The sequence below is a fragment of the Sinohyriopsis cumingii genome, unplaced genomic scaffold, assembly GCF_028554795.1.
Source record: "Sinohyriopsis cumingii isolate HCF-2022 unplaced genomic scaffold, ASM2855479v2 utg002719l, whole genome shotgun sequence".
In the NCBI taxonomy this organism is placed as follows: domain Eukaryota; kingdom Metazoa; phylum Mollusca; class Bivalvia; order Unionida; family Unionidae; genus Sinohyriopsis; species Sinohyriopsis cumingii.
In genome coordinates this window covers 1-112186 of record NW_028316282.1, presented here as the reverse complement: position 1 = coordinate 112186, position 112186 = coordinate 1, and the positions used below count along the sequence as shown (strand labels likewise).

General features: G+C 37.8%; 3 protein-coding genes across 3 annotated transcripts; all 3 read left to right on the top strand.

The window, feature by feature from the left end:
* The first annotated feature begins 8385 nt into the window (after window positions 1-8385).
* On the top strand, window positions 8386-9036 carry LOC149770080 (protein CFDP2-like). The gene has a single exon (XM_089949427.1). The coding sequence runs from the start codon at window positions 8386-8388 to the stop codon at window positions 9034-9036; it is 651 nt and encodes a 216-aa protein (XP_089805553.1).
* Window positions 9037-22550: 13514 nt separating this feature from the next.
* Window positions 22551-43796, top strand: LOC149770079 (RNA-binding protein RO60-like). Its single transcript, XM_089949428.1, has 4 exons — window positions 22551-22891; window positions 27375-27598; window positions 33080-33269; window positions 40103-43796. Exons 1-4 carry the CDS (start codon window positions 22611-22613, stop codon window positions 41169-41171), a joined length of 1764 nt encoding a protein of 587 aa, XP_089805554.1. The 5' UTR covers window positions 22551-22610; the 3' UTR covers window positions 41172-43796.
* Window positions 43797-58612: 14816 nt separating this feature from the next.
* On the top strand, window positions 58613-85631 carry LOC149770078 (defensin Cg-Defm-like). Its single transcript, XM_089949425.1, has 3 exons — window positions 58613-58753; window positions 60163-60313; window positions 85491-85631. Exons 1-2 carry the CDS (start codon window positions 58705-58707, stop codon window positions 60297-60299), a joined length of 186 nt encoding a protein of 61 aa, XP_089805551.1. The 5' UTR covers window positions 58613-58704; the 3' UTR covers window positions 60300-60313; window positions 85491-85631.
* The last annotated feature ends 26555 nt before the right edge of the window (window positions 85632-112186 follow it).

Sequence of the window (112186 nt, the reverse complement as noted above, 5' to 3'; positions counted from 1 at the left end):
TGGGTAAAAAGCATGAGAAGTTCTTGCATGTTAAAGTATGAAATATATGTAAATGTGATGCATGGTTAGACTTTTGTTCTACCTTTTGTACCCACAATAATGAACACTTAATCAGGGATGTATTATTCTCAAGATTTGTTTCCCCATCAATCTGTATACTTCCTCTGCCACTAGTATTATACACCAAGACCCACAGAGAAAATATATGCTTGCTAAACATCTGGATACGCCAGGTCTATGATTACTTTTTCTATTTAATAAAATTCTTCACTTTTACTATTTGTGGAGGGTAGTAAACAATCACACCCAAAGTACATTCGGGGTCTGATTTCTTCACCGTTTAAAAGAACAAACTTGAGTCATAAAGTTAATAAAGCATTTATTTATACCCCTCTCACAGTCTCAGTCTTAAGTGTTTAACTTTTAACACCATTAGTTACTGATGAACCAAGCCCACATGAAAATCTACTTTGAAGACATTCAAGATTCGCGCAAATTCGTGCCCTTCTTAAGATTCATTACGTTGCCATCTTCTAGGAGTTCACCTTCCTCACACAACGAAAATGAGGATGACAAATTTGCCGTAAATTCGCTAGAATCATCACTAGATTCAGCCATCATCACCACATACACTGAACTTGAGGGACTTCCCGATAGTACGCCACTTCCGGAAATCCTATTATCACCGAAATTAAACAAATATTTCTGGAGTGTTTTCAGTAAAACATAGATAAATGCACAAATTATCTTCATTTTCTTCTCTGTGAGTTAAAATATGCCTCTTAAATGAACATTTCTGAATTATTTTGCCAGAAATGAACATTCTGATATATAGTGTGTATTATACTATAGTAGTCCTTTAAAATATGAATCGGCTCCGTTCATGATAATTTTGGGCATTCGGTGCCTTGTTCTGAATAGTATTTCCAACGTACCCCGAGAAACTGTGAATCATTATCGTAGCATAAAATATAGCAGTCTCTGTAACGTTAGATGTCCTCTTTGCTTCAAGTGTCGTCGACAGGTCTAATATCCATTTGGCATAATTATAAGGAGTTCTGGGTCATTGAAAGATATTTTAACGTCCTTCTGGAATTTTGCTACAATGGGGACAATGAAAAAAGATTCACTTCTCACGACACCGATGAGCGACGCAGAAATTAGGGATGTCAATGCCGGTCACTTGCATACATTCGAATACAAAAAAGATGAAAACTACTTCAAGTCTTTCTCCTGTTTAGGCTTGTATTTTTTGATGTTACATCGATGTTTAAAGTCGACGATTTGGTCACAAGAACTTCATCTTTTTTCTTTCCTGGACAAACGTGTGCCTTGGGTTGTTGGTGCGAATGAGACGTCCACAGGTGGAGCACAATCGTAATAATTGGCAAGCACTTTTCTGCTGTTGACATTGTGTCATGCGATGTTATTCATAACACTTAGGACTAACAAACTTTCGCTTGCCAAACGGGTAATGGATTTCTTTTCTTTCGGGAATGCAAGGTGTAGACGCGAAACAACTCTGGCATCTCTCTCCGCAATCAATGTATTTGTTTCGACTGCAAAACCCTTGGTCACGTTTCTGAAACAAAAGAGTATCCGAGAAATCCGGTGATACTGGTAATGGCATCGAAATGTTCTTCATGATGATACACGTGAATGTACTTTCCGTCTTTGAAGCCGGGCCTTCGAAACACCAGAGGTTTACGAAGCACTTGAGGATACACTTTTAGCCTGTAGTGTGGAATCAAGATGTCGTGAAGTCTTCGCATTTTGATAAGCCTGCCTGCTGTAATAGGAGATCTGCTTATTTTCGCTATTGGTATCTGTCCGATTGTCAAATACTTCCCAGGGCTCTTTTCCAACCTGCGGTTTTGTTTTTGTCATCAGTATACCGCGGGTTAGACCCACGACGATGTCTCGGGCTAAACACACGTGGTCCTGGGAGAAGTCACTTTGGTACTGCGAATATCATCCATCAATAACACTTTTGTGCGTCCGTTCCTATTAGGGTGGGGTGGAGGAACGTGGGTTATGTAAAACGTGGCTTTTACATCGGCGATATTAAAGTTTAGATTGTGTCAGTTCTGCTTGGGTGCTAAACACGGTCCAGACGGGCGACTTTAATATGTTGTGATGAATGAAGAGTCTCAAACGATCGTCTTATTTGCTTTGGCATTGTTGTTTTAGGTGTCGATAACAAGGAATCCCACAAATCGATGATAAAATCTTCTACTTTCTCGAGCTGTACTTCAGACTTAAACACTTTCAATTTCGCCATGTAAACGTAAACCTTCATTCTGAATTTTCTGGAAGTGTGATTTTGCGTCTCTCGAATGTGGTAATAAACTTCGGGTGTTACCGAACGACTTTTTATTTGATTTAGGCTCTCTTGGTCTTGGGGCATACGTGGAGTGTATTTATTCAGATTCGCTCATGTCTTAGAAATCGCTTGCATGGCTTTGATCGAACACCTCATCTCGTGTGCGAGGCGACACGTCGTTGCTTCTTACTTACTAATCGTTTCTCACTGGATTTGTGTGATCTTTTCATCTTGATTGCAACATTTTATTTGACATATTTTACACGCAGATATAGATATAGGGTTAGTGTCTGATTCTAACAGTTTTAATTCAGCTCTTAAACAGACAGGTTGGAAGAGTCAAAACAGATTACTGTTCTGGTCAGAGATTTGCAGAGAGAGAGAGAGAGAGAGAGAGAGAGAGAGAAAAGTAAGAAAAGTATTATTCAGAGAAGTCGACAGACTACTCCTCTCGAGTAAAAATAAGGTTAGGTGTTTGTTTTAGATAAACTCATGGATTTGACATTATGAGCTTTAACTGTCTCAAGCCCTTACCACGACCACTGCACGTGACGTCATTGTCGCTCTCTTCTGCTTGTAATGCGGGTTTAGATTGTGAAAGATTCAGTCGAACCCGCCTTAGGCTACAAATACAGGTTATTCATCCCAGGGTTTGACCTGTTTTCAGCCACGATCTAGATGCATACAACGTTGATAAGTGGATACTCCAAGACGTATACCATGTTAGCAAGCGTGGAGGCATCCAAACCGTATCGGAGATGCTGTTCAACCCAAATTATATGATGTATGTGAATTTATCGTCGGCAATCAGCAAGATTACGGAAATATCTATTTGGAAGAGAAGGATTTATGTGGAGGGGCAAGGCTGTCGGAGAGAGTCTTGCTGTACTGTCCCCTTGTGAGGCGAACTTAGAGTAAAAAAGAATGCCCATGGGACGCCGATAGTAGTATATCGGGGCTGTTTAGCGACAACTGGAAAATGCATTACAGATCCCCCTTGGGCACGCTTATCGCCAACACTTTATAGCACACCCTGGGCACGTTTAGCGACAAGGGGAATTTTACATGTGGAATATTGTGCCTGTATAGCGACAAGGGAAAGTTGGGGTTGTTGTATAGGGACAATAGGAATGGAACAGGTGAGGTGACGTCACGGTACTGGACATTGGTAACACTGTGGCAAGGGTTTGACCTGAATATACGCTACTCTAGGTAGAGACAAATACAGTAGAGACATACATAGACATAGACATATACATCCCATATACATAAATTAATGAATTTATCATACCTAAACTATAAAATCGACTAAAACATTTTTAGGCAAGAAATCATATCTTTTTGAGGCATATGAGTGGCCATGAAAAGTGCCTTTGTTTTTTGTGTTCTTCTTTTAGTTTGTTCTTTTACTCCACCATCTTATTAATTTTATAATCGCTGTTGTCTTCTTTTTTCATGTTTTTCCTCCTCCTGTTTTTTCTTCTTCTCTCCTCTTTCTTTCTTCCTTTCATTTTCTTCTTCCTTTTCGATTTTATTATTCCATTCTATCATCCTCTGTATGTCCTCTTCATCCTCCTCCTTCTTTTCTTCTTTAATCAACTCTCTTAACATGTCATTGAAAAGGTCGTGGGCCACTATGGCGTCAAAGGGAATTTACATGGGGAAATTGAATGGTCCACTTTGGCGTCAAGGGGAATGGAACATGGTAATATTGGGTTGTATATTCGTTATGTGTTAGCTTAAAATGTAAGACGAGGAGATAAAATCTCACAAAATAGACTAACTCTTACACTGGCAAAGATACAACGTGGAAAAAACTAGCATCTGTTTATAGTCACCACTGGTAGGAAATTCCTTTGGAAAAACTTGTATTTATTTTCAGCTACGACTTGTGGGAAATTCCTTTGGAAAACCCCACTATCTATTTATAATCTCAACTCGTGTTACATTCCTGTTTAAAAACCCTTGTATCTATTTATAGCTACAACCTGTGGAGAAATCCAAGTCTATATTTATAGTCTCAAACTTTCCAGTTTCAATAACGTCACTGTGCTGGGCACTAGGGGAATAAAGGCAACAGTAATGCAAGTGGCTGACCTGAATATGCGCTACTGTAGGTAGGTGGGTAGGTCAAATGAATTTGATAGGAATAAAGGGAGTTTTTAGGGACAAACACAGACCAATACATACACACAATCAAACGTATGTGCGCACACATACACACAAACGAACACACAAACCAAACGTACGCGTACACACAAACACACACACGCACAAACGTACGAGTGAGCGCGCGCACACACACACCACACAGAGGGTAGAAGAAAAAACAAACCTAAAATATAATATCCTTACAGAGGGAAGACCCACCCCCAATATACACTGTCCACACAGAGGAAAAAAGAAAAACAACATATACTTTCCACACAGAGGGAAGAAATAATCCATTATATATACTATCAACACAGAGTGAAGAAATAGCCCATTATATATACTATCAACACAGAAAACAACCCATTATATACGATCAACATAGAGTAAAGAAGATTTTTTTTTGAAAGCACCTAAGCCCTCAGCTAAATGACCAACTCTGCCAAGCACACACACCGACACAGACACCCCAAACCCATTTCACCTGTTATTCTATGATGTCAGTGTATATTTTATAAAAAATCAAGACACGGAATGATGGTTGAAACGACTGGCTATTTTTTTACCCACTTGCATACTTAAAGTGTGCGCGTGAAGGAAAACATTCCTTCCATTTCAGTTCTAACTAAAAAATGACGCAGAAGGATAGAGGGCTGAAAGAGTACATATTCATGCACTGTCAATAAAGACAAAACACACCGCCCTTATTATAAAACATCAAGACCAAGAGACACTTACGTTTTCGTTCTGGTATATTCTCTTGTAGAAGTTAGTATGAAATTTCACATCAGGGCCAACGCATCGGCTCAAATTGTCAATTTTTCAATTTCCATCTCTTCACTGGCACAAGTTCTTCCTCATCACCAATTTCCTCTTAACCCCTCTCTTGTGGTCTGAAGTTGCGAATGGATCGTTGTATCTATAAAGATTCAGCTATTCTGGAACATACTCAGTGGTCTCCGCACTGTCCTTACATTTCTATGGCCTTACCACCCATCACACTACGGTACCGGTATGACGTGTTTATCTACTTGGGCGAACGGGATAAAGTAAAGTGCTTCAGTTGTGGTGTGTCACTTCACGAGCGGGAGCAAAAAGATTCCGCTTACCTGGAACATGGTCGATGCTCTCCGGATTGTCATTACCTACCTTTAGTGGGACGACCTCAGTAATCTGTGGATGGATACTTTACAAGAGAACATTCGTGGTTTGCCCGTGGAGTTGATATAACGCATCTACCGAGAATTGGTCAAGATACAAATGAAACGCAAGAAACGCCTGCATCATAACAATCATCATCTTTTAAGTTATCCAGGGTATCTGAATGCCATAAGCGACTTGATTCATTTGAAAGTGTTCAAATTGTCGGACTTTCAACAACTACCTAATATATATTGATGTACATATTTCAAGATTCAAATAAATTGTGAAATTCCAGACGGCAAAGAGATGGAACAGAATTACAAAGACTGTTTAAATTTCCCATGGTATGTGCGGGATCAATCAGTGGACATCACACATTTACGAGAAGCCTTTTGTGAGCGTATGTTAGATGTATCAACAAATACTTTAGATGTATCAACAAATACTGTTTGTGTAAGGATAGACTAGGGTGAAAGTGCCTCAGAAGAAACTGTACCCTTTTGTTTGTTAAATTCATCCAGTAAAGAAAAGGAAACTTGAATAAAACTAAGGGGCATTCAGAAGTGACCCTCCACGTGGGTATAAACACTGGCTGACATTGTCATGGATACTTTACAAGGGAACATTATTGGTTTACCTGTGGAGTTGAGAAAACACATTGACCGAGAGTTGGTCAAAATACAAGTTCTACGCTAAAAACATTTGCATCCGTTACGTCACCGATGTTTAAACCACTGGTACCTGAATGCTATAATGGGACTGATTCAGATGAAAATATTTCAGTGGTCAGACATTGATCAACTACTCACAGAAAAGAAGGATTGGATTGTTGTGAGTGATTTTTTTTTTACTACGAGGTAGACATACTGCAACGAATTCCAGAGGAAGAGTTAGAGGGTTACCAAAATCTTTTACACAATGTAAGCTTAGTTCAAGAGGAAACTTCTGAACGGCGTGTGATGTGCATGTTAGTGACTGAACCATTTATATTCGCTACTGGAGTACGATCACATCTAAGCAGAAAGTACACTTATTGCTTCCTGAAAAAGACGGTACAAAAACGGACTACCATGCCACGACCTTTATCACTCGTGATACAACCGATTCCGTGGAAAGAAATCAATGAGTATTCAAACTGTGGAGGATTACCAACACTTATTACAAGAACTGTGTCCATTGAATTGAGGTCGACGTGTGGTGTGTGTCTTTATGACTTCCTTTCTGGGATTTCGTTTACCAGCCGATTCCTTTTGGTTTCTTTACGAACATTACTTACAACCAAATAAAACATGAAAGTGGTCCCTTTAAATGTCCATGAGAGACTCTTTCTGTTAAAAGCCTTGCGCTTTCATCTGGATACTTCTCGACCTCTACGGGAAAATAAGATTCGTCAACTTTAAAGTACTGAAGATGTGCACGACGATATGTGTGTGTAGCTTGTGACTTGCACCCTCACTGGACAGATGTACATGACTGGAGAAGTTGGGGTTTCAAGGCTTGGAGCAAAGAAGTGGCCAGTTAGGCACAAGAATTGTGATCCTAAATTTAAACGTCCAGTGAAAAATGTAACTTTTAAACCCGTGTTAGTGACAGTGTCAGAGAAAGAAGCCGACACCAAGGAAAACCGGCCCCTTCAGGAGAGGACTGTCCTGGACATTCCGGAAAGGCCACTCCGGGAGGACACCTGTGTGACTGTACCCAATGTAGAGACTGTAAGAACATTACACACTGTCCCTAGGACACCTTTGTTACCAAAAACGTTTTACAGTGACTTGTTTATATTCCACTTTGATCGTTGTGATGTGTATTTTAATGTTGTACTTGACCCTTTGGCTTTTAGATACTTTTATCTTTCGCGTGGTGGTGTTCGGGGAGATCTGGGAGGGGTAGTACCTCTGGTGGATGGGCACGTCGTGCTCCTTCGGAGTAGCTTGTCCATCTTTGGTCCTCACCAGGCGCTCAACCCTCACCTGTGGCTCCAAGTAGCTGTAGCATGCGCAGCGGCCACACCACGGGCAACGGCTTCGACTGGCCGGCTAAACCAGGTAAAGGGTAGCCGACGGGCCTAAAAAAAAACTCGGTGACTTAGGAGCTTGCCTATCCTTGCATGCAAAGCCAGTTTCGGCAGACTGGGCGGAAGAGATCAACTGAGTGATCCAACGGCCACGAAGGCGAATCTGCAAACGTTTTGTGGAGAGCGCAGGGTATGACAAGGCACGGAAGACGTCATAGCCATCCAATGCAGCCGAAGTAGTCCCCAGCCGTGACTAATCTTCGTACCACTGAGTTCTAACTACCAAGGCCGAGAGAGTGAGGCTGTCTCTGTGCAAAGGCTGTTTCACTTTAATCTCCTTCACGCACAGGTTATGTTGTGCACCTATCATTCATCCTTATCATCACACTCATTTTTCCTTACCTGCACCTACCAAAGTCCTACGGCGATGGGCGACTGGCGACGCAACAGGTGGAGATGACCACTGGGAGTTGTAGTCAGAGACCTGCACGTAGGCGGCCTTTGGACAAGTGATCGTTTTGCTCTGCACCCAGGGCAGCAGAACAGTTCGGCAGCATCCAGGGGCGACTGAGAAGACCTTTTCAGGACGGCGCTGCTCACCCTGAATAGGGAGAGGCCTAGAAAAGGTGGCCTAAAAAAAGCTTGCCCTAAAATATCTGGCCAGCATGCCGCGGCTGGCAAGATCATCCATATCCGCGGTCGAAGTAATCAAAGACAAAAACTTATTATTGGAGCATGGAACATCCGTACTCTCATGGACAAAGAGAACGTAGCAAGACCACACAGGAGAACAGCTCTAGTTGCTAAGGAGCTTTCACGCTACAATATTGACATTGCAGAAACCAGGTTCGCAGAGGAGGGTTCTCTTACTGAGCTAGCAAGCGGCTACACATTCTTCTGGAAAGGAAAAGCCCAAAATGAGGACAGGATCCATGGAGTCGGCCTGGCTATCAAATCATGTCTTCTGAAGCAGCTTCGGGAAATACCTGTTGGTATCAATGAGAGGCTAATGAAATTGCGAATACCTATCAGCCACAAACGCCATGCAACAATCATCAGTACCTACGCACCTACCCTATCGAGTTCAGCAGAAGCCATGGAGCAGTTCTATACCGACCTCAGCTCTGTACTTAGCTCAGTTCCAGCTGACGACAAGATCATACTACTGGGGGACTTCAACGCCCGTGTTAGCTGTGATTATGGTCGATGGAAAGGTGTGCTTGGCAAACACGGTGTCGGCAGAATGAACAACAACGGCCTGCTCCTACTCAGCAAATGCGCAGAATTTAAACCTCCTAATCCCAAACTCAATGTTCAGAATGGCGAAAAAACACAAGAACACCTGGATGCACCCCAGATCTCGCCAATGGCACTTAATCGACTATGTAATAGTCCGCCAGCGTGATGCCAAGGATGTCCTCATCACCAAGGCCATGCGAGGAGCAGAATGCTGGACAGACCACAGACTTGTCCGAACTACCCTACAGCTGCACATTGCCCCTCATCACCTAAGACGTCCTAAACTTGTGCGCACAGCCTTCAACATTGTCAAACTGCAGCAGCCTTCCACCAAGCTCAATTTCCAGAAGAGACTTGATGACAAGCTGTCAAGAAACGGACCGATATGTGGAAATGCCTCCGAAAAATGAAACAAGCTCAGGGACACGATAAGAGAAACAGCTATGGCGATCCTGGGCCCAAAGAAGCGAATTCATCAAGACTGGTTCGACGAAAACAACGATGCCATTGAAGATCTGCTTGCCAGAAAGAACAAAGCATTCATGGACTGGCAGAATGACACAAACTCCATCAACGAAAAAGACCGCTTCAAATTCTATCAAGCTGAGGCTCAGAGGGAAATCCGCAAGATGCATGACCATTGGTGGGAAAAGAAAGCTGATGAAGTGCAAAGCTATGCTGACACTAACAACTCCAAAGAGTTCTATAACGCCATCAGGTCAATATTCAGCCACGCAAAGTCCAGCTCTGCGCCTTTGCTCGCTGCAGATGGCATTACACTAATAAAGGACAAGAATGGCATTAAGGAAAGATGGAAAGAACACTTTAGTCAGCTCCTAAACATGCCCTCATCGGTCAGCCAATCTGTTCTTGACCAAATACCCCAGCAGCCAACGCACGACCAACTGGATATTCCACCAACGACGGAGGAGTTGATGAGGGCCATTAAACAAATTAACTGTGGCTGGGCACCTGGAAAGGATGGTATCCCAGCGGAGGTGTACAAGGCTGTCAGTGAACAGACTCTGGAGGCATTCCAAGATGTGCTAATCAGCATCTGGACGGAAGAAGAGATGCCAAACGACCTCAGGGACGCATCAATCATGACCATCTATAAAACTAAAGGCACACGTGTGGACTGCAGTAACTCCAGAGGCATCTCCCTGCTGTCCATAGCTGGCAAAATACTTACTCGCATCATCCTCAACAAGCTTATTGCGGCAGTGTCAGAAGATAACCTCCCCGAGTCTCAGTGTGGTTTTCGCCCAGACCGCAGCACCGTTGACGTGATCTTCGCAGTGAGACAAGTCCAAGAGAAGTGCCTTGAGCAGAACATGAATCTGTATGCTGTCTTCGTGGACCTGACAAAGGCTTTTGATACAGTCAACAGAGACGCACTGTGGGTAGTACTCAATAAGCTTGGTTGTCCTCAGAAGTTTACCAACCTCATTCGGCTCCTCCACGTTGACATGACTGGAGAGATTCTCTCAGACGGTGAACCCTCTGAGAAATTCCCAATATGTAATGGTGTCAAACAGGGCTGTGTACTTGCTCCGATACTCTTCAACCTCTTCTTCGCACAGGTACTGTTCCATGCCTTCCGTGACCTTGACATTGGCATCTACATTAGGTATCGCCTGGATGGATCAGTGTTTGATCTCCGTCGCCTAGCTGCAAAAACAAAGACGCTAGAAAGACTCATCATTGAAGCACTCTTTGCAGATGACTGTGCCCTCATGGCCCATGAAGAGACTCACCTACAGGCAATCATGGACAGATTCTCTGAAGCCTCCAACTTATTTGGACTCACAATCAGCCTAGGAAAGACAGAAGTCCTCTTCCAGCCCTCCCCAACCACTGTCCCCTCACAACCCTGTATCACCAGTGGCGACACGCAGCTGAAGAATGTGGACAGTTTCAAATACCTTGGCAGCACAATATCTAGTGACGGCTCCCTGGACAAAGAAATCACTGCGAGGATCCAAAACGCCAGTCAAGCACTCGGACGACTTCGAACCAAGGTTTTGCAGCACAAGGACATACGCCTGTCAACAAAGATGAAAGTGTACAATGCAGTTGTCCTCACGTCTCTCTTGTATGGCTGTGAAACGTGGACACTCTACCGAAGACATATCAGTCAGTTGGAACAATTCCACCAGCGCTCCCTGAGATCCATTATGCGGATCAAGTGGCAGGACCGAATCACCAACCAGGAAGTCCTTGACAGAGCCAACACAACAAGCATCGAAGCCAAACTAATCCAGGCCCAGTTTCGTTGAACTGGCCATGTCATCCGCATGGATCAAAGCAGAATCCCAAAGCAATTGTTCTATTGCGAGCTAGCCCAGGGAAACCGAAACCAAGGCCGCCCTCATAAGAGGTACAAAGACAAACTCAAGATGAACATCAAATGGACAGACCTCCAACCCCGCCAGCTCGAACTCGCTGCCTTAGACAGAAGCCATTGGCGAGCTCTGACCAGAAAAGCCTGTTACACCTTTGAGGGTGACCGCCGCCAGCGTCTTGCTGCAACTCGGGAGAGACGTCACAGAACTGTATCACAAATACCACCAACCACCGGTGTTCCATGCCCCACCTGCAACCGCCTGTGTGCATCGGAATTTGAACTCAGGAGCCACATGCGCGTCCACCGTTGAATGAGATCGCACAACTTGTCTTCCTCGACTCGAGAGACTACCATTAGAATCTTTCGCGTTGTTCCATTTTAACTTGAGATAAATGTGTCTTGAAAAAAGTATAAAAACAGTTGTCTTGTCTGTCTTCGTTTCAAAAATGGCACTCCCTGTACTATGGCTACCTCTACTGTCTCTGCTTCCGCTTCCTTCTATTTCAAAGTCATCGACGAAAACTTAAATCGTGCTACTTGGGAGGACTTATATCTTCGCCATCGCTTTAACATGTTAATTACCGGTTCAGGTAAAACCGAATTTGTCAAACGTTTGATCGGAGATAAACATTATTTGATCGATCGTCCACCTCAACGGATCGTATGGTGTCACAAAGAGTGGCAACTGGAGCACAGTCAAGGTGATTTCATCCTGTTTGTGGAAGGCATTCCTGGTGAAGACGAAGAGATCGTGTCTAACCCCAGTCAAAACCATCCGGTCATTTTCGATGACATATTTGGAGAAGACGAAGAAGACATTAAACTGTATTTTACGCGCAAAGGGCATCGTCGTAATGCCAGTGTCATTCATATCACTCAAGATTTCTTTCCCTTTAGTCACACCTTCCCGTCAGATTGATTCGTGCCTTGTACGACATCAGTAGCTAAAAAAATAAAAATATACGTGCTCGTGTCTTAGAAGCCAGTCTCAAAGAAGTCTCACGATGGTTTATGCTGAAAGCACGTCAGTTAGTGCAAGGCATCATTCACATTACACATCAAACCAAACGCTTTTTTTGAGATAAACAAAGTAGCCTTGACGCAACTAGCCGATCGCCGCATCGACACTCAAACCAAAAAGCAAATCATTTTGAAACCTGGAGGTAGCGGTTCTCTAGGAGGTTACATCATTCGTTCCCTCTTAAAATGGGATCCTAATCCCCCAAAGTTCTCCAGAAGATAATAGTCAAGCCAAACCGACCCAAACGAAAAAGAGCATTGGTATCATGACCAGGTAACGGCCACATAAAAAGAAAATCCTCCAGAAAAATACCCAGAAAACCCCACAGAAAAGACCCAAGAAAACAGCTTCTAGCCACAAGAGAGGCACTTCGGCCAGGACTCAACTTTACATTCGCAAACAACAACCTGCAGCGACGGGTACTGATTCTCCAGTATCCCCAATTTCATCCATTTATCCGTTCCTGGTGATGCCAGCTAAACCCAATATGTCAGCCGCTCTTCCTCATTTGATGAAATAATGGAAACCCGCGTCTCCAAGGACTTCTCGGACGGTGACACTCTCCTCCTCTTTAGCTGCAGTAGCAGATGCTCACAAAGTAGCTGCCCTAAAAATCAAAGTCCAAGAGAGATCGGGAATCTTACAGAGATTACTGGATTTGTCAAAGCAAGAACTGTCCCGATTTAGTCCGTTTTGAACTCCTCCACGACCCGTGATGCCTGTCAGCAAGTTTATACGACGTAAAGACAATCAGTGGCGACGCGTTCCAGTATAAAAAGATATGAGGAAAAGAATGGGAATCAGTGTTTTTTGTGCGTCTGAAGACCCAAAGATGTTACCCCCCCCCAGAAGCCACCCCTCTTCTAAACCCAAAGGAAAGAAAAGGAAAGGACTGTCTCCTCGTTTAGTCAAGCATGGGGACATGTTGTCCGTCCTATCCAAAGCTTCTTCACATATGCTATAAAACCTCATTGAAACCGCCTCCAAAGATGTGATCGATACCGTGTGAGAATGTTGTTTGAACGCCTTGAAAGGCACAATACCTTTGTCTAAACACCAGAACAAATTATTTGCCAAACATTGTCACGTTCTTCGCCAAATGGTTCAAAAGAAAAGACTTATTCGTCAAAAGAAAAAGATGTTGGTACAACAAGGAGGAAATTTGCCTCTGCTGTTAGGACCCTTGCTAAAAGAAGTATTGGGAACAATGCCGGGAGGACTCGTGGGAGCAAGATAAAAATAAACAAGAATATAAAAGGGACCTCTGTAGTCCAAAAATCGCAAACGTGAACGTTGAAATAGAACGGAAGCACGAAAACTGTCTTTAGCGCCTTACAAACGATGGGTGGAATACCATCGTTGGCAGGAATAACGGACTACGCATTTGCCTCCAAATCTTCATTTGACTGAGATGTCTCAGTTACAACACGAATCGCAGACGTTGATGGATCGCAACGATTTGTCCGAAACAGAAAAATCGCAAAAGTACGGTCAACTCTTGCGACGGCTACAACTCTTTCACCAGAACACTTCGGACGAAACAGCTCCGCCCAATCTGAAAGATTTTAAGGCCTTGATGAAAAGTTCATCACCATCACCCCCCCCCCGCCAGCGGTCAAGACAGACGCAGTCACATGAATGCCTGAGGACGGGTAGGTACGATAAATCTTTCAAACACCGTCGGCAGCTCCCATTCCTAGCAAGATTTCAGCGTCCTTGTTGACCCCTTCTCCCACGCCCCTACAAGAAGAACTGAAAGCTTGGGTAAAAAGATGATGTCCACTCCTCCTTAGGCAGAAGTGAAAAAGAAACAAGGGAAACCAGAAGTGAAAAAAGAAAAGAAGACCAGAGCCATCTCATTACCTCCTCCACTTCCACCACTACCGTCGATTTCTACTCCCGTGGCACATCGGACATGTAAAACAATATAAAGCCACCCTTTCTCCCCAACCAAAGTAGCATCAGCAAAGAGTGGGTGACTTATTAAAAATGGAGAAGGTGGTAGCCAGCATTTACTACGATCCAGCCCATCCTACAGGTTACGGAGGAGTTCAGAAATCTTTCCCTGAAACATTCCTCTAACGGGAACAACGGGAGTCTTGAGTCAAACGTCAGTCACCAGTGCAACAATAACCACAACAACAATCCTCTTTTAGACTCTCCTCTGACTTCCAGTGACCCCTCCGACAGGAGAACACTGGAATTATGAACAACAAAAAACAATTTCACTTCATGATACCCAGTGACAGTTCCATGGAGGTTTTTCCCATCAATATTTTAACTCAGGCCATCCAATTAGATCACGAAGCCCATTGGGAAGTGGCTTTGGTGGAAATGATTTACCCTACACAGATCAAAAGCATCTCTGAAACTCAAAACACTTTCCAGGTCGAAATCCTGAACGTTCAATTGCAAGAAGAGATGAATAAAATCGAGTTTTCAGGTGACACAAGGTCAGCAAGCAATACGTCATTTAGCATCTACGCATCGAAAATTTCGGCAGGCTATTATTTTAGCGGTGAACATCTGGTGGACATAATTACTGACAGGTTCGAGGCAGCATTTGGCAAAGCCGTGAACACAGCCAAACAACGTGTTAATATTGAGTACCATAAAGTGGCTCGTCGCCTACTGATGAAATTTCAGGATGCCAAAACGTTATCGACCAGGTTTAATGGTAGTTTATTTGACATTTTGAGTGGATATCCGCATATTGTAGCACAGACTCTGAGCCCGAAGATCAACAGTAATATGAAGCGGGAAACATGAGTCACACTTTGAGCAGAACTACATCCAATTATCCGATACGACGCGTAGAAATGAAAACTTTTACCATTTCCGCTGGACATCAATCGATGATCGAAAATCATTTGTTCCAAGGATTATTACCTAAACGTTTGATCATTGGTATCGTAAAAAATACAGCCTTCAGTGGAACCTTCTAGGAAAATCCTTTTGAGTTTCAGCACGAAACGCATCCAAGATCGAAGTCAGTCGCGATGACAAAACCTTGTGTACCAGGTCTTTCGAACCAGACTTTAGTGACGAGAAGAAGAATTACTTGAGATCGTACTTGTAAGTGTACGATGCCACGGGACAGTTAGGAACCAACACCAGCCACGGCATTACGTACGAGGATTATGCAGAAGGTTACACTCTTTGGGCTTTTGACTTCACTCTAGACCAAGACAGCGACGAGGGACTTTTCCTCCCTATAAGATCTGGCCAAATTTTTGTGGAACTTCCGTTTGCAACTCTAATACCCGTAAATAATACGCGAAACGTCATCTAATATGCGAATTCGACAATGCCATATAAATCAACAGTTTGAGTGAAATCATTCTAAATTATTAGAAATCATGGAAGACACTTATTTCTCTTTGAATGATGAAAAATCTATGGAAATGGAGTTGAAGGATACAGTGAAAGCAGAACCTCAAGACAAAGACAAAGAGGACATAGTGATGAAGTCCAGATGGCCAGAGCCTGAACAACAGTTAGTCTCCTGTCTTGCCAGACACATGGAAGAAAAAAATGCGGACTTGATCAAGAAAGATTTATATGGATGTCAGAAAGTCAATCCTTGTCAACTTGAACACGATAAATGTCTGATTATGAGTCAAGAAGAAAAATTGGACGAGTATCTGGAGGACGCTTGGAATCTCATCTCAGAAGAACCAATGTTGTATCAGTGGTATAAAGACTTGCGATCATTCCTCTCCTCCACTGATTGCTCTAGAGATCCATCACATCGAAGCTCTCTTGGCTCAGAGTGCGGAGAAAAAGCAAAGAAACGGCTATTGTCAGAGATTTTTAAGCAAAAGTTTCAGACTAAATTGATGACTTATCATTACCTGTGAAAAAAGAAGAAAAACAACAAAACGACAAAAACGGATACCTGGGAACTTTATTACCTTTTGAATAACAGCTCGTACACTTCTTGGAATCCTGTCGTGTGTACTAAAGATGAACTTCCTCATCGCAAACCTTATGACCATCAAGCTTATGTCATCAACACGGACGACAGCCATCTCTCAGGAATCCACTTGGTAGAAGTCTACTTTCTCCGTGATGGCTGTGTGGAGTATTTTGATTCGTATGGATTATCGCCTTTGGAAGACGACATCATCAACTTTATGAGAAGAAATGTCCAGACGACACGATTCAGTAGTGTAAAATTACAAGGCACAGATTTCATGGTGTGGACAATATTGTGTGCATTTTCTTCATCAACGCAGTCTTCGATAGTCTTTAGAACATTTAGTGACTTATTTTGATCGTCACTCTTCTAGAAATGATGACAAAGTAGATCGATGACTTTGTGACCATTATGACTATCTTTTGTCTTTAGGTAGGGAACGTGGTTTACGACAATGGTCCAATGACTTCCACCATGTCCAAAATAGTTTGTTTTATTGTTAATTGCTGGTTGTTAGTTGTTTGAATAAAAAATGTTCTGTTTTGAAAAAACTGTGTCAGTCGTTTGTTTTCAATTTTTGTCATTATACATGCTCTTCGACTTCTCTTTATCCCTCACCCTAAAATAAAAATATCATAACGTTCCGACCCAACACAATATCGTAGGGATTTGTTCTATCGCGTCCGCGCTTGAACCATATAAACGAGATAGTCTCCAGTCTGACCATTCATTGTTGACTCACCCTCCTAAGAAGATGTGTTCAAGACTAGCCAGGCTGAATTACGTGAATTTGCATTGTGTCAGGCAAAGCGTGATACAGAAGCCTGAAGAGATAGAGAATGTCAGAATGTTGAAAATGACCGAAGACCGGATGGAAGAGCTCTTCAGAGAGGAAACGGAGAAGGAGAAAGAAGAGTGGTCGAAGAAGCACAGATTTCAGAAGCAAAGATAGCAGAGAGAACAGCATCAGCAGAAGAAACAACAGGAACCAGACTGAGGATTTGTAGACTGCCGTGAAGACACGAAAGAGTTCTCCTCTTTCCGAAGAAGAAGGCCCTATCCGGTGGGAAAGCCTGCCTCCAGACGGGGAGGCAATCTTAGACGATAAACAATTACCATGACTCCCCATCCACAAAATACAGCCCTTTTTAGGGTTATCCCAATACTCTAGAAAAAAGACACTAGTCAAAGTGCCCCCCCCCCCGCAATTGTATTTTTGTTTTTCTGCATGTTAAAAAAATAGAAGCGTGTCTATGAGCACTTCGGTTCCGTAGCTTCTCAAATTTTCAAATAGTCTTTTTTTGTATTTGTTTGTAGTCAGTGACTGTAGGTAATAAGTGTTTCTTTTAGATCCGCACTTTCCAAGTTTTATGTCATAATATCGGCCTTGTAAGTTTTGGTGACAGGATATGTTTTCCTTCACCTCCGCGCTTACAAATATAAAGTGAAGCGTTCGTCATCTGGTTACCCGTCATTGATTTATCAACTTCAGCAACATGAGCAGACTCACCAAGTTTCTGGAACTCAAGATGCACCTGGAATATACCAAGCGCATTCTAGATGAGCTGGATAAGGAGGCCATGGCGGAAAGTAACATAATAGAAGAGGAGGAGAAGAAAAAAAAATAAGGAAGAGATGAAGGAAAGGGTTCTGCCTCACCTCATGCTGAGACCTTTGTGTAAGGTGAAGCATGAGGTGAGGACTCCTCCACAACCATTAGCAGCACCACAAACAGTAGCAGCACCACAGTCACAGCCACAACACCCAATACATCGTCCGCAGGAGGCAAGCAGGTCGTTCATCCCCGAGTGTGGCATAGAAACCAGAGGGAACAACAACAACAAGTGTTCACTATCCCTCAAAGGGAGGAGTGGGGTAGTGAAGCAAATCAACTTCCCTCTGCGCTCCCAACCACACACATCAATTGGGAGCAGGACTGGAGCCGGCGACGTGTCTGTGGCGCAAGACCCGGGAGACGCCACCATTAAAATGGTGCATTTGAAGTTCTACAAAAAACAACCCTTCTCAGGGATAACTAGATCTCTAGAAAAGAGACTATTCAAGTTGCCAATTTGTATGAGTGTGGAGTAGTGTGACTACAAACACTCATTCCTTTCCTGATGTGATTCTGTGTGCGTGTATGTGTTTGTATGCGTTCGCGTACGTTTATATGCATGTGTGTACGTGTGATTGTATGGGTGCGTGTTCTTTTGTGTGGATAGTAGATATTGTGTTTGTATGCGATCGCGTACGTTTGTGTGTAAAGTAGAGATTGTGTTTGTATGCGTTCGCGTAATTTCATGTGGATAGTATATTTGGGGTGTGTTTTCCCTCCCTTCTGTGTTGATATTATATTTCGGGTTTGATTTTCTCCTTCCCTTCTGTGTGGATAGTATAGTGTGTCTTTGTATGCGTTCGCGTGGACAGTAGATATTGTGTGTATATGCGTTCGCGTAGGTTTGTGTTGATAGTATATTTGGGGTTTGTTTTCTTTCCCTTCTGTGTTAATAGTATATTTGGGGTTTACCTTTTCTCCTTCCCGTGTGCGGATAGTATATTTTGGATTTGTTTTCCCTCCCTTTTGTGTGGATAGTAGATTTTTTTTCCTCTTCCCAGTGCTGATAGTTGATTTTGGGTTTATTTTTTCTTCTTCCCTCTGTGTGGTGTGTGTTCACTAGTACGTTTGTGTGTGAAATTGCTTGTGTGCACGCGTACGTTTGGTTTGTATGTTTGTTTGTGTGTATGTGTGCGCGCGTACGTTTGTTTGTGTGTATGTATTGGTCTTTGTTTGTCCCTATAAAACTCCCTTTATCCCTATCAAATTCATTTCACCTACCTACCTACAGTAGAGCATATTCAGGTCAGCCACTTGTAACACTGTTGCCATTATTACTCTAGTGTCCAGTACAGTGACGTCATTGAAGCTGGAGATTTTGAGACTATAAATGTAGACTTTGGTAGATAGTGGGTTTTTCAAAAGGAATTTCCCAAAAGTCGTAGCTTAAAACAAATTCCAGGCATTTCCAAAGGAATTTACTACTAGTGGTGACTATAAATAGATACTAGTGTTTTATCACGTACTATTTTTGGCAGTGTAAGAGTTAGTCAATTTTTTTATATAGATTTTATCCTCTTCTCTTATATTTTAATCTAACACACAACGACTATACAACCCTAATATTTCTATGTTCAATTCCCCTTGACGCCAATGTGGTCCGTTCATTTTCCCTATATTCAGTTCCCCTTGATGCTATAGTGGCCGATCGAATTTCCCCATGTTAAATTCCCCTTGACGGTATAGTGACCCACGACCATTCAGTAACCCTTGACGCTATAGTGGCCCAAGACCTTTTTAAGGACATGTTAAGAGAGTTTATTAAAATAGAATAGAGGACATGTTAAGAGAGTTTATTAAAATAGAATAGAGGACATGTTAAGAGAGTTTATTAAAATAGAAAAGGAGGAGAAGGAGGGTGAAGAGAACATACAGAGGACGAGAGAATGGAGTAATAAAATAGAAAAGAAAGAAGAAAATGAAAAGAAGAAAGAGGAAGAGGAGAAGAAAAAACAGAAGGAGGAAAAAATGATGAAAAAAAGAAGACAACAACGATTACAAAACTAAGAAGTTGGTGGAGTAAAAGAAGAAACTAAAAGAAGAAGACAAAATACCCAAAGGCCCTCATATACCTCTTGCCTAATTTTTTTAGTCGATTTTATAGTTTAGGTGTGATAGACTGATGTTCATTAATCTTTGAAGATGAGATGTGTATTTCTATGTCTATGCCTCTACTGTATTTGTCGCTACCTAGAGTAGCGCTTATTCAGGTCAGACCTTTGCCACATTGTTACCAATGTCAAGTACCGTGACATCACCTCACCTGTTCCATTCCTATTGTCCCTATACAACAACCGAACTTTCCTTTGTCGCTCAGGGTGTGCTAAAATGTGTTGTCGCTAAACATGCCGGGGGTGGTGGGTGGTGGTGGTCTGTATGTATTTTCCGAGTGTCGCCAAACATCCCCATATACTACTGCCAATTATGTTAACTCCATTTGGTTAACAAATACCAACGGTCCTTTTCAGGGCGATTCAGATCTCTAAAAACAGTACCAATCCATGATTGCCCCAAATGTTTTTGTTACGTGTTCTGTGTATGCTTGTATATGTTGACAGTTAAAACCATTACTCTTCCCGATTGACCCCATAAACTATTTTGACCCCATAAAGAATTTTTACCCCCCAAGTGCCAACCGCATGTTGAGCGTATGTATTCCTTTAACATAAGATATCCGGCATCACCCGGAGTGCCTCTTTTGACCACCAAGTGCCTCATATTAAGCCAATGGACTAATTTAACATAGGATTGCCCGTACGATCCCCAAGTGTCTACTTTGACAATATTCTGCCTCATATCACTACTAGTTGGGGCATCTATGAATATAGAAACGTTTGTGGAAATTATTGTGATTACAAAAATACAAGATTTACAGCAACTTTAGGCGAATGTAGTCGACTAAAATTAACAATATATGGTATAATATTGTTCTAAATTAATGGCTTTATCTAAAAAATGGCGCATGTATTTTTAATGTTGCCAAACCAACAGCTAGTGTTATAAAAAGAATTGAAAAAAAATGCTTGATGTATTTATGTGGAATAACGGTCCTCATAGGACAGCATTTAGTTAATAAACCAGAAGAAGGTGGAGTACGCATGAAATCTTTATATAATCTTTAAACGTATCTTGGTTAAGCGCTTGTTGATTAATCATATATATATACTTTTGTGATAATCGAAAAGATACAGACTTCGTTGAGATTTCCGGAAAAATTAACATCTAACCATTAACCAAAAAACAATTTTGCAAAAAAAACCAGTTAGGTTATATTTAAAACGATGAAATTTGCAACATGAGGAAAAATATGGATTCTTTATCCCCAAAGAATATTGAAATGCTACTCAGGAATCGACAATGATAGATTGAAACGTTACTTTTTCACAGATTTAGTAACCTGATTATGATAACAGTTACTAAGCTTGTATTTTGTATTTTCCATTAATTTATAAAATTAATAAAGAAATGCAGTTATCAAATCATCATGTTCTATTCTCTCTCGACCTCTCTCTTGAATGATTCAGTGATATATATATATATATATATATATATATATATATATATATATATATATATATATATATATATATATATATGCTTAATTGATAATTGTATCATGCTTAATTGATAATTGTAGGCTTTTATACTGTGTAAATTACTAACAACTTTTATACTGTGTAAATTACACGCATTAGAAAAAGAACAAAAAGTGGGCCATTCTTTCCTAGTTGTAAAAATCGAATCTCTCAGAGACAGAGTCCATTTTATTTTGGCTACATGCATTAGGGGTTAACTTACGCATGATGACTTCCTCAATGATTTTAACTTCGATTGAAATTAATACCTTAATTAGATGAAAATTATTGATCTAATTATCTATATCTGCGATATCAAGAATTTAAAACAAAAAAGTTACCAAGAACTGATGAAACAAATGTAGCTGGGGTGCCAGGGTGGCGTGTTAAATAGTGTGACCTGGGTACTGGTCACAACACATGGCGAGTTGAATATTAGAAACAGGGTCTTAAATAATATCAGAGGGTATTGGTCACTACACACGTCATGCTGAATAGTAGATAAACAGGTGTTGGATAGTAGATAACTAAAAGCCGAACAGTAGATTGCGAATTATTGATAGTATATAAATTGGTAATGACTATATTGTCCAAGGAAACCCAACGATGTATTTTCATGTCCATATTTTTATAAAGAGAAAGAAAAATACGGAATTTCAGTTAGAGGACAGACAAAATCACATTTTTCAATAAACACATACATTATTACAATGGACAGATTAATACAGTGAAAACGTCTGATGTAATATTCATTTTATTTAGAGGGCAGACAAACTTCACCCTGTTACATTTCTCTCCAAATATAATTCGCTGTTACAGACATACCCATCCTGTGAAAACCTTTGACGTAGTCCTCTTTTCAGTTACAGGACAGACAAGCTCCAGCCTATTACATTTCCGGATAGACATAACATACACTGTAACAGCCAGACTCAACTTGTGAATAAGCAATAACTCATTTTTTAACACATTTTTTTAACTGTTTAATTCTAACTGGCGGCCTAATGTTACAAACCCCTTTGATTCTCTCTCTCTCTCTCTCTCTCTCTTTCTCACACACACACACACACACACACACACAAATAGTTTTACATAGGGGTGACTTCTCACCTTTAAGTGTACCTTTAAGTGTCGCACGATACTATTCTTATGACGTAATAGGTAGGAGGTAAACAAGACAGGGAGCAATTATTCAGGTCACCGTTAACCACGTGAACATTACAGTCTGAGTCGCATCCTTTCGACACAACCAAGTTATTGGCGATGTCATCAATGCAGGAAGAAGTCGGACCGAAGATGCCATTTGAGACAGACCAGAGGGACCCCCAGCTGCAGGAAACTGGGTACCTTCCAAATCAAAGAGAACCTGAGTATCGTAACATACATGGACCACAGGACCAAATTAGAAACGAGTATGATGGATATGTGCACATAGTGTCTCCCGTGAGGCGTTTGGAACGCTATCTTATCCTTGGCACCGAGGGTGGGACGGTCTACAAGGAGGAGGCAGTTTTAGAAAAGGATAATATTAAATCCCTTACAGAGTAAATTGAATAATGTTCTTCGTTAATTTGAGGTTTTACCACTTTTGATTTACTTTCACTTTCTATAAACATTGTGTTAAGGCTTCCTTGTCTGACTGCAAAGAATTATAATGATGGACAAGTTGCATAATGATGGACAAGTTGCAGAATGTTGAAACTGTAATATAGTACCACGATTAATAGAAGTTTTAAGCAGTATCTTAGGGGTCGTCCATTAATTATGTCAACAAAATGGGGGAGGGGGTTTGAAAATGTTTGACAATTGTTGGCAAGAGTTCAAGATAAATTGACGTCAACAATGTTATTTTTTTTAAAAAATAAGCCACTATGCCCGATATAACAATTGAGGAACATTTGGCTTCCCTATGGGAAGATGATAGAAGCTAGAATATAAATTCTCGATTTTTTCATGAATTCAAAGTGTTATAGTCAATTTGAAATCTGTTAAACAAATAAAAGAAAATGTATTAAAATTTATTTGTAGACCTTTTAATTTCCATAATTCTATTTTTAGCATAAAAGCCAGCCATATAAAAAATTGTTAGTTTGTGGGGGGGTGGGGTAAAATTTTATTGGGGGGGGGTCACTGAAAGTTTGACAGTTGTTGACAATGGGGGGGGGGGGGGGTGTGGTAAAAAATTGCCTAAAAATTTTTGACATAATTAATGGATGTCCCCTTATTGAAGCATGGGAGAATTTAGTTGGAAATTCTATTTACTTTGATAAATGTGCGCTAATATCTCTGTATTGTTGTTATTGTTGTAGGGTTTAATGCCATTTTCCCGCACACGATAGGCTATACATGGTGGCCAGTATTAATGGTGGAGGAAGAACTGGGAAAACCCTGGAAAAAACCACCGGCCCACGAGAAGCTACTGGCAAGCTTTCTCATATACCCACATTAGCCGAATCCAAGACTCAAACCGGCGCAGACAGAGGTGAGATGGCAGTGATCGGTAACGGAGAGCGCTTTAGACCACTCGGCCACTCGGGGCCCCTCTGTTTGTATTGTATCAATATTATTCCATCATCCGGGTGGGAACTGGTTAGTTAGTGTTCCATACTCCAGGAGGGTGTACGTTTCTAATCCTGACAGGGCTAGAGATTAGTAAGCTAGTAAGTTATCAGTTGAATAAGTAGTTTTCATAATTTCAGTTATCTGGTATGTAAGAAAGATTCAGTTGTTTTCAAGATGCCTTTTGTATGTTATCATATGAAATTTGTGAAAATTTTAATGAATGAACGATGTCCAAGTTCTCTCAGATCTATCTGTACAAATCCCAGAGACAAACTCACACATTAGAGGGTTAGAACAGTTGGGAATTGGCATCTTGTATTTAAAAAGGTTCAATTTTCTGCTTTTTAAGCTCTTAGATTTGAATTTTATTCATGAAGAGACAAACAAATAAATGATGTAGATGAAAATAAACCTTTTGTCTATCAACTGACAATGGTAACAATCTGACTTTAGCAAACTCTGCTATGAGTATACACCTAAAATTGCCATGGACATACACATTTATTCATTAAATGCACTTTTGTGAGCAAATCTCATGATACTATTACCAGCGAACAATACTTTTAGGTAGAATGTGTTTCAGCACTGTTGTGAACAACTAAATCACAAACCACATATAAACACTTAAAATATCATTGAATCCTTCAAGACCGTGATGGTTGAGGACGTTCAGTATAGATTTTTCTGAACTCAGAAACAGACAGCAGTTGAGTCATAAATCATGTTTAGCATTGTATGTTCCTATACTGTATACAAAACTATTAAGTACATGTCACTAACTGTTATTGTAGTGCAAATGTCCCAGATTGTACCTCAGACTATTAAGTACATGTCACAAATATGCAGTTAGCTAACTCATTGTGATTACTACAGGATACAATATGCAGTTATCTAGCTCATTGTGATTAGTACAGGTTACAAATATGCAGCTATATAGCTCATTGTGATAAGTACAAGATACAAATATACAGTTATCTAGCTCAGTGTGATTAGTACAGGATACAAATATGCAGTTATCTAGCTCAGTGTGATTAGTACAGGATACAATATGCAGTTATCTAGTTCATTGTGATTAGTACAGGTTACAAATATGCAGCTATCTAGCTCATTGTAATTAGTACAAGATACAAATATACAGTTATCTAGCTCAGTGTGATTAGTACAGGATACAATATGCAGTTATCTAGCTCATTGTGATTAGTACAGTATACAATATGCAGTTATCTAGCTCATTGTGATTAGTACAGGTTACAAATATGCAGCTATCTAGCTCATTGTGATTAGTACAAGATACAAATATACAGTTATCTAGCTCAGTGTGATTAGTACAGGATACAATATGCAGTTATCTAGCTCACTGTGATTAGTACAGGTTACAAATATGCAGCTATCTAGTTCATTGTGATTAGTACAAGATACAACTATACAGTTATCTAGCTCATTGTGATTAGTACAGGATACAAATATACAGTTATCTAGCTCAGTGTGATTAGTACAGGATACAAATATGCAGTTATCTAGCTCATTGTGATTAGTACAAGATACAAATATACAGTTATCTAGCTCAGTGTGATTAGTACAGGATACAAATATACAGTTATCTTGCTCAGTGTGATTAGTACAGGATACAAATATACAGTTATCTAGCTCAGTGTGATTATTAACAGATACAAATATGCAGTTATCTATTACTACACTACAGTTAGTACAGGATACAACTATGTAGTGATCAAGTTTAGTACAGTTAGTACAGAATGCAAATATGCAGTTATCTAGCTCATTGTGATTAGTACAAGATACAAATATGCAGTTATCTTATTCAGTACAGTTAGTACAAGATAACAAATATGCAATGATCAAGTTATCTAGCTCACTGTGATTAGTACAGGTTACAAATATGCAGTTATCTATTAGTACACTATAATTAGTACAGGAAACAAATATGCATTGTTCAAGTTCAGTACAGTTAGTACAGAATGCAAATATGCAGTTATCTAGTTCAGTACAATTATATAATAATGCAGTTGTCTAGTTCAGTATTGTTAGTACAAGATACAGATATGCAGTTATCTAGTTCAGTATAGTTAGAACAAGATAAAAATGCAGTTATCTTGTTCAGTATGGTTAGTGCAAGATACAATTATGCAGTTATCTAGTTAAGTATGGTTATTACAAGATACAAATATGCAGTTGTCTAGTTCAGTACGGTTAGTACAAGATACAAATATGCAGTTATCTAGTTCAGTACAATTATTACAGATTACAGAATACAAATATGCAGTTACCTAATTCAGTACAATTAGTACAGGATACAAATATGCAATTATCTAGTTCAGTACAATTAGTACAGGATACAAATATGCAGTTATCTAGTTCAGTACAATTAGTACAGGATACCAATATGCAATTATCTAGTTCAGTACAATTAGTACAGGATACAAATATGCAATTATCTAGTTCAGTACAGTAAGTACAGGATACAAATATGCAATTATCTAGTTCAGTACAATTAGTACAGGATACAAATAAGCAGTTATCTAGTTCAGTACAATTAGTACAGGATATAAATATGCAGTTATCTAGTTCAGTATGGTTAGTACAAGATACAAACATGAAATTATGTGCTGAGAGCAAATGCCCTGTTTTAAGAAACAAAGATGTAGGTCAAATGTTTGAAAAGCAATTTAAACAGCTAATTGAGTGAATCTCTACATGAATGTGGTTACAGGGCCTTTCATCAAGCATGGGCTTATCATCCAGCATGGGGTTATCATCAGGTATTGGCTTTTCATCAGGTATGGGCCTATCATCAAGCATGGGGTTATCAGGTATGAGCTTTTCATAAGGTATGGGCCTATCATAAAGCAAGGGGTTATCATCAGGTATGAGATTTTTGTCAGGTATAGGCCTGTCATCAAATATGGGCTTTTCATCAGGTATGGGCCTATCATCAAGCATGGGGTTATCATCAGGTATTGGCTTTTCATCAGGTATGGGCCTATCATCAGGTATGGGGTTATCAGGTATGAGTTTTTCATCGGGTATGGGCCTATCATAAAGCAAGGGGTTATCATCAGGTTTGAGATTTTTGTCAGGTATGGGCCTCTCATCAAATATGGGCTTTTCATCAGGTATGGGCCTATCATCAAGCATGGGGTTATCATCAGGTATGGGGTTATCAGGTATGAGCTTTTCATCAGGTATAGGCCTGTCATAAAGCAAGGGGTTATCATCAGGTATGAGATTTTTGTCAGGTATGGGCCTATCATCAAATATGGGCTTGTCATCACGTATGGGGTATATCATCAAGTATGGTCTTTTCATCAAGCATAGGGTTAGCATTGGAGAATTATGATTTAGCCATTTGCTTTTAACCTGGAGTATGAGATGGATGAATGTCATGTCTAGAATGTTCTTTTTGTAAATGAGGCCACGGTAATTACCTCAGTAAACTTGAATTTTCAGATTGATAAATGATAAAAGAGGCAAAGAAGCTGTCAGAAAAATCAGAGATGTAAGTGTGGACCGAAGATGTGCAAAGCAGAAATATGTAATACATTCCCTCGCTATTTGTGCCAGATCCAGAGATCCTGAAACCCAGAAAGCTGCATATGAAATCCTGCCTGAAGTTTGTAGAATTCCCTCTGACCTATTCCTTTTCCTGAACTTCTGCAAAGAGAATAGCACAGGTTTGTTAAAAACTTCCACACATCAGACGATCAAACTTGATGGTTCATTTTTATTTATTACCACATTAATAAAATATCTGAACTGTTTGCCTACAAGTTTTTACATAGTTAAATCTCATGAGTTCTAAGCCAGTCATAGTAAATGTATGCAATGTCATATCCATATTTTGTGTACATACATACCAAAATAGTTTCTTGAATGCGTATTGGGAGCTCACTGCTATGAAGGTGCGTTGATTCTTCTGGTCACATTGAATAAAGCACTTAGAAGACTGAGTTTTATTAATCCATAAAGCTGAGTCGTGACAGGACACTAAACATACAAGGTGGTAGGTTCCAAGAAAATCATAGTGTTTGACAGTTGCCTGCCTCCCACAAGGTATTTCAGGATTGAGACATTTTGGTCTTTTATTAACATTATTATTATTATTATTATTATTATTGTATAATTATTATTCTTTATCAAAGAGAGATATACAATTATTAATTCATGGGATGTTTTTACATATTTAATATTTCATTTAATATCCCTGTCTTAGGCAGGGGAAGAAATTTTTTTTGCTTGGCAGACTGGGACAACTAAATTTTATTTTAGTTGGCTGTGGTTTTTATGATTTGATTAATATGATGTAAAATAAACTCACATTGACACCCTCTGGGTTTGCTAGTTATCGTTTATGTTAGGTGTTAAAGTATACTAAAGATTAAGTACCTACCTGACCTTGCAGATTCAGTCATGCATAATATCACTTCCCGCTAATGCCAGATGTTTGGTTCACTTAACTGGCTTGTTTATTTTTCTATATGTCTCTGATTTGGGTATTGTTAAAGATCAATAATCACATTATATTTAGACACCATTCTTACACCAACACATTGCTGAGATTGTAGTTGTTTTCAAATTCTTCACATCATGCAGAGGTGTTTTGATATGGATGTCTGCAAAAGACATTTACTCTTTCATAATTCAGTGTAGATAGATTGTAATATAAATACTTACTCTGTGCTAATTATGTGGAATTTGCGTGTGCATGTGTGATTTGGATTTTTAACATAGCTTTAACAATTTTTCAGTCATATCACTACGATGTCTGTAGTGTGGCAGTTTATAGTGATGTCTAGCACTGGGTCATCATGCCGCAGACATGTAGCATGATGTCCCACCCAGTCACATTATCCTGACACCATGCCTACCAGACCAAACACTAACCTCTTAATGCTGAGTGCCTAGCGAGGCAGCTGTTAGAACCATTTTTATATGTTTGGTATGACTTGGCTGGTGTTCGAACCTGCAACCTCCTCCTCATATGCAATGTTAGAGAAATTCTTTAAGAGGCAATAAAAATAATTCAAAATAATGTATCAGATACAAAAGAAAATTTTGGGTACAGAAAATTTAATAAAAATATTTTGAAGAACCAAAATTTGTTTTGTTTAAGCATAACATTCGTACAAGGCAGATGTATTTTAAAACTTTAAAATATTTGTTATAATTCCTTTGTGTCCCAAGAACAAACATGAAAATTGATTTGTCATAATTATTAAAATCAGCAACAGGATTTTGTAGGGAACTGCATTTTGCTTTGTTCATTTGACAATTTGAACATTTTCTAGTTATAACTGTATATTTTGCAAAAGTTGTTGCATAATTATGATTATGCAGTTGTAGGGGCACCTGGTGTATTTTATTGGGCAGCCAGAAAAGTCTTCTGGGAAACCATAAATTCTTGTGGCCATTCATTCACCTTTCTTGTCCATCCATCTTGACACAATCTTATGCATGCAAGCAGCCCTGCAAGTTTTGGATGGGTCAGCAGGAAACTTTGTACACAACAAACTTTAGCCCAGATTACTTGCTAACCCACTCAAAATGTAAAGGCATTTGTTGATCAGATCTTTATACTTTTATAAAAAATGAAAAAATAGGCCCCTTTTTTGTTTAACAATAAAAAATGTTTTGGTCAAAATTGTTCAATGAAAGCTTGATGTATACTTCGTTTCTAACATAGAATGACAGTTAATGTGTGGAAATGTGGAGTTGACATTATATTTGCAAATTTTAATAAAAAAGCTTACTTTTTGTGATATTTTTGATGATAATAATTTTAAATATATAATACAATATCTGATGAAATATCACTAAATGAAAATGTTGGCAAATGTCTACTGATGTCAACATTGTGAGAATAAAAAACCAATTAAAGAAGTATTGGAAGGTGAAATCAGTGTTTTTATTCAGTTCCAGTTTAATGATTATTCATGTGAAAAGGGTAATTCTGTTCTTATATGAAAAGAGTGGATTGACTGTTACAACAGTGGAATGTAAAATTAATCAAGTGCTTACTCCGAGGGATGGATGGGGAAGATACGTTGGATCCATTTTGACAGCTGTTGAGAACTGGCTCATTGGCATGAATATACAAGCTAATATTCTGATTAATTGTCTCAGCTGATTACAGTGCATGACAGGTAACAAATGACAGTAAAATTTTACGTAGGGTCAGCCTAAATTTGTCAAAATCACACTTAGGCAACCCCTAAGTTTTTGCTTTGACTAATCTGTGGATTGTTCTTCAAAGTTTATAGAGACACATTTCAAAAGTAACTTTCAAGTTCAGATAAGGTGCGCAGACTTCTTATTCATTGTACTTGTTTAATTTGATTTTAGGGTGTAATCCAGATGTTGTGTTCTGGGATCATACAACTGCCATGTGGTGATTGTTTTGATTACCACAAACGATATGAGAGCTATTACCCTTGACTTGTTACTGAATGCATTGTATGTCAAAATCTTGTGAACATAATTCGTTTCTCAGTTTTAAGAATACATACTGCATCATGGTCCTCATCTGAAGATATGCATGTTGATAATCTCTGCTTCAGCAATTTTTGTTAGAGTTATTGCCCTTTTTTACCTTAAGTTGGATTTAGTGTATGACAACATCTTGTGAGGTCAAGTCTTACTGTTTTCAATGGATTACCATGAAATCATATGTGTTATGGTGATGCACTTGTTGACAAATTACACTGTTGCTGCACTTATTGTTAGAGTTATTGCCCTTTTTAATTTGGGGCAGTGTGGGGTGTATGACAGAATCTTGTGAAGGCAACAGTCCTATAGTTATTCACAGATTACAGTGAATGCAAAATGTCCTCTAGATTTTGAGAAATTATTGTGCAAAATTATGGCCATCATCAGAAAATGAGTTTTTTGACAAATCCTTTTGTTATTGTGATTTTTGTTAGAGTTATTTCTCTTTTTGATTTAAAGCTAGATGTATTGCATGACAGACGATACAAATGCATCTAGCCTCACAGATTTCACTGAATTGCCATGAAATGTTGCACATGTTATGGTCATCTTGTGAAGATGTGCATATTGACAAATACCTATGATTGCTTGAATTGTATTTTAAGATCAGTGGAGTTTGTATATAAATTATATTTACTGGTGTATTGATGTATACTAGCTGTGAAATATTTAGACCCAGATTTTTATAGCAAAATCACGATTGATTCATGTTATATGCAAGCAAAACTGTTGGGACTTAGATAGTGCAGTAGTAGTGGGCCTATCTTGCACCACTGGTTCCTGATATGGTATCGGTTGCTGACATCTTCAATGGCAGAAATTTGCCTATCTAAGGTGGGTGATTTTTCTAGGTTTACCAATTTTCTCCACCATGAAAGACCACATTACTGCAACGTCTGATCTGCCAAGAGCACAGATTTGAACAACTTCTCCATTAATAAAAAAAAATAATGTTGAACCTTTTAGTGGTGTACACAAGTATCATCTGCTGCATTATATTTATAGTTGCTGGATTGTGTCTACTCTGTATTCAGCTGGGTTCATTTTATACATATGCAAAAATGATAAATCTTTGTATACTACTCATGCTATATCCGTGGAGATGCACATAAATGTATATTGTTGTTGTTGTTGTAGGGTTTAATGCCATTTTTCAGCACACAATAGGCTATACTTGGCGACCAGTATTAATGGTGGCGGAAGAACCCAGGAAAACCCCGGAAAGAACCACTGACCCATGAGAAGCTACTGGCAAGCTTTCTCACATACTCACATTGGTTGAATCCGAGACTCGAACCCATGCAGACAGAGATGAGATGGCAATGATCCATAACACAGAGTGCTTTAGACCACTCGGCCACTCAGGGCCCCTTAAATGTATATTGTAACATATCTGTATATAAATCACATCACATCACAACCTGCATTACAGCTTAAAACCTTTTGAAGGAATTCAGGGACTGAATTTTTTTCTCCATGAGATTTTGTTTTAAGTGCAATGAAAGTCAGACTTTTACCATTTTCTGTCATCATTTAACACCATTTATGTCCACTGTTTGAGTTAGAAACTCTACCTTTCTGTTCAGTAACTTTTGAAAGATTCAAGGATCGAAATCAAATTTGTTTGGAAGTTTTATAGTAGAAGACCTTGGTGAGATTTTTACCATTTTTGACTTATAATTTTGCCTTCAGTTTTGTTTTCACTCAATAATGTTTCATGGATATGGATTGAAATCAAATTTATGATAAGGCTATATATTAAGAAGACTATAAAATTGATTTTCACCATTTTTTGGCAAAATTCATCTTGAGTTATGGTCCTTGTTTGACTTAGAACCCCGCCCTTCTCTTACTGCATATTATCTTCTGAAGCTCTTGATGAATTGAAACAGAATTTGATGTGGGGTTTTATATTAAAGACATCTGGGTCATGTTTGTGCTTTTGCTGTTTTCCAGCAATATTTGATGAAGTTGTGATTCAGTTTGACTGAGACATTATCACTTTAATCACATCATAATAGTGGGGATATCTGTGGTGAATGGACACATCTCTGCTGTAGTTTTTAAAATTGATCATCTTTAATGTTGTCAAACTGCTCAGTTGCATTAACATTCAAGATTTGTGATATAGGTCTGTTGTTTTTTTTACATAGCATAATACATATATAAATGTTTTCTTGATAACCTTTTTTAATTATGCAATACTGAAATATAATTTTAAATAAATAGTTTTTCAGATAAACCCATGCATCACCATTTTTTTGAAAAAGAATTCTAAAATGTGCCCCTAGAATTTATGACAGAAGAAAAACGGTAAATTAATTGGTTAGTTTGCAGGTTATTGGTCTCCTGTTTGAAGAATATTCAAGATCCTAAAATTCAAGAAAAATTTGGGAATCATTTGCCATAAAACCTTTAAAGCCAAAAGATTGGGTAGCTCCTGTCTCATCAGTAATAACCAGTAAATGTATTAACAAGTATTAACCAGTAAATGTATTACCAAGTATTAACCAGTAAATGTATTAACAAGCACTTCAAAATATAAACATTAAGTCTGATTTCTTGCACTTGTCACAAGTGATAGTTTGTCAATAATATTAAACCAGATAATGGATGCAGGATTATATCTGACATGTACTTGATTCTGTTTTTACCAATTTGGATTCTAGGTAATGGCTGGGGTCGTGCACATCGGAGAGCTATTTCCAATTGGTATGTACATGTGTACAAAAACCGCAATCCTCTAGGTCTGGCATATCTTGTGACCAAGTACTGGGCAAGATATAACTTTTCTCACCGGGACACCCTTAGACTTGCTCATACCAGCAGTGATGACCCAACCTTACAACTTATTCTGAGGTAAGATGCATCCATTTCTCTTAGACAGCAAGTGGTTTTTCTTCTTTTCAATTCATTTACATGGGTTGCCACACAGATTTAAAAAGAAAAGTCCTTTCTGTCTATGGTTAGGGATAAAGTCTACATTTAAAGTATTTTTAGTATTTGGGAATTCTGGAGGTAATTCTTATGACCCAGTTTTCATCAGACTTGAAATATGATCTTGTATGAGTTATGTAATGAACAAGGTTCATGCATATTAATGATGTGATCTTGAGTCTGATTAACACTGGAAGCTCGTTTTTGTCAGATTTGGATCACAATAGTGTGAGATCCGTGCATACCAATGATGTGATCTTGGATCTGTTGTTGTTATTGTTGTTGTAGGGTTTAACACCATTTTTCAGCACAAGATAGGCTATACATGGCGGCCAGTATTAATGGTGGAGGAAGAACCCGGGAAAACCCCGGAAAGTACCACAGACCCACGAGAAGCATGTATGTATGGATGGATGGATGGATGGATGGATGGATGCATGCAAGCAGGCACGCTTGTAGGTAGGTATGTATGTAGGTAGCTAGGTAGGTCAATAATTATAATCCTACCTATGAAACTGTTAATTAACATTGTCATAGTCATGATTATCATCATGTATATTATTATTATGTCCAATCATCTCCTCCCTGACATGAACACATGAAGTTACTGTTGACTTGCCCGTTGCAATTTACCAATATCACGTGCATACTGTCATACAGATCTTGGATCTGGTTGGTTGGACTTGTTACAACTCTAGGGACTGTATTGCTTATCCAGCTTTGATCGGATTTGGTAAATAGGCATAAATATCCAAGATCTTTGACGTGTACAATTATGAGCACGATCCATATATATTATTAATAAAGTGATTTTCCATTAGATCGGCCAAGCTTGTGAGTACTTCTGGTATTTGCAATCAGACTTGGTAAACATGCTTATATCTTCATAATTTACAAATATTAATGAAAATTAATGAGAGGATAAAATTCTTAACACTTGGGATATATTTCTGAACTTATTTTAATCCAGAAAGAATTCTTATAAGACTATGGGAAAATAATTAAAATGAACATCATATGAAGTCTGCAAAATAGCTTACATATATTATGCTCTAATAATACTATTAATGAAATACTCAGCTGTTAAGTTATATATGTCATTGGATAGCTTGTTAGTTACTCACCCAGAATATTATCAGGGTTGGACAGGTGAGTGATATCAGGCAGCTTGCTGGTTACCCAACCAGAATATTATCATTATAGATGCTCTTTGACTTCTCTCTGTCCCTCTAAACTGCTGTGAATTGTTATGTATTGACTGTTCATAATTTTAGTCATTCAGTGTTTGATCACCTTTCAGAGTAATTCAGAAAATGATTTTTAATGATAATTTTTATCTTCAATAAATTACCAATGGCATACAAGTTTGTTCAAAATGATTGCTGAATAATCGATGTGGTTCTACTTATATAGTTTTCTGTTGCATTATGATAATGTTGTTGATATTCCTAGATATTTAGCTATAACTGTTAAGTACAAAAAGCCATATATATATATATATATATATATATATATATATATATATATATATATATATATATATGGGGCTTTTTTATACTTATATTGCCCTAAAGTGTTTTCCACAAATTTCTGTTTTTGTTTTAAATAATTGCAGGATGAATTGGAGACCCCTTCAAATATAAATGTATAACAGTATAACAGTACAAAATATTTGGGAAGAAATGAAACAGAAACTTGAAACTTGTATCATGGAAAGAGATGCTTTAAATTTATTTCATAACTTAAGCATGATGAAGAGTTTTGAATGTACTACACATTCAAATTGCAGTGTTTGTGTTTGAGGCAAAACAGTACATTTCCGATGCATCAACAATGCACCTCATTCTTTTCAAATTAGCTAAAATAAATGAATTGCATTGAGAGTTTATTCCAACTGTATGCATGACTCTTTTTTCACTCATGGCAGTCAAAAGGACTTTAAAAAGCATAGAGTACTGTCCCATGGAGTGGTTACCTTGTCCCATTGAGAGGTTGCCATGTCCTGTTGAGTGGTTGCCATGTCCCATTGAGTGGTTACCTTGTCCCATTGAGTGGTTGCCTTGTCCCCACTGAATGGTTGGCTGGCAGTAAGTAGTAGCCTTAATATATTTGTGCAGGGTCTTCAGTTGTTTACACATTTTCATACATATACTGTTGAGATTATTCATAAGCTTTGTTCTCTCAGAAACGTTGCTGGGGTTTCATTAGATGTGTTAGATTCACATGCGACCCAAAACACTAGTACTGCAATAAATGTTTTGATAAGTATGTAGTGCTAATGTACCAAAATGTACAAATAAGCCAACACAACAAGGCAGTATATATTATCAATTACACTTTCTTGTCCATAATGATACTTGAATGGGTTAAAGTTGGGCTTTGTTTGGACATGTCTGGATTAATCAAACAAGGTTAAAATCTTTAATCTAATTTCAGTTCCCATAAACAGTAATGTTGGTATTTGGTCAAATTACTATGCTTTGGTAGTAAGGATGGCAAATCATGCTTACCTCCCATGAATGATCTATTTAAGAGGAAACTTCTATAATAGTGAAAGTCGCATACCGAGCAGCTTGATTTTGAAAAAAAACTTCTTTTGTAGGGTGCCTACTGTAAAAAGTGAGATCTCTGCATTTAAGTCTAGTAGTACCTTCGCTGCAACAACGGCAAGATAAAACTGGTGTTAGGTTAAAGCCAGCTATTGTGTACTATTTACCCATCTTCTGACAAATTATGTTAATTTGTTCTGGTAGTTATTTTATGCCATTCAGCAACCTTCTGTCTTTTGAATACACACCACTACACATAGGCTGTTTTTGTAGCTCATCAAAAATTAGTTGGCACTGACCGGAATGACAGTCTTTCTCATCTGTTTTGTTCCAGTCAAGTTAAGTGCCTCATGCCACAACATACAGTATATATCTAAGGCTTAGGTAATATATAGACAAAAGTACACGTTTTGTTCCAAGTGGGTGAAAAGAATGAATTTAATATGGAACAAGAATGTCAAGGCCATCAGGCTAAGATGTATGTATCAGACAAGTTCTTCTCCCTGACTGGCCATCAGGCTAAGATGTGTGTATCAGACAAGTTCTTTTCCCTGACTGGGAACAAAGCACTTATGTGCTTTTATATTTATTACATGTCTGCATGTTAATTACACATTCTTTTCAATTTTTAATGTATACTTTTGGAAAAATGCATTTGGCGTTTGGTGTTTAATAAAAGATTTTGTACAGCCCTCTGAAAACATGTAAGTAAACGGGGATAGTCCTTGGTATATACTTTTTAGTTGTATCAGTGATCTGTTGCCTTTTTAAAATGTTTGTATGGGACATATGAATGGATTTAAACTGCAGTCATAGGCCAGTGGATTTTTTTCCTTCTCAGATGGAACAGTAGGTTCTTAACCATACAAAATGAGTGTACACAAACAATCTACATTGAAGAAAATTTATGGGCAAATTCCACAGACTAAGTGTAAATACAGTTAATTTTATAGAGAAGACTGATTCATTTCCTTTACTTTTGAACTGATTTTTATGCTTTCATTTAATGCAAGAAATTATTGATGCATTTAACTTAAATTTGACAATTTAAGAATATATGCTCAAAAAAGTGAAGATGCTGTCTTTTTCTGATATACAGACTTGATTTTTAATATTCATTTTGATATTTTTGGACAAGAAAATTCTAAACAATATTGTTCTATTTTCATTGTTTTTTCTGCTTGAACAGTTGCAGTGATTTGAAATGTAAGCAAACATACACTGCTAAGTGTGCCCCAGTAATAAAAAAGTCTGGACAACATTGTAACAAGATGAAAATTCTTCTAAATTTGCATCACAGTCAAAACAGATGCTGCTTTTGGATAATCTGTCTCAATGCTGCAAATATTGGTCAGTTTTATCATGAGATTTACTAAACAAAGTCAATTCTGCAGTATATCGACAAATTGAAAGTTCCTCCATTAAAACTTGCACCTTAAACAAATATTTAAAATAAAACATTCTGCAGACTATTTTTTTAAAACTCTGAAGCTGAAATAGATACTTGGAATTTTAGATGATTTAAATTGTTGAATGAATGTCTTTGTCATAATTGCTGTGGCTGGGATGAGTGGATTCAGAGATTTTTGTTCTTTGGTACCATATACATTTTTGGTTAAGATCGTTGGGCCCAGAATTTAGCATTGTGTGGCAACTAGCAAACTCATTTGAAGTTCAAATGCTGTAGCTATAGTTACTGTACCTTAATTTTCTTTCTTGACATGACCCCCTGAGTTTTTCTTACATTGTCTTGATTTTTGTTCTCTTTCTCTCTCTCTCGCTCTGGTTCTCTCTCTCCCCCCTCTCTCTCTCATATCATATGTTTGGTGTCACTTTGCACACCAGCTTACTATGAGAGCTCATTGTCAAACATTCTTTCCAAAATGGTGTTGTCAGCATCAAGTAGGTCTAAGGTCTCTTATTTCTCAGTGGTAGATTCCATTAAAAGCCCATAAACTGCACACTGTTACTGAAGGTACTCCCCCATTTTCCCCAGTGGTAAAAGCTGCCATTTTCATCCAGTATGTCTGGATTGCTTGAAATTACAGATGTATCTTGGTATTTTTGAATAACATATTCCAGATGGTTTATAAGTTGACTGTTATTGAATAATTCAAGTTGTAAAAGTAGTTCCAGTCTGGATGTACAATACAGAATGTATAGGTGTGTGATAGGGAGTCACATATTTACACATCATTATGAACCACCAGATCAGCCTTGTAAAATTAAATGGGTATGAAATATATATTTTCTTGGAACTGAATAATTCCTAAAGATGATTTTTGGAATGTCAGAAGAAATGTATGCACATACCCTGGGGGTAGATTCCAGTCAACCATACTTTTTCATTTTCAGATGCCTGAGGACTTAACAGTTGTTCCAGTATTTTTATATATAGTAGATACTTGTATTTTAATTTTATAGCCATTAAATCATCATCATGATTGTCATCTTTCTGATTTTTTTATTTTGAAATATTTGCCTGTATAATATTTGGACCTTTACGCATCAAAGACACAGTTCCTGATATGATAACTATTCAGAAGATAATGTGATGATATTAGTGATTCATTTTTCTTTTTCTCTGATTACTGAAACATTGTTTTGATTATGATTAGAATTTTTTGTACATAATTTTATGTGGCAGTGTTAAAATCAAAGGGAGTTTGGTTTTTAAGAAAGGAAATTGGATTTGAAAAAAGATGATTGTTGATAGCAAGAATCACTCGAACTTGGAATCTTGAAATAAAAAACAAAAATTGATTTCCAATTATGGCAGAATTATGAAAATAAAATCAGTGTTTGGTATTTCAGACCTGTACTAGGGTAATAGCAGAGATTATCCAAATTATATGGACTGAAATATGTTGTAGTGTTCTCAGATTGAGAAATAATTGACTAATGAAAATCAGCATAGAACCCATCTGGTACACTATGCATGTGCAAAACTGCCATAATCATCAGTGATCTCAGTGATTGCTCTCCATCCATTTTGTTTTACTGATTTGTGCAGACGTAACTGAATTGTGCAGGATTATAGCTATCTTCATCATAACATGTACCATACAAGATTGAAATGGATGCAAGACTTGAAATGAATGCAAGAATTTAAATGAATGCTAGACTTGAAATGTTCCTATCATACCACAGTATAAGAGGATTTCACTTGTGAATGATTCACTTTTATGATTGCCATGTGCTATAGTGAGGGATAATGATCCAATGATTCTTCATTGTAATGTCCCTCAGTATATTACTGCTTTCATAATGTGGACATGGTTATGAATTCCAGTTTTTTTCTATCAATGCATTTTGAATTATTTCACGCTTCAAGTTCTTATATCATGAGAATTAATTGTACATTGATTTCACATCATCAACTGTATTTGTGTTTTAAAGCACTATTGGGCAGGACAGATCCTTATGGAAACATCCCTCAGTATGTGTCATCATGTACAGTGGCATTATAAAGAGGGAACACTGTTGTATCATGATATAAGTATTGCATATACTTAAAGGTGGGGATATGACAAGCACTATTGATTGGATTAGTATGTATGCATTGCTAAAAGTATATAAAATTGCATTATGTAAGCAAACAGTTATTGCATTTTGTAAGCTTTGGTTTGTTAGAATTAATGGGAAACTTAAATGAATTTAAGATACATAGTACTACATATACACTGAATAAAGATGGCTACTACATATACACTGAATAAAGATGGGTACTACATTTACACTGAATAATGATGGGTACTAAATAGTACTAGATATCACTGAATAAAGATGGGTACTACATAGTACTACATATACAATGAATAAAGATGGGTACTACATATACAATGAATAAAGACGGGTACTACATATTACTACATATACACTGAATAAAGATGGGTACTACATAGTACTACATATACACTGAATAAAGATGGATACTACATAGTACTACATATACACTGAATAAAGATGGGTACTACATATACACTGAATAAAGATGGGTACTACATTTACACTGAATAAAGATGGGTAATATATAGTACTAGATATCACTGAATAAAGATGGGTACTACATAGTACTACATATACAATGAATAAAGATGGGTACTACATAGTACTACATATACAATGAATAAAGATTAAATGCAAGTGATACTTAAGATTTATTACTGCTTTGTAATAATCTGTAATGTCCTAATTTTATTTCAGATACATTGCAAAAGAGCATGGTAGAGGTGTTCTCAGTGAAAACATCAGCAAAAATCCAAGTGCAGCTGAAGTGCAGGACTTTCTGGAAGCCTGCCACAAAGCACGGAAAACCGATAATGTCAATGAGTTGTGCTACCTTATCAGGCAGCATAATTTGGCTAGAGAGCATGTCAACACAGATATGCTTAAATGCAAGGATGTATGGGAGGCACTTCTGGAGAAAATGCCTGTGGAAGCGATGCTGCGAAATTTGAGAAATATGGGCAGCCTCAAAATGTTTGCAGCGAACAGCCAAGCTGAAGATACTGTCATCCAGAGGCTGAATAGAATTAGAAGTGTGGACATGGAAAGAGAAGAAACCTATCAAGATGATGAGGAACCGATGTGTCCCAGGTCAACACATTCTCATCCATTTAGGATACTGCAGGCTTTGACAGAATATCAGCGAGGGTCGTCTACTAGGCGTAATCAATTTCATGAGCCAAATATGAGAATTGTAGGTGCTTTAGAAAATGCCTTCTACCGTTCATTCAGTCAGATAGAGCCAACATATAAGAAGTTCTGCCTCGCCATTGATTTGAGTCGATCCATGGAAAAGCCAGTTCATGGATCGCGGTGCATCACATGTGCAAAAGCTGCAGCTCTCCAGATGCTGACCATTGCAAAAGTTGAGGAAAATTATGAGATAATTGGCTTTTCCACGCAGAATCGAAATCTGGCAATTACCCCAGATATGAAAATCGATGACGTACTGAATGTTATGAGAAGAACTGGCAGCTATGAAGGGCTAGACTGTGCTTACCCTATGAAATGGGCAATTGAAAACAGAAAACCTGACATTGATGTGTTTATTATCTACACAAATAATGATACATACTGCGGGTCAGTGCATGCTTCTGAGGCATTGAGGCAGTACAGAAAATACTCAAACAACCCATATGTCAAGCTGGTTGTCTGTGCAATGAACAGCAGTGGATTTTCGTTGGCTCAAGATGAGCACATGTTGGATATTGTTGGGTTTGATGCACACACTCCAAGCATCATTGCAGACTTTTGCAGAATGGGCTGATGAGCTAGTTGGTTTGAAAGGAACCAAACTAATTATACTAGTTTCAGACCTCCAGTAACTTTAGAGAGTGAAACAGCTATTATCATCATCTACACCATTTAGATACATACATACGTACATGCATGCATACATACATACATGCATGCATACATACATACATACATGCATATTTTTGATTTTATCTGCTTAGAGCTGTTTTTTCATGTATATATTGTTACTAGGATGATTGTTTTTTTTCAAATCTTTGTTACTCATATTGGTATATGTATATATTCAACATTGGCTTCATCTCTCATTGATGTAATAAGGCTTTGTCTCTGATGACATAAATAGGCTTTGTCTCTCTTAGTGACATAAATAGGCTTTGTCTCTTTTAGTGACATAAACAGGCTTTGTCTCTATTAGTGACATAAACAGGCTTTGTCTCTGTCAGTGATGTAAACATTCTTTGTCTCTCTCAGCGATGTAAACAGGCTTTGTTATGTCAGTGATGTAAATAGGCTTTGTCTCTGATTGTGATGTAAACAGGCTTTGTCTCTGACAGTAATGTAAACAGGCTTTGTCTCTGACAGTAATGTAAACAGGCTTTGTCTTTGTCAATGATGTAAACAGGCTTTCTCTATGTCAGTAATCTAAACAGGCTTTGTCACTGTCATTGATCCAAACAGGCTTTGTCAGGGACATAAACAGGCTTTGTCTCTGTCAGCATGTAAATAGAGTTGTTGTTGGTGAGATAAATAGACTTCATCTCAGTGGCATCAACAATATCTGTCTCTGTCAGTGATTTAAACATAATTTTGCTATGAGTGTTATGAACAGGCTTGGTCTCTGTTAGTGATGTAAACAGGCTTTGTCTCTCTCAGTGATATAAACAGATAATTTTGTTATCAGTGTTTTGAACAGGCTCGGTCTCTCTTAGTGACTTAAACAGGCTTTGTCTTTTAGCTAAACATAGTCTGTTATTTGTTTTGTCACTGACATTGATGTAAACAGGCTTTGTCTTTGTCTTATAGGTAAACATAGTCTATTATTTGTTTTGTTACTGACAACGATGTGAACAGGTTTTGTCTTTGTCTTTTATGTAAACATAGTCTATTATTTGTTTTGTCACTGACATTGATGTAAACAGGCTTTGTCTGTCAGTAGTTTAAACATTGCTTTGATTTGGTTTTATCTGTCATTGATGTAGTCAGTTTTTATTCCTGTCAATGATGTAAACATGCTTATGTCTATTGGTTTTTTAAATAGACTTTGTTTCTTTTGTAAATAGGCTTTGTGTCTCTATGTAACACCAACAGATTTTCTCCCTGTCATTGACATAAACAGGTTTTGACTCTATCAGTGATGTCATAAGGCTTTATATCTGTCACACATGTCTCTGTCTGTGGTATAAACATTGCCTTAGTTGTTTTTTTTCTGTCAGTCAATATTGCTTTATCAAGTTTGGGTGATACCAGCAGTTTCAGATGAGAGGTTTCCCATGAGCTTGGTTTAGATGAGTATGGGACTGTACATATAATTAAGAATGAAATATGTTTGTATGTTTGTATGTATGTATATGTGTCTTTATGTTTCTGTATATGTTTAAATATATGTATACACTGTATAAATTGAAAATTAGCAATACTCTTTGTATTTGTATATGCATATAGCTTGACCTATTATAACAAGACATAAAAAAGACAAGTTGAAAATACGGAAGAATTAAAGGAGAACACCCCCCCAAAAAAAATCTTGCCTTTTTTGGATTAGGCTCTATCAGTGATATTAACAAAAATAAACTTAGCAGTCGATAAATGGGTGTGTTTTAAAATGATGTAAATAATAATTTTATTCACATTGTTAACATGGTAGTAGTGTTAGTTTTTTATGAATGAAATTTGAATTAATATTACTAGACTATGTACAAAGTGTATGTTACTTGGTCCCATAATGTTTTTTTTACTGTGGTATGTAAAATAAGGAGATTGAACAGGTTTTGTTTCCCCCAGCAACTGAGGTAATGGATATAAATATGACACCATTTAACATTTTCTTCATTTTGAAAATATATTTGAATATATTTCAGTTTGAGATTGTGAAATAAATATGATATTGCTTCATTCATAGAGTGTAATATGAATTTTTACAAATATATTTCATCAATTTATCCACTAAAGAACATTTTCATGCTGTACTTGAAACTTCTTTAAGAATTTAATGTCATATGCTTTACTTTGTTCGACAGTGTTTTGTTTTGCTAGTATTTAGTGTTTGTGGTTAACAGTTATTAATTGATTGTAGTTCAATAAATATAAGGGAAAAAAAACCCACATCTTTTAATCATTAGCTCACCTGGCTGAAGTGGCATATGCTCTTTATTAATATATGACTAATGAATTCAATATCAATACCTGTCCTCATTAACCACCTTTTTATGCCTTCAGCAACACCACTGAGCTCATTTTGGTCTTCTATTAGGACTGTACATTAGTGTCATGTCTTTTGTTATGAATCTATGGCTTTAAACTAATTAACAGAAAAGAGCTAAAGCCAACAAGTTTTGTAAAATTCAACAGATAATTTATTTACCAAGAATACAAAGTGAAAATTTTAAAAGAACATACAGTGTTATGAATCAAGTCAGAAATATTACTAAAAGTTTCATCACAGGTCCAGAAGTAAAGAGTATTCTAAATGAATTCCAGTGGTGTTCCAAATGATTTCCAAGTTTGAATGTGCTTATGTGCCATAGCCTCTGGTGTGCTTATGTGCCACACAGTCTTGCTGTATCACAGTGGTATAATACAACATTCCCTTGAATGAATTCACAGGAATCCTATAATAGTGATTTAGTCTAAAGATATTGAGCACTTTGTAATTCCAATGATTAAATAAATCGTTTTGTATTAAAACTTAACAATAAGAGTGATTCCACTTTGGATGTTAAGATATGAATTAGTACTTTATAATAGAATTCACCTTTATTTTAAAAAAACTGAGACACACTTTGAGGACCAGAACAATGGTGATTTTCCTATCAAATCAGTAAACAACTTTCTTGTAGAACCTTCATAATTTCTAAAATAACCTAGACCTTGAACTCAACATCTGTAAAAATGTTTACCTCCAATTAATAATGATCTTAATATATAACATAAAATCAGAGAAATATATTAACTGTAATATATTATGTACAATATTAGTAAGCACTAAACTTAGTTACTGACCAAGGTCAATCACACAAAATAGATGTACATATGAAGAAAATCCAGCAGACAATACATGATACATAAATGAATGTACATTAACACCTCCCCTCATAAAGAAAAATAAAGATTTATACATTTAAAAGTACATAAGATGATGTCTTATGACACAAAATATACATGAAGCAATAGAGTACTTCTGTACATGTGGAAGTGTACCTTGAATTAGATTATCTTTTCCCATGATGTCAATATTGTATTTGTGCAACATCACTCTCCACCTAAACAACCTGTTACTGTTGGCTTTTCATTTTGCTGATAAAAGTAGGGGCATTGTGATTACTGAATACAGTAATTGGAGATAGATCTGAACTAAAATATACACTTGAAAGTGTTGCAGAGTTAATATCAAAGCCAGTCATTCCCTCTTGATGTGGAATACTTTCTCTGGTGCTTGTTTTATATTTTTATTTAAACAGCACAATATTCCACCAACTCCAACATTATTTGCATCAAGAGACAGCTTAAATGGTTGAAATTTGGAACTGAGAGAACAGGAGCACTTTTAAATATGACCTTTAATTTGTTAAAAGCCTCCAGACATTTTAGGACTAATGAAACTTGGTTTTCTTACTCATTAAATTGGTCAATGATTCTGCAATTTTGGAAACATTAGATAAGAATTTCCAATGATATCCAGACATAAGCCAATAAAAGTAATGATATTATGATGTTTTGTATCAAAGCAATAAGACCAAATAATATTCTTCAGAGATTGATGAAATATTTCTTAAGCTCTTTGTCTTTCAGGGCGATAGGATGCCTAATTCATGCATAAATTTATGGAAATTCCAGGCATACAACTTTACCCTTTTTAAAATTGTACAGATTTGAAAAGGCCAAAAAGTATTAACTACTTTCTTTTACTCTGGCTTTAATTTTAGTATTCCTCCAAGTAATTGCTTATAGAAAAAGTGTGGATGCACACATTATCGTCAACAAGTGTAGGTGTCCTCACTTGGTCTTAGGAAAGAGACTGACACAGTATACCAAGATTCCACTAAATTATTCATCAAATACAGTCGATGAGCCTTAGGTATGTACTCATTGGATGCTTTTACCATTTAACACGCGTGACAACATATACAGTATTAAGAAACATCACTTCTCTTGTGATAAGTAGTATTGATCCATAAATGACCAGCCAAAGGAGTTTCATGGGCTTGGCTAAGAATTTCTTGTCTATACAACAATTTGGTAGCTCACTGACCACTCATCAGCGGGCACCTCAGGTTGACCTCTTTTTGACAAAATAAATTGGTACTTTTGTGGCTTCAGTTTCGCTAATAGCCCTATCAAACAAGATCGTATGCTCTTGTTTCTGCTCGACAAGAAGTGATTGTTTTTGTGACCCTAATTAAAATGTTGATAATGAATAGTACAAAGAGGATCACTGTGATCAATACCTCTTGATCGATCAATGCCAGAAACAAAAGTGATCTAATCAAAAGGCTGATCAATAACTATGTCAGCTAAAGGAACAATTTCCTGACCAACAACATTATAAAGAGCTCTTTTTGCCATAGGTCTATTAACTGCACAAGCAGGGTGTAAATCGGGGATTTCAATTTCAACATAGTCAATCTGTTGATGCAAACAAGACTTGTCAGATACAAATGGATAAACCGCAACCATATCTCCAGCTAGGTCGTTGCCTAGTAATAAGCCAGTACACTCAATGAGTAAAATTGTCACTGTTCTGACTGATTTGGGGCCTGAGACTAAGTTTGATGACAAATTTACACGACGGAGAGGAACATTAACAAAGTCTTACTCTACTCCCTGAATAAGGAAACTTTCACTAGAAGACTTCTCAGAGTACATGATAATAAAAATTTTGAGAAGCTCATGTGTCAATTTATTAATAGGGATATGCTTGGCAGAAACACGAAGTGATACAGATCTATCAACATGAATGGTTCACAATTCTCCATAATAAAATTAGACTTGAGTTTGTTTGACCCAACAAATGTATTGCTTTTAATTAATGATCGGGATCTTGACTCTCGTCAATAAGATCATTTGGAATCATTCTGTCTTATCCTGTTACTTAACGTTCTATCAATACCAATCAGAAATAACGCGCCACGTCTTCTTTAATCAGGTGCACACAGGAAGAGACAAGAATTTCTGATAATTTTTCATTTCATTTCTTAAAGTTGCGTCAGACTGAGATTTGGAAGTACTCGTATGAGACTGAGTTTCTTTTACCATAAAACGTCTGAGAGGAAGACTTATTGATAAATGCAACTTTGTGAGTTAAGGAATAACCGTCATCTGTATTAGCAGTATCTTTCTGAGTTTCGACCTTTGGCTCATCAAAGTAGGTCTTAACGTCACTATAGACCCAATTCTTAAACTCTTAAACTAAAATCACCTGTCCGAGGTTATTGTAATCTTGATCAGCCTTCTTTTCTGAGCACCACCAATCAAAACTCTTTTCATTTTTCTTTGCACATTCGTCATGGGTCTTTTCATTTTATGTTTTACAGTTCCTAAACCTTTGTTGATGTGTCTAATTTGCTAACTCATAACCCATCAAAATACATTCCACAACTACATCGTACCGCTCCGGTGGTCTAGTGGTTAGAGCGTCCGCCTCGGATGCGGGAGGTCGTGGGTTCGATACCCGGCCGAGTCATAGCAAAGACTTATAAAAATGGTATTAACAGCTGCTTCACTTGGCGCTCAGCATTAAGAGGTTAGTGTTAGGACTGGTCGGCCTGGTGTCAGGATAATGTGACTGTGTGGGGACATTATGCTACATGTCTGAGGCACGATTCCCCAGTGTTAGACATCACTATAAACTGCCACACTGGACTGCCATGACTGAAAAATTGTTAAAGCTACGTTAAAAAATCCATAACAACACAGTCATACTCAACTACATCGTAATTATTACTTTGTTGTACCGACCGTGAAGTGTAGACTTCGCGAGCTTTGCCAGTAAGTACACTTTGTAATAATTATGTCCAATACTCTTCTGGTCCGTTTCAAATTTTCAGCAATTATCTCAAGATGAGGAAATATTTATCTACTTTTTCTTTAAAAGGGTTACTAACCTAATATTTCTGGCAACATAAAAACCTGAACCTGTGTGTTGCGTTGTGGGGGCAGGGGGTTCTGATTGCCAGTTCTTATTATTTCAATCTAAATTGTATTTCCATTTCCTCTATTTCTATTGCATTTACATTTACCTATCTCCTCTTTCTATCTCTTTTCATTTCCATCTTGTTTTAAATTTCATTTTTGTTACTTTCATTTCGGACCCAAACAGAAATTTACTAATGAAACCCAAAGCACTTTTATTAAAAAATTTCTTTCCCACCAATTATTGGACCAAACTATATTATATTTCTTGCTTCGTTGAGAAAGCCTTCGCCTCAGAAATATCATTTTGTCTGTCAATCTGGCGCAATTCGTCCTTTTAACCGTTCCTTAATATGATTATAAATAAAATTGTCTGCTTCAGGTGATATTGTGAAAGCTTGCTCGTTTCATTAAAGATTTCTCAAATATTTGAAATTAAAATAGGTGGGACAAAAAAATCCGAATCAAGCGAGTTGAAATGTGGAAACAAAATGAAGTTTTCTGAAATATTTTTTGAGAAATTCTTATTGCTGACGAGAGCCCGCAAATTTTCTATTACAACTTTATGACCTTAAACTAAGTAATAGAAATAGCAAAAACAAACAAGTTTGGTAAAATTCAGCAAATAATGTATTTACCAAGGACACACAGAAACTTTTAAAGAAACATACAGTGTTGTGAATGAATACACAAAGTCCTCAAGGTTCTATCACAGACTAACGGTATAGAGTATTCCGGATGAATTCCAGTGGTGTTCGGAATTAATTTGAATTTTCAATGTGCCTATGTGCTTATAGACTCGATTGTTGTTGTTGTTGTTGTTGTTGTTCTAGGGTTTAACGCCATTTTTCAGCACAAGATAGGCTATACATGGCGGCCAGTATAACTGGTGGAGGAAGAACCCTGGAAAACCCAGGGAGACTCGATTGTATTTATGTACCAACAGTCTTGATGTATCACAATGATATAGTCCAAAATTTCTTTCACTGATTTCATAATAATCCGAAAATATTGATTTAATCCGAAAATGTTGGGCACTTTGTAATTGCGGTGAATAATTTAAATAAATAAACCCTCTCAAATTAAAACTCAACACAACAATAAAACTGATTCCACTTTGGATGTTAGACTGGAATGAGTAATTCTTATATAATTTACCTTAGTATAGAAACCTAAGACACAATTCGAGGGGCAGTATGAAGGTAATTTCCCCATCCGATTCGTTTACATCCTGCTTCTAGAACATTCATAATTTCTCCCAAAATCCCAAAGACCTTGAACGCAGAACACGTAAACTTGTTTCTTTCAGTAAATGATGATCTTGATATAACCTAAAATTACAGAGATATATTAGCTATGTAATGTGTTGTTTAAAAAATAACAAAACATTATTAAGGTAGGCCCTAAACTCAATTACTGACTAAGGTAAATCACACAATATAGATATACATAACATACAAATTAATTTAATTTATGCAAACATTTTGTGAAGCTAGGGTGCTCAAACCATAAACTAATGACTGGATCTGGAAGAAGTGACAAAAATTGATTGAACGTTCAGATTTTATGTACTGTGCAGGAAAAGAAATACTGATATAATAGATTATGAATTTCATTTTGTTTGTTTTTGCCCAGAAAATAATATGATTGGAAGATAATATCTAAAATATGTACATTATGTACAACCAAGCGTTGAAAAATTAGTATCGTTTATGTCAAGCAGTGATGTAGTGACGCTACATAATTTATCACATTTCTTGAGGAGATCATTTGCTAGCAGACGTGCTCTTCTATCTCCGCCCGAATAAAATCATGTGAAAATGTTACTATTTGCAAAAAAGCGTTAAAGTAAATCAAGAGGTTATACCTCACCTGTATTAAAGAAAATGTTGCATTCCATATATCATAAATATATTTGTTTTAAATTATGGGTCAGAGGTCTGTATTATTAAAATGAAGTGTTTTTGATTTTGATGACATATAATCATGAAGAAAAGCCAAAAACACTATACAAATTAAATATACATAACACCTCATAAAATGTTATATTGAATAGCTTCCAAGGCAACTATTTGGAATTATTTTAAGCAACTTCTAACTATTTACGTTTTTATCAAACTTTGAAGGTTATGTATTAATACAGGTTGTGCAAAATCGTGTTTTTTTATTTCAATGGGAACCAATTTGAACATTATTTTTGAAAGCTCTTTTGCAAACACAGTTAAGTTTGTTCACACTTGTATGACTGTATAAATGCAAAGAATTTAATTGAAACTTTAAATTTGGTAGATGTTTTCCTCTTTCTCTACAAAGAAAGAATCCTACTGATTTTTAAATCTTTACCCTTAAAGTCAAGGTCGTTGGAATTAATAATAGAATTTCACTATATATTTCTATTAGATAAACCATTCTTGCAGTTGAAAGATGGAATAATTTAAATGTAATTAAATAGAAATCTTAGATTAAAATCGCTTCATCCCACCCACCACACCTTCATTTGACTAGTTACCCGCATTCTAAATAATAACATTAACTCCATTTCTTAGATTTCTCAGAAATCTGTTGTGTATATACTCGTAATAACTAAAAATCAAAATATATATTTTACTTTAGAATCAAGGTCATTTTTCATTTACACATACTTTGGCTTACGATTTAACTTCAGCCGATCAATATATGTCATCTAAATAAGGTACATAGATTCCTTTCAGACTAGATCAAAGTTTAGTGATGTAGCATCAATAGGGTCAATGTCTGGCTTGCTTTTCGGTCCACCTGGTGCCTTGCTAAGAAGTTCAGATGCATGGATTTATCCAGCTTTTCTTTTTTATGGCACGCCTCCTCCTAAAACTTGATAAATGGGAGTTAATTCTAATTAACAAAATGGACAGATTCACTTCTAGTACCATTTCTTTTTCACCATAAAGATTGTAAAAAAAGTAGCAGAGGCTAGAACCTTAACCGGTGTAATATACACCTGTGACAAGAACAAAGTAAATAAAATATGATATCATTTTGATCTTCATTATGTCTGACAGTAAAAGTCCAAATCAAGAGACCATCATACTCACGGAGACGCCCATTACCCTTATTCTAAGCATTAGACCCACATACACACGGTGTCACCTATTATTCATACCTGATACATTAGACCCTTGTACTCGTAGCGCTAGATATTTCCCTTAAACCTTATATCTCCATACTTCTGGAGACGCTTATTACCCTTACCCCAAACAATACTAAGAGGTAAATCGATACTTATCACTCTTGCCCCAAACTTCAGATGCCATACATGTGGGGAAACCTATTACCATTGCCACAAACCTTAGACTCTCATGCTCATGCATATACCTATTACACTTCCCCCAGACACGAGACCCCAATCCTCATGGAGACAACTATTATCGTAACCTCCAATTACTTTACCACACACTCACTGAGACAGCAATTACCCTTACCTCAAACGTTATACCCCGATACTCAAGGAGACACCTACTACCACTACCTCCAAATTTTACACTATCATACTTATGGAGACACACTAACACTTAAGAACCCCATAATTGTATTGACACCTATTACGCGTACTCCAAATATTTAGACCCCCATACTCATGGAGTAAACATTAACTCTTATTTTAAACTTTAGACACCGATAATCAAGGAGACATCTATTACCCTTACCTCCGAATTTTAAACCGCCATACTTGTGGAGACAAACATTACCTTTATCTAAGACTTATAGCATTGGTAAATATTACACCTACCCCAAATGTTTAGACCCATATACTCTTGGGGACAGAAATTACCCCGACATCAGACTTTAGACCCCCTTTACTTCGGGCTTTAGAAGCTCATGTTTATGGAGACATCTGTTATCCTTGCCCAAAATTTCAAACCCCTAGCGTCGTGGAGACACCTGTTACCCTTGTCCCAAACGTCAGACCTCTAACGTCATGGAGATACATGTTTTCTTCCCAGCATGTACATTAACTACCTTATAGTATAGCTATCTGGCATAGCTCTCTCTCTCTCTCTCTCTCTCTCTCTCTCTCCGTCTAGCGTGGGTACGTGGGAAAGCCTGCCAGTAGCTTCTCGTGGGTCGGTGGTTCTTCCCTGGGTTTTCCAGGGTTCTTCCTCCACCAGTTATACTGGCCGCCATGTATAGCCTATCTTGTGCTGCAAAATGGCGTTAAACCCTAGAACAACAACAACAACAATCTCTCTCTCTCTCTCTCTCTCTCTCTCTGCTGTTACGACTCTATGGTCACAAATTTAGTAACAGAAAAAAGCAAATCCAGCAAGCATTGTAAAACTTAACAAACAATTTAATTATCAAAGTTATAAATGAAAAAGTGAGAGGAACTTTCAGTATCATGAAGTGAATCCAAACTACTCCTTTTAGAGGTCAAAGAAAGTCTAAGAAAGTCCTAAATGAAGGTAAAATTCCTTATAAATTTCAAAACTTTGGTCCTTAAAAGCCTTGACGTCATCAAGATGGCTCTGTCCAGAATTTCTTAGAATAATTTATTACAGTTCCAGAATAATATCATCGTCCAAATAATGAACGCTTTCTATTTCCACTTAGCAAATGTTTTTCCTCTCGAATAATATCTAACTACAGCACAAAACACGTCTGCAGACGTACAACAGGTACACAATAAGTGTGAATGGCTCCAAAATCGGAATAAAACTGTTTAATTCTCTCCTGAGATACACCGTAATATTGCGACTCTATTTCGCAAAAGACCGCACGTGACAAATAACAATACTCATTTGCCTCCATCTGGGTCATTTATGTTAGCTAGCCCAACGAATGGGAAATGACAGAATTATTCTAGAAATGCCGAAACCCCATCAGCAACTGACAAACGAAGCCAAAGGTGCCATTACTGTCACGTACGTAAGCATCAATTTATAGATCTTATGTAATTATTACGCTCTTAAAAAATCTCGGGTCACGTGGCTTTACTACAGTTATTCTGTATAGTTTACAGTCATGAAAGCAATTATAAAAAATTAGATAAAATCATATACTACTGAGTTATATATATATATATATATATATATATATATATTATATATATATATATATATATATATATATATATATATATATATATACCGCTCTCTTTCTTTTCTTTTGTATGCAATAAAAATAAGTGGAATCCAAATATAATGCTATAACCATTTAAAACCTACTTCTGAGCGGAACTGTACTTTTTACTACCCCAATAAAGATATCAGCTATCAAGTAGATCGTGAAAAAGCCAGTCAGGCTCAACAGGGCTATATTTTATATACATTCACACCTCAAACACCCCCTCCATTTATGATTGTATTAGAACCCGTTAATCCGGTTTATATCTAATGTCATAATCCGCTATTATCAAGGATACATTTCAAGCTTGCTGACCAGACCTGGCACTTGCTTGATTTGCGACATAAGTTCTAAATATAAATATGCATGTACGTTCGTAAAGCAACGATCGTAGACATTCATGTTTTAATCCTGATTCCTAATCAGGGGAAATAAAATATGTTATACAGTATTTCGTTTTTTCTACTAATTCTCGTCCAAATTTCAGGTAAATAATACTCAAAGTAACGAAAATCAGGTAGATTTTATAATTTGATGGGGCAAATGATACTAAAAACTGTATAAATCAGTCAGATTTTATAATTTAATGGGGTAAATGACAATAAAATTGGATGTCAGACTCAAAACAGAAAGAAAAACTACAGTTTTACAATTATATTATAACAAAATTTATTCTCCACTGATCATCAGTCAGATTTCAGGTAAATAGTACTTCGAATTGTAAGGGGTAAATGGTACTCAACATTTTGAAAATCCTTCTGAAAACAGAAAATTGCATAATAAATATTATTATCAGAAGAAAAATAAATATTATAATTTGAATGAATATTAATATCAGAATAAATAAATCTTATTCTTCACTATTATCGGATTTGCAGGGTAAACGATACTTAAAATTGTGATCATTGATCACATTCCACAATTTGCTTGGGTAAATGGCCTCAAAGTAATAATTATAGCACCGATTTCAGAATTTGCTGAGGTAAATGTTACTCAAAATAACGAAAATCATACTGAATACATACAATTACATAATAATAATTTCACAAAATAAACTAAAATTACTTCTCAAAAATATTATAACAATAAAAATAAATCTGAATCAGAATAAATATTAAAATCTGATAAAATATTATTATCAGAATAAAAATAAATATTATTACCGCTGTTCGTAATTTTCTTGTTTTCTTCTAAATTATTAGCGCTAACCAAATCTAGAGGAAGCAAGAAACCTGAGAGATTCAAAACAATAAGGATAAAAAAATTTAAAAACCAACCCCCCCAAAATTTTTTTATTCGTCAGTAAATAAATTTTTTTTTTATTAGATACAGGCTCTACGTTTACCGGACAGAGTTATATCCCTTGACTTTGTCCAATGGCAAAGTCATTGACGTTGAATTTCTGTCTTACAATAGAGTTATAATTCGGAAGTAAGATACCTTTGTTTGTATTTCTTTGAAAATACCGCTTTGGTTATATTATCTGCAACACGATGGGGATAAATAACGAAAATATATCATTTATTTATAAGCGAATACTATTGTAAAATACAGACGAGATAACTCTTTAATCGCTCTAGTTATCTACATTCATCCAGAGTGTTTGCATCTACCACAATCGGAAGATACTGAAATATTATTATTTTTTTTATATTTCTTTGAATATGCCGATTTGATAAGTGTACCGAAGCTGGAAAAATATCAAAATATTTACCAGCGTCATTTATTGATTGAAATATTATTTCTTCACCAGTATCCACGTTCACAGATTTAATAGCTCTCCTTTCATATTTTATGTTTACCAGTACTACAAAATTTGCAAATCTGACTCTGTGAGATAGCTTGTCATTTATTTAAAGAATTAATTTTCGGATCTGAGTCAATATCATCAATTACAAAACTTTTTTCGATTAGTCCATGAAAACACTTTTAAATACATTTATGACAGAAATAATATTTCTACACCCAGTACGGAATTTTAGATAACCAGTATCAATGACAGTACTGACTTATTTTTTTAATCGAATGCTCCCTGCTGCTTTTTTGCAATTTTTTGTGAATATTATTATTAATTAATTAATAATAATAATAATAATAATAATAATAATAATAATAATAATAATAATAATTACTTCAAGTTGGCTTGTATGTGTAGGCAGCTTTATTTCATATTACAGTCTAAGGGTATCATATAAGAAGGTCATACATATAAATGACTGTCTAGTTTAAAAAAGACTTAGACTGGCTGAATTTTCCAGAATTGTCAGTATACTTACTACATATCTTTCTCCTTACTGTTGTGAATGTGTCAAGTTTGATATGTCATGTTAAAGTTTTAAAATTCTCTTTCTTGCATCCATGAGACCTGCCTTTTACTAGTTCTCATAGAAAGTAAATCTTATAAAAATACATATACTATAAAAATACACACACACACACACACACACACACACATATATATATATATATATATATATATATATATATATATATATATATATATATATATATATATATATATATATATATATATATATATATGTATGTATGTATGTATGTATGTATGTATGTATGAGCGTGTGTGTGTATAAGCGAATGTTATTTTTGCATTATGAATGTTATTTTCCAGTTTCGGTGATGTAAAAGTATCTTTAAATATAAAAGTTGTGTTGAAAAATGATGTACTGGAATATGAAAATAATTTGAAAAATATTATTCCAAGTTTTTAAAAAGCAGGTGTTTTTTTATTTAAGTTTTAACGAACATTATGTTTAAATTATTAGCCCCCCTCCCCCGGTCTAAATAAAAATATCATCAATTATTAGAATAATATAGGTTTTCATTTCATATTTAATAAAAATCAATGTCTGGAGTTGTTTCTTTCATCTGGCCTCATATTACGGCTTTAAGGCATTTTATGTTTCGAGATCTCAAGACACAAAAAACAGCAGTTGAAGTTTAAAAAGTACAGTTAGAATGTTAGAACCACCGTTATTTAAAACAATGATATAGAAGCAAGATTTAGATATGCATCAGGAATTTTCTTACACAAGGATTAAAAATGTAAAGTTTGATTGTCTCTTGTGATTTATTTAATTGCATCATTCTCCCAGTTTTTATAACGTTTTGCATGCTAGCCTTTGCCCCTGTAGTCACTCATGGTTAATGTGACGTCATTTATATGTGTTTTCGGATATTTATCCGTTAGTGTTTAGTACTTTGTATCTGTTCTATAGTCTCGGGTTATACATTAACCAAACTCATCGCTGATTCTGAGAATCCACCAGTCAAAATCTCAAGTCTATAATAGGTCTTGAACACACACGTATTAAAATACAATACATTCTATATACTTGAATATTAGATTCTGTCAACAACAAGACAAAGCTTTATTAAATACAAAACATCTGAAGTAAATCAATAGTTCCTTTTCATAAGTAATAAATCAATTTACCATAAGTAATGTAATTGTATTATATCAGCTGTAAATGTGACAAAATAAGTATAGAAAATTCGTATTCACTTTGTTCTCTAATTGTTTATCGCTGTCGGATATCGACATGACAAATGCATGTATGCTGTCTTGGATAAATTCATATGTCTTATACGCTATATATTTATTTAAAACTATTAAGGAAATTTAATTACCGTTCACTGAACACAATAGACAGAAAAATATTTTTATATTTAACATGCTTATATTGGTCTTGAAATCATGCTATTGAAGGAAGAAATTTACTCGTTATTGCCTGAATCGCAATATTTAACTTTGTTTACATAGTTTATTTTTGCTTAGTATTGCCCTGTTGTATGTTAAAATCACCATCTCTTAGTAGTCTTCTGTACGCTTTTTTTTTATTGCTTCTGATTTTAACAATCAGTGTTCAAGCATCCAATGCTGTACAGCGGCACGAATCCTCGTGCTCCAGCTTTCGCAGTCCTTACGGCACTAGAAGGTTTCTCTTTCAAGAAATTATAAGTTATATTTTCAACATAATATTATTAATAATATATTTGCACGTATAATGTTAATTTTCTAAATTAAATTGATTTTTTCATATGGTTTCAAGCTTACTGCGATTTAGCAGACGGAATAAATAAGTCATAATGAGCTAAAATAACATTTAAACTTAGAAACCTCATAGTTGGGGGTTTAAAGTTTATAATTAAAGCTTAATTTATACTTTTCAATGCACGGCGTTTAAGTTTAAGCTGACTGGATTAATAAGTTCTAATTAACCAGATTATTCGGATTTACTAAGCACAGAATTGGAAGTTAAATGTTTTAATTTTTGAAGTAATAGGAAAATGGGTTTGGAAATATAAAAATGTAACAAACGAATAGGTTAACAGGAGTCATATTTGTACAAACAAAGCATGTTGATTGTATGATCATGGTGGGTATTATATTATTTGTCTAGTGTGGAATGTACAGTGATTTTTGAGAAACGAAACGTTTGATTAATCGTTGGGTTATATAGGCCTTCTGATTTTAAAAATTATTTTCCAGGATATCATAATTATTCTATATCACAAGGCGTTGAATTCTAAACAAAATAAGATTTGGAGACCGGTCCAGTGGCGAAGTAGTTACAGCATCCGCCTCGGATGCCAGAAGTCGGGGTTTTAACCCCGGCCGCGTCATCTTAAAAACCCATTCAAGTGGAACTAGCAGCTGCCTCGCTTGGCGCTCAGCATTAAGAGTTATTGTTAGGACTGGTCGGCCTGTGACAGGATTTAACATGATGCACACGTCTGCGGCATGATGCCCCAGTGCTTGACGTCACTATGAACTGTCACACTGCAGACATCGTATCGATATGACTAAAACTGTTAAATCTATTTTAAAAATCGAACACACACACACACACAACACACACACACACACACACAATCCATATTTCTATATGTACAATAAGGACGAACAAAACACAAATACACATATCTGGATTGTGTTCCAAGGCACATCAGATCATTAAAAAATTAACAAAATCATATGAGTAAATGAATAAATAAACACTTTTGTGACTTTATGTAACACCAAATGAATAATACTATCTACATACTTCAGTGTGCTGCTTATCATGTCAATTTTTCAGTTTATTTTAACATATCATGTTAGTATTTTGCTTCATTCTTTGCTTTGTTTTTTTAATACAAAATTTCATACTTTTGACAATATACATTATTTGCATTATTTTGGATTTTCACGAGAAGTAAATCCGTACTGTTTGTTTCCTTAACATTTGAAGTTTATTTCATATGTCTTTTTATTAGTTGACAAACGTTAAAATTCGTATTCCTAACCCCCACCCCCACTCTCTCATATGTACTCTGATATGACTCGGATATCCACGAGGCTGCGTGAATTCTTATTATTATTATGTTGCAAAACACCAAAACCTTATTTGAAACAAATATTTGAAACGTTGTACATGTAGATGCAGACGACACAATACCACCTTTCATCTTCTCTCTATCCTCACTAACCTCGTCATGAACACAAGTGGGATTAGATCGAATGACCCATGGCGGCAGCAAATTCCGTGTGAGATGCAAACTTGTCATAGAGCTTTCCTTTTACGTTTGTACGAATCTCAAGGTCAGGGTGAAGACTGGATCTTGAGGTCCGTTCCAGTGTGTGATAGAATGCGATTTGTAAACAAACAGGACGCTATAAAAAGAATCAAGAGTATGTTATGGTAGAGTTATTTATTCCCACAATATGTTTCTTTTTTTGAAGCTATAATAAAGACCAAAATGAATTTTATTTCATCCTAATATATATATATATATATATATATATATATATATATATATATATATATATATATATATATATATATATATATATATATATATATATATATATATTTTTTTTTTTTTTTTGACCAACATTAGATAGATCCGGTTAATTTCCCCAGATAAGAAGATGGGTCAAGACAATAATGACAAATGTGATTCTCAACACGTAGACTTCACGTGACGATCTTGACCTTTGTCCTTGAATACATTTTGTATATAAACCAGCATCCCGGAATACGGATTCATACAACATCTAACTATTATTTACAGAGAAATCTCGAGCGTCAAGGATGAAGACTGCTTTTGTCTTAGCTCTGGTTTTGCTGATTGCTGTAATAGGTATGTAAAATAATGCCATGCTAGAAGCATCTGCTCTATATTCTACAATATCTGTGTGCAAACTACCTTTTGCTAAAAGGTTCATACACGTTCTGGCTTACTTTAATATAACAATTAGCAGCCCTTCTATCTGAGCCATTACTCATTTCCATAATCAAGTCAGATTCAAACAGTAAGAAATATATTTAAACACCATTTTATATTGACACTTCATATTTGTTATTTAGCATCACATGTAATAAGATTGTAGCTTCAGAAGAAAGTCCTGACAATTTGATGGTGGGATTAATTATGCCTTATTTAGCCTGGGTGTCGAAACATTGGAGCATAATTTTGAATATATTCATAACTTAAGACCATGATAAAATTAAGTCCAGCTATTAAATACTGTTACTGAAGCTTCTACAGCAGAAATTATTTGGAGTGACTTCGTCTATGCTCTACATGGCCAAGTATTAAACAAGTATGTTAGACAAAAGGTATGGTTGCGCTGGATACGTCTTCGATATTAAATTAGAAATTTGCATTATTTGTCTTAAACGTTTTGGGACATTCATGTAAATATGTTAAAATGTCTATCGGGTAATTTGCATTTTACATATGTTTGATTGCCAGTTCGATTCAAAACTCTTTGCTTCTTTAGGCAGTTGTTTCTGACGTTACGTGATACACGCATTCTAATTGAAATAGACTTTTTTTTTCAGAACACAATTTTCAGCAAGACAGCAAAAGAAAATTCCGTCAATGAAATTTTCACGTTTTCCACTCGCGATGAAATAGGTTATGTAAATTCAAGAAGTGTGACCGTGTATGTAAATTCTTATTATATTCTTAATATAAGAATTGTTTCCAGTTCATATTCGCTAACATAATACCCTAATAGTTGTTCAGGAAACGAAGTTCTCATTCAGTGTAACCTATTTTTGAACAATGGAATTAGAGTTAAACTTCCGATAATAGTTCCTTTTAAAAAAAAAAGTTTTTGATACTTTAGATTGCAATGAAAATGAAGAAATACTGGGAACGACACTTTTCCACTTAACTGATACTTTCAATCACGGATTGTTGTTGCGGACTTCTTTTGCAAATTCTGCTCAAGAAACCTCAACCCAAATACAACAATACAAAGAATAAAAACTCTAAGGTAGGTACACAATAAGAATAACGGACAGTAAATTTGCCATCTGAGTAATATTTGACTTTCTCGTCAAGATTGTCACATTTTAAGTCTGACAAAGATATATATATATATATATATATATATATATATATATATATATATATATATATATATATATATATATATATATATATATATACGTTCAATATGGATTAGATGATTCTTTTCTAACAAAGTTTTATCTACAACGAGTCTTTTTTAAAGTTAATGTCTTTCTCCCTTGTTTTAGATATACCAGCTGTTGAGGCCGATTGGGGATGTCCATTAAATCAGAAAAAGTGTAACAGTCATTGTATAGAAATAAACTGCAGTGGTGGCTATTGTAAGCCGAGCAGTTTATGGTTGAAGTGCAAATGCATCTGTTGATTCTTCAAAGAGAGGTATGAATACTCATTAACCTACTGAATCATTAATCGATTGATTTATTAAAATGACTGAATAATTCATTTTTTCCTTCTTGTTCATCTGACAAAATTCAGGACTGTATGATCTCGCATGTCAATAGGTAAGTCAGTCTATCCGTTTAAGCTGTTCAGCAATTCAAGATTGCAAGTTTAGAGGAACCACTGGGTTTAATGTTTAAAAATATGTACAGCCCTTGTTAATATCAGGTATAATTGATGAAGGTATTTACATTTCTTTTATATACTGGCTATAACACTATGAATATCCTCCTAGGTTGTATAGTTAGTCGCACTGGAGGGTTTGACACGCGCTGCAACGACGATTTCACTCAGGATCAAGAAATTCACGAAATCACAAAGCGCGTAATATGTCTGCAGTTCTATCTATCAATATACCTATATAAATACCGCATCGGCTTTGGTATCAGCATATCACCACGGTTCTAGCACATGACTCCTGATTCAAAGTTGTCCATCTGTAGACGAATAACACGTTGCCACATGATGCCACTACAGAATAAGAAACATATTGGAAGTGGTACAACTATAAGTTAAGCATATTGGCATATCTTGGTTCGAAGTGGTACAACTATAGAATAATAACCATATTGGCATATCTTGGTTCGAAGTGGTACAACTATAGAATAATAACCATATTGGCATATCTTGGTTCGAAGTGGTACAACTATAGAATAATAACCATATTGGCATATCTTGGTTCGAAGTGGTACAACTATAGAATAATAACCATACTGGCACATCTGTCATGGTGTGCAGTAGTACAAATATAGCATATTAGCACACCAGTCATTATTTGAGGTGGAACAACTATAAAATAAGAAACATATTTGCACATCAGTCAAGGTTCGAAGTGGTACAACTATAGAATAAGAAACATATTTACACATCTGTCATGGTTCGAAGTGGTACAACTATAGAATAATAACCATATTGGCATATCTTGGTTCGAAGTGGTACAACTATAGAATAATAACCATACTGGCACATCTGTCATGGTGTGCAGTAGTACAAATATAGCATATTAGCACACCAGTCATTATTCGAGGTGGTACAACTATAAAATAAGAAACATATTTGTACATCAGTCAAGGTTCGAAGTGGTACAACTATAGAATAAGAAACATATTTACACATCTGTCATGGTTTGAAGTGGTAGTAGTGAAGGGGGACACTTTACGTACAATGGGAATTAGCATTAAAAACACCCTTGGGACACTTTACGTACAATGGAAATTTAACATGGAGAAAAATCGTGGGACACTTTACGTACAAGGGGAATTAACATGGGAATAAATCGTGGGATACTATACGTACAAGGGGAATTTAACATGGGAATAAATCGTGGGATACTATACGTACAAGGGGAATTTAAAATGGGATTTTTTTTTTTTTAAAAAAGTTTTTTTAAAATTTAAATTTAAATTTAAATTTAAAAAAAGGGGTAGGCAATTCAAAGACTATCTCTTTTCGAGAAATATGGCTGGCCCTGAAAAGGGCCTTTGGGTTTATGTTAATATGCCCTTAACATAGAGGGCATTTGCGACATCTTCTTTTCCTCAAACTTCGTCTTACAGCAGGGCCATACATCAGAGTCCTCTTGAGGCAACCTTGTCTCTCTATATAGACTCTTCTTATCCACAGGCTGCTGTTGGTCCTGTAGACAACGGTCCACTTGGATCGGACATACATGAGCATGTCCGTCCTGAACATCATTGTTGACACAAGGGTTGAAGATTCAACGTCGGTCCACATGTTGAGGCTCCGAGAATAGGTGAATCAATGCAGTGAACGGCGCTTATTTATAGGGACAGAAAGGATTGAAACGGATTGAGTTCATTCACCAATCCAAACACGCGTTACAGAATTCAGTCAGCCCGCATCCAATCCGAAGAGAGCAGTCTGTGACGTCACGTAGTCAATATAGATTCGCTAGCGCTTGTGTGCAGTCAATCTATGCGATAGTGATTCAACATGGCGGAAACTCAGAAAACGATCCAGTGGGGTGCACCAGCAGGGGAGACCGCCCAAGGGAACCCGGACTTACTTTCAGAAGAGGTGAATTGGGATTTTGTGGATTTTCTCTCCTCGCAAGAATTTGTTCCGGAACCTTCGTTACCTTCTTCATTACCACAAGTGGAGAATTTTAGACAGAGACAGAAAGAAGAATTGGAGAAATTTATACAACGACAAAAGGAAGCGGAACAGGCTTTTCTCCTACAGCAACAGCAGCAAGAAGAAGAGGTAAGAAAAAAACAACAGCAAGAAGAAGTAGCAGCAGCAAAGAAACAAGAGGGTGAAAATCAAACGGTCACGGTACTGTTGGACATTTTAGCGGAGTTAAGAAGTCTGAAACAAATGTATCAGACTTCTTTATCACGACCGAAGAGAATACGACCTTCCCGAGCCAAACATGTCAACCCTGTGACTAAGCCTACCGTACCACCCTTAGTGATTTCAACCCAATCATTATCATCATTACGCAGTCCAGAAGTAGGCCTTGGCCGTGGCAAAGGCTTAAGGCAGTTAAAATTGATTGCTTAAACTCACCCCTGCACCATGAAGAAAAAAAGGCCCTTTTCAGGGCCACCCACATTTCTCGAAAAGAAATACAATTTCAATTTGCCAATAACTCAAAAAAAACTCACCCATGTTACCCTTATAGTACGTGTCTGTGTATGAGTGCGTGAGTGTAGCTTCTTATTTTAAAATCAGAACTCAAAGACTCTTACCTTATATCATTCATTTATTCTTTTCTCCATTTTTACAATCCAATTCACAATTCACAACACAACACTTTAATAATAAGTTCATTGATTTCTTCTTTTCTCCTTGTTTAGTCTCTCTGTTTTTTGAATTTCTTCACCGTCACACTCTTTTCCGTAGGCTGGTCTGAAGAGAATTTTCTAATGACCCCTCGCAAAGCTCTGACGAAACGTTCCATCTGGTCAGTCTCTTCCATCGTTGTGCTCGGCTTGAGAGTGAAATGAATAGTGAAAGGACAAGACACACACCCTTTTATATACGCTGGTCTGCTATGACTATAAAGTAGTTTATGGTGTTTGAACTTGAGTCATTTGACTTTTTGCTTTCAAGATGAAACGATCCCATTCATTCGAGAAGAAAGAAGAAGAAAGTAAGAGGCAGAAACGTGATCTATCGCCTCGTACCAGGGCTGAAATCTTGGCACAAATTCATGCCAGTGATTTTGAAGAGGACATGAGTGAACCAGAATCCGAACCCTCTAAACCAAGTTCACCACCCTTTGTCAACCCTGAAAAGTACTATTCCATTCGAGAGACGGAAAAGCGCTCCTCTAGAAAATTTAGAACCACGGCTTACAAATACACGGTGAAGTTTAAAGATTTCAAGGCTGAAGTGCCGTTAGAGAAAGCAGAAGTGTTCATCACTGAGGTGTGGGATTCTTTGCTCACTGCACTCAAGCGACAATGTCAACCCAAAGAAGACGATCGTTTGAGACTTTCCATACAACACGACGGTTTGAAATCCCCTGTTTGGATCGAGTTTAGCACCCCTGCAGAATTGACTGCTTCCAAAGTCATGGACAAGATTCAACACGTACAACAATCTAATGATCAGTTTGACATCACCGATGGTAAAGCTACACTGGACATGACCCACGTCTCTCCTCCTCAAGGGACAGGACGCAAAAAGATGTTATTGGTGGACGACCTTCGCAACACCAAAAAGAGTCTCGTCCGAATTAACAACTCTCATGACCAGATGTGTTTAGCCCGTGCCATCGTGGTGGGACGAACCTATGCCGACAAGAACGACACGGTAGAATGGAAAAGAACCTGGAACACTATTCAACGTTCCCATCGAGCCAAACAACGAAACGAAGCAGAACTCCTGTTGCAACAAGCTGGCCTGTCCAAAGACACACCCTGTGGCATTCCTGAGATGCAAAAATTGCAAGATGCCCTAGCTCCACGCTACACCTTGAAAGTGCACCCTCAAGAAGTGCGCGGACCTCTGTTGTTTCGAGGCCAAGACTTTAAGGACGGAAAATACATTCATGTCTATTATCACGATGAACATTTCGATACCATTACCAGTATCACCGGATTCCTGAAATACGGTTATTACTGTGAGAAATGTGACCATGGTTATAACAATCGAGAGCAACACAAGTATTGTGGATCGAAATGCACAGGATGTTTGGCCTCTTCACCCTGTCTGAGCGAAGAACCAGTGCCTTGTTCCACTTGTCTGCGCACGTTTGTCAGCCCTACCTGTTACCAACAACATCTGAAAACGCAAGGTTCACAGAAGAAATGCGCTTGTCAACTGCTGAGATTGTGCTCTACGTGTGAACAAGTCATACGTACCAATAATACCAAGGCACACGTATGTTCAGGAAAGAAAAAATGTCACATTTGTCACCACATCGTGGACTTGGAACACCAATGTTACGTGCAAAAATACCAACCCCCACCAGAGAAAGAGGACGGTCACAAGAAGAAAAGCAATTTCATCTTTTTCGATTTCGAATGCATGCAAGAAACCGGCATTCACATTCCTAATTTCTGCGTGGCTCATCGAGCGTGCGAGAAGTGCATTCAAGAACCTATCTTCAGTCATTGCCCTCACTGCAGCAAGATACCCGGAGGGCGTGAAAAAATCTTTCGGGGACCCAACACGTTAGCCGATTTTGCCCAATGGGTCTTAGACCCCGTCGACAAGACGTGGAGCCAAGAGGACATCGAACGTTACCGAGATTGTCATCGCCATGCCACAGTGATGGCTCACAATTTCTCCGGATACGATGGACAGTTTCTTTTGAGGTACTATACGGAACAAGGCACCGAGCGTCCTAAAGTGACTTTGAACGGAGCCAAAATCATTTTCATACAAGTGGGACAAGTACAGTTTAAAGATTCGATGAGCTATTTGGCCATGCCTTTGAGTCGAATGCCTAAAACGTTTGGAATGACAGAAATGGCTAAAGGGTACTTTCCACACTTTTTCAATACGAAAGCCAATCAACACGCCGTTCTACCCCATTTACCTGAGGCTCACTATTACGACCCCGACAACATGCGTACCGAACAAAGAGAAGCTTTCTACGCTTGGTACCAGGCTCACGCCTCGGACCCTTTCGACTTTCAGGAAGAAATGCTAAAGTATTGTCGTTCCGACGTGGACATTTTACGACGTTGCTGTGGAAAATTTCGAGAACTGTTCATGGAACACGGAGGGGTCGATCCTTTGAAAGAAGCTTGCACCATTGCCAAAGCGTGTTCCTTAGTGTATCGACAACGATTCATGCCTGAAAACACCGTGGCTGTCATCAGCCCTCAAACGACCCACTTTGTCAAGCGTCAATACTCGGTCAAAGCCCTACGCTGGTTACATTACTTGTGCGACAAGGAAGACAAGTGGATTCAGCATGCCCGCAACGGAGGGGGCGAAAAGACCATCGGAACGTATTCGGTCGATGGCTGGGACTTAGAAAACCCCAAGATCGTGTACGAGTTTAACGGTTGCTTATTTCACGGATGTCCCGTCTGTTACCCTGACCGTGGCACTAAAAATCAGTTTTTGCAACGAACCATGGAAGACTTGTACCAGGACACTTGTCAGCGACGCCTAAAGTTAGAACAGCAAGGATACCAAGTGGTGGAAATGTGGGAACACGAGTACGATCACCGTATGAAAACCGATCCCGAGTTTAAACGCCTCGTGGAAAGTTACCAGTTCATGGACCCGCTGAACCCGAGGGATAGTTTGTACGGAGGAAGGACCAATGCCACCTGTTTGCTGTACCAAGCCGACGAAGAGAACGGAGAAGAAATCAAATACTTGGACGTGTGTTCGCTGTATCCCTACGTGTGCAAATATTGTCGCTTTCCTGTAGGGCACCCGCAATTGCTGACGGAACACATCGACCTGAAAAACATTCGACAATACGAAGGCTTGATCAAGTGCAAAGTTTTGCCTCCCACGAACCTATACCATCCCGTCTTACCTCACCATTGTCAAGGCAAACTGATGTTTCCCTTGTGCCGTACTTGTGCCGAAACGTGCAACCAGGACCAACCTTGCCATCACAGCCAGGAAGAACGGTCCTTGACGGGAACCTGGGTCAGCGTGGAATTGTTCAAAGCTCTGGACATGGGATACCAACTGTTAGAAGTGTACGAAATTTGCCACTTTCCCAAGACACAACAGTACCGCAAGGGTGACCCCACGCAGAAAGGCATTTTCGCCGACTACGTGGATGCCTTTTTGAAACTGAAACAAGAAGCCAGCGGCTATCCTTCCTGGTGTCACACTCCCGAAGACCAAATACAATTCAAAGAGAAATATTACGAACAAGAAGGTATCACTTTAGACCACATCGAGAAAAACGAAGGCAGGCGATCGTTTGCCAAAGTGATGTTAAATTGTTTGTGGGGTAAAATGGCACAACGACCGTGTTTACCCAAGACGGAATATTTGACAGAACCTTCCCGCTACTTCCAGATGATTCACGACAAAACCAAATACATGAAACACGTGGACGTCGTTCGAGAGAATTTGATCTTGGTCAATTACGAAGAAGATCTGGACTTTGTACAAGACGACCCTTTTGGAAATGTCATCATTGCGGCTTACGTGACAGCCCATGCTCGCTTAAAATTGTACGAAGCTTTAGAACTGTTAGAAGAACGCGTCCTGTACTTTGACACGGACAGTTGCATTTACATCCATCACCCGATTCAACATCACCCTAACATCGAAGGAGACCGTTTAGGAGCCTGGACAGACGAGCATCCCGACGACAAGATTCTAAGTTTTGTCAGTGGCGGTCCCAAAAATTACGGCTACGAATACCGTGACAAACAAGGAGAAGTGCACACGACGTGCAAAGTGAAAGGACTGACTCTGAATTATCGTACCAGTCGTGTGGTCAACTTTCGGGTATTGAAAGAAGCCTTGCAATCGGGAGAGGATGGAAACTTTAAAGTGACCACTTACCAACCGAACAAGATTGTACGTTTACCCACTCACCACATCGTCAGTCGGCCCTTGGAAAAAGTCTATCAAATCGTGTACCAGAAGCGAGTTCGACTTCCCAATCATTTCACCTTACCGTATGGACACGTTGGTATAAAACATTGGTTGTAAGAGTATAGTTACCCCACCAGAAAGATGACTTCGCCACAGCAAGAATCGAGTGAGAAACCCGATGAGAACTCCAAGTTCAAACCCTACCATTTTTCAGTCTTCTTACCTGACTATTGTGATTGTGCTCGTCGATTGGACACGTTTCAGAAATGGCCTACGGATAGGGAAGGATTACCTTCTTCGCATGTTTTAGCTAGAACAGGATTTGTCTACTTGGGACCTGAGTCAGGATTGGGATACGAGGTACAGTGTTTCGCTTGTGGATTGAAGTTACGAATGGATCTATGTATCTATAAAGATTCAGCTATTCTGGAACATACTCGATGGTCTCCGCACTGCCCTTACCTTTCTATGGCCTTTCCACCCATCGCACTACGGTACAATGTTGACGGTACCTTAGAGACGGTACCTTCCGAAACAAGACATAAAAAACGTAAAAAAGGAAAGATGTACAAGCTGGAGACTGCATTGCGACTAGTATAAAAAGGGGCTATGGTCAAGATCGATAGTTCATTGTGACTACCAAGACCGAGCGAACAAGATGAATACTTTGAAAGAGACATCGTTCCAGTTTGGGGATTGTAAAAAAGTTGTATCTTCCTCTAGTGTGACTAATATTGGATGGATAAGACCCAGGCATTGCGACGGAAAATGTCCGGAAGGAAACTGCGATTGTCCATGTGGTTACCATTGTAATTGCGTAGCGGAGTTTGCAGACGAGTGCGATTGTGAGCCTTGCGATGGGACCGATGCTGTACCTTGTGACCTGAGCGATGCCGTAAAGCATCATGGGAACTTTAGTGCCCCTACCCCTGTCATGGAAAGTGCTGTGCGTGTCAAACCTGTGGGATGCGAAAGCGATGCTGCTCGTCCTCTTGGACATTTTACTGGGTTTCGTTTTAAAGGGGAATGTCGACCTTCACGTTTACCTCCCTACGGATGTCATCCAGCCCTGAGCAAACTCCTGCCCATGTCACTCAACCCTCATCGAAACGAACCTGTGAAAAACGAATATTCGTTTCCTGTGCGTTTGTCGGAATACTGCGACTTTGAAAATCGTCTTCAATCGTTCAAAGGAAAATGGCCAAAGTATCTGGGAGGACCGACCCCCGAAGAATTAGCCAGAGCCGGATTTTTCTACTTGGGCGAAGGAGATAAAGTCAAGTGCTTCAGTTGCAGTGTGTCACTTCACCACTGGGAACCGCAAGATTCAGCCTACGTAGAACATGCTCGATGGTCACCGAATTGTCATTACTTACCTTTAGTGGGACCGAGACATTGAAGTAACTTTTTACCATAATAATCTGTTCATGGATACTTTACAAGAGAACATTCGTGCTTTGCCTGTGGAGTTGAGAGAACACATTTATCGAGAACTGGTCAAAATACAAGTGAAACGTAAAGAACAATTGCATCCGATACGTCACCGGTGTTTGAACCACTGGTACCTGAAGGCTATACAAGGACTGATTCAATTGAAAGTGTTCCATCGGACAGACATTGATCAACGATCCTCTAGTTTTAAAAAGGATTGGTTTGGTATGGACGATTGTAGTTACATCATTGTAAACGTACTGCATCGAATTCCAGAGGAAGAGTTAACGAATTACCAACATCTTGAACACAATGTCAACTTGGTGAAAGAGGAAACTTCTGAACGAATTGTAATGTGTAGATTAGTGACTCAACGATTTAAATTCGACACTGAAGTGAAACCATGTTTGTGTAAAGAGTACATTTCTTGTGTCAGACCAAAGAGGATTTAGTATGACCTATTCATGGATACTTTGCTAGAGAACATTCGTGCTTTGCCTGTGGAGTTGAGAGAACGCATTTACCGAGAACTGATCAAGATACAAGTGAAACGCAAACTCAAAGTGATTCATCCGTTTTTAAATTATGCTATGTTCCAAAGTACAAGAAGACTGATTATGAGTGGATATTACATTAGACACAAAGTTAAACGAGGCTATTGGTCACCACCCAACGATTCCAAAAACAGTGTATATACTTATGGATACTTTACAAGAGTACATTTTGGGCTTGCCTGAGGAGTTGAGAGAAAGGATTTACCGAGAGCTGGTGAAAATACAAGTGAAACGTAAAGAACAATTGCATCCGTTACGTCACCAGATCTTTAACCACTGGTACCTGAATGGTATAAGAGGACTGATTCGTCAGAAATTTTTTCACTGGTCAGACCTTGTTGAATACTTTCAGTATATAAATGATGATGATGGGCTAGACGTTCGTAATTTTGGTTACTTGGAGATTCACTTACTGCAACGTATTGAGGAAGACGAGTTAAAGGATTACCAACATTTGTTACATGGAATCTGCTTAGAAAAAGACGAAACATCTAGACAAACTCTGGCGTTTCAGTTACAGTATGTAACATTTAAATTCCCTACTGGAGATCGAACGTGTTTGGTTAGAAATTACCTTTATTGCTTCCGAAACAAAGACACTATAAAATCAAGTTGCCATGCCACGGATTATGTCACATATCATTCAACAGATTCCGTGGAAGGAACTCAATGACCATATTCAAACCGTGGATCATTACCATCAATTATTACAAGAACTGTATCCGTTCAATTTGGGACGACAAGTGGTGTGTGTCTTAGTGACTTGTTTTTTGGGATTTCGTTTACCAGCCGATTCTTTGTGGACTCTTTACGATCAGTACTTACCACCTCCATGGCCTTAAATGGTCACGAAAAGCTCCTTTTGCTCAAAGCCTTGCGTTTTCATCTGGATACTTCTCGACCTCAACAGGAAAAAAAGATTCGTCAACTTTTAGCTACCCAAGACGTGTATGACGATGTGTGTGTAGCTTGTGACTTACATCCCCATTGGACAGATGTTCGTGATTGGAAAAAGGGGGGTTTTGAGGCTTGGACCCAAGAAGTGGCCCAGTATGCACAAGAGTTGTTCAAGGAAAAAAGTTACTTTTCAACCTGTGTTAGTGACGGCGCCAGAAGAACCCGTCACCGAGAACAACCACTCGCTTCAGGACAGGACTGTCATGGACATGCCTGAAAGGTCATTCCGGGAGGACACTTGTGTGACAATACCTCATGTAGAGACTGTAAGAACATTACACACTGTCCCTAGGACATCTTGGTTACCCAAAACATGTTGTACAGACACTTGTTTATATTCCACTTTGATCGCTTTGCTGTGTTTTATATTCCTGTACATCACTATTTGGGTTGTATGTATTTTTGTCTTTCGTGTTCATATTTGAAACATTCAATAAACGTGTTCTGAAAAAGTATATAAACTCTTGTCTTGTTTGTTTTTTCGTGTCACAAGTGACATTTCTCATACCATGGCTACCTCTGCTGTCTCTGCTCCCTCTTCCTCTACTGTCAAAGTCATCGACGAACACTTAGATCGTGCCAGTTGGGAGGCTTTGTATCTTCGCCATCCCTTTAACATGCTCATTGCTGGACCTAGCGGTTCAGGCAAAACCGAATTCGTCAAACGTTTGATCGAACATAAACATCATTTGATCGATCGGCCCCCTCAACGGATCGTGTGGTGTTACAAAGAGTGGCAATCGGCGTACAGCCTCTTGCGAGAAAGTCAAGGCGATTCCATCGTGTTTGTGGAAGGCATTCCTAAAGAAGACGACGGCATCGTCTCTGACTCCCGTCTAACCCATTTGGTCATTTTCGACGACATGTTAGGAGAAGACAAAGAAGAAATTAAATTGTGGTTCACGCGCAAAGGGCATCACCGTAATGCCAGTGTCGTTTACATCACCCAAAATTTGTTTCAACAAAGTAAAGCCCATCGCACCATCAGTCTCAATGCGCATTACGTGGTCTTGTTTAAAAGCCCTCGAGATAAATCGCAAGTGCAAGTCTTAGCCAAACAGTTAGGAACGCCTTGGCTGACTCAGGCGTACGACGATGCCACTCAAACGCCACACGCCTATTTACTCGTCGATTTGAAACCTACGACCCCCGAGGATTTGCGATTTCGTACCCACTTGTTTCACCACTGGTGCCAAGACGGAGGGCCTGTCCTGTACACGTCTCCGTCCTCGACTTCATTTCACTCCCCATGAAAAAATCTATAAAAACCTCAGACCCTTTTTCGTCTGTCTCACACAGTGTGAACATGACGTCCCTTCAGTCGCATCTTCCCGTCAAATTGATTCGTGCCTTGTATGGCATCAGCCGAGAAAAAGATCCACAAACACGAGCTCGTGTCTTAGAAGCTAGTCTCAAAGAAGTCTTACGATGGTTCACGGTGACGGCACGTCAATTACTCCAAGGAATCATTCAGATTCCTCATCAAACCCAACGCTTTTTCGATCGAAACAAAGTCGCTTTGGTCCAACTGGCCGATCCCCGCATCGACACTCAAACCAAAAAACAAATCATTTTGAAACCTGGAGGGAGCGGTACTCTAGGAGGGGTCATCATTCGCTCACTCTTAAGATGGGATCCTAATGCCCCCAAAGTTATCCCCAAGACAAAAGTCCAACGAAGCCCCAAGAAGAAAAAGAAAAAGACCAGGTCCCCAAGAAGAATAACTTCTCCAGTGGCAGGGCCCTCCTCTTACCAGACACCACCACCATCACCCCGGAAAAAGAAAAGAACCCCCCAGAAAAAGAAACAGAGAAAAAGTCCCCAGAAAAAGAAAAGTCCACAGAAGAAGAAAACTAGTCGCAAGAGAGGCACTTCGGCCAGGACGCAACCTTACACTCGCAAGCCACGACCTGCCACAGCGTCTCCGGCAGCCTCACGTTTGTCCACTTCTCCGTTGATGTCACCAGGAACTGAAGAGTACTTGGAGACGTTGATTACACCAAGAACTTCTCCGTTGATGACCCCCAAAAGAACTTCCCCAGTGGCAGGACCTTCCAATTTAGCGGCAGTGGCTGCTGCTCACAAAGTACCTTCTCCCAAAATCAAAGTCCAAGAAAGATCGGGCATGTTACAAAGTTTACTGGATTTGTCCAAACAAGAACTGGCTCGATTTAGTCCGTTACGTACCCCTGCACGACGTGTCATGCCTGTCCTCAAACTGATAAAACGTAAAGACAATCAGTGGCGACGCGTTCCAGTATAAAAAAGGCCTGTGACCGAGTAGGGTATCAGTGTTTTTCGGTGCTCCCGAAGACTCAAAGATGTCACCCTCCAGAAAACCCCAAGGAAAGAAAAGGAAAGGACTGCCACCACGTTTAGCCAAACATGGGGACATGTTATCTGTCCTGTCCAAAGCTTCTCCACCCCTACGAAAAAAACTCATTCAAACAGCCTCCAAAGAGGTCATCGATACCGTGTGCGAATGTTGTTTGAACGTTTTGAAAGGCACGATCCCTTTGTCCAAACACCAGAAACAATGCTTAAGCAAACATCGTCACGTTCTTCGCCAAATGGTTCGAAAGAAAATTCCCATTCGTCAAAAAAAGAAGATGTTAGTGCAACGTGGAGGCATTTTGCCCCTCTTGTTAGGTCCCATACTGAAAGGAGTCTTGGGAACCATGTTGGGAGGACTGATGGGAGCAAGATAAAAAGGCCCTCGGAAGTCCCAAAATCTCAGAATCGACCCCTGACAACCCCATGGAAGGACGAAAACTAGCTTTAGTGCCTTACAAAGGATGGATGGAATACCATCGGTGGCAAGAACAACGCACCCCGCATTTACCTCCCAATCCCAATTTGAGCGAGATGTCCCAGTTACAACACGAATTGCAATCCTTGCTGGATCGCCAAGATTTGTCCGAAACAGAAAAATCGCAAAAGTACGGTCAACTCTTGCAACGACTGCAACTCTTTCACCAGAAAGCTTTAGACGAAACAGCTCTACCCACTTTGAAAGATTTTAAGACCTTGATGAAAAGTCCAGCACCATCACCAGTACCAGTACCAGTACCACCAGTACCCGTGACCAAGACAGAAAAAGAAGAAGAAGAAGAAGGGTTTCAAACTCCACCAGAAAAAGTACGCAAGTTAACAACACCACCTACCTCCAGAATTGGATGGATTAAAAAGATGATGGCCACCCCTTCTTCCTCACAAGAGAAAAAGAAAGTGAAGACAGAAGTGAAGACAGAAGTGAAACAAGAACCGATATCCCCTGCTCAGACATCCTCCTCCTCTTCGACACCTATTGCTGGTCGCACACGCAAAGCCTTGCAATCCAAGAAAATACCCCAAGAGAAAAAGAGTAGCCTCTTCCAAGAGTGGGTGCCTTATTAAGACACCAATCAACACAAAAAATGGAAAAAGTCTTAGCTAGCATTTACTACGATCCCTCCCATCCTGCAGGTTACGCAGGAGTTCAAAAATTGTATCGTGCTGCCAAAACGCGACTGAAAAGTCTCCGTTTACCTCAAGTGCAACGATGGTTACAAGAACAAGCTACCTACACTTTACACAAACCCATTCGACGCAAGTTTGCCAGAAGTCGCACGCGAGTGGAAGGCATCGATCATCAATGGCAAGCCGATTTAGCCGATGTCTCTCATTTGGCCAGCTACAATCGTGGTTACAAATATTTGTTTTGTGTCATCGACATCTTTTCCAAATTTGCCTGGGTCGTGCCCTTGACTTCCAAATCCAGCAGCGAGTTAGTGCGAGCCCTGCAACGGGTGTTGAAACAAAGCGGTCGTCGCCCTCTTCGATGGCAAACGGACAAAGGCACCGAATTTCTGAACCAAGCTTTCCAAAAAGAATTAAGGAAACGTGACATTCATTTTTTTACCACCGAGAATCCCGAAACCAAAGCCAGCATCGTGGAACGTTTTCAACGCACTTTGAAAGAACGCATGTGGAAATATTTTACGCATCACCACACTCTGAAGTACATCGACATCTTACCGCACCTGGTGCAAGCGTACAACCAATCTTACCATCGAAGCATCGGACGTGCCCCGCAAGACGTGACTCCCGACAACGAAGTGCTGGTGTTTGAGCGTCTGTTCGGTACGTCTCCGACGAGGGCTGTCCCCAAGAAAAGTGGAGAGTTGACCGTAGGAGATTGGGTGCGCATTGGCAAAACCAAACGCACTTTCGACAAAGGTTACTTACCTAACTGGACGACCGAATTGTTTCGCGTCACTGGACGAGTACATGGCCGTCATCCTGCCGTCTATAAATTGGAAGACATGAACGGAGAAGTACTCAAAGGAACGTTTTATTTGCCCGAGTTACAACGTGTCACCAAAAAAGAAGACGACGTGTACGACATCGAAAGCATTCTCGAACGCAGAACCCGTAAAGTGGGCAAACGACGTGTCAAAGAAGTCAAAGTACGTTGGAAAGGATATCCACCCAGTTTCGATTCTTGGATCGACGCTTCGCAAGTCATCGACTATAAAAAGAAGAAGTCACCATCATGCCCTTTCACACAGCAGCAGACGCAGCTACGTCGACCACTCCTTCTTCCCCTAGTTCTTCTGTGCAAGATTTACAAAAACAACCCTTGTGGGTGTGGTGTGGAGAACGTGTGCCTAAAACGCAAATCGTCTTTTTCTGCCAAATCTTCGTGGTGTATTGTGTCATCGGGGCAGCCATTGCCAATTTGAGTTTGCAACAAGGAGACAAACAATTGTGGACCATTTTATTGAGCAGTTGCATCGGTTACCTGCTTCCCAATCCCTCCCTGAAATTCTCCTCGAACGGGAACGTTGTGTCCAGTGCCAGTGCCAGTCACCACTCCAACAACAACCACAACCAGAACCCCATTTTGGGCGGAGACACGCCTCTGACGTCCAGTAATATCCCCTCGGACAGCCACAGAACTCTAGAATTATGAGTCACCAAAACCAATTTTACTTAACCTTACCCAGTGACAGTTCCATGGAGGTGTTTCCCAATAACACGTTGTGCTGTTACACAGCCAAATTACCTCAAGCCATCCCCTTAGATCACGAAGCCCATTGGGAAGTGGCTTTAGTGGAAATGATTCACCCAACCCAAGTCCACAATGTCATTGCCCAGCAAAATTGGTTTAAGGTGGAAGTTCATGACAAACAATTGCAAGAGGAGTTGGATAAGATTGGCACATCTACCAATAAAACCTATGATGACAAAACTAAAACGACCACCTACAACTTGTTCATTCCCCCAGGCTATTATTTCAGTGGTCATCATTTGGTCAGCGCCATAACCTCTAGGTTTAATGGCGTGTTCCATAAAGCTTTGAGTAATGTCCAAAAAAGTGTCACCCTGGAATACCACAAAATAGCTCGTCGCTTTCTGATGAAATTTTCTGAGGGGTCCAAAAAATTCATGTCTTTCTTATTTTGTCCTGAATTGTTTGACATATTGGGCGGTGACACGGAGATGAGAATGGTCATGATGAAGAAAAACGAATTGCCAGTCATTTCCGACAACGATATTTTTGCGAGGTATTTTCGTTTCCCGGTAGAACTGAACCAAGGACTGAATTTGATCTTTGTGTATTCCGATGTGGTGGAATACAACGTGGTGGGACACACCTCCGTGCCGTTACTGCGTGTCATTCCTTTCAAAGTGGATTCTGCCACAAACGCTGACGAGGAAGGTGGAAACACTTACCACGTACACCGCGAATTTGTCCATCCTCACTATTTACCCGTCAGCAAGTCGTATTTGGACACGGTCAACATTACTATAAAAGGAGATTTGGGACAAAATATTCCATTCACCAAAGGAAAAGTCACGGTGAAACTCCATTTTCGAAAACGGTTCTCTCACGACTCGTAAGCAAGTCATGTATCCAGTGTACCAAGGGGTGGCTCGACAGCGAGGACACGGTTTAGGAGACATGTTAAAATCGGCCTTTCGTTCGGTGGCCCCAGTGTTGAAACCGATGGTGACACGCGGATTGCACGCCTTGAAAGATGCGGCACTGACACAAGGCAAAGAATTTCTCCAAAATGTCATCATCGACAAACAAAACCCTAAAGAAGCCTTCATGAGGGCAGGCAAAAATGTCTTGCTGCAAACGGGCAAAGACATTTTGGGTCGACGAGACACACCTATAAATGCCCTGCACGCTACCGAGTCAGGCATTCAGCAAGGACAAGGCAGAAAGAGACGACGAAGAAGAAAACACCCTTTCACCAGACTTCAAGCGAGAAAGGCCAAGAAAAGAAAAACCGTTCGAGACTTAGACGTTTTCGATTATTGAGGAAGAACAAAAAATGATGCACCGAGAGTCTTGTGCTTGTTCCAAGACGGAACTGGATATGTTTGCCATGCCCCCCACCATGATGACGTTGCAAGAATCCCAGTGGGTGGAATTTCATCCCGTCTCCTCATTGACGGAATCAGCTCCCATCGAGTTCGAAATCAAAGGACAACCCGAAGATTACATCGATCTGAATAGCAGTTACCTGTATTTGAAAGTCAAAGTGATCAAAACTGACAACACCAATCCTGGAGCCAATGATAGGGTAGCGCCTGTCAACAATTTCATGCATTCCTTGTTCAGCGAAGTGGACTTGTACTTGAATAACAAACTGGTCAGTAGCAGCATGGATACTTACCCGTATCGCGCCTACCTGGAAAATCTCTTGACGTACGGAAAAGAAGCCAAGAACACTCATCTGGATGCTTGCGTGGTATGGAAACCTGACACGGCCGGTGCAAACACGTTTACCGACACAGCCCTGACAGAAGATGACAATCTTCACAATGTGGGGTTTAACACACGTAGAACTAAAATTCTGCAAGGGCGAAGTTTAGAACTGATGGATCGTTTGCATTTGGACATGTGGTTACAAGAAAAGTATTTGCTGAACGGAGTGGATATCCGTCTGAGACTGAATCGTAGCAGTGCCGCTTTCCATTTGATGGCCCATAACAATGAATACAAAACTGTTATCCAAGAAGCCAAGCTCTACGTGCGTCGCGTAGAAGTGTTACCTAAAGTGGGAAACGATATCAGTCAAACGTTAAGCAGAACAACCGCCAAGTATCCCATACGACGCGTAGAAGTAAAAACCTTCACCATTCCTACTGGACAGCGATCCATGATCGAAGATCATCTGTTCCAAGGACAGTTACCCAAGCGTTTGATTGTTGGTATCGTCAAGAATACAGCCTTCAACGGAGTCCACAACGAAAATCCTTTTGAGTTTAAGCATTACAATGTGTCCAAGATCGAAGTCAGTCGCGATGGCAAGACCTTGTGTACCCGACCTTTCGAGCCTAACTTTGCCCAGAAGAATTACTTGAGATCGTACTTGTCCCTGTACGAAGCCACCGGCCAGTTAGGAACCAACACCAGTCACGGCATTGAGTACGACGATTATGACGGAGGCTATGCTTTGTGGGCTTTCGATTTCACTCCAGACCAAGGCAGCGACGAGGGACATTTCCACCCTATAAAATCTGGCCAGATTCGTGTGGAAATTCAGTTTGCGAGTCCACTGGAAGCAGGGAACACAGTGAACGTCATCCTGTATGCCGAATTTGATAATACGATAGAAATCAACAGTTTAAGAGAAGTCATCCTAGATTACTAGAAGCCATGGAAGACTGTTATCCCTCTTTACCTAGTGGAGAAACTTTGGAGATGGAATGTAAGGAGACCGTGGAAAAAGAAGAAGAAGTGATCATGATGAAATCGAGATGGCCAGAACAAGAAGCCCATTTAGTCTCCTGTTTTGCCAAACACTTGGTCGACAAAATGACGGAATTGATCAAGAAAAATTGTTATGGATGTCAAAACGATCATCCCAGTCAAATTCAACACGATAAATGCCTGATGTTAAGTCAAGAAGAAAAATTGGACGAGTATCTGGACGAAGCTTGGAGTCTCATCTCGAACAAAGACGTGTTGCACCAGTGGTATAAAGACTTGCGTGAACATTCTTGTCCACCATTAACCACTCAAGAGATCCATCGTATCGAAGCTCTCCTGAATCAGAGTGAGGAAACAGAACGAATAACCGTTTATTCGTCAGACATTTTCAAGCAAAAAGTCAGGATCGAATTGACGACTTATTATTACCTGTGAAGAAGAAAACAAACACAAATCAATGGATACCTGGGAACTTTATTACCTTTTGAACCACAGTTCGTATACGTCTTCTTGGAATCCCGTCGTCTGTGCTAAAGATGAACTCCCTCATCGCAAACCTAAAGACCATCAAGCTTACGTGATCAACACGGACGAAAGTCATCTCCCAGGAACCCACTGGGTAGCCGTCTACTTTCCTCAAGAAGGATGTGTGGAATATTTCGATTCGTACGGATTGCCCCCTTTGGAAGACGATATCATTGACTTTATGAGAAGAAATGCTCAAACCACCCGATTCAATAACGTGAAATTACAAGGCACAGATTCCTTGGTGTGTGGACAGTACTGTGTGTATTTTCTGCATCATCGCAGCCTGGGCTATTCCTTAGAACATTTAGTGACTCATTTCGATCCTCGTTCTTCTGCTAGAAATGATGTGAAAGTAGATCGATGGTTTTGTGACCATTATGCTTATCTTTTGTCTCAAGCTAGGAAACGTAGTGTCCATCAATGGCCTAATGATTTCCAACAGTGGAAATCACAATTTCATTCACAACGTTGTCAGCCTTGTTTAAAGTAGATTGTATTGGAAGAAAAAAATGTTTGTGATTTGAAAAAAAAATTGTTTGATGTTATAGTGTTATATTATTGTTAAAAATGTTGTTGTTTAGTGTTAAGTGATTTTTGAATAAAAATGTTGTGTTTTGAAAAAATGCCTTTGTGGTTTGTTTAGCTATAAGAATGTTGGATTGATGCTCTTTCATTTCTTACTATCCCTCTCATGAACGTTGGGGCTCGAAAACCGTGTGGGGGATGTTTTCCTTCATGTCCGCGCTTTAACTTTAAGAACCGGGTTGTTCCCAGTCTAACCATCCATTGTCGACTCATCCTCCTACGAAGATGTGCTCCAAACTAGCTAAGCTCAACGAAGCCTACGTGAATTTGCATAGGGTCAGACACAGTCTGATACCGAAGCCAGAAGAAATAGAGAATGTGAGAATGTTAAAAATCACTGAAGACCTGATAGAAGAGCTCTTCAGAGAAGAAATGAACAGGGAGAAAGAAGAATGGACAGAGAAGTACAGACTTCAGAGACAGCAGCAACAGCAGCAACAGCAGCAACAACAGCAACAGCAGCAACCTGAAACTGACAGAGGCTTTGTCGATTGTCGTATCGACACCAAAGAATTCTTCTTCTCTTTCCGAAGAAGCAGACCTATCGCCAGAAAGTCTATCCTCAGAGGACATCGCATTCTTAGAAACTAAAAAGAATGCCATAGCAAAAAAACAAAAAAAAAAAACCAGCCCTTTTCAGGGCTACGCAATACTCTAGAAAAGAAATAACAATCCATTTGCCAATGTGTGTAGGTAGAGTAGTATGAAAATAAACACTAACTCTTTCTTAAAAAAATGTGAGGGTATGAGTTTGTGTGATTGTGTTTGTAAGTGATAAAGTAGGTTGGTGTGGATAGTAGATTAAAATGATGTTTGTTTTTTGGGCTGTTTGAGGTGTATATTTTGGGTTAGATTGGATTGCTTTGCGTATGTGGATAGTCTATTGAAGTGATGGGTAGCATAAAAAAGTGAGCGAGTGTTTCTTTTAGGTCCGCGCGTTGTTGTTTCTTGGTCATGATCTAGGTAAGATGAATTTTATGTTTTTAGGGGATGTTTTCCTTCACGTCCGCGCTTTCAGTATAAATTGAAACTCGTTCGACAGTCCAGCTACCCTTGTTGATTGATCAACACCAAAAATGAACACGAGACTGGAGAAACTGTTGGAACTTCATGTGCATCTGGAATATGCCAGGCGCATATTAAATGAACTGGCCGCTGAAGCCATTGTGGAGGAGGGAAGGATAAGAGAGGAGGAAAGAAGAAAAAAAGAAGAGGAGGAAAGAAGATATAAAGAAGAGGAGGAAAAGGAGAGAAGAAAAAATTTCAGAATCCCAGAGAGTGAAAATTGGGATTCTGAAGCGACATATCCTGCCTCTGCTCTCTCCCCCCAAAAGGTAAAAAGTAACTGGGGGATAAGATGTGTATGTGGCGCCAGGCCTGGAAGGTGCCACCATTAACCAGGTGTCCATGAAGTTCCAAACAAAACAGCCCTTTTCAGGGCTACCCAATACTCTAGAAAAGAAATAACTATTAATTTGCCAATGTGTGTAGGTAGAGTAGTGTGAAAATAAACACTAACTCTTTATTAATAGTGGAAGTGTATGTGTTTGCAAGAGCTCAGGTATGTTTGTGTGAATAGTAGATTATGGGTTTCTTAGCAAATGTGGAGAGTATAGTTAGGGTTATATTATATGAAATGAGAAAGTAGGGGGATGTTTTCCTTCACGTCCGCGCGATGTTTGGTCATCATCTAGGTAAGATCCATTTTATGTTTTAGGGGGATGTTTTCCTTCACGTTCGCGCTTTTCGTATAAGAACCCACAGTATTAGTTGTTCAAACCATTCTGCAAAGAATACAAAGAAGATGGCGTCAAACCAAATGGACAAATTACAAACCTTGCAAGACGTTTTAGACAACTTAGGAATAATGGAACAGATGCTATTAAGACTGGTTGAAGACCATTATTCCTATAGTCCCCATCGTGTGAAGATGGAAATTAATAACTTAAGGAAAGCAAAGGACAAGATTAGTGGTGTCATGAAAGAGATCAAGGAGGAGAAGGAGGATGAAGAGGAAAGAATAAGAATACGCAATTGGAACGAAAAAATTGAAAAAGAAGAAGAAAATGAAAAGAAGAAGAAAGAAGAGGAGGAAGAGAAGAAGAAGAAAGAAGAGGAGGAGAAGAAAAAAAAGAAAGAGAAGAAGAGTGTAGGAGATAAAATAAGAACTTGGTGGAGGAAAAGAAGAAATTAGAAGCAGAAGAAAACCCAAAGGCCCTTTTCAGGGCCAGCCATATTTCTCGAAAAGAGATAGTCTTTGAATTGCCTACCCCTTTTTTTAAATTTAAATTTAAATTTAAATTTTAAAAAAACTTTTTAAAAAAAAAAAAATCCCATGTTAAATTCCCCTTGTACGTATAGTATCCCACGATTTATTCCCATGTTAAATTCCCCTTGTACGTATAGTATCCCACGATTTATTCCCATGTTAATTCCCCTTGTACGTAAAGTGTCCCACGATTTTTCTCCATGTTAAATTTCCATTGTACGTAAAGTGTCCCAAGGGTGTTTTTAATGCTAATTCCCATTGTACGTAAAGTGTCCCCCTTCACTACTAGTGGTACAAATATAGAATAAGAAACATATTAGCACATCAGTCATTATTGGACGTGGTACAAATATAGAATACGAAATTTATTTGCACAGTAGTCAAGGTTCGAAGTGCCACAACTATAGAATAAGAAAAATATTTGCACATCTATCATGGTTTGAAGAGGTAAAAATATAAAATGAGAAACAAATTACCACATCAGTCTATATTCGAAGTGGTACAACTATAAATTATACATATTGGCATATCATGGTTCGAAGTAGTACCACTATAGCATAAGAAACACATTTGCACATCTGTCATGGTTTGCAGTGGTACAAAATAGAATAAGAAACATATTAACCGATCAGTCAATATTCGAAGAGCAAGAAACATATTATCACATCAGTCAAGGTTCGAAGTGATACAACTACAGAATAAGAAACATAATGGCACATCAGTCTTGGATAGAAGTGGTACAACTATAGAATAAGAAACATATTGGCACATCAGTCATGGCTCAAAGTGGTACAACTATAGATTAAGAAACATGGTATCACACCAGTCGTTGTTAGAAGTGGTACAACTATAGAATAAGAAAATTATTAGCACTTCAGTAATGGTTCGAAATGATACATCTATAGAATACAAAGATATTAACACATCAGTCATGGTTCGAAGTGGCACAGCTATAGAATTAGAACATATTGGTACATCAGTCCTGGTTCGAAGTGGAAGAACTATATAATAAGAAGCATATTAGCACATCAGTCATTGTTCGAAGTGGTACAGCTATGGAGTAAGAAACATATTAGCGCATCAGTCAAGGTTCGAAGTAGTACAACTACAGAATAAGAAACATACTGGCACTTCAGTCTCGGCTTGAAGTGGTACAACTATTGAGTAAGATACATCTTGGCACATCAGACATGGTTCGAAGTGGTACAACTATAGAATATGGAACATACTGGCACATCAGTCATTGGTTGAAGTGGTACAAATATAGAATTGGAAACATAATAGCACATTAGTCACTCTTTGAAATGCTGTAACTATATAATAAGAAAACTCTTAGCACATTAGTCATGGTTTGAAGTGGTACAACTATAGAATAAGAAACATACTGGCACATCAGTCTGGGCTCGAAGTGGTACAACTATAGAATAAGAACATACTGGCACATCAGTCATGGTTCGAAGTGGAAAAACTATGGACCGGGAAATATATTGGCACATCAGTCATGGTTAGAACTGGGAAAACTATACAGTAAGAAACATCAGTCATGGTTCGAAGCAGTAAAACTAATGAACAAGAAACTTTTCGGTTATTCAATAATGATATTAGCACATTAGTCTCGGCTCGAATTGGTACAACTATACAATAAGAAACATATTGACATATCAGTCATGGTTCTAAGTGGTACAACCATATAATAAGAAACATTACTCATAGTTCGAAGTGGTACAACTGTAGAATAATAAACATATTGGCACAGCAGTCATGGTAGGAACTGGTACAACTATAGAATAACATACATATGAGCACATCAATCATGGTTCGAAGTAATACAACTATAAAATAATATACATATTAGCACACCACTCATGGTTCGGAGTGGTGCAATTGTATAATGAGAAACATATTGGCACATCGGTGATGGTTGGAGGAGGCACAGCTATAGAATAAGACACATATTAGCTCATCTGTCTTGGTTCGATGTGGTAGAACTATAGAATAAAAAAAAAACATTAGTATATCAGTTATAGTTCGAAGTGGTACAGCTGTAGAATAAGACACATATTAGCACATCTGTCTTGGCTCAAAGTGATACAGCTATAGCGTTATAAAAAACATTGGCACATTCGACCTGCTTCAAACTGGTACAACTATTTAAAAAAAAGAAACATGTTAGTACATCAGAAGTAATATTATAAAGGATGAACAAGAATGGTAATCATATGCATTTAAACTCGACCTCACCCGAAACAAAACCCGAAACACCAACTTTTGGATCACTCTAATTAATTTATTAAGAAATACAACTTCTGCATACTGGAAGGTAGGGTAGAATATTTCTGCTAGAACATTTATATTAGAACAAATAATCCTCCTAAAGATATAATTCTTTAAAACGTAGCTGTCTTCACAATGACAAGTTTCTAGCTGATTAAATAATACAGAAATAACGTTGCAGGATTAAAGCGAATCTGACATAATCCACATTAACTTGAAATTCCTAAAATTATCAGAAGTACTGCTAGTCCGGAAGTCGTCGTCCCCCACCGCGATATAAACCACTACCGTCCTGGGAGGAAACGTCTTCATCGACACACACAGGTTCCACACCCCCCCCCAGTGTTCTATGAACCCCACCCCCGTAGAAAAACATGTAAACATGATTAAAGCCATGCAGTTTACGACACACATTTAAGTACGAATGCAATGATATACGTTGCGCCTGCAAGCACTTAAATTGGTTTCGTTGCATATTAAATAATTTCGTTAGAACTAATGTACGAGATTGAATTATAACAACTCGAACATTGCTCATTCAATGCATGCGACATATATTTGAATTCCATTACCTATCCAGTTATAAAAATGGCTAATTTGAAAAAGACTATATATAGTCTTTATGATAGCATGACGTTATATGACATGGGTCTTACCATCTGTAGAATATAGAATAAATCCAATATATGAAATAATTCTATCAAATAATACATATAGCGAAAAGGAATGCGATTGTATATTTCAAATATCTCAACAGCTGAAGAGTACTTCCGTAAAGGGTATTGGTGTATGCATTTTAAACACACAGTCAATACCTAGTTTGGTTGGGCAAAGCCCGTTGTAAGACATTTTGCCATACAGACATTTTGTTTTGTTCAGGAAGCCCACACATATAGTGGACAGCTTCCCGGCAAATCTCGTTATGTTGTGATAATACAGTAAAAATTAACTCTACAAGTACTCTGGTTTTGATGAAATCCATGTCCAGACAGCTTAAGACAATCGGTTTTCTCACGTCAAGCACTTTGCTCGTGCCGCATTGGGGGAAATGACAGTATTTTTAAATAGCTAAAGACGTAAATCAAACATTGTGGATTTTTTGGAGGAGAAAATACTTTGCTGTTACGAATACTGAAACGGTTATTTTTGGTGCTAATTAAATATTAGAAAAATGATTATGTGAGAAGAAATTTATGTTATTGCAAAACTGGAGTTTGTCTTGTTTGCTTGGCAAACCAAAGATCACGCTGTGTAACAGAAAACGTTATCTTTCACAAAATTAGGTGAACAGAAAATATTATCGTTAATATACTTTACCAGATTCTTTATAGTAAGTGTTATTTCCTAGACAGCTTGACTATAGGAAAATACCTTTCCTGTTGTATTTGAAAATGACTGATAACGTTGCTAACAATGTTCATTGTATCTCTAAAAGTACAGAATTTGTGATTTCTGTGAACACATTACAAGGAATCGTTCACTAACTAGTAACTTGATGATATTGAGATCTCCACGTAAACGAAGTTAATATTTTTTTGCGGTAATACCCTCATGTCGACTGACAATTCAAAATATAAAGTCTTTAATATTTGTGAGTGTAAAAAATTCTTCTTTTCATATTCAGTAGAAAATATATTTAACCTTCTTTGCTAGAAAACAAAATTTAAAGAAGTTTAGGGAATTCAATTTTTGAGCCATTTAAATTTAATGATTTCTTGACCCTGCCTTTAAGATTGCATAATACGCCGGAAGGTAAAACTATTTTCTGTGAAATCAATTAAGATGTTCTACAATTTTCTTTTTTTTCAGTATCGAGGTCTCTAGTCTGGAGTTTGAAAACAAGACAGCAACAAATATATAATGAAGTTTCCTCTGGTATCTGTATATTTGTTTCGAACCAAGTTACATTACATTTCATATTTAGAACACTAATAAAAAGCTTATTCACTCTGTTGCTGTTCTTCTTAGTATTGATCAGAAAATCACAAAGGCAGTACATCTATCAAGATGGTCATACATGCATCTATTTAACCATACTTTTATATTTAGATCATATTCCTAACTTTGTTCTACATTTGAGGGAAACTTGTTGCTATCCTGAAAGTAACACGTGAAGCAAAGCGCATATTAAAACACACATATTAACAATGGAAACTGAATTAGCTAGCGCACATAATCTGCGACAATTATTTCATAAAAGGATGGTATCATATTGATGATATTATTCACCTATCTGGCATAACCTATGTAAATACGTACTAGTGTAGATGATTAGAACGGTGTTTGTTTTCTTGACAATTGATGTGCTGTGAATTCAGCTTTAATCAAACATAAGAAACTTACCGGATGCTAGACACGCGTTTTCTTCTTTATTTTGATGTTTTGCTATTGTTACAGGGTATTTAATTGATGTACTGTGTATCTGATACTATTCGGTCTATTGTACCACACGCTTGCCTTGGTATAAGACAAAAACTAAAATCCTAGGGCTCGTTCATTTCTCTCGTGATCCACTCCTACGACATAAGGGGATGGGATAGGCAATATGAAACAATATAGGACAATAAGGGGATATTAACATAACCTCTCCATTTGGTCCACATAACGTTGTGGAAAGGGGCCAATATTGGGGCAATAGAAAGTTGAACATTCGGCCACCATGTTGTCCCTACAAGTTACATTATGTCACCCTCGTGAGGGACACTATGAGGTAAAGTGCAATTTAAAATTTAGCCACCATTTTGTCTCCATGCATTGCTTTAAGTCACTCTCTTAAATGGCCCTAAGGGGCCAAGGAGGATGATAATATTTAAAGTGTCCATATGTTGAGCATATATCTTTTTTTCAAGCACACCGTCTAATTGATCATCATGCGCACCTACTGATCATAACGCAATGGACTATCTATCACAAACGCTTACTAACCAACACAGCGCTACTGACCAGTACCCAGATCTAATGAACAGCACATACATCTATTTACCATCACCTACACCTTAAACCAGCAGTCTTACGTATCATCACAAGGTGCTACTGTCCAGCAGATTCTTAATGTCCAGCACAAACACCTACGAAATAACAAACAAGCGTGCTAAACAATACAGCTTACATATCATAACTCACATCTACCGGTCATTATGATACCTAATGACTAACACTAACACGTATAAAGAGATGTGTAAGTGTCGAATGTAATGTTAGCAAATCAAGGAAAGAGGATTACCACATCAATATAGAGAGACACTCGACCATTTAAAAAAAACGAAACAGAGACTGGAATCTGCAAATATATTTTATTTCCAGATGTTGTTATACATTTCCGCTGAGTAATTCTAGGATAAACTGGTTTAATTCTCAAAAACGTTGAAGACTTGAGTGTAATAAATGATTTCTACCAACCTGGCTTCCGAAAGAATTTTGTTGCCTCGTCGTGGTTTTTAGAAAGCCGTCAATAGAACTGTCATCTTGTCATGTCAGATACTATTGATTATTCATATTTCGATTGTTATTGTCGCATGGGATGTACAAATTAAATTTAAGGGATAAAAAGGGTTGCTGTGGATTTTGTTTTTCTGGTAGGAGTTTATGTTATTGTGTTTGTCGTTGCTGTTGCTAAAAGTGGTGCATTTCAGAGAGAGAGAGAGAGAGAGAGAGAGAGAGAGAAGATGATTACAAATAAAACTACTGAGTAAAATATGATGGACAATGATTTATCGTTTTATTGCAAGTTCAAGTTTGTTGGTGTTGTTGGTCTTGTGTGGCTTAACGCCATTTTTTCAGCACACTATAGGCTATACATGGCGGCCAGTATTAATGGTGGAGGAAGAACCCGGGAAAACCTCGGAAAGAACCATCGATCCACGAGAAGCTAATGGCAAGCTTTCTCACACACCCAATTGGCCGAATCCGAGACTCGAACCCACGCAGACAGAGGTGAGATGGCAGTGATCCGTTACGGAGAGCACTTTAGACCACTCGGCCACTCGAGGCCCCTTAAGTTCAAGTTTGTAACATGCGCCCCAGTGGCACAATAAATTAACACGATGTTTCGAGAAACGATCTACACGTTACATTCATTGTTGCTGATGTTGCTCTTGTTTCATGGATTCTTGGAGAGCTGAAGCGGAAGAAAGTGACAGTATTTGAAGACAGATTCCTGAGGTTTTTAATTTTTTAAAAACTTTACCCAGTGACTTCTTTTAGTGTCGCAAGCAAACAATCAAAACAACATCGATTTTTCAGTGCACATTGACATCCTATATGCAATGATTTTCCACCTGTATGATCGAAAATGCTATCGAAATCATATACGTTGTCTACTGTGACGTTTGCACGTATGGGGGTGGGGTTCTTCCAATATAATTTAATTAAATTATGATGAAAGTTCCACCCTGGCTCGTGAGGTTAGAAAGTTAAATTAGTGACGAGGTAGATTTACAGCTCTGAGCCCCCATTCAGCAATGCCGACGGTTAAATTATAGAAAACACTAAGATGAAATTCAATCAATAACAATTTAATAAATGTGATAATTTAAAACGATAACTTCCAATCACTCGTCTTTCCCTCGACCAAGTGACAGCCTAATTCATCCTGTGATTTACAGTGTGAGTTCGATTTTCCCCCTGTCCATGCATCTACTGATCTATTTCTTTCCCGTTGATTCCTTCCTTCTTTCCGTTCCTCTAACTCCTCCTTTGTCTCCGTTTCCCTCTCTACTATCTCCTCCTACAATTTCGCTCCCAGACTTCAACTTGTCCTGAGTTCTCTCCTTTCTTCTCTTTTCCTCCGTCTCTCTATCTGAGACTACGGGACCAAACTATAACTGGTCTGTCCCTCAAAGCTTCCTGTGAAAAACCACAAGGCGTTAACATATGTTTTATCGAATCTCACCTCACACTATATCTTCAATTAATCATCAGATAGCTATCACTGTTTCGGTCACGCATGCATACACATCGAAATTGCCACACACTTCTAACAGGGTAAACAATGGCGTAATAACACGGTATCAGCGAATTGTTATACAGACATCAATACATTGCGTCACGTCAGTATATACACATATATATTTAATCTCATCGTACTACACTCTGACAACAATCAGACGCATGTCAGTACATTACAAATATTCAACAATGGCAAAATCTATAATCATATGAACATATGTGTTAGTCTACTATAAAATACCCACATAGCGAAGTACAATATTAACTCTTACGACGGCTGGCAAGCTATATAATTCTTTACAAATATCAACTCATTTCAAAATATGCAACATATTAACAAAACAAAGTCATTCTTCGTACTACGATTCTAGTAATAATAAAGTATACATACGACCTACAATTAAAATGCAGTCGCATTCCACAAAGACCGAACAAATATCAAACTGACCTTATTTGAAGCTTTCTGTACTTAGAATTTCCCGCTCTAAGATTTTTTTTTTTTTTTTTGGGGGGGGGGCACCAGACAACTTACCCGCCCCCATCCTAATTACATAAATTATTTATGTGTTTTTGTATTCCCCCAGATATGTTGTAATGTATTATTTCATCGTTTTTGTAACGTGAATTTAGGAGTTCGGGTATTTATTCAATCCTAGTGTATCTATAGAGGAGTATCTCCGAGAGTGATTTAAATTATCCTCTTGGTGAAACTTTCTCTATTTCGTTTTCTCTGTGACCTTGCTAGGGTCTCCTACATCCCATGTTTGTTATATGTTTGTGCTATGGGTTATGTATGCTATAATGTGTTTTTGTTGGGATAGCTTGTTAGATCAAATTCTTGTAGTGTAAAAGTTTCCTAATATATTCCGTGTTCACATACCACGGAAGATCCTGTTTGTACTTTTTTTGAATTTGGGAGAAAGGTGATGTCCCCTTAATTTTGGAATCTTAATGATTCTTATGAATGTGCTATATCACCTTTCTTAATAAGATTAGACTGAGCTCCAGGAAGGGTTCACATTTTTTTTAATTATTATGCTTCTCCCCCATGGAGCTGGTCTATCTTTTAATTATAAATGTTTCTAAATAGGTTTAATGATAATATTTGAGAGAATAATGGAAAAAAAAATGTTAACAAAGAAGGAAGAAGAAAAGATCTTCATTTATTAATATGTTTTTATGAAGTATGTGATCTCAAGAGGGTTCTTTTCCAGACTCTTACATGGGCCTGTTCACTTCGCGTAGCGCCATGTGACATAGCCCCATGGCCTCATTATCTGTACTTTCCCTCTTGAAATCTGTTCTATATTAAAACTTAACTGGGCCACATATTTTAATGGTATTTACTATAAATCTTGTAATTTTATATAGACTTTCTTTATTAAAATCACCATCCAGGTATAGTAGACTTTGCGGCTTAAATATACTAATTTTATTTATTTCATTTATTATTGTTATTCTATCATTTTGTATTTCCCTACAATATAAAATTACATGTCTTTTACTATAAAACCCTATTTTACACGGCGGGCATTTTGGCGGTACTCTTACCATACGCTGTCTCGCTGCCACCTCTCCTGTCAACCACGCATCATGCATGTATTTGAAGGTGAGGCTTTGTATTTTCAGGGACCCAAGTCTAGACCAGTGCCCCCATGCATTTTTCCAATTTACATATAGGTTTTCTCTTTCTACTTTACTTAATATATTTTTGGTCATGTCATTTCTAATCCAATTATATGAAAGTTTTTAGTCTAAGTCCCAAAATTCTTTTTTATCTCTATATTTCATTAGTAGATCCTTTATACTTTTATATTTTCTAGGTGCTTCCAATAATTTCATAAAATTATTATTTTTGTATATCCCCTCCCTGTTCCGCAAAACGAAACCAAACATATATATATATATATATATATATATATATATATATATATATATATATATATATATATATATATATATATCCCTTCCCATGGTAGTTTAGGATCGTCACTCAGTCGTTTATATCTATTTAGGATATTAGTAGTTTTTAAAATTAATGGACTTGGTATTCCTATCCCCCCCCCCCCCAATTCTCTCGTTTTATACAAAATCTCTTTTATTACATAGTGTAGTTTAAAGTCCCATATATAATTAATTATAGGTTTGTCTATGTTATTCAATATTACGTTACTTATGTTAGTCGACTTCATTATATAGTTGAGGTTAATATACATGTATGTTTTGGCCACTTGGGCTCGTTCCATTAAGCATAACGGCGTAAGTGCCCAGATATCGATGTTCCGTTTAATCTCGCTTTCCATTTTTTTACAGTTTTCTTTCTCTTCGTTTTTGCCAAAGCACACCCCAAGTGCTTTAACGGTATCTTTGAATACTTGGGCAGGTATGCTTGAGTGCCTACCACGCGAGTTGCCTATCTCTAATATTTCCGTTTTGTCTTGATTTATTTTTGATCCAGACGCTTGTCCAAATTTCTCATATTCCTTTATTAGGTGTTCAAAGGATTTTGGATCTTCTAAGAAGTTGGTGCAATCATCTGCATGTTGTAGCATTTTCACTTCATCTGTAATATTTGGAACTTTTATACCTTTAATCTCTTTATTTAGTTTTATGCTAATGCTCAGCATTTCAATTGCTATTACGTATAATAGCATGGATAGTGGGCACCCTTGCCGCACTGATCGTTTTATGTCAAATTTTTCTGTCATGGCTCCGTTATTTTGTACTCTGGAATTTATGTTATTATATAGTATTTTAGTCCATTTTCGGAAAGGTTCTCCGAATCCAAATTTTTCCAGGACTTTTTGTATATAATTATGCTCTATTCTATCAAAGGCTTTTTCCTGGTCAAAAAGTACCATAGCAGCTTTTTGTCCCTTAATTTGTAGATATTCAATTATTGTGTTTATGTTTAAAATATTATGTTGTATATCCCTATTTCTTGGCCCACAGGTTTGATTGACATTTATTATATCCCCTATCCCTTTTTTTGGTCTATTACTTAATATTCTACTCAGGATCTTGTAGTCTGTGTTAAGGAGGGAGATGGGCCTCCAGTTTTTCAAATCTTCTCTATCCCCCTTCCCCTTGTATATTAAGATAATTATCCCCTCCTTCATGGTTTCTGTCATTTCCTTATTTTTTAAAAATATGTTGTTATATAACCATTCGAGAATGGGCAACAACTCTCCGCAAAATGTCATATAGAATTCCGCAGAGAGTCCATCTCCTCCTGGCGATTTTCCCTTATTCATTGAGTTAATACTCTCTAAAATTTCCTCTTGTGAGATAAAGTCATCACATAATTTTTTAAAATCGAGTTTAATTTTTTCACAAGGTATTTGGTTTAAATAATTATCGATTTCATTATCTGCTATTTTCTGAGATTCGTAAAGTGTAGTATAGTAGTTCTTAATGTGTTCCATAATTTCCTCTTTCCCTGTGATTGTTGTTGTTGTTGTTGTGTTAATTTTGATTCTATTCATAGTTTTATCTCCCCCATTCTTTTTTCTTCTCTTTTATATAACCCCTCAGCTTTTTTTGTAAATCCCCGTATATTTCCCTGCCCTGATTTCTCTGCCCCTGTTTTCTAATTTATTTATTTCTTCCAATCTGTTTTTTATTCTAGTTTCTATATTATGGGTGTTCAGTTTTTGCATTTGATATCTAATCGCTTCCCTTTCCATTTTTAGTTTCCTACTTTTTACATTACAGTGTTCTATCGCTATTTCCTTAATTTTTCCTTTAAGTTTCTCCCATTCTATTATTATATCTGCATTTTCCCTACTTTTAAGCTTATCTATCTCTTTTTTTGTAGTTTGTATAAAGTCTTCATCTTTTAAAATTGAGTTGTTTAGCATCCATCTACCTTTTCCCCATTTTTCTCTAGTTTTGATTATTACAGTCATATTAATAAGTTTATGATCTGATATTTTAAAATCAGTAATGTTGGTTTCTTTGTGTACATCTTTATCATAGTTGTTACAATAAAATTTATCAACACGACTCCCTTTATTTGTTTTATATTCATACGTAAATTGTTTCCTTAATAAATTCTGCATTCTATAAACATCTATCAATTTGTATTTCTTAATAAAGTCTTCCATATCTGGTTTTATTCTAATATCGTTTGGTGCTAAGTTGCCCTCCCTATCTATATTATCTCCCACCCAATTAAAGTCACCCCCTATAATGATGTTTTCTGTGGCAAATTTCTCCATATATGTATTTAAATGTTCTAAAAATATTTTCTTTTGTTCCCTATTGGCTGGCATGTAAATGTTAATTATGTGTATTTCTTCAATTACAACGTGTATCATCCTCCCTTTGAAAAACTCTCCTACATCGATTCTATCCCATACTAGGCCCTTTTTGTTTTTAAATAGCATTGCCACCCCCCCCCCCTTTTACATCTGTGTGTATATAATCGCTAGTTATTAAAATTCCGTTCAGTCGGCCCTCCATTATTGATTTCATATTATCTTTAAACCCATTATGAGTTTCCTGTATTAGTAGCACATCATAGTTTAGGTCTTCCGGAAATTTTAACAATTTTTCTTTATTTATACCATTCACATTTATTGACAGGAGCTGTAAGTTTTTTCCCTCCATTCCTGTCTCATACCAGGGTGTTGCTTTTTATTTCTTACTGATTATTTATCAATTATAATTTACATATTTAGTTGTGAAAATTCACTAGAGGGGGCACTGGTCTCCCCACCCCCCTGTGCTGATTCTATAGTGCTTCCACTTTCGGCCGTACTATTGATTGTGTGTTGCATTGAGCTGTCTGTGTTATTCAAATGTGTTGATTCTTTGGTCTCTGTATCCGTTTCCGTGTCCGTTTCTAAATCTTCTTTTCCCTTTTCTCCCTCTCTGTCCTCCGTTTCATTATCTTTCGACTCCATTGGTCCCTTTCCTTCATCCTCACTTTGACTGTCCAGGTCTGTTCTTTCCTCACAAGACTCAGTATCTATATCTTTCCTCTCTTCTTTGTTTTGCTTTCTTTTCGATGACGATCTTTCCTGGGGTGAGATTGTATCAGTTTTTCTTTTTCTCCTCCCTCTCTTCGGCATGGGTGCTGAGGTTAATTGTGGAGTGTTATCCTCTTGTTGGGTAGTCTCTACCTCCAGGAGTTCAAATCGATTCTTTATGGGCTTAAATACCCCTCCCATTCTAGAGTCTTATGGGCCTCAATTTTTGTGATGTCAAGTTCTGGGAGGGTATGTATTGTTTCTTCTCTCTCCCTAACATTTTTTATCAGGTTCATTATCTCCTCCGCCTGGTGTTGTTGTTGTTGTTTTTTTTTTTTCCTTGCAGGGTTTCTTGGCCCGCCGTTTCATCTTGTGGTCTTCTTGCTTCCTTTGCCCCGGGACAGTCTCTGGGTCCATGTCCGGTATAGTGGCACAAGTGGCCCACTTCTTCAGGCAACTTCTTTTGATCTTGGAAAACATTTCGACACCTAGGTGATAATTGGCTATCGGGCGGCCTCGCAACTCCTATGTCCGGCTCTTCAATTCTAGCCACAACAATCTTACGTAACGGATTAGTGCTAGCCTTCGGCAATGTTTGACATCAAACAATGGCCTGTCAGAATTACCTTGATTATACATGTTTAAAACTGGGCTACTCTGGGTCGGGGTAAACATGACATCTACATTCTTGTTAAGTCGTTGTAAATTCGGAGAGGTTAAACGTTCCTTTTTACACTTCTCTGTTCATGGCTTCCAATTTATTGTTTGGCGCTTCGTGCTCACTAGTCATGTAATGTTAAACAATTCTTAGTTACAATATGCCCTCTATCCCCTTTCAAATGAGATTTTTGTACTTACTGGATTTTAAGAGTTTCCGTTTGCTAGTCAATAATTAGGTGTGAGTGAACCTTACTTGACACCGATTAACCCTATTTAGTATTTCTACATGTATCATCATATAATAAGGATGTATTTGCTTTGGTGTCGATGCGCATCTTTGTCTGACCCTCAGTTATCCCCAGTCCATAGTCTGTTTTGTTTCTTAGGGTGGTACTGAATTGGAATTATGTATCTTAGTGGCCATTACATAGCTCCACTTTTCCTTGTTTGTACGTGTGAGTGTTGGATAGTCAAGGTGAGTGATGCACTGTCATTAGCTCATAATCCTCATTACTCTAATTGTTTCATCAAAAGAGTGGAGCATGTGTTATCAACTAGATTTTTGTGAACCCCCAACGGCATTTTAGGACCACTGAGGTTTCTTAAAATATGAATACTACTCAATACTGACCTTTTGAAGACATTTTAATAATTTTTATTATTTTTTAAACAAAATATTCATATTTCAAATATGTCTAAAATGTAAGAAAAACATATGTTTACTGTTAAAATATCGCAATGATTGTATTATATACTCAATCTTAATTCTTCCGATTGTAAATTTGTTTCTGGATCTTTTAGTCGGCTAAATTCAGTATAAGTTTATTAAGTGTTTTAAACATGTTTTATCCTTTAAAATGTTCTTTAAAAATATTATTTTTCTCACTTTCCAATTTCTACATTTTACAATTTTCAAAATTCTATTCACAACTTTTAAAATTTTGAGAATTATCTTTTAGTCTCAGCTTAATGTTTCGTCGTCGATTTTGTTATTTTTACTTGACCATAATTTTTTATTCTTTTCTTTTCTGGTTTTATTTAGTCTTCACTAAATTTCTTCTTACTTTCGGAAATGGAACATTACTTTTACTCCGGTTTATTTTAAAATTTGTACGAACTAAGTTATTAGTCGTCGCTACATTACGTACTAGTTATGGAATTTAGTACTACTTTTATTTCAGCCAAATTATGGGGCCGTTTCGGAAATCATGCAGTGCTTGCAATTTTTTTAAATACATTTTCGTTGGAGTTTTTTTTTTAATTCTAGGATAAATTCCATACTGGATGCGGAAATTTGTTATGTTATTGCTTTCAGTTTCTTATACATGTTTAAAATTTCTGGTAAATATTCTGTCTGATTTATAATTTAGTAGCCCTTTTAGTCTAAGACATGATTTTGTTAAAAATCATTTATTCAGTTTACGCTAACATTAATATTGTGTTTGAATTTTAGCATTGTTTTATGTCTACCATTTCATATAATAATGTTTTTTGTTCTTCTATAGTCTAGTTTCCCTGACAGTTTCACAACTTTGGCATTTCTTTTAATCACGACTATTTTAGTGTTATTTGTACGTTGTCTTCATTAATATAATCAATACAGTATATGCAATTTACGGACAACGTTAGCAAAATCTATTGTATAGAGAACACTTTATATATAAATCTATGCTATATGCATGTGGCCATTATGCAGCATTGTCTCCGAGGGACTCACTTTCCTCTGTTTGGTGTACAAACATGAGTGAATATCTACAATTAGGAACAAAACCTCATTATGTGACTACCTAACAATACATTTTAAGCTTACACATCTGTTGAGAGGTGTGAGTATTCAACAGTAGATTTTGGTATTGGTCATTGCATGTGAGAGCTTATGAATACCACTGTGTATTGGCTAGCAGGCATGTGCATTCCATACGATATGTGGATACTGGTCAGTAAGATTGGGTTGGTCAGTAGGAGTGTGTAATGAGCATTATGACTGCTTGTTTTCCGAAGGTGCGATTGATGGTCAACAGGCAAATGTACTGGTCAATAGACGTGGCTGCTGCTCTGTAACATTGTATTGGTTAATATGCTTTAGTACTGGCCAGTAAGCAGATCTAGTAGTTAGTAGGTATGGACATTGGCTAGTCAGTCTGTGTGATGGTGGTGATATGGTGTTTTTATTTGTCAGTCAGATGGCATGTTTGTCAGTAGACGCAGGTTCAATCAATGGACATTTTTTTTAATCAATAAGATTCTTTTCATCCCCATTGTGTCATTCAAGAGAGTGACTTAATGATATTCATAAAGACAAAATGGTGTCATAATGTTATAATTCTAATTGTCCCAATACGTGTCCATTCCCAGAAACGTATGTGGACAAAATGGAGGATTAATATTAATTGCCGCTTGTATTCACATTTGCTTATGTGTAGCAGCAGGGAGGGCGAATCCTACAACTTTAAGAAGGTTCCAAATGCCGAAATAAGCCCTTTATAAAACCGCGAATCTTAAAGGTTCCAAATGCCGAAATAAAACCGCGATGACGCTTTATGTAAACGCAATTGTCGCCGTCGTTGCTGCCCTTTGTTGTCGTTGCCCTCCCTGCTGCTTCCTGCGTCCTTTTTCGAAAACTAAGGTCTTTATCGAGATACGAAAAATTATCTAAAAATCGTATTTAACCCGACCGTGTCCGAGGAAATAAATTAAAAATTACTATAGCAAATAATGGTACACTCAGAATCTTACACAGCTAGACTATCTAGACAGCGAGAAGAAGCACTTAAGAAATATATCCCTATAAAGGAGAAGTTTAAAAGAGATGTGCAATCGCAACAGGAAGCACAAGTTGGGTACGCAGCTGAAGCAAAATAATTATTTAGACCTGTCACTGCGATTGCTGAAAAGGTTTTAACTGCTATTAGGGGACCAGAGGAAGAAGGAGAAAGTCTTATTCAAGTATTCAAAAGACAACCCGCTGAAAAAAACCTCTTACAAAAAATATCGAGCTTAGAAAAAGATTTACTGAAGCGGGTATAGAAGAAATTAAAAAATAGACCACATAATCTGCCCCTGATGCAATTACCTTTGGTGAATTTTACGCCGATAGTTATGGTCGCAAGGATGAATTTTTAAAACCCGAATATTCTAAAAAAATATCCCGTATTGTTTGGAGTGATTGGTTATATAAAGTAAATAAGGATGTTGATATCATAGACAAAAAAAGTTTTGATTATCCAATTTATTTGCGTGCGGTGGACAAATATAATACTGATTTAAAGACACAACGACAACAGCAACTAGCGGAGAAAAAACAACAACAAAAAATAATACGAGAACAGCGACGACAAGAGAAAAAAAACATCAGGAAGAACCTTTGCCTTTGCAAGAAGTTGAGGAATCTCCTCCGCCGCTGCAAAAAAAAAAAAACGACGAGGAAGACCCAAAAAATCAGCAATAACAATACCACAGGTGGACGTAGACCTTTCACTTCCTCCACATTTGCAACAAGAAGAAAAAGAAAAACGAAAAAGAAAACCAAAGGAGCCAACAATAACAGTACCACACGTAGAACCCTCACTTCCTTCACCTGAAGAAGAATTTACACTCCGAAAACGAGTTACACCAAAAAAAAAACGAGTACCAGAGGTTTTTTTTTTCACCTCAAGAAGAAGAAGAATCATACATGTTCTCATGTCTTATGCCCGGCTCAAGAGAGGTCTCTGCAGACTTTACCGTCACTGGCAGTGGTTTTGGAATTACTTGTCCTGATAATATTTTCAATGACGTGTCACGGTTAGAAGTTCTCATAGGAGAAAAACGCGCTGGAAAAAACTCACCAGAAATAATTAATGAAGCCGCTGATATTTGTCGGCGATTATTTCAAGGTGGTGTTATGGATGCTAACATATACCAAGAACTCGTCGACGAACTTGTTGATTATTACAGCGATTAGATAAATAATAACAAGTAGCATAATATGGTCATATATAACAGACATACGCCTGTGCAGATCAGAGCAGTAAACTCACGATTACCAGTTTATAGAGCAACTTACGGAGACGGACTTGGCGATGTGTTTCAGGGTTTATTTGCAGGGTTAGCACAAAAAGTGGGTCCTCTTGCAAAACAGTTATCAATGAAAGCCATTAATGTTGTTGGTGAAAAAGCTCCTGGTGCAATTGTTAGTGCTGCTGGTAAGGCACTCTCGGCAATCAAAGAAAGACTAACGCGACTAATGCGTAAACCTCAAAGAGGTTCACCGGTGAAATTACCAAGCACCGAAATTATGCCCGCGGATGTTAGTAAAGTGATAAATCAGGCTGTAAATCAGAAACTAGCAGCGTTGATAGATCAGGAATCTGACGCACAAAGAAATATCACAGCAAATTTGATAGCAGGAAGTGGACTTCGTGTGCGACGAAGATAATTACCATTTGGAAAAATACGCAATAGTATAAAATGTTCAAATATATATCCGACACAGCATTCAATATAGATGAGCCGGTTCAAAAAGACAAATCATTGCGTGATTATCAATTTTATTCCTATGACGCACGAGAGCCAACTCAACGAGGTCGTATCGAACTTCAAGTTCATGATACATGTAGATATTTTCTGCCTTGTGAGGCGTTTATTGAAGTAGAAGGTGAACTTGTAAGGGCGGATAATACTGCATACGGTGCCAATGACCGAGTTGGTTTTGTCAATATTTGGGATTATGGCATTGTTTAGTAGCGCCACATATATGATTGATGGAAAAAATATCGAATCGATTCAAAATGATGTCGATGTTGCCACAACAATAATTGGTCTAGCGATATATTCTGACGATTACACAAGATCAGCTGGTCCATCAATGATGTTTGCTAAAGATATTACCGACAACGCTGATCATATTCAGTATATTAAGTTGCGAACACCACGAAATACTGCATCTGATCCACAACCAGTTGATTTTGAACATGAAGTTAGACCAGGTGATGTTTCTGATATTATAAAAGATGCTAGCGCGACTTACAACTTAGGATTTGCAACACGCCGAGGAATGTTGTCAGGAGATAATAAAAGTTTTTCATGCGCAATTCCATTGAATCACATTATTGGATTTTGCAGAGATTTTAGAAGGGTCATCTTTGGAGCTAAACACACAGTTGTGCTCGTAGGAAAAACTGATGACAGTGATGCGATTTGGCGAAGAGCTGGCCATGCCGGTAAAGTAAACATAACAAAACTCTCACTGTGGATGCCAGTAACTCCATCGATCATAGAAGAGCCACGATTACTCTCTTTTATGAATCAAGGTTATCGTGGTTTACAGTAACCACAGACGCCATTCCAAGTTCCGTCAGAGATGTATTTACTTGGCATACATCATCACAACAAGGTGTTTCTGCGCCACGACTTATTTTTATTGCGTTGCAAGATATTCGTCGGGTGAATAATCAGGAACGGTCTCATATGATATTTGACAAACTTGACGTTACCGAGGTTTCGTTGAGAATAAACGGACAACAAGAACCATTCGAAGATATATCATTAAGTTTTACAAATAATCATGTGGCGCGCGCATATCATCGCTGGCTGACATTCTTGGCGCGTAACACAAATATAGATACTGGGACGCAAATGTCACAGTTTGATTTTGCAAAGTTGTACCCGATTTATTACTTTTCGCTGGAGCATCTTGATTTATCCAAACAGTATGTTGTAGATATCCACTTCCGAGCATCGTATCGGCACCCTACCAGAAATCGCGGCTGGTCCTCCAATTGTTTATGGTCCCTATAGAGCAATCGCGTTCATACTCAGTGACAAAGCAATGTTACTTGAAGGTATTAGTGGTCGAATGAGAATCGTTGATGCGCCAGTAGAAAACATGTAGTTTTCCGAAAACATGTAGTATTGTTAAAACAATGTGTAGACAATTAGATCAATTCAATTTAAATAAAATGTCTTACAGTCACGTTAATGTCACTCTGACTCCTGGTCAGGCGAAAAAATTACAATCGAAAAACGCGAGCACATGTAGGGCAACGATAACACTAAAAAATGATCAAATCGCTAATGGTCGTCCAAACAAATTATCGCTGACTAAAACCCAACTAAAACATTTCAACAAAGCGAAGCAAGCGAAAACTGGAACTCAACTTGATTTCGCTCCAAAAGCCATCAAAGATATGGTTAAAACCGGCGGTATATTTCCTCTTCTCGCCGCGATACCAGCACTGATAGCTGCTGCTGCCCCAGCTGTCTCTAAGGCCGCTGCGTTAGGAGCTGTTGGAACCGCTGATGGAATGGCACTGATACAAAAAAAGGGACGCGGGTTAAGACTTCCAGGAACTCCGCCCTCATGGTACCCAAAGCGGTTCTGATAAAACACAAAATGTTTACGCCGATGTCAAATTTTGATTTACTCGATGCTGTTAAACAATAAAATATAAAAAATTTCAGAGGCGTCTTTATGAGAGATCAGTTATCACAACAACCGAATAATCCAGAAACTGGAATTATTAATCTCGATAACAGCGATGGTCCAGGAACTCACTGGGTTGCTTACGCGATACATCCACGTGGAATTATCTATTTCGATTCGTATGGGTTAGCACCTCCAGTTGAATTTCTAAAATATACAAAAGACATCCCATCGAAAGTTTGGTATTCAACGCTACCAACACTAACCGATCCGCCGATATGTGGTCGTGAAGTATTAAATATCCTCGATGCGATTCAGCGTCAACCAAACCACCTCACAAAGTCGTGCATGAGTATACATTTAAACAATCGTTAAAGAATAATGCTTGATATTTACGGAAGATCTATTCTCAACAGAAAAGTGAAGCGCACCGATATAGATTTATCAAAATATGCGACCAAAGATGAAATCGATAATCTTTTAAGCCTGACCGGGATAGACCCAGATGAGGTTGTTATTTTTCAGGATCGAGACGGAAAACTAAAAACCAGCGATATCAAATGGCATGAAATAATTCGTAGGGTTATTGGAGCTACTCTGGGTAACATCCCTATGTTCACTGACAGCAGAAAAATCAAAGATTCGCTGATATCAATTGCGGCGTTAAGAGATGATACGCAAACAGCTGCAGGGGAACGCGTAAAAAAGACTGGCGACACAATGACAGGTGAACTCAGCATGAACGGTAACAAAATAACTGTGTTAAGAGATCCAACATCCCGGAAGATGCTAAAAACAAACAACATGTTGACGCGTTATTTACAACCGTCGGAACCATATTTGCTACTCGTTTAAAAAATACCGGCGACACAATGACAGGTGAACTCAACATGAACAAAAATAAGATAACCGTGTTAGCGGATCCAACATTTAGGAAGATGCCGCGACAAAAAATTATGTTGACACCGTTGACGGTAAATTATCTACGTTGCGGACCGAGTATGACGCTCACGTACGCGCCTTTACAAGACTTCGTAGAAACTTTCAAAAAACTAATGAAACAGCGAGCGAATTCTTTGGTAATCCACTCACCGTTGACATAAAACTTTCTGATATCACGATCAACATTGACACGATCAAACAAACACAGCAGGATATCGTAAGTGGGATTCCTGAGATCGTTAACAAAACCAGTTTGATTAAAATACCATCTGAAGTAACTGCCGGGCATATTACCAACATAGTATACACATTATCATCTGGATTTGCAACATGGTCTAAACAAAATAATACTATCAAATATACAGCAACAGTCACTGGTGTGTACAGGTTGTCTGTGTTCAGTGCCGCTAAATTTGAAATTTTCACAACATATCCCTGGCGACATTCCACTGACAAATTTTCCGGGGTTGTGACTATCATATTAAACAAGGGAACCGAAGAGACATTTATACTGGAATCCGCCGACAAGAAATTAACCGCAACATCTTACTGGTGGTGTTTGGAATTTGTAGCTGAAACTCCTCAATTGGTTACTGCGTAAGATAATAAAATGGCGTCAGATGCGCAACAATATAGGTACGATCAAGTACGCGAATGGCAATCAGAGTTAAAAAATACCATTAACAAATGCACAATAAAAGTAAAAAAATGCAAGCGACGTGCAATTATCCTAGACACAATAGTGTATTCAGTATCCGTGATAGTTGCATCTACGGGAGTATTATTATCAGCGCTAACACTGGTGACAACTGCAATCGCGGTCATAATTACAGTTTCAACATCAACGACAATTGCAGGCGTTGCTAATATTATCGCGAAAAAAATATCCTCATGCGCGCTAACAAAATTGCACGAATATGAAAAGTTAAACAATGCGGCCACGAGCGCCTACTCGAAATTATCGTTGCTGATATCATTAAGTCTCGACGATACAGTAATATCAGATTCCGAATTCGCGCAAATGGTTAGGGTATATGAAGATTACACCAGTCATTTGAAGCGACAAAAGATAAATAATAATGTCGGAATTACTTCAACAGATAGTCGAAAATACAAAACATATGAGAACTTCGATGATCACAGTAACATCAACTAAACCAGAATTCAGTATTAATTTTCCAACTGCGATTTCAGCAGACGAGATCGCGTTAGCACAATTATGAGTATATCACAGTTGGCCCAATATCAAATCAAAATCGTTTGGTGGATTGCCAGCGAATAATTCGCTTGTGTTTGCACATAAAAATAAACCCGATGATACAACAGACTGGAATGTCATTGGGTTATCAACCGGGTCTTATGAAATCGAAGAAATCGATGAGGAATTACAACGTCGAATAAAAAATGTCACAGGAAAATAATCTAAGATAACAATAACTATTCATGAGCCAACGCTGTCTTCTGCCATCGAAATAAACTCCCCTGACTACGCTGTGGATATATATAATAGTTCGATCAGAACAGTGTTAGGATGGCCTCAAACTCCGCCACCGATACCACTAATACCACCATCTGAAAATAAAAAGTCTGATTATGTCACTGACAATAAGTCATACCACGGAGTTAACAAACACCATCTACTACATTTAAGAGAAGAGTACTCGAGTGGCGTCCAAGTTTTATTTCATTTCTACAACAAGGACGATATTGATTGAACTTTAATAAAAAAAACTTATATTGGAGTTTCAACTAAACCCATTAAATTAGATCAAATTATTGAAGTTTTTGAAATCATTGATCAAGAACACAAAACTCAACTGCAGCGACTACGACAAAGTTTCCAAGAACATCTTTTTAATGTGTTAAGTTCACGCAGCGAAATCATCAAACACGTAGAAATATTAAATCAACTTGTATCCGACATGGAATATATTAACCAGCGAATAATTCGGGAAACAATCAATTATGTTGACGGTGTGGGTAAAAACAAACAACAATTTTTGAATGCATATTCACTGACAGAAGCCACGCTGCCGAATTTTAAATTTCCCGGGTATAATGCAACCGAGTTAAGAAAATCAGTCAACGACCTCATCAATGAGTTCTTTGATGACATACTTGCACAGTACAGGCGATCACTACCACCGCCAACTATCCTCATACACAATAATAGTCAAATCGGAGAAGGCCAACATGTATCTCCGGGCATCGTAAATATAACCGAAGTGGTCGCGATCAATCTTGTGTGTGATGTAATCGACGGTAGCTACGGCACAGACACGACAATATCAAATCAAGTCCAGCAAGGATTTGTTCTTTATCCATTCACCCCGAAAGATATACCACCTGGATTTCTAATCGTGCAAGAACCGATCAATCCAGTCTATCTACGATGTAATAATCCGTGGCTGACCAGAATAAATTTCAAACTAACAGACCAATCTGTTCACTTTCTTGATTTTCGAGGTGAAACAATACATATTAATTTACTTTTGAAATCCTAGAAGTGGAAATCTTACGATTTCTAAGATTTTCAGTCTTAAGACTTTCAGTCTTGGAAGGTGAATAATTTTATTTTTGCGCACGAATATTTTATTTATATATATTTTGTCTACACCGTCCGATTTTGGTTATTTTCATAGGGTATTTACTAGTCAAAATCGTGCACACTGTCCGATTTGCTAATTTTGATAGGGTATTTACTGGTCAAAATCGTGCACACTGTCCGATTTGCTAATTTTGATAGGGTATTTACTAGTCAAATTCAACGTTTTTCAGTAAAAAGTAAAAAAATATTGAAATCTGCTGGAAAATTTATTTTTGTACACGAATATTTTATTTATATATATTTTGTGCACACTGTCCGATTTGCTAATTTTGATAGGGTATTTAGTAGTCAAATTCAACGTTTTTCAGTAAAGTAAAACAATCTGCAGGAAAAATTGACTGACAATTAACCAAGCGAGTATTATATAATGTACCACCGCGTAAAATGTTTCATACATAAAAAAGAACTTCTTGATGAAGCTGTCAAAACCGGAAAAGTTACCCCGAAAAAAATAATTGTTGACGAATACGGCACTGACGATTTTATACTGACTGATACGCAACTGAAAAGACTAAAGGAAGATCATAATGTGATCGCGCATTGCAGTATACCTCAAATTTTAGAGTATGTACGTATATTTAGATCTTAGATCTTTAAATCTTAAATATGTACCACCACATGAATGTTTTCGTGTATGACAAACAAGTGCTCGAGCAAGCAGTTAAGACCGCATTTACCCAAGAAGAAATTAACGTTAAATTCATTATTGACGAATACGGAAACGAAGATTTCTTACTAACACAGCAACAGTTAGATAGTCTCAGACGCGAGCATATTATTTCAATTGTATGTGACCGAGATCAAATTCTCAATTATGCGCACTCTTGCATTAAATCCGATCGACTAAGGGAAATATTATCTAACTCGGACTGATACAAGTATCAAGGAAGTAAAAAAAAAATATCACCTTTTTTACTTTCGATTTCATTTCCAAGTACTTGACTACATTTCCAAGTATTTATTTCCTTGACGAAATCTAGGTGACTTTCTTGACAAGTCAAGAAGTGGGCATACAAGTTTTTAGCTGTCTTTCACCAGTATTTATCACCTTTCTTGTTTCAAATTCTTGGGCTAATTCCAATCTAATTTTTTCAATTGCACGAGACAACGAAACAAATTCATTTATTTGTGCTTCTTCTACTGTAGCCAGCGATTTATATAAATTCGTCTGGATCCTCTTTATAAATCTGTACTGAGGAGGCAAAATATAACGCCCTGCGCATTTAGCTTCATGTAGTGTTTCAAAATCCAACATGATTGTTTAGTGATTTAGTTCATCGGATATATTAAATCCGCGCTCTTCTAATTTTTTAATAGCAACAATCACATCATTGATATTTTCGTAATTCATATATATATATATATATATATATATATATATATATATATATATATATATATATATATATATATATATATATATATATATATATATATATATATAAGAAAAAATTAAACAGCAACCATGATGAGCGGTTATCAATCATGGGCCTTTCACTGGCCTATGTGTTTCACGAGGTCCTTTCAGACTTGAGATTTTTGTCTTTGAGACTTTTGTCTCTTTTTATCTCAAGATTTCATGAAGATTTTTTCTGAGTCTTACAGAACCTTTCTAATGGTTTCTCGGCATCCTCGTGACAGAGTCAATGGCCGGGACCCATGTGACGTAGAGCTTTCTGCATCCAAGGTTACTGTTTAGTTTTGGGGGCTCCAAAACGAAAGTGAAACTGTCTGTGTGCATAGCCCCCAAGATCAAAATCCCAGGGGTGAAAAACACACCCCCACGATTCGACATGGAGGAGATATGTACACGAAGGCCCTGCTGGAGCCCCCCAATTTCATTATAAAAACCCTATAATTGGGACCGTCGACAGTATGTCCGTGACGAGACTCGAACCGCTGGCATTTGACCAAGTCGGGACGAGAGTCAAACGCTTTACAACTGCACCACGGTCTCATCTGATAATACAGGATTTAAAAATTATCATGTAGGTAACTATTGACAGACAGTTAACAAGTTCTGAACATTACTGCTGAATAAGTTCTGAACTGGATTTTAACCACTAAATTTAAGTTCTGAACTGGATTTGTGAAAATAACCCTTACCTGTACTGACAATATCAGACGCGGAAGTGTTAATGTGAAAATAGACTGTGACGCAGTGTGTATACAACTGGCTGTAAAAAAAACAACTGTATACAGTTCTGCTCGCTGGATAATATTACCTGTAAGGTAATGATATGTGTGTTGCACAATCATCTTGACAAGGAGAGGGAACTAATTGCATGAGATGTGCTTAACGGAGTTATCTCCCTTAAATAATGCTATTTACATTAAAACTTCAGGATTTTAGTGAAGTACCTAACAATAATGAAAAACAATCCTTTGCTTATTATAATTTTTTGAGAGGGCAGATTTGTATATATTTTCTGCGACTCTTCGTACTGAAGGCGCACAAATATCAAAATACTTGCCAGCTGTGTTCATCGATTGAAATATTATTTCTTCATTCGCATCTAAATTTATGGATACAACTCTCTTGGCGCTTTTATTGATACATGAAGTATTACCAGACTTACAATTTTGACTTTGTGTTACAATTCTCAGATTGGAAAAAGAATTGTCGAGTTTGTTGTTGTTGATATGATCGATCACAAGACCGTCTTTGATCTCTCCGTTAAATACCTCGAACACGAAACGATGACAGAGATAATGTTTTCCAGCAACAGTAAATCTAAGATAACCAGCATTAGTAACAACACCAACTGGCTTTTTCAACTTGCAATTTCTGACTATTCCCTCACGATTCGCCTCGTAATTCTTAATGATAGGGTGTTGGACAAATTCTTGATTCATTTTATATAATAATGTATTTGTCCAATTTATAATTTGTCTGAAAACTTAGTTATATAATCGCGCTCACATTTTAGCGCGACATTATTAATTTTTTATTATAATATCTTTTAAGTTCACGGTATCTTTTTCCCACGACCTTTCACATAACTGTGTTTTACTCCTGACCCCAACACCACATCGCAGGCAGGGTATTGGTCCTAAAACTCCCCCTTCGGATGCTTTGGGAATGTTTCCCGCAGAATTCTTTCCTGCAGGATTTATTACAAACAGTTACAGATCCCATTTTAAGCCACTTGCACTGATTGGTTTGAAACATTATATATACATATACTATTTCTTATTTAAATGTTTGTCTTAAATATAATATGGAGGGGTTTGAAAGATTATCTGCAATCAAGCCCTGGAAAGCTTCTAGATTCGATCTTGACAGACTAACCCCTGACTCACGGAGACGAGCCCTGACTGATCTGTTTGATTTTATCTGGAATGCGAAAAAAGAATTTCGTAATGATGGAGCATCTCACATATTGTCTACATTCAAAATTATACGCAACATTGACGAAGTCAATGTCGATGAAGTCAAGGACGCTACAATGAATGATGCACGAGCGAAAACGATTATCGATTACCTCTTTGATAATCAGAAATATTTTTTCAGAATAAAATTTATTGTGCAAGCAGATTCCGATACGTGGATTATCCGTGATAAAAATGACCCTGTCCTTGCTAATGGAAAAACCGTTCTGATAAGAAAAGATTCCAAACCAGGAATGTTGACTGGGATTGATAAACCATATTACGCTCGAGCGTATCCTGTGACCGCGGTCATTTATGGAATCTATCCGATAAAAACATCAAAAATCATGAAAATTGCCCCAATGAGATTCTCAAAGCTGAATTGTGTAGCCGAGCGAGTAATGGAACATTTCAAAGATGCTATGCGCGGAAACGGTCTAACTGATCTAAGAAGTTCCAAGATAGCAGCGTGGGCTGAAAAAGTCAAAGGATAAACGATGTTGCCGAGCTAGAAAAAGCACTAAGATTTCCCATAACCGTAACAACGATAACAGAGGAAGTATTATACAAATCGAAATATAATCGGAACGGAGCTCCAATAAATATCATTGATCATAACGCTCATGCTTGGACTAACGCAGTTACGATATTTCCGCGGAATCGTGTTGTGAAATATTACCCGCCAGAGAACTCTGGTAAAAATATGTTTGATTTTATTAAACAGATAAGCAAGACGACCCTGTGTCGGTGTGGTTGTTTAAAAGTTCCGAAGATGGCCAGTAGGATCAATTTGTAAGACCTAACGGTGAATTATACCGGACGAAATCTCTGCAACAGGAAATGAAAAAAACTCGCACAGAGATATTCAGAAAAACACTGAGCAGTTATTAACTAATTGTTTTACAGTTCCGAGTGTTGCCGCTCACGCCACCAGGGAAAGAAATTCATGGAAGCAAACCCGAAGTGAGTTTCTCGAAGATATACAATTGAGTTGTGTCGAGTATGGACATGGCGGTTTTGGAATACCAAGTATGACCGCAGCGAGATGATATCATTTGATATGGTTGAGTGTTATCCGGGAAGCTTTCTTGGGATGGGCGAGTGTAGTGGATATTTTAAAAGATTTGGACATCCCACGAACTCGATGACGCGAGTATCTATAAATGGTCCTTTACCCGATTTTGACTTGACAGGATTTGCTCGTGTGACATCGTTTGAATACGCTGAAGAGCTTCATCCAGTTTGTTATGTTTGGTTTGGCAGACATTTTTCAGAGAAACGTTGGGCACCAATAGTGTTGTTGCGATATATGCTTGACAGCCGAATACTGGTATCGTTGACGGTCAGTGAAGCAATCATATCATATCGACTGCAGACTTCGGTTTGGTTACCAACACCGGAGAGTATCAGTCTCGATGAAGTCATTGAGGAATAGGCACGAGAGTGTCCCCATCAGACCATGGATGTCATTAACAATAACGCTCCTAATATTCTTAAGATTAAACTCAGCAATAGTGAAAAAAACAGCAAAAGATCTCGATAGAAGAATAATCGGTAAATTTACTCAAGGTGGTGCATATGATCATAAACGACATTACTCACGATTGATTATGGATGATGCTGAATGAAATTTTATAATTGCTGATGCCGCTGCGAGAAATATATTTTGTAATCGGGAGGACGCTTTCTTGTCCGACGGAACACGGTTGGGCACAACTGTTAGTAAATATTAATGGAGAATCACCTCAATACACACATTTAAGATCTTCGATGCTGGCTTATGTTTCCATAAATTTGCTATCAATGATAAATAGATTTCCCGAGACTGCAGTTAGAGTTGCAACGAATTCATTTTATATCGATAAAAGATATTCAGAATTATTGGCTCGTTTTACAAGCACTGATGAATCATAGAGTTCGTGGAGAATAAAAAAGGAAATATTAACATTGTGAATCCGTAGATGTTGCGGTTAAAGACAGTTATTGCAAATCAGAATTATCAGAAATGTCGAATACACCATCTGTGTATGATCCAATCACCAGACACAAAACCGTTTATTTGAACGGGGCGGAAGGTTCTGGTAAGACAACTCGAACGGTTGAATTATTTCGAAATTCAGATATGATTGTATTAACACCAACACACAGACTTGCCAGGGAGATGAAACAACGAGGAGTCAATTCTTGTACTTATCACAGCTTTTTCAAATACAGCGGTGGTGTATGGACTCCAGATCGAATAGGAGAGAAATATATTCCGAGGATTATAATTTGGGATGAATTAGGCACAGTGTCGTTAGATATATTAAAACATTTCTTGATTGGCTGCTAACAAAAAATACTGCAGTGATAATGTGCGGCGATCACGGTCAGCCACCACCTTTTGTTGGTCCATCTCCGCATTTGTTGTTAAAAGATTTTGTTGATTATTATGAAGAAGTGTCTGATGATTATAGATCTCTTGATGCAACGTTGAAGGAATTTAAAACATTAATCAGACTACAACCGAATAAAATTCAATGTGAAATTATGCGTAAAATAATTTCAGAGACTTCAATGAGCGACTTTTTGAAAACGTGGAAACCAAACGATTTGATAGTGGCAAGTAGAAAGATAGTCCGAGACACACTTCAGATGATATTGTTTTCACTGCAACGAGAAAAGTTTCCAATGTTGCCAGTGCCATTGTGTTATAGACCAGCTGATACACGACTACGAAATATCGACGTTGATATACCAGGACAGTCAAGAAAACAGAATTTATTATTAAATGATATTGTCACAGTTGATGTCAATGTTGTTGAAGATGTACTAAAAATGAATAAATCCCCGTGGACGCTAGGATACGCAATGACGATTCATTCATCTCAAGGACTGACTATTTCTGATACAGTTGTTTGGATTGTTGATGATCGAATCGAGTGGTCAAACTTAGTTTACTTAGCAGTGTCCAGGGTCAGAAGAATATCTCAATTGCGGAGAATTGTTTTGGACGAGTCAATGGCTGATGAAATTATTAATGAAAACGACAGTGATATAATAAGAAAAAAATTGGCTGGTTACAAACAGAGTGACAAAAAAAATAATCGCGATTTTGACCTCGATGTTGAATTTATCATGACACTGAAGGAACAGCAGAATAATCACTGTGTGAGCTGTAATTGTATAATGTTGTGGCAGTATTCGAGTAATAATCCAAAACAATTCACCGTAGATAGAAAGATAATAGTCGCGGTCATACACGACAAAATGTGATGCTGACCTGTCTTGAATGTAATCGACGTAGGGGTGCTGGCACCCTTGGTGCTAGTTAAGTGATCTGGGCGGTAATTGTGTGTCCTCGGGAATTACTTGTAATTGTTCACGTGTGAATCCACGTTGAGGAGCAGTTGAATCCAGTCTGTAGATTACTGGTCTACCAGTGGATCTAGTTATGTTAGATATCTTGTGTGTCGTGATGCTCCATATAGGATCAGAAGGCAATTGCATTGATAGGTTTCATGTTGGGTGTTCGAGTAATTTAATTATTTAATGCAGTTATCACACGTGGTAATCTTGCAACCCATTCACGCGATCTCTTGTCCAGAATGAATTCCTTCGCGTACTGATATCCAAATAACCGCTCAGCAAGTGTTCGATTAAATCGCTCAACAATTGCCTGATCACGGTGAATTTCAGTATGTCCTCGTTTAATGGTGACACTATGTTGCTTCATCGTTGATGATACTACACCTTGAAATTCTTTGCCAGGATCAACTTGTAATAGAGTTTGCAATCGCAGACCACCTCGTTAATAAATTCGTTCAAAAGCAGAAGCAACCTCAGATGCTGTTTTATTCGTTAACGGTTCTGCATCATTATATCTACTTGCAACATCATCGACAGTTAACGCGTACTTGTATGTTCGACGACGAACGGTATCATGTGGTAGAAATAATATATCAGCCTGATGAACTTCATTAGGAACACTAACATTAAAATGTGCAAAATTTATTTTTCTAGGACGTGGTAGATAAATTTGACATATTGCCTGTCGGGATAACCAGTTCTTAGCAGTATCACGCGTAACTTTTGCCGCGTTAGCAAGTTTACTAATTGCTGCGCTACCCCTCCAGTATCCTCTTGGGGAATAATAAATCGACTCCATTATGATTAATTACCAGCGCCTAATACAAGCTTAGATTTCATCGCGGATTTTATTAACCAACTGGCTAACCTTTCTTTCAGAGAATTATCAGTGATGGCATTTAGCGCGTGAATTAATTTCACATCCGCGAGAAGCCTATCTTGTAGATTTGTACTTTTATAAGCTACATCATGGACATGGCATGCTTTCTCGATAGCATTTATTGGTTCTTCTCCGGGTTTTGGTCGATCTTGATCATCAAGTCTGATATCAAGTCGGGTTCCAGGACCGCAGTAATTATATCCTGGAAGATGTTTTTCTCCTGGATATTTAGCCCACGGAGCCCCTGATAATTTTCCTAACTTGGCTGCAATATCATCTCCTCGTTTTTTTTTTTACTTGGCGCTGACTTTGGTTTTGGCGCTGACTTACCACCTGACGGAGTCAGGGAGATAAATTTGAACTTTTTTGTAC

What these genes read in the sequence shown, in the direction of transcription:
- LOC149770080 (XM_089949427.1), top strand. Translation starts at nt 8,386, where the DNA reads ATGGACAAAGAGAACGTAGCAAGACCACACAGGAGAACAGCTCTAGTT.
- LOC149770079 (XM_089949428.1), top strand. Translation starts at nt 22,611, where the DNA reads ATGTCATCAATGCAGGAAGAAGTCGGACCGAAGATGCCATTTGAGACA. An exon ending in AATATTAAATCCCTTACAGA is followed by an intron (nt 22,892 to 27,374) that starts GTAAATTGAATA and finishes TTGAATTTTCAG; the next exon opens with ATTGATAAATGATAAAAGAG. An exon ending in CTGCAAAGAGAATAGCACAG is followed by an intron (nt 27,599 to 33,079) that starts GTTTGTTAAAAA and finishes TTTGGATTCTAG; the next exon opens with GTAATGGCTGGGGTCGTGCA.
- LOC149770078 (XM_089949425.1), top strand. Translation starts at nt 58,705, where the DNA reads ATGAAGACTGCTTTTGTCTTAGCTCTGGTTTTGCTGATTGCTGTAATA. An exon ending in TTTGCTGATTGCTGTAATAG is followed by an intron (nt 58,754 to 60,162) that starts GTATGTAAAATA and finishes CCCTTGTTTTAG; the next exon opens with ATATACCAGCTGTTGAGGCC.